This window comes from Talpa occidentalis, unplaced genomic scaffold (assembly GCF_014898055.3).
Source record: "Talpa occidentalis isolate TD23 unplaced genomic scaffold, MPIMG_talOcc4v2.1 talOcc4.2, whole genome shotgun sequence".
NCBI classification, from domain to species: domain Eukaryota; kingdom Metazoa; phylum Chordata; class Mammalia; order Eulipotyphla; family Talpidae; genus Talpa; species Talpa occidentalis.
In genome coordinates, this window is record NW_023602073.1 from 59,152,923 (window position 1) to 59,295,599 (window position 142,677).

Sequence of the window (142,677 nt, forward strand, 5' to 3'; positions counted from 1 at the left end):
TTGGCCTGAGCCCCTGTTACCGAGAAAAAGGAGGGTTTTGCCAAAGACTCCAAGGGGAGATAAATGTTGGGAGTGGATCAACTCTGGTCGGGACCCAAGCACCCAGCCCTTCCCTGAGACATTGTGTGAGCCAGCCAGGCCTCCAGACACAGCTCCTCCCACCCGTCCCAGCCAGGGTGGTGCTTGTGTGGGAAGGACTTTAAATCCAGCTGCCAAACCCCTGGATGGGAGAGGCAGACAGGGCTGGCCACCATGCACAGCTCCCACAATCTCCTGGCACTTCTGCCACCACTGCTGCTACTGCTGGTGGCGGCCACAGGCCCTGCCAGGGCCCTCACTGATGATGAGAAGCACGTGATGGTGGAGCTGCACAACCGCTACCGTGCCCAGGCTTCCCCATCGGCGTCCAACATGCTGCAAATGGTGAGTGGGTCCAGGGGCATTCACCTGCCAGGCTCGATGGGATGTTGGGCAGGGTCCTCCACCCACCCCTTCCATCCTCCAAGCTGCAGATATCTCAGAGTCTGACCTCTCGGATCAGTAAGAATCATAGCTCATAGGTTCTTCTGAGAACAGCAGCTCTATCATGCAAATGAGGAAACTGACACGGAGAGGAACTTACTGCTCCTTCAGAGGTCTGCAGGTCACATGACTGGCCCAGCCAGGCCTGGAGCCCCAAGCTTCTCACTCCAATGACCATTTCCTGGCACCTCCTAAAATGCATATGTCCCTGGGAGGGGGAACACACTTTGGCGAACCAGGTCTATCAGGTGCCTTCCAAGGCTATGAGAGGGGGAAGCAGACAGCAGGATGCGGGCTGCACTTGGGTAGGAGAGCGGCACTGAGGCATGGGGGATCACGGGAGCCACAGCAGAGCTCTGCATCACACGGTTCTAATTTTTTCTGGCTGCCTCAAGACCCGTGATTTGGGGTGAGTTCCAAAGACCCTCAGTTTCAGAGCTGTAAGATGGGGTCATAACGATAACTACATATATATCAACATGGATAGGCTCAATGGATGGAAATGAAATCCAAAAAGCATATATACTATTGGGGATTTTCACATGAAGCTTTAAAACATGTCAAAAATATGATTGTATAGTGGTGGGGGGCACATGTGGACAGATTGAACATACGTGGACATGCCTACAGATGACAGAAGCCAGATTTGGGCAGTAGTTACCCATCAGAGGCGTGCCCCGGGAGGTTGATGGACAGTGTCCAGGAACCCTGCAGCTGATGCCAGAGGGCAAGGTTGTACCTGGGGACACAACACTGAGTTTGGGGTCTAAAACAGGAGTTCTAACAGCTGTGTCCAATCTGGCAAAAAGTTTGGGGGTGGAAGTAGGGAGAAGTCCTTTGCCTTCAAAGGCCTCCACTTCCTGATCTGTCTCCCAGGACTGGCACTTCCTCCCCTGAGACAGAATGGCACAGGGGAAAGATCTAGAAAGGGCTCTACAAACACACACAGCACCACCATTCAAGACTCATTAGCCTTGGCAACCAAGAACAACAGTAATATACCAGGAGCCCTGGGTGCTGGCCCCAGCTCTGCCAACAGCTCACAGTTCAAGGCCTAGAACTCATTGTTGACCCTCAGTTTCCCCATCTGTAGATCCTTGATGCCACAATCTTGCTGCCTGAACCTGGGGGCTATCCAAGTTGGTAGCTGCTTTGTGGACAGACGTGGAACTTGAGGCTGGGGTAACGTTCTCAGAAACACTTTGGATATTGAGGGGATATGCTGCTGTCTGGTGGGAAGTGATGGAGGAGGTGGTGGAAATAAGGGTGGTCTAGGACACCAGTCTAAATTTGGGACAAGGTCAGGTACAGCTTCAGCAGTGGTAAATGCAGACTTTGGAGTCAGATGGTCTAAGTTCAAATCTCTACCTGCCCATTTAATAGCTGTGTGACCTCAGTGAAGTAACTTAACCTCTCTGTGCCTCAGCTTCCTCATCAGTAAATTGGGGTTAGTAACAACTCCCTTTTAGGATGGTTGTAGAGTTACGTGAGTAGACAGGTGTAAAGCACTTAGAATAGTGTCTGGCACACAGTAAGTGCTCAATAAATGCTTGATTAACAAAAGGGAATGGCAGGTGGGAGTTATCATGGACTCCTCTCTCCATCAGCCTCCACATCTAACCTTTACTTGAAGTTCAAATTTTCCTTGACTCCCACCCCCCAACCCCTTTGGCACAACCCTGGTTCAGTCTTTCATTTCTTCTCCCAGAGACTCCTAGAACAGCCTCTGCCTGCTTGCCCAGCCTCTGCCCTCTGCTCCCAAATGGATAGTTCAAGGCACAGGCCTAACACTGCTCAAAACCATCAACAACTCCTGTTGCCTCCCTCCTGCCTCAGGACAAAGCTCCAGCTCCTAAGAAGGCTCTGGCTCTACCTACCTCTCCAGTCCTTCTCTCCTGCTCATTTTCTCCTTCAGTACCCTGAACAGCTTATCTCCATTCCCCCAGACAAAACATTGATTCTCACCTCCGTGCCTTTGCTCATGCTGTGCCTTCTCCTCAGGATGCCTTTCCTCACTCCACCTCACCAATGCCTCATCTTTCAATATTTAGCTTAGTGTCGCCTTCACCCACACTTGGGCAAAATGACCCCCTTTGGTGCCTCTGTACCACTGCATATCATTCATCACATGGTGAGCCAATTCATCTTGGTCTTCTTGGTCCTCGCTGTCACTCAAGGGCTTGTTTGGTGCCCGGGATTGTCTACTAAATGAATGGTGCATAAATGAATGAATGGACTTGCTTTCAGATGGCGATCACGTGGCCCATGTGGGTGGGTACTGTGAAATTCCGCGGGGTCTCAGGACCACTGAGAAGCCCTACGACCCAAAGAAATCACTGGTGGGACTCCAGGCAGCTAGTGAAACTGGAAATTACAGCCGGGCGCAGTAGGGGAGACTGCTCTACTCAGGGCCCTGTCTCAGTCACCAACAGTTAAGCAAATGTCTGGTTAGCACCCGCCATGTGCAAAATAACAGCCTGTGCCAGACACGGGGGCTACATTACCGCCTGCTCTGAGGGAGCATGCAGGTTAGTCTGGTCCCCAGCACTCCCCCAATTCCTGTCTTCAACTGCTGTCAGAGTTTGAGAGAACCTTAGGGACCAGTGATTTGGGGCAAAAATATTGAGGAAAGGGATTCACCCAAAGTCACAGCAGTGGGGCTATCCCTGCCCAGTGCTCCTGGCCACTCCAGACAGCTGTTTCTGAGAACCTTGTGTAGGTGGGGAGTGGTTGTGGCCACAGGGTCACCCCAGCTCTTGGCACTTTATGGGACTGTCTGTCTCCTGCAGCTGGCTGGGCCCCCAGAGGGTGGAGCAAGAGTTGCTGCCAGACTATCCATTTCCAAGAGGGGGCCAAGGACAAAGTTAATGGGATCCAGGCCTCCCTCCTCAGTCCTCAGTCCTCTGGTCAGATGCCTTGTTAATCCCTCTTCCCACCCACACTGGATCTGTCCTCCCAGCCAGGGACACAGAACCTCAGAGGCCTGCTGAGAATGCTTCCTCCCGCTGTCTCACCTGAGGTGTTCGCTGGAGAACACTGCTTTGGGATCTGACAGCCTTTTGGGCCACCAAGGCCCTGAAAATATACCTCTCAGTAAGGGTCAAACAGACACACCAATTTTCTGGGGGAAACAAGTTGTCAATCAGCAAGAGCTGAGAACGCTTGGGAAGGGAGGAGGCTGGGCTATCCCAAAGGGAGAGAGGGTAGCTGAGAGGGGAGTGCTGGCCCCCAATTCAGATTTATGGTGGTGGGAAGGGAAGAGGAGGGAAGTGACTGAATAACCAGCCCTTGAACACCTCACTGGACACCTTGTCTTCAGAGTTCAGAGAGGGGCCTAATTGCCCACCTTTCACACAGAAGGATGTGAATATTAACCAAGAATCACTCTGTGGCAAACACTGTCTCATTCATCATCTCTTTCCAAGGCCTAACCCAGAAAGGTTAGGCAATCTGTGCAAATCGCACAGGCGAGCTGTGCAAGTTCCACTAAGTCCACGGCCTGGGAAGGTGCCTTTCCACCTTCTCACCGAAGCTCACCAAGAGCAGAGACCTGCTCGAGATCATGGCAGAGTTGCCCGCTGGGGAGGGGTGGGCTTCCATCCTGGGATCCCCCCAGGATACCCTCCACCTTCTTTGATTCCTACAGAACTGTGGGCCTCCTCACCTCCCTCTCCCATGTCTCTCTCCCTCCTCCACCTCCATGGACCCCGAGCTGTCCTCACCTCTCACCCCGACCTGTCCTGCAGACGTGGGACGAGTCCCTGGCCGCCTTCGCCAAGGCCTACGCGAAGCAGTGCGTGTGGGGCCACAACAAGGAGCGTGGGCGGCGTGGGGAGAACCTGTTCGCCATCACCGACGAGGGTGTGGACGTGCCACTGGCCGTGGAGGAATGGCACCATGAGCGCGAGCACTACAACCTCAGCGCTGCCGCCTGCGACTCGGGCCAGATGTGCGGCCACTACACACAGGTGAGAGGCCAGTGCGCCAGCAGCAGGCCGACAGAGCAATGGGGGGGGGGCTCTCTCTTCACCTCAGGGGAGTACCCTAACAAGTTCTCTACAGTCCCTTCAGGAAAGTTGTCTTTACACAGCAATTAATGTGTTGTCTAGGTCTCTGACGAACTTTGCTTCTCAAATTGCCAAAATCATTGTCAGTTGAACCATAATCACTTGAAAACCTAGGAGGCCCCTCTGGGCCTTCTGGTACTGAAGAGACCTAAGTTAGGTGTCACAGAGCCAGTTTCCTGGGAGGAAGTTACAGCGCTTGGCAATCCTGGCCAAGCTCTAAGCAGTCCTGTCCAAAGGCCTAAATTATGTGGGGCCTGGTGCCCCAGCGGTAAATGCCCACACCACCCCAATTCATTTTCTCTCTGCCTCATCATATCTCATGGTGTCTAAGTGGCTGCTTCTAGCCTGCTCAGGACCAGCAGGTGGACAATTTTGCTTAATTTTTCTTTGCCTTTAAAAAACAATATGTGTGGGCCTCCCCGGTGGTACAGGCGGTTGAGCACAGCGCTCTGAGGCTGTCTGCAGCCTCTGTAGCACGGGTTCGATCCCAGCCAGCCAGTGAGGGTCCCACATGGTGCAGCAGATCTCTTCTGTTTCGCCCACTGCTCCCCTCAGCAGTGTATTTCATCGGTCTGCCTGTTCTGTTCCCCGCTTTGTCTCTGGTGAATCCTCTCACCCTCCCGTGCATCTGGCCTGTACCCCAGTTCTTGTATAAATAAATAAATCTTTAAAAACAATGTGTGAAATAACAGCAAATTGTGACTTAGTGAAGGTGTCAGGGAGACGTCCACTAACATTTTTGTCTCTCAAAGTCACTTTTGAGTGTGCAGGTAAGAGATGGTTGTGAGAGGGCAAGCGGAATTACCAATAGTGTCATTGAATTCTGTTTTTCCTCCTCCCAATACCTTGTCGGTGTTCAAACACAACATGACAATTTTTAGAAAAAGGAAAATAAACCAACCATCTTGCCACCCACATCCATCAATTCCACTGACTCTTTCAGGTGTATTTTTAGACCTAATCTTTAGGGAAGGAAATCCCAACATCACCCACCCAGATCAGGAAGTCAGAGCGCCCTGCACCCTCTGTACCCTGCCAGCTCTCACACTCCTCCCAACACATGCTACTGCAGGGAGTGCTGTCAGTGCCCGGCAGGACTGGCCTGCCCCATCGCCACACCAGCTGAGTGCATGTGCTCTCTGGGGTCATGTCTGTCAAAGAGATGATCAACAGCAGTACCTGGGGGACCCTCAGCTGATTTAGGTAGAAGGATCCCAGTCCTGGTTGTGTGTGTGTATGTGTGTGTGCATGTGTATGTGCATGAGCTTGAACAAAATTAACGGGTAAAGCTAGATCTCACAGCAAAAAGTGACCTTAATTTGAATGACAGACTGGACCTACAACTAGCAAGGAAAGGCTGCTAGTCCCAGCCTATTATGTTGCACGAAGGTTGCGTTACCTTTTTACAAGTTATATTTGACAGATCTCCTTCTAGTAACTATGAGAACCACCTTTACAAATTGCAAAACAGCGATTTGTGGGAAAGTTTCACTTCCAAAGTGGCTCCTCCTGTTCCTTTCCTTGGACTTTGTTGCTGACGACAAAGATTCTCCCATTAGAGATTCATTCCTTTGGCTACACCCTTATTTAAAATGCAAAGGCTTTGAAGAAGAACCCACAGAAAGAATTCATGAGGGTATATCAAAAGGGAAGACTTTCAGAGGGAGAGGGACTGGTGAAATAGTGAATATAGTTAGCAGGGAATGTAGAATGTACAAGCAAATTCCTGGTCCCATCGCACTCCTGACCCCCTGTTCAGAGTTTTGTCCTGGAGCTGCCTGTCCTCAAGACTTAGCTCTCACAGACTGCAGGGTTCCTCCACTTCCCATCCATAGAAGGCTGGTGTGGAGAGGCACTAAGGACGGGTCATCCCACCCAGGCTTAACTGTTGAGTTTGCCCTCCTTCAGGTGGTCTGGGCCAAGACGGAGAGGATTGGCTGTGGCTCCCACTTCTGTGAAAAGCTCCAAGGCGTTGAAGAAACCAATATCCACTTGCTGGTTTGCAATTATGAACCCCCGTGAGTGTGGCGGGAGCAGGGGGGCGGGAGGGCAGAGCCAAAAGGAGGACTGAGTTGGGCACAGTCTGAGGAAGCTGGCAGGGTCCAACCAGGGGCCCACACCCTGTCCCCTTTCCCGGGAGCGGTGAGAGCACCTGCGGGAGTCCGCTCGCATTGACCCAACAAGTTGCGGGGGGCCAGTCAGAGTCAGGGGCACTTCTGGACATTCATGTATCTTCGCCTCCTGCAGGGGGAACGTGAAGGGGCAGAGGCCCTACCTGGAGGGAACTCCGTGCTCCCAGTGCCCCTCCGGTTACCGCTGCGAGAACTCACTCTGCGGTGAGTCGGGGACCGGGCGGGGAAGCGCGGAGGGGCAGGAAGGGCCGCCGACTGGAAGGGCTAGATCCTCGCCGGCTCCGGAGCTGTGCGTGGCGCGGGGATTCCCTGGACGCCAGCTCCGGGGCCATCGGCGGCCCCCCGGCGGCTCGGCCCTACTAGCACAGCCGCTTTGGCGCCCTGTCATTGCAAGTGACCGGTTTCAACCCTCCTAGAGGGTAGAGGCTCCCGCGGCCCGAAGCGCCGGGAAAGAGGACGTGGCCAGACCGGCGCTGTCTCCGGGTGGGCGGGGCGTTTGGTGGACGTGGGCGGGGCGGGGCGGGGTCTTGACGCGATGGGCGTGTTAGGAACTGGAACCTGGCTGGAGACCACCCAGTGTAAGTGTAAGGGCGCGTGCAGAGAGAGGACTTGGACAAGGAGTGGATGGAGGAGTGTGTCAATGACAGATAACAGTCGGTATCCCTGAGGGACCTATTCGCTGGAGAGGGGGTGTGTCTACGTGTTTGTGTATCTCCATGGGACATCAGGTGGCCTCACCCTGATTGCAGTGGGGTGAGGGATGGGGGGTCCCGCCTGCAGCACTGATGCCAGGCCTTGCTTCTCTTATCAGAACCCATCAAAGTCACGGAAGCAACTCAAAATTTGTCCGACCTGGTAACTGAGGTCCCACCTTCTGTGGCGACTGAGGCCTCCAGCACTAGGAAAACTAGTATCCCTTCTACCCTAGCAACAGAAACTCCATCCTTGGTAACGAAGGTTTCAGATTCCCTGGCAACCAAGACTCTACCTGCCATAGAAACCAAGGCACCATTTTCTATAGCAACGGAAGACCTCCCCTCCATAGCAACAGAGGCACAACCTTCCTTGACATCTGAGGCCCCTTCCTTTTTGGCAAACCACAGTCTGGTCTCTTTGGATGAGGGGCCAGCTACCTTCCCTGGATCGACCCATGAGCCTGTTCCCGAATCGACAGACAAAGAGGTCAGGGGGATAGAAAAACCCTCCAAGAGCCCAGAGAGTTCTTTGCTCCCCAAGAAGCCCTTGACTGGGACACAGGAGCTGCTTCCCCACTTCCAGGAGGTACCGGAGGCTGAGTTGCCTTCTTCCAGTGAGGTCTTGGCCTCAGTTTTTGCAGCCCAGGCCGAGGCAAGTGAATGGCAAGCCACCCAGGACCACACGGTTCACACCTCCTCCAAGTCCCTGTCCAGGTCCCCCAATACCTCTGCCACCGCTAATGCCAAGGGTGGCCGTACCCTGGCCTTGCAGTTGTCCTTGCCAGGTAAGGCCTGTAGTCTCTATCCTACCTTGCCTCCTGGCTTCAGAATGTGAGCCCCTATCCCCAGTATGACGGCATGTGCATGGCAGGGCATGCTCCCTCTGAGTAAGAGCTCCCTCCCTGACGGCTGGGCCCCCCACCTGCATGCCTGATAAGGGCGGGTGGCAGGTCAGGCAAAACTGCCTCGGCTTAGGCAAAACCTTTCTTTCTCCAACAGGTGCAGAGGGCCCTGAAAGGCCTGCTATCAACTCAGGGCTGAACTCGGGCCCTCGTCACATCTGGGGCCTCCTCCTGGGTCTGCTGCTATTGCCCCTGTTGGTGTTGGTTGGAATCTTCTGAAGGGGTCACCATTCAAAGGCAAGGCCTAGTGGGGAGACCCTGGCCTCATGCCTATTCCAGATTGTCTTTCTTCAAGTAAGAGGTCACAGTTTTCCAAGAAGGTCCTCCTCTGTGGCCCAGCAACTCCCATTCATCCCAGTTTCTGACCAGACTCAAGACCAGTGGCTTTGTGCCCTCAGCAGGACTCTATAGGACCAAACCCTGGCACTGCCCTGGGAGTGCTTCTGCCTCTGAGAAGGTCCGCCTCTCAGCTAGCTGCAGATTGTTCTGAGCAGTGTGCTTGTGGTCACATGTGCTCTTTCTCCAGCTAACCTGCAGTGGTGGCCCTGCCTTGCCAATGACAGAGGAACTCAGGGCTTTTCAGGAACCCCTCCCTGTTTCTGGTCTCTTCCCGAGGCATCAGAGTCCTGGGCTGTTCCTAGGAGTGCCTCCTGCCTTCCCAGGGTGAAGAAGTCAGCTGTCCTCCTGCCATCTCCCTTACTCTGTCCCCAGCCCCTCAGACAAGATGCTTCTTGGCTGAAGGCCCTTTGGGAGGGAAAAGCAACAGGCATGTCCTCATCCACAGACATCTCAGGGCACAAGGCCTGGCTGCTCCAAGCTCTGGTTGCTGGCCCATGACTGCATACTTGGCTCAGACCCCTCCCATCTCAGTCCTGGGGGATAGGTGAGGCTGCTGGGGAGATCCCTGTCTGCCTGGCCTGGGGCTATCTTCCTGTGCAAGGCAGGGGGCTCTCCCTGAATGCCCCCTTTCCTCTACTCACCTGTGTCACTGGGGAGGGAAGTTTTGAGGGGTAAAAGGACAAGCCTCACCTGAGTGGGGTTCTAAAGATAAGGCATACAGGAACCAGGAAAGGGAAGCAGCTCCTGAATAAATGCCTGTGTAAGAGTATCCAGAGTCTCCGTGCTTGCAAGGGACCAGGGCAAAGGACTGCTGTTTGGGAGGCTCTGAGGAAGCCCAACGCTTCCCCTACTAACCTGCAGCAATTGTTCCTTCTTCAATACCCCCTATCCCCCAAATAGCCATTTGGTTCTTTGGGACACCCTTCCTTTCTTTCCTATAAACTCCCCCCACCTAAATGTTTTAGTAGCTGGTAGGAATGCGAGGAGGCCAAGGGTACTGGGCTAACTCTCCCAACTCGTCAACAGTGGGATTGAATTGAGCTTGGGCCCAGGATCGAGAAGTGGGACAACAAACAGGAGCCCTATTGTCTGGGTTCATCTGGGACACAGGTTAGAAATGTATCTTAGGCATAACTTTGCCAATCTTTGGTTGGTGTTTGGAGGAGTCCTATGAAAGGAGGCCCAGACACTCCCCCAGGGGAGCGTAGCTTTGTCCAGAAGTGCTGTGGGGCATGAAAGCACAAGTATGTGTGTAGGGATAGCTACAGGAGACTGAGCGGCAGCCTCTGTCTCCAGGCCAAGGCCAAGGATTGCTCTCTCTCTCCCCGTCATATCTATATTCTATATCTATATATCACATAATGTACAATGCACCCATTTCAAGTATACCACTCAGTGGTTTTTAGTATATTCACAGGCTTGTGCAAACATCACCACAGTCAATTTTAGAATGGTTTCATCACTAAAAAGAAATCATAAAGTTCAAGCTCTCCAACTTTGTTATTTTTCAAGATTGTTTAGGTTTTTCTCAGTCCCTTAAATATGAATTTTAAGATCATCTTAACAAATTTCTACTAAGAAACCATCCAAGATTTTGTTAAGGATTGTCATTTTAACAATGTTAAGTCTTCTATCCATGAACATGGGTTGCCTTCCCATTTATTTAGGTCTTTAATTTATTCAATAAGGAATAGTTTTTAAAATATAGACTTTGCAATTAAATTTCTTCATTATTATTTTATGCTATTGTAAGTGAAATTGTTTTAATTTCATTGTTCTAGTCCAAGTACTTAGAAATACAATGTTTATATCAATTTTATATCCTGCACCCTTGCTGAATTCATTAGCTGTAACAGTATTTTTAGTGGATTCCTTAGGATTTGTATATACATGATCATGTCACCTGCAGCTCCACTTCTTCCTTTCTAATCCAGATAAATTTGATTTCATTTTCTTACCTAATTGCCCTGGCTAGACTCTCACTGCAATGTTGAATAGTAGCAAGAGCAGACATCCTTGTTCTTGTTCCTGATCTTAGGAGGAAAAAACATTAGATCTTTCATCATTAAGTATAATGTAACTGTGGGCTTTTCATAGATGCCCTTTCAGGTGGAGGTTTGCTTCTAAGTTTGTTAAGTTTTATCATAAAGGATGTTGAATTTTGTCAAATATTTTTCCTATTTATTGAGAGGATTGCATGGTTCTGTTCCTTATTCTAGGGATTATATTAATTGATTCCCAGATGTTGACACAACATATGGTCCTGACTGGGGTTCCTCCTTCCCTTTGCTCAAGCTGGGTTGTCTGAGGCAGTCAGGTGAGGTAGCTTCTGGGCAGAGGGGGCGGTGGGGCACCCAAACTCATCTTTCCTAGTTTCTGGGTAGGTTCTCTCTGCTTCCTTCAAAGCAAGAGCAACTATAGCCAGTCCTCCAGAAACCTGTCACCTGAGAGAACCTATCCAAGTTCAGGAGCAGACTTCCTTGGACATTTACCCTTGGGGAAATAACAGGAAGGCAGGACACCACTGGGGTGGTGTCCTGCACCAGTCAGGTTGAGCTGTGACAAAAGGGTGGGGAGGGGATGTTTCAGCAGGAGCCCAAGAGGTAAGAGGGCATGTTCAGGGGTGGGGGGCGTGGGGGGAACTGGCCCTCTCAGAGCCTCAGGCCCAGAGTGGGAAGGGGTCTGCTGCAGCACTATGCTGCACGGTTCCCAAGGACACGGTTCCCACAGGACACCCGCTCACTCAGTGCTTCAGCTGGGCCATTTCTACCCCAGCCGCTATAACCATCACACCGATCCACTCCCGGTAAAACCTGACAATGTCACCAGTAAAAGGTGCTGGGATGATGGGTGTGATGGAATATTCTCTGAAGCTGCAAGTGCTTTAAAGGGACTGTATCTTCACTAAGGTTGCTCTTTGACCTGGCCGCTTATCCGCCTCTGATTGAGAAAATTGTCCATCTCCCCACCGAGCCTTGCACTGCCTGTCTCAAGGCAGGGCTGCCCAGCCACACTGCTTTCCAGATCCCTTTTCACACCAACACGAAGGCCCGAATAAGCCTCTGAGGATATTTAAAATAGAGGCTTGGGCCTCTCCGGTGGCACAGTAGTTGAGTGCTGGGTTGCGGGGCTGGCCACGGCCTCTGCAGCGCTGGTTCGTTCCCCGGGCTGCTCCCCAGCTGCCAAAGGAGGGTCCCACATAGCGCACAGATCTCTCCTGCCGCCTGCTGCTCCCCTCAGCAGTGTGGTTTGGTCCTTCTGCCTGCTCTGCTCCCCGCTCTGGCTCTGGTGAATTCTCTCACCCTCCCGCACTTCTGACTGTACCCAGTGCTTGTATAAATAAATAAATAAATCTTTAAAAAAAAAAAGTTAACTTTATAAAAATAAATAAAAATAAATGAATAAATAAAATAGAGGAGACTCCTCACAAAATTCCAAATTACCACCAGTACATTTATTTGAGGGAGAAAGGATCGGATCATATCGGGAACTTTTAAACTGGATAAGTCTAGAGATACTGATCTGCCTATTCTGGGCGTTCACAGCTGTACGTGTAACCGGATCCTGCACATGAGGCGCCACCATGAAACCGATGAGCACTTGATGAGGGGGACACATTCTCAGCAGTCATGTGATATCCCAATCAGAAGAAGGTGCTGCCTTCACATCAGAAAAGTAGTGTTGAGAAAAACGAAGGCAGAACTTAGCAACAGGCTCCTAGCACAAGCCTGGACATGATGGTGGCCTTGTGCAGAGGGTCATGCCCTATGTACAAAGCAGGAGAGCCATGCTCCCAGCTGAGGTGCAGGATGAGAGCCGGGACGGACTCTTAAGATGGGAGTGGGGGTGGGATCTGACCCAAGAGTCTTTTCATATCCAACCTGGGCTTTCCCAGACCATTCTCTGGCACCCTGCGCAAGGCAGACTAGGCAGACGTGGGAAGGAGGATTCTGCCCCAATTCCTCAGCCCCACCCCACCGTCTCAGATCTAACAGGTGACCCGATCCACTGGGCACAGTCCCATCCCCACTCGACCCCCGCATCTGGACAAACACATGGCAAGTATGGAAACTGAAGCCCACTGGGCTGGAGCACAGCTAGATGTTGCTGGGTTGGAGTCGTCTTGCAGGTGCCCCAGGATGATCAGGCCTCACCCACAGTGGCCGGGCTGAGACGGCATGTTTTTTTTAGATGGTTCAGGTTACTCCAGGGCAAAGCGTGATCCTGATGACACCCGGCGGAAAAGCAGGCTGGAGCCACGGAAGAGCTGGCCCTGAATCGGAAGCAACAGCTGGGTCAGTGAAAGAGGAGGCCAGGTTCTTGTCTGCCCAGAAGGCCAGCCTTAGGCAAGGAAGGGTCTAGGAGCTCAGAGGCCCCAGGGCTGCAGGGGGTTCTAGGCTGGCATTCTTACAGGACCAGGTCAGTACCTGCCCAGGGCTTGAAGTCCAAGGGAGTGACCCACTTCATGCCACAGAGTCTACTGGTGACAGGATGAAGCCCCCCCAAGAAGAGACTCATCACCCTTCTGGCTTTAGATGCCAAGTGGTCTGAGACTCCTTCAACACCCACAGGCTGTGATACACAGAGAACGGCCCGGAGTCACTGGGAAGAACCTTGTCAGTTTCTGGCCTCCCTTCTTCCCTCTCATTGTCCTCTTCTCAGCCCGGAGGCCAGCCACTGCCCTATTTCACCGGCAAACCAAGGTCTGGAAAAAGCAAGGATCCGCCCTGGGCCAGACACATGGTTCCCTGACATGTGGGTCCAAGAGCTCCAGCCAGTAGAAGGGTGTTTTGGCACAGAACCCTCGACTGGCATCAGAGAGGCCCAACTCTACCCTCAGGCCTTTATGGGCACCTGGGGCAGAAGGGGGTCTCAGCCTGCAATACTGATCTGAGGCCTTGTGTTTTCAGCTCATGTTACTCAAGGGATAAAGTGTTCTTGAGCCAGAACATCCTCATATTTGTCCTAGGGGACTTTAACATTCCAAGAAGAAAGATGTCTGAGGTGGAATTTTTAAGTAAATCCAGATTTCACTAGCTCAAATCATTTCTACAATAAAGTAAAATTTGGAGACCTAGAGTCTCCATTTTCTTTTCTTTATCCTCCCTACTCACATTAGATTCCATGACAGAGCCTTATCTTTCCATGCAATGGTGACTCCACAAAACCATCCCATCCGATCAATGTGACAAAGACAAAACCTCCTCCCTGAAGAGCATGCTTACCTGCACACTCAGGTACTTCCAGCAGTGGATCCAAGATTTGAACACTGGGGAGTAAGGAGGAAGCCCAGCCTGCAGCCTGCCCAGGAAGGGAGAGCATATTAGACTCAGATCAGTGGGGGATGGGTAACCAAGGGGAAGGATTCCTTCAGAAGGAATGGCTTGGGGCTACCAACACCCACATCTTGAACCACATATACATCCCAGATGAAACCGGGATGCCTGGTGGGCCAAGCCTACACACAGACTGGGGAGGATAAGACAGAGTACTAGATGGGCTCAACTGCTCCCCCCCATGACCCTTGGCAGGGTACCAGGAGGTGTACACCTACCCACAGTTGTTCACAGCCATGAGATCACCGACCAGCAGGAAGGGGTAGGTCAGCATGCTCACTGCAATCTGAAACCCAAGGAGACCTTGTGTCAGGGATTCCATGCACAATGAGCCATCCCCCCGCCTGGGCTCAGGGAGCAGGACAAATAGCATCAACACCCCATAACAAGGTCTGCCTCCAGCCACCACCAGATTGGGCCTCTTAAGCCCCACCAGGCCCATGGATAGTAAGGGGCTCAACTTACCCCCATCACAAATTTGGTGTAGCTCCGGATGGCCAGGGCCTGGCTAAACTGGAGACAGAAAGGAAGACAGAAAGGTTTGGCACACGTACTGCAGGACGAAGACTTCAGAATCAGAAGCCTTTGTCCTGTGCTTCCTGGCCTGCACCCCCTTTTCCTCACCCTTTACATTCACTCTAGTTTAGCCCCTCACACCACTGTACACACTGCCTTCCCGGCCTCTGGGGCCTGATAGTGGGAGTCAAGAAAAAATCTGAAAGGCAGAAATGGTATAAACCAGACTGAGGGATGGTGGGAAATGACCCAGCTGGGGATGGCAGGAAGATAAGGAGGGCTGTTAAGTGGGGTCACTGGCCGCAGGGACTGCGTACCCCACTGGGCTGTAAGCTTCAAGGGCCTGCCCTATGTCTGCCTGGCTCTATGTCCAAGGTTTGGGCCACAGTCAGCACTAAGTGCTCACTGAATGAAAAGACAGACACCTACCTGAATGACCAAGAGTCTTGTCCTGAGGCAAAAGGCAAGGGGAAACCTAGCCTTCTGCCACCCCTACCTCACCAAGCTCTCAGCCCCTTCAGGCCCCAACTCCTGAATTCTTCTTTGCCCAGGAACCAGCCCCCAACTAGCAAGGGTGACCACCTGTCCTCAGCTTTCCATGGCATGGCTATCCTACCAGATGGAGCCTCTGGAACCCCAGGTGGAGGTTTTCTCAGACCCCTGCCTAAGTGGCAGCCTCAGCCTAACCTTCAAGTCACACCCAGAAAAGTACTTGAGAAATACTATCAGTGAAGGCTGCCTGCTGCTGGGGCAACCAGCAGCCCCCTGGTCAAACACCTGCTCACCTAGACTGGAAGAAACCATTGAGCTGTGGGACACCCCTACCCAGCCTTGCTGTGTATGTGATGGCTGTAGTGCACCCTCCGAGGCTGAGAGAGGCAGAGCCACAGGCAGGCACTACTGTAACTGCAACTGGGAACTGGTCTCTGCAAATCCACTTGGATCTGTGTATACTGAAGAGTTTCTAAGACTCACCTCCCCAAGTCAAATGGCTACACAGCCTCCCAGGGAGCAGAGGCCCTCATCTGGGGCAGAACACCCCTGCCACACAGACATGCCCCACCCCCACAGTCAGCCACCCCCCAGAGTCACCAGACACAGACACATGTAGACTAGGACATGCCCCCCAACCCCCAACAAGGTGATGCTGGCAGCCAGGTCCCCAGCCCCTCACCTATCCTCTTGGAATGGACAGTTACCACTGTTAGAACGTCAGGTTAGGACACCCCAGCCCATCACTGTTCCCCAACTTTTATTTTGGTTCAGGAAGAACCAAGTGAACCCATTAGGTTCCCAGATATCTTTCTTTAACAAGCACCTTTTAGAAGAAACAAGACTTTTCCATACCTGAGAGGCCTATATATACCAACTGTGTAAGCCACAGTTAGCAAAACTGTGGAGGTGTCGCAATGGAGCACTTCCTGGCAGATATGACAAAAGCGCCAGGTAAGGAACCAGCCTCAGGCCGGCACAGGAAAAGACTTAGTCCCAGCCATGTTGCTCCCCAGTAGAATAACTCCAGAGAGCCCCCCCAATCTCTGAGGCTCAATTTCTCTGTCAAGTGGGACATTATACCTGCACTGCTCCCTTCTTGACTGGGGTACCATCTGGATCCAATATCAATGTTCACCAAAGTTTTGAAGTAAAAAGCATTAGCAAAAAGTGAAAGGGTTATTAATAGCTGGTCTATGCCCAGCTAATAGGGAGACTTCAGAATCTCTAATTGGGCCACTGCCTCAACCAGCCTTGGATAAGTTTTAAACCTAAAGCTGCCCATGGGGAGCATTCCAGTCTGGAATCTTCATCTCTTGAGGCCACCCTTCTGAAGGCAAAGCTGACCCAGGGTCAACCAGAGCCTCCTCTTCTCTGACCACTCCTCAGAGACCCTCTAAAACCCTCAGGACCTGACACTTAGAATCCCAAAGTCCTCGAGTCTGCCCCAGCCCTGGGCATCAGCAGTACATGGAAAGATGGACAAGTCCTTGTTCCAACCAACCTGGGAACCTGGATTCTGGTCGTTCCCCAGCCCCCCTGGGGTGTCACTCACGCTGTCATCCACCAGGTAGGCATTGATGAAGTGGGCCAGCAGGTTACAGCCCCACAAGAAAACCACATCTCCCAGGAGGTGAGGGATTAAGCCGCTAAAAAAACAAGGCGAGCAAAGATGAGCAGGGGAGGCAGGGGATCATTTCCTGGGGTTCCACACCCAGGAAGCAAGCAGGGATGTTCCAAGCTCAAAACGTCAGCATATCTGGAGGCACTACCATAAGAGGAAGGCAGCAGGGAACACGCCGGCCAGCAAGCTATGGACACTGCGTGGGCCGTGCTGCTTTTTCCACAGGGGCATCATATGCCACATCTCACACTGCAGAATGAGTTTATGATCTCACAAGTGATTTTCAAACCAAGAAGCCAGGTATCAAGATGTGAATGTTGCTACATATGAGATTTTCAAATGCTGATTACTATATGTGGGTCCTTTTCTCCTGATCTCTCTAACATTCACAAAATACTTTGCTCAGTGAAAAATGTCTTTGCTCTATTCACTCCGGGAATGTTCCCATGATGACATTCCATGCAAACTTCTGCAAGGAGGGCTGACTTTTAAAGTGTTGGCCTTTGGGATCAACAGCCCTACACACTGATAGGGAAGGTTCTCGAAGACAGTGCTGAGACCAAAAGCCAGATGGAGATGAGTGAGTGTTTATTTGCCTGTCTGGATACAGAGTAACTTGGGAGAAGTTGGCTATGTCTTGAGAGGGGAAGCAGAATTATGATTTTTGAATTTAAAAAAATATTGCAAAACATTTCATATGTTCAAAAGAAGACATGAAGCACGTCCGTGTTATAAGGGATGTTAGCAGAACCAACTTCCATGAACGCAAAAGTCCATCCTGTTGCCTCCATCTGTGCTCACTGACTTTTCACACCCCTCCTGCCTTGGTGCTTCCTGCATCTCCTAACGAGCACGTACACTGCCTGTTCCAAAAATGCACCAAGAAAAAAAAGAACCTACTGGGCAAGCAGCTGCTGTGCGGGAATCCTATGCACACACAGCACAGAACCAGACAGTGAGTGTGAAAATGCCAGGGATGGTGATGTGTAGAGTTTTAAGACTTGATATACCAGTCACATGGGCAAATATTTACTCATATGTATTTGTGGAAGCGTGTATATACCTATGCATACAGACACACATATATGTATGTGCATGTGTATGGCATATAAATCACGATTTGTCAATCTTGGCACTATTGACATTTAGGAGCTAATAATTCCTGTCATGAATTATCCCCGATCGCTATTCATTAGATGCCAGTTGTGACAACCAAAAGATGTCCCCAGACATTGCCAATGTTCCCGGGGGGCAAAACTACCTCCTGGTGAGAACCAAATATATACACGCGAACACATATGCCTAAATGTAGTTGTTGCTTGGTTAAATGAAGGATTATAAGTAAGAATACCTGGATGACTATAAAACCACAATGTGAGTTCATACTGAACCCCTGTCTGCTGGTATAGCATTCGCATAATGTCATTGCTTAGATCGTAAAAAGTCAAAACAAACAACACATTTGTCAAGCCCAGTTTCTGGGTACCATCTGAGGTTTCTTTTGCTGGACAGGTTTTTCTGCTAGGAGTTTTCTTTAGTGGTGCAATGAGGTGGATGTGAGACATCAAGGAGAGCAGAGACTGTGTCCTGCCTGACAGTTTCTTTGCAGAAACACAGGCCGGGAGTGCCAGTTTTCTGACTCAAGAGGAGTCAGCAATATGAATTGTTGTGTGAAATATCCTAAATGTTAAATGTGAAGAACTGATTTGTCAGAAATGCCATGTCAAACAGAATCTATCAGCTGGAGTCAGCCTGTGAATTCAGTGCTCAACGCTCAGTGCAAATCAGACTCAGCCATTTTCAATAGTGAAAGCAAGGGTAGTGGAGCACCTTGGCTCATGAAGACCTGCCCCACACCCACCCCCAGTCCTAGAGCAGATAGACAGAGACTTGCAGGGGAGGGTGGGCCGGCATTCAGTCCATCTACCCAGCGTGCTGGAAAAGCAGTACCATTTCTGTGAGCCGTGATCTGCAAAGAGCCGGGTGGCTTTGATCCAGAGGATGGGCAGCTCGCACATGCTACACAGCTGAGGGGCTGCTACTCAGGCTGGGCCGAGCCCTGCGGTTAGTAGGCCAGCAGCTGCGGCCTGAGAGGTGGAGAATGCACCTGTTAGTAGAGTTATGCCCAGCGGCCAGGGGTGGGGTATATAAACTCACGTACACAAAAAATCCCAGCAGCCCTTCTTCTTTGAATATCTTCCCGATGGAGCTCAGCACGCCACTGTGAAGAAGGCAAGGTAGGACAAGAGGTCACCTTCAAGAAGTCCACCCCCTGGTAAGGCGTAGAGCCTGCCACCTCTGCCTAGAGCTTTCCAGTTCTGGCCGGGATGGAGAAGTCACTTTCTGTTGCCAGGCAGATCCCAAATGGAGAAGATTAGAAAGCTCCTCCTGTTTGTGGGTAAGGGGGTGTTCACCCAGTTTATGGAGATGGGGAAACCCAAACCCTCCCGGGGGTAGAAGCCACCACTGTCATTTTCTGTGGCATCTGGAATGGAGGAATGAAGCTTTTGGAGCCTGGATATGGCAGGGGTGACAGGCCCTTCTCCTGCCTGGTCCAAGGGTTTATCTCTGGCCCAACAACCCCTTGGCAGAGAAACCTTCATGTCCCACTGAGTGAGAGCAGGAAGGGTGGTGAATGACCTCCCCGAGGGCAGAGAGGGACTCTGCAGCAGGCAGCCTGGAATTAGACCACCCAGGAGCAGCCCGTGATCAGGCATCTGGCTGTTGTCCTCAGCAGGAAGCATGAGGCCACCACAGCTTATTCAAGACCAGAGGACAGGCTGTGGAGTCTTAGGTGTGATGTGCAGAGAAGGCTTAAAAGCAACCTGTAGAGCTGTGGTGAGCACTGCCAGAGGCCTATCCTGTAAGGAGGCCCTGCAAAGCCTGGCTGGCAGGGGCAGCTTAGGAGATGAGAGTGGGAGCCCAAACCCTGGCTCGTACTGGTCCTGTGGCGCCCCAGCCCTGCCAGCCCCATACCCTAATCAGCACAGCCTCATTCCCAGAGGTTCTGAGCCAGATTGCCCCCAATTGGTTCTACTTAGCAACCTCACATTTCAGTCTGGGGAACGGGCTGATTTCCCACTAGTGAACCATGGGCACTGAGCTTCCTGGGGCAGTGGCCATGTAGGAAAGAAGAAAACTGTACCCGGGAAACAAGAATATTGGAGAGGATGGGTAACAGAGGAATGTTGTCCTGCCACCGGCCTCCAGGACCCAACTCCTGTCCTGTACTGGCCCTCTGGTGAGGGAGGGCATGAATGTGTCAACCCCTTTCATAGTCCCCTGCTCAGGGCTGGCATAGCAGCTGCTGGGGAGTACTTGGTAACAACTGAAAGTCCCAAGCCCATGGAGTAGACAGTCTCTTAGCAGAAGATGAAACAAGCTAAAGCTGGAGAAACTGTTAGTTTGTAACCTAGGGGGTCCAGGACAGGACACCTCGCTCAGTCCTAAACAGGAGAATCACCCATGAGACCTAAATTCCTAATCCAAGCAGACTCTCACCCCACTCACCCCTCTGCAGGACACCTGGGCTCACCAGGGCAGCTCTGGAGAAGAGAAAACTCCCTTGGACACAGACTAGGGAAGCCACTACCACATTCCGCTGAAGTGAGCTCATTAGAACTAAGGCAGATAAGGGACAATGACTGACCCCAGCACGGTCTGTCCTGACAGACAGAGCATGGTGACAGGCCCACTCCTGCCAGTCCAGAGAAGAACTACCCACCTGTACTTGGCCTCCCGTCCCACAAACTGGACCATGCAGCGCATTGAGATGACTGAGGAAAAAGAAAACACACATAGGTGACATGTGGGGCCAAGTCTATGATACCCCAGCCAGGGGGTGTCCCATGCAGAAGAGGGGAGAGAGACCCTGGGGTTCCCTGTCACAACCCATGACCATGGCCTCCCATTTTTTTTTTTGTCTGGGAAAAACTCCAGCTCCCTCTGGACAGGACTCCTATCCAACCTCTCCAGTAGGGTTCCAAAGGAATATCCCCACCCCATTACCACTTCTCAGTAAGTCCACCACTGCCCATCTGCAGTCCACGAGGGGTCACCCCATGGCTGAGATGCACTCTCCAGTGGGCGCTCACCATGCAGGGGGTGGGCCAGCATGCGGGACACGCACTGCATCATCATCTCGTAGGAGGTCTGGAAGAGAGCAGAGGAAGGGGACTCTGTCTGGCCCGTCCCTGGAGCTGGCACTTATGGGGAGCTACGATCTCTTGTGGGGTTAAAACCAGGGTCCCAGAGCCCCCACTTGGGGTCAATCTATGTAGAATGGCCCACTCGTAACCTCTCCCATCCTCATTCCCTCCACCTGGGCCGCTGCCGGGTCCCTCCAGGTCAGGCCCCACGGCAGCTGAAAGGTTTTTCAGGATTGCCTCCTCTACCCATGCTTCCATGTACCCCCATCATGCCCACACAAGGACCCAATTCAGGGACTCTGCAATAACCCGCCCAGCTCAGGGTGAGGCATAATCAGCTACCCTCTGAGGGCCTCTCCCCCTCCACTTCCAGACACCCACCTCCTTCACCACTTTCTTCAGAGAAGTCTTCATATCATCCTTGTTGGAAACCTGCTCAATCTCATCCGGAGGGAAAACCTGAGGAACAAAGACAAAACCAGGTACAGCGATGTCTCCTCAATGGAACTCTAAAGGGACAGAGGTGGCAGGAATGGGCCCCTACAAATTTATCTGCAGTGTGCATTAGCCAGACCAGCTTCAGGCAACCCCCAGGGCTGGGGCAGGGGAGAAGAGCCTTAACAGGGTCACAGCTGTGGGAAAGTGGGACTGTGGGGCAAGCACCCACCCAAGCAAGGGATCTCAGGATGAGACCATTGAGATTTGGAGGCTGGCTATGGCGCTGGGGTGGAGAGACCCTGCCAGTCTGGAATGGAGAGATGGGACGAACCACAGAAGGGCTCCTGGGGGTGACAGGGAGGTCTGGGAACCCGAGCTCTTCACTTCAGGCTCACCTTCTTCATGCTGCCCCGGGTCACAGTGGAGAGGGCGTTGGACATGAGTCGGGGGCTCAGGCCTCGGAAGAGCCCTATCTTCCCATCCACTTGCACGATGTACTTGGCTATGAGAAAGCAGAGGTGGCAGCATGACGCGGGGTCTAGATGCACCCACTCCTGGGTCACCCAGGCCAGACACAGCCTGTCCCTCAGAACACACCGACTTCAGTTACGGAAGGGAACACCCACCCAGGACCCCAGGCCAAAGGCCTTCTCCTAACAGTTTTTAGAAAACACCTTCACAACAGTTTTTTGACCAGCAATTTTAGACATTTCTTATTTCAGCTTTGAAAACTACCTGGCAATTCAGCAACTTAAGTGCTGCAACAAAGAAAGCAATTCTGTGGCTTATGGAAAACATTTCTGGGGAGAGAGGGGGCAAAAAACAACAGGACAAAAGCATCCACGGGCAATGAAGTTTGCGATGTTAAGGGGGAAAAAGGAAAGGGAACCCTAGAAGGCTGCAGCATCCCCTGGGCAGGCCAAACATGAGGCAGTCTCCACCCTGTTTCTGTGTAGCACCCATGACACCCTAGCACCTAGTAGCCTTTATTTATCATGGGGGGGAGGGGTGGGAAGCAGGGCGGGGTATGTGAGTAAAGAAGGAAGGGACTAAAACAGAAGCACCAAAAAACTAGCCTGTAGGATACACCTAAGCAGCCAGGAGCGCGACGCCCTGCCTGTGTGAGTCAGTGCTTTTCCAGTACGGTTCCTAAAAGGATACTGTTCTTTACATTCCGCTGTTTTATTTACTGTCAGTTTTTTTATCCATGTTTGAGAAGGCCATGTGTTTTTATAAACCTGCATACCTGGAAGCTAGCAGAATGTTCTCTGAATGTGCTCCCCCTTTCAGACCCACAGAGCGTGCTCTCTAGTGTTGCACAGTGGCAGCAATGAGCAAACATGCCTTTCTCTCCTCTGCAACATGTCTGCCAGCCAGCACTTCCATGTCACGGCCAGCATGGGCTCTTACGGACCTGGGGGCACCTGTTACCTGCACATCTGGCTTCCTGAGGTGGGTGGGGCTGCAAAGAGAGCAGTAGGAGGGGAGAGGGTGCCATTGACCTGGCTAGGGGCCCTGCTTCAGTGTGAGCAAGCAGAAGGACGGTTGGGGGAGGGGAGCTGAAGTCAGCAGAAGAGAGAGCCCGTCTGGATAAAGCCTGAGTGATCTGGGGTGAGACATTTTACCTGATATGCCCATCAGTAAAAAGGAGTAAGGACCCCTATTCCTCCCCATCTCAGAGAATCATGAACGAGTGAGAGCCAAGGAAGGTAAACAAAGGCTCTGTGAGCCACAGTGCCCCATGGCTGCCCAGGGGCTCCGTCACTCCATGGTATCCCTGCCATCCCTGGAAAACTCTCCAGGAAGTTCTTTCCATTACACCAAAGAATGTACAACAGCTGCGGCACTTTCTGCCCTGACATGGGAGTAGCAGATGCCGTCCAGACGGTATCTAGAGAGCCAGAGAGCTGAGCCTCCTCTACTAGGGAGCAGGTATCGAGTCTGGAAATGCCCACCAGGAATCTGGACTGAAACATTTATATAAGGGGTGGGGGGAAGCCCTGATCACTGCAAGAAGTGGTAAGAAAAGGGTCAAGACCCCTCCTTAGGTGCTTTCAGGAATGACTGTGTGAGGTGACACAGTCCCTGACCCTGAGTCCCTGAGATGGCTGCAGCATTGGTAGCCTATTTGGAGAAACCACGGAGGAGCAAGCAGCTGCCCCCCAGGCTACCCACAAATCTAGTGTTAACTTTGCCCACTGACCTCACTGCACAAGTGCCAAATTCTGTGATTTCCCCCTTCCCTACACTGACAATTTTTAAGTGAAAACAAATATGAACACACCTCCCTGCTAAACAGTTCTGCCTGGCCCTGGACTGTACTCCATAACGACAGGCTGGGGAAACTTAGAGAGAAACAGGACAGCAGATTCTGTCCACAGTGTGTGAAATGAAAAACAGGTGAGGAAAAGCAGCAAGTTATTCAGCAGAAAGATTTTCAGAGAACACTCTGGACTCACTAGAGAGGTAAGAAAGCAGAGGTGGAGGAGTGTAAGGGAGGAGCCTGGCTGTGAACATGGAGAGCAGGCCACGAATAAAGAAGGTCCCATCACCGTGCTGGGTGAGGGTGGGGACTGCGCGAGGGGCAGAGGTACGGATCTGAAAAGGTCAGGGTCAGCTGTCACCTGGGGGCCGGGGGCCAGCAGTTGAGACAGCAAGGTGGCCTCACTGGCATCAGGCAAGCTTCACTGTGGTGGAGAGACCTCCCGGGAGACACAGAGAGGGGTGCAAGGGGCTTGCATGAAGGGCCCAGGCTCCAAGAAGTGACACTACTACACAATCTGTTGGGAGCGACTATGTGATTAGGCATCTGAGGCTGGAGCAGCTGGTCTGGGAAGATCAGAGATGAAGCCGCCACTCACCACACCCTGTTCCATACCCAGTGTGCCAGAGTGTGTAGGCACCACCTGGAAAAGAAGCCAGGAGGGCCCGACAGGCCACCTGCTAGAGTAGCAGGAAAGCCAAAAAGTGGGTAATAGGGCCAGACTGCTTAGATGGCAAAAGGAAAACCACCCCGCCTTGCTTCCAGGTGCAACCCGGGCAGCAGGGATGACAATAACCAAGGTCCTAGGCTGGCCTCCCTCTCAGGTACCTGGTTTGGTCCGTCCTGCTGCCTGGGTACTGCAGCTAGCAGTTGCGGGCAGAGAAACTGGGCCATGGCTTATTCACCTGCTCTGACTCCACACCCTGCCTCCCCCAGCCACACTCTTCAACCCCTTCATCTAAGCCAGCTCCGACTGACTGGGTGCCACGCTGCCCGGTGTGTTTCCCAGAGCCGGTTCGACCTGCTGCCCATTTGATACTACTTTGCCGCCAGTGTGGGCTTTCCTGCCTGGGAAGCACACTCACCGTAGGTGAAGAAGCTCGGCAGATACAGGACCTTCCTCCCCAGCACATTGGTCCCAATGGTGGGGGGCATCGGCTCATGACCCACCTTCAGAATCAACAAATACAAAAGGAAGGTCAGATTCTACTGCACTGAGTCTCATCTTCCCAGGCCTCTACCTCTTCTCCCACAATTCTAATGCTGGCTTTGGTCAAAACATCTCAGAAATGTCACTGGTGTTTTTAACCACCAGTCTTGTGAAATCTCCCATCGAACGTCAGTGTCTGGTCCCAGATACCACCCCTACGACAGTCCCCCAATATTCTTACCTCATCCCCAGCCCTCCGCATTCTTATCTTCAAATTCCAGGTGTTTCCAGGACAGAACTCCCCATTTTTATGTACTTCACATCCCACTCTCATCTCAGAATAAATCTCATTTAATTCTTCCAGGTTAAAAATTTCAATCCAGTCTCAATCCCCAATATGGTAACACCAAAACATTCACACCCAAATCTCAGACCCAAACCTCAGACCACTCAGCTCCAAGTAACCCCTTCCACAGTTCATCCCACATTCAAGTGCCCTCTTCGTAGGCACCAACAAATCTGGCACTCTCACTCTCAGGCGGGGGATACTGCTATCCCAAATGCCCGTTGTTCCTCAAACATCCCCTCAAATGTGTTGTAATATCAATCACCCTACACTCCTGAGGGAGAATAAGCCCCTCCTTTCTGAGGGCTATCATAAATCTTGCTGTAAGCTGCTGGGTATAATTATGGTATTTGTTAAACTTGTAGGTGTGTGAAGGACTAAGCCACTATACCCACTGTGAGGAGGTGGGGTCTCTCCTGAGGGCTGACGCCAACTGTTTTGCTAGCAATCACCAGGCAGGAGGCAAGGTGTCCAGGAGTGTGAGCAGGGAGGTGGGGAGGGAGAAGGCCCGCCCCTTCCTTGGCAGAGGGCCAGGCAGCAGCCCTCTCCCTCAAAGTCACGCCATGGACCACAGCACAGACTTCTTGGCTGTGGAAGCAGGAAGAAAAGGCAGAGTTGGAAAGCTCTGCCTTATAACCTAGACTGGGTATGCTTCTAACATTTCCTGTCCTAATTTCTTTTATCCTTTGCTTGAATCCTTTTCTTTTATCCATTGGTTTTATATTTAAAAGTTCAGGTTCCTCCCTTATAAACGTGATTCTGAGCTACAAGACAGATTATTGATTGTAAATAAAGCCCCCTCCAGGATGGAGCACATTTTTAAAAAAATTCTAACCAAGGGGAGTTAGAGGAAAACAATGGGCCAGCTGACCCAAGCAGTTAAGACTTCCCTTTCTAGACCTTTCCCCTTCTGGGTTAGAAGCTCAAAGGTTTTGAGTTACATTTTGTTTTGATTTTGTTCTCATACAGTTGGTATTTCCAGTACATTCTCAACTCCAAGTCTGAGATGCTCTTTTTGCTGTCTTTTTTTTTTTTAAACATTTTAAAAGGACAGGTTTATTACGAAAAGGAGAAGGAAAAAAGATACACCTGCATAGTCATTAGTAGGCAGACAGCTGCTGCTACTGCTTTGCAAAAGGAAAAGATTTATGAAAAGAAATGCCTGCATGGTCACAGGCAGGCAGGAGAGTGGCTCTTCTTGCTGACTTGCCTGGTTTGGTGACAAATTTGGAAGTCCCATCTACTTCAATTTCACCCTCAATTCTGTCATGTCCGTATAACTCCTATCTCTGTAGCTCCCAAATCTGTTGAGTCTATTTTCTTAACTTCCACTGGGGTTCACAATAGGCACACTGACTGTACCTCATCCCTCTCTTCCTGACCCTCAAGTTTTCATTATTTGTGTCATATCCAAATTCATCCCCCAATCTGTCAACCCAATTCTAAAGATAAAGCTGCAGCTCTTTATTAGATAATAATTATTATTAGATAATGGCAGAGCTAGTACATCACCTTCAAAACTTCAACTCCTGAAACATAACCCCCATGAGCCCAGCTCTGAGTCACTGCATTATTACCCACTTAATCTAGACAACTGCCAAATCTGGCACTCCAATCTTGCCACACAACCCCTCCCAGATCCCTGGGATCTGCTTTGCATGCAAATATTACCCTGAGTCCCATTATGATCTTACCCTAATACAGGTTACATGTATATACACAGCATCAACTAGGTTCAGATAAGAGAGGCTGCCTACTACCCCACCATGTTCACCCATGCTTACCTACCCACCATTCAGGTCCTCACCCATGAGCCTCCCTCATCCCCAACTCTCTCTCATGCCCAATTCCCTTTCCAAATCACTGATTTCAATTTTCTTCTCAAACTCATAAATCAAATCTATCATGATTGAAATAATGAAGCCACTTTCCCCTTACTTCACATGGAGCCCCCATTCCTTGTTCTCCAACATCCTCCACTACAGAGACCTTCCTAATTGCCACTACTCTGAAGTCCCAGCCTTCACCCAATCTCACTCCATCGCTGAAAATCTCAGCTCCCAGTATGCTTACTCCTCATCTCAGGTCCTACCAGTTCCAAAGCCCGATTTATCTCCCAAGCCTGTAATCTCTATTGTTATAAATACAATTCTAGTCCTACAAGTAAAGCCACTTCCAAATCAAAACCAAATGCCACTCTTGACTTCCTCCCTTAGCCATTTTCAAATCTCAGTCACAACTTGTTCTATCTAGTCAGGCATCCTGATGATGTCCCTGACTGAATTTTCTCATTCTCTGTCATATTCCTGATCAGACCCCAGAATCTACTGGCCTCATTTCTCAGATCCCAGATTTCAGTTACTCCCAGTCTCAAGTTACTCCCAGTCTCAAGTTCCTCTCATGCCAACTTTATGTGGCATTAAGCCAGTAAATCGGACACAGCTCCAGCTCAACTCATAACAAGTGTTAAATCTCTGTTGTGTCTCCATCTCGACTTTTACCCTCTATTCCCCTCTCTTCTTAACTGGAAAATTCTAGGCTGAATTTTCAGAAGTCAGACCAGGCCTGAACCATCCTCATCTAAACTGTGCCCATCTCAATCACGCCCACCTAATTCGGCTACTCCTTCAGCCCCGCCCCCTTCCAGCTCAATCTCTCCCTCTCCCGAGCAGCCTACCAAATATGTCAAATGCCCCGGCATTCCTCGATTCCACAGACATCCCTGCCGCGGTCTAGGTTTGTACCTATCTTGCCACTTGAGATCCCAAATGCCTCTTCTGCCTGCTTCCAACGTTCAGCATTCCCATAGCCCTTTCAGCCCAACAGCCCCATACGCTAACTGCGATTACCATACCCCCCAGACCCCAACCCCCGTTTTCTCCTGCAAATGCGTCATCCCTTTCCCCCCTAAAAGCCTCCTCGCTCCCTTCTCCACACCAATCTCCACCACTCCCCTTCCCCCACTGCGTCGCCCTATCCTCCTCCCCCCAAACGCGTCACCCCGTCCCCTCCTCCCACCAAACATGTCGCCATCAAATCTAGACCCCCCTCTCCATTAAACCGAAAACTCTCTCTTGCCATAATCCTTTGCTTTCGGCCTCTCCCCACAAATTCCATCACCATTAGATGCGCTGCCGCCATCCCCTCCCTCCCGGTGGGTTGATGCCCTTTCTTCTCGCCTAAATTTTTGGCCCTGGCCCCAGTCCTTTGTCTCACCCCGCCCCACCCCCACCCCCCTGGCGCTTTAAATCCACCTCTATCGAATGCAGAGCCCGTACTCCTCTCTACCCCAGATGTCTGCTCCTGGCCTTCCAAATACCTTGCCTAGGCCCCAATCCTCCTCCCCAGCTATTCGCCGAAACTTCTCGCCCCTCCCCCCGCTCTGTTGCTGCTCCCCTCACCCCAGCATACCGCCCCTTCCCCTATTCCAACGCAATCGCTTCCATTCCTTCATCCTCCAAACCCATCGCTCCACCCCATCGGCCCTCGCCTGCACCCCCCAAATCCCTGTTCCTTCCATCCTCTTCCAATTCGGTCGCTCCGACTCCTCCGCCCCCTCCGAACCCCTAAACCCGTGCCACCTGCATCCCCAGGCTCCTTGCGCTTCCCTCCTCTCCCGTCCCCTTGGCCCACGAGACCCGTCGTCCCGCCCCCATCCCCGAGGCCGCGGCCACCGACCCCTGCACTCTCCACTCCCCGCCCCCATCCTCCTCCAGATCTCGGCCTGTCACCTTCACATCAGCCCCCACCTCCTTGCGGCGACCTTGGATCCCCACCTGGATGAGCAGCTTCACGTAGAGCAGCGGGTGGCTGAGAGCGGTCACGCCCGCGCCCAGCGCCACGAAGAGGGCCTCGGTGGTCGGGGCGTTGTCCCCGGAGCCCAGGCCCCCCGGCGCGCCGTCCATCCTGCGGGCTGAGGGCTGCGCTGCAGGCCGGGGTGGCGCGGGTGCGCGCGGTGCGCGGGCGGCGGGTCGCGAGCCCGGGCCTCCACTCCCGCCGCCGCTCCGCCGCGAGCTCCCGCTCCAGCTCCAGCTCCCGCCATCCCCGCGGCACCGCCGCGAGCCCAGGGCGCCACTTCCGGGTCCAGAGCCCCCATGGCGGCGGGCGGCGAGGTCACTCCCCGTCACGTGACGGGAGCTCGCCCCGCCCCGCGCCGTCAGGAGGCGGGGCCCGGCCGCTCCGCTCGCGTCCACAGGGGCGCCGGCCCTGGGCGCGGCCGGAGGTGCCTGCGGCCCCGGGACTCCGTGGGGTCGGTGGTCGCGAAGGCCCGGGGTCGGGGCCTCTGGGGATGTGGAGGCTGACGCAGGCCGGGGCGCTTCCCCAGGGACCCCAAAGAGCGGGGGGCGGGGCTCGGCGGCTGCTGAAGCCTGACGCCCCCGGGACGGTCTGAGGCCCGTCCGAGCCCCCTCCCCGGCTTCGGGAGTTTTCTCCGCAGTTCTGCGCCCACCCCTTTGCAGCCGCGACCACGGTTAACACAGCCTGCGAGCCCTCATGCTGCAGGCCTGGCCCCTCCTCGGTCTCCCGTCTCACAGTCTTAGCCCTTTGCCTTCCCACCAAGCCCAATCCTGTTGCCCCTGGAGGATTGGGGGTCACCCTCCCCTACAGCCTGAACCTTGGTAAACCTCCCTTAGAGTCCTTGGTCAGAAAATATATTTTGCCCTAAAGTATTTGAGAATCTTCTTCAACTAGATTGTGAGGGTTTTAATCAGTCATTGGATGTGAGCACACGCAGGCACCGTGCTAAGCTCCGATAATTTTTTAATAAAAATAAATAGTAACTGGCCTTTCAATCACACTATGTGCCAGACACTTTTTAAAAGTGCTTTGCGCATGCTAACTCGTGTATAATCCGCACAACAAGCCGGCAGGGAAGTATTTATTACCTGTGCTTTTTTTCACACGTGCCCATCTCTTGCAACAACGCCGGGAAACTGCCTAGCTAGTGGTGGAGGTGCTCAATATAAGTTACTGTTTAAATGCAGAGGAATTGAGTGTCCTAGAGTCTGAAAGGATGCAATGGGGGATCCAGTCTCCAACTCTCTGCCCCTATATCGTCTCTCAGTATCTGCAGGGGCTTGGTTCCAAGATCCCCACGGATACTAAAAATCTGCAGATGCTCAAGTCCCTTATATAAAATGGCATCGCATTTGCACATAACCTACACCCATCCTCTGTACAACATCTCTAGATTACTTATAATACTTAATACAGTGTAAATGCTCTGTAAATAGTTCCTACTCTGTATTGCGAGGGAATGACATTTAAAACTGTGCACATGTTTGTGTCAGTACAAACACAATTAGGCCTTACTCTTTGTTGTCTTCATCTGTAGTTGGTTGAATCCCCCCACGTGGAACCACGGATACCTGACACTACTTATCTACATCCCCTGTTCATTGTGAGAAAGTTCTGTAGAACAGCCTTCTATACAGCAAGTTGTATAGAACAGCCCGACTCCCTTCCTGCCTAGGCACCTAAAAATCCACCTCCCTCCTTGCCACTCCTGCCAAGGAATACTTTCTATGCTTCACATATTCAAATCTGGCCAGCCTTCCTCTTGCCCCCTGTTGGCCTCCCTAACCTAGGTCTGTTCAGATTTGAATCACTGCAAAGCCACCCAGCCCTTTCAAATCACCTGGTTTCTCCTTCAAACGCAACTTTCATCAAACCTACATACACGCCCAGGGAACTCTTTAAATAAATTCCTTCTACTTGCTTTAAATAATTTGCTTCTGATTTAGTTTTTTCAATAGTAACCTTAAAGTCGAGTCCATCCACAGCCTGATTGAACTTAAGAGCGCCATGCTACCTCTCCACCCAGAAGTCAGGTTATCAGTTTGGGGGGTATGGGAGGTATTGAGGGAGTGTGGAGATTAGTTAATCTCACCTTCCTACTGAAACTTTCTCACAGAAACCTTCTCTGGGCTTATTCTGAACTTGACTTGCTTTGCCTTACACTGTTATCTAGGTTTTTGGTTGTGTCTGGTCCATTCAGACTGCATTTGCATGTAAGGCATCTAGCTACACTATATTGTCTTGCATTATTTTGTATCTTCCACAGCACCAAATATGAAGATATATAGTAAATGTTCAGTAAATTGTTTTTAAGTGATTGAACAGTTTCCCTAAGCAAAGAAATTTGAGTAAAAATAGGTGAGTTAAAGCAGTTAGACCCCTAGGGGACCAAGCAGTAGTAAAACTGCATTATAGCTATATTCCACAAGCCAGAGTTCACAGGCATACCAAAAAGAAAGAAAAAAATCTTAACCATAAAATAATTATAACCACTTAAAAACACATTCCACCATTAATGTGATTTTGCAAATAAAAGGATCAAAATTCAGACGATCTTGATGTAATAGAGCAATCTGAAAAAAAATTAAGGGCAAAAATGGTTTTCAAATGAAGGGCAAAGTAGAGAAGAGAAAGTTCTAGAAAAAGAAACAGGACATTGATTAAAAGAATAGATATATTCCTCTAGAAATGAAAAGTACAGTCACTGAAATGATTGAATCAAAGAAAATCTTTCTCAGCATTCATTGTACTGAGCAACTTGGTCATGTGTATGCACTGAGAACTCCTGAGCACTTGGCTCTGGGCTGGATTGGTGCTTCTTTTTGGTCCTGTTTCCTGCCTCCACCATGGCTACATGCTTTCTTTCTCTTTTTTTTTTTTCTTTTTAAAGATTTATTTATTTATGCATGTAAGAGCTGGGGTACAGGCCAGAGGTGCGGGGGATGAGAGGATTCAGAAACAGAGTGGGGAGCAGAACAGGCAGATTGACTGAAATACACTGCTGAGGGGAGCAGCGGGCGAGTCAGGAGACGTCTGCTGCACCATGTGGGTAGCTCCCTGGCCGGGGATCAAACTCGTGCTGCAGTGGCTGTGGATAGCTTCATAGGTTGTGTCTTAATCCCTTGAGCCACCAGGGAGGCCTGGCTGCGTGTTTTCTTGCCAGTCTTTGGTAAAGTGTGCGTTCCTTGAGACTAGGGACTGTCTTATTCATGGCTGACATAATGCCTGGCACATGGGAGGGACCAACTAAATACTTATTATAAAACAAATGAATAAGCAAAAATACTTTTAACAATTGCACCATTATTTATAGTAGCACCACTTACAGAATGAAAACTATAGGAAGACACTTTCCCAGGTTAGGATGGAACAAACTACAACAAATGAGTCAGAAATTAGACTTTTATTGACCTTGAGAATTGCCAAATAGCTAGACCACCAGTCCCTGGAGTTCTGTGGCTAACTAATGCTACAATAAAAGAAAATACAAAGTAGTAAGTACACACCATTGCAACTAAGTTAACATCACACTGGGGAGGGGAGGGAGGACTTGAGTTTCAAGATCAGCATGAGATTTTGACCTCATGCCCAGCGAAAGCAGGGCACAACAGGTATGGGGAGAATTTCCACCACCCTCACCCCAGTAAAGAATATGGGTGGGCTTATCTGGATGTAGGAATAGGGGTGTGGAGAACTGCCCTGCCTTCTGTCCTGGAACCCTGGGATCCCATATTACAACAGTTACCCCAACCAGAGGTCAAGCTACAAAAGGAGCCAACGTTAAGCCCTGGCATCAATACCATTACTCTCACTTCTACCCTCTCCCCAAACACATAGGGTTCTATTGAGCAGTAATAAGTGCTAAATTTAGCCAGCTTTTCCACTTTCCAGGATGCCTCTGCTCAGTGAAGTGAGGAGTACCTGCATAGGTGCCCAGCTCCCATCAGGCATTATTACGCTTCTGTGCAAATATTAACTCCATTAATACAATGTAATGTTGGGACTATGATGTTTACCCTTGTGCCACAGGTGAGGAAACAGAGACCCAGAGAAGTTAAATAACTTGTTGAGGGTCACACAGCTAGTTAAAAGGCAGGCCAGGATTCAGATTCAGATCTGCCTGAGTCTGACACCCCATATTTTTAATTTATTTATTCATGGTGGGGTTTTTTTAGTTTCTTTTTTTTTTAATTTTTTTTAAAGGATAGCACTTATTTATTTATTTATTTATTTATTTATTTGTGGGATCTCGCCCGTGGCCAAGGATTGAACTGGTGCTGCAGAGGCTGTGGGCAGCCTCACAACCAAGCGCTCAACCACCGCACCCCAGGGGAGGCCCTCTTTTTTTTTTATTTATGCATACAAGAGATGGGGTACAGGTCAGAGGTGTGGGGGGTGAGAGGATTCACCAGAGACAGAGTGGGGAATGGAACAGACAGACTGACTGAAATACACTGCTGAGGGGAGCAGCGGGTAAGTCAGGAGAGGTCTGCTGCGCCATGTGGGTAGCTCCCTGGCAGGGGATCAACCTTGTGCTGCAGAGGCTGCGGATAACTTCATAGTTTATGTCTTAACCCCTTGCGCCACCAGGGAGGCCCCCGCCTTTTTAAATGGAGGTCAAAGACAGAAATTGGACATGTGCCCAGAGTGATGCCCTTCTGTGAATGCTGCTGGGCAGGGCCATCGCACCAAGAGTACTGTTGGTACTGAGACCTTCTGGATACAAAATCTGTGAAGAGAGTGAGGTTTCAGCAGAGGTGACACACACCCTAGCAGGCCCCACCTACTGCTAACACCCACTGTAGACACCACTCACATGTCAGCTAGAGGAGCAGCCAGTGCCAGTCCCACCTCAGTCTTCCTTGCCCATTTCTTTTTAAAATAAAAAAAAAATATTGATTTAATTATTTATGCATGTAAGAGCTGGGGTACAGGCCAGAGGTGCGGGGGATGAGAGGATTCAGAGATAGAGTGGGGAACAGAACAGCAGACTGACTGAAACACACTGCTGAGGGGAGCAGCTGGTGAGACAGGAGAGGTCTGCTGTGCCATGTGGCTAGCTCCCTGACTAGGGATCGAACTCGTGCTACAGAAGCTGTGGATAGCTTCATAGTGCTGGGACTTAATGCCTTGCGCCACCAGGGAGGCCCCTTACCCATTTCTTTATGTGCTGACAGTCCCTCCTTAAAGGGTCATGACTGTTCCCTCTGTGTGTGTGTGTGTGTGTGTGTGTGTGTGACAGAGAGAGAGAGAGAGAGAGAGAGAGAGAGAGAAAGGGGGGGAGAGAGAGAGAGAGAGAGAGAGGCCTGGGTGGGCTGAAGAATATTCATGCTCACCCACAATTCCCTCTCTCTCCAGTTGGAGGAATCAGACTTAGCATCCTGGGCTCCCCATGCTTGGTCTGAGTGCTCAGAAGGAATTGGGACATTCAGGGACACCACAGCCTGGCCAAGGCATTCCCTGTTTTCCAATCCTGGCTAAAGTTAGAATCACTGTTGGGATTTAAAACCCAATCCTGGGCCTCCCCGGTGGCGCAGTGGTTGAGCGCTGGGTTGCGAAGCTGCCCGCAGCCTCTGCAGTGCCGGTTCGATCCCCGGCTGCTCCCCGGCCACCGGAGGAGGGTCCCACATGGTGCGCAGACCTCTCCTGCCGCCCGCTGCTCCCCTCAGCAGTGTACTTCCATCCTTCTGTCTGCTCTGCTCCCTGCTCTGGCTCTGGTGAATTCTCTCACCCTCCCGCACTTCTGACTGTACCCAGTGCTTGTATAAATAAATAAATCTTTAAAAAAAAAAAAAAAACAAAAAAAACCCAATCCTGACCCACATGGTTGACTAAGAATCTCTGCAGATGGAGTCTGGAATTTAAAATGTTTCAGAAGAGCTCTACAGATGATGATTCCAGGTGCATCCTTTCTCTTTTTTGTTTTGTTTGGTTTTCTTTCTTTCTTTCTTTTTTTTTTTTAGAAAGGTGCTATTTAAGGTGCTTTTTCCTTGGACTAAGAGGAAAAGTCATATGTAGCATTTCAGTTTAAGTTCTTTTCCCTCCCCAAAAGTTGTAATTCTGCTTCCTACCTCTAGTAAAGAGGCCGGGCAGTGAGTGAGGTACAGTTCACTGGACCCCACCACTGCTGGGACCAGGTTGAAGCTGCATCTTATCCAGGAAACTTGGGCTGAGTTCCAGAGACCAGATGAACTTTGGCTTGTAGTGGGAACTCTGGAGCTTCTGCCCTGTGTAGCTCAGGAGGGACAGAAAGTAAAATGCAACCTTGATTTTTTTCAGCCAATGTTTATTGAACAGATATTATGTGCCTAGGACTAATGTAGGTGCTGAGAATATGGCAGTAAGTAAAATAGACAAAAGTGCTTGCCTTCATGAAACTGATATTCTAGTGGGGGAGACAGATGATAAATAAAATAAAGAAATAAGCACAGCTTTTCCTCAACTTACAATGGGTTTATATCCCAAACTTAGGATCCTAATTTGAAAATATCATAAGATGAAAATGCATTTAATACACCTAACTTCCCTTAAACATACTGAGAACACTTTAGCTTATAGCTGGGCAAAGTCATGCAACACAGAGCCTATTCTATAATACAGTGTTGACTACCTCATGTAATTTACTTTTTTTTGTTTTGTTTTTTAAAGATTTATTTATTTATGCATAGAAGAACTGGGGTGTAGGCTAGACGTGCAGGAGGTGGGAGGTACCCAGGTGGCGCAGCAGACCTCTCCTGACTCGCCTGCTGCTCCCCTCAGCAGTGTACATCAGTCAATCCGCCTGTTCTATTCTCCACTCTGTCTCTGGTGAATCCTCTCATCCCCCAATGCCTGTGGCCTGTACCCCAGTTCTTGTATGCATAAATAAATAAATCTTTAAAGAGAAAGAGAGAGAGAGAGAGAGAGAGAGAGAGAGGATTCACCAGAAAGCATGGGGAGCAGAACAGGCAGATCTACTGAAACACACTGCCAAGGAGAGCAGCAGGCGAGACAGGAGAGGTCTGCTGCACCACACCACATGGGTTGCTCTCTGGCAGGCCTGGGGATCGAACTCATGCTGTGGTGGCTGCTGACAGCTCGATAGCACTGTCTTTAACCCCTGCATCACCAGGGAGGCCCCTCATGTAATTTATTGACTGTGGCACAGAATGGCTGCATATTCTCACCATTAACACACCCTGCTAAAAGCACACTGGGTCTGAAGAATGTTTGAAGTACTGACCTAAAATTAATTGCAGCAAGAAGCCACAGGGTCACCAACTTCTCTCTCTTCTGACAATGCTCGAGAGTTTGCTAGAAGGCACTGGGCGTGGACTTGTTGATGGTTTAAGAAGCACAGTGTTCTTCAGGAAGATAATCAAGTTTGGACTGGACATATTGTTTTTTCTTGACATTATGCTTTTCTCTATTGTAAGCAAGAACATCTTGTATCTGCCTGTCTGCCCGTGACTCTTTTGAATCTCTTGTCGTTGACATCTGCTTCTGCCAAATTCCATTCCTCACTACTGATAGTAGCAAATGCCTCCACCAGTTTCTTCACTGTGAACTTTCTCATTACCTTAGAATAATGTCTGTCTCTGCCTCAATGCCTTTACTTTTTTTCTCCCTTCAGTTTGATCTGTCCCTCACTGGAAAACTCTTAGGCCTCAGTACCAGTTGGTGGGTAACTATCTTGAATTTCATCTTGTAGATAAGATAGGATGTGAAAACACAAAACACAATATCCAAAAAAGGCTGGCAGCTCAGTGCACCATGGAATATGATTGCTTACCTTTGTGATCACCTCACTGAGTGGGAGCTATGGCTCCCTGATGCTTCCCAGCTTCAAAAAAGAGCAGGGCTTGATGGACCTGGTTGAGGTGAATAATGAGGCTGGGGGAAACCAAAAGTCAAAACTCAGAGAGGGCAGAAGCTGGAGGAGAAAACCCTGCATTCTCCCACAACCCCTCCTGCTTGCTCAGTGTCTTGCTCCCTACTCAGGTAAGTTCTGCAGAGGGCCTGCTAACACCTGTGGACACACAGGCCAAGGTCCTGCCCTTTGAGGGGCAGGAGTAAGACCTCGCATGATTTAAATAAAATGTCATTCATTATTTTCCCCCGAAGTTCCTAGCACAGAGGCTATTTGTTGCAAAAAGGAAGAGAGAAACCTGATGGGTAATGAGGAAGGCATTAGACAACTCTTTGATGGGAGAAATGGATTTTAGTGGCTTTATATGTGGTTGGTTAAATAGCAGCTGTCCCAGAAATATGCAAAAGAAGAAAGAACTCAGTAGCAGAGAGGTGCATTAATGGTAGATGGTGGGCAGAGATGTACCTCAGGCTGTTGTGCAGGAAGATGGGAAGAGGTAAAAGGGTGGGGAGTGGGTCATGGCAGAAGGGTCGCCAGGGGCTGTGTGGGACTATTTATTCTCTTTCTGTACTTGGAAACCTGTCAGTTTTCCCCAAGCTGCACGTGTTGCTCCATGAGCTGCTGTAGAGGAGCTAGCAGTCCTCGAGAAAGACCCACGGCTGTTTGGAGATAAAAGGAGCCTGACAGGGGGTGTGAGGCCCCATAGGCTGGCCCTGTGCTCCTACTCTGGGCTCCTTCTCAGCATGGCTGGCACCACTCCTAGGCCCTGGCCTGGCCTTGTTGGCTCCCTTCTGGTGCCTCCCTGCCCAGACCCTGGCTCTGAAGGGGCCCCCACTCCTCCCCCAGAAACAGGATCCCTCCCCTTACCCCCTCCTTTCCTCCCAGGGGCATATCTCCTGCCTGTCTGCATGGTCCCAGCCCTGCTGCTATTTCACACACACCTCCCTCCGGCCTCATTCCCTGTTTCCCAGGATGCCTCCCTCTGTCCCACCCGATGCCTGCCTCTGGTGACCTTGAGGCCTTCCTGAATAGTGGGGTGGGTGCCAGGACTTGGCACAAGCCTTGTCCATGCCCTGAGAATGCCAACTTTGAAACTAGATAGTTCACACTCATCAAAGAAGAAAAGAGCTGTTTATGCTCCTCACTGACCTCCTCCCAGCCACCCACGTCAGGGCTGACACACATCTGCTGTCTTGTCTTTCAGCCATCTTTGCATCCAGAGAGCAGACCCTCCCCCTGGACAGGCAGCTCTGCCCCGTGCCTGCTGAGGGAGGCAGATTTTGCCCCCTGTGTTCTTCACACTGCTACATAGCTCTAAATGGTCACACTCTTCAGACTGTGTACAGTGCAGGAACACCCAGAGACAAGGAGCCAGGGGCATGCAGCAGGCAGAAAATGGACCACGTCTTGGAAAAAGGTGAATGGCTAGGACAGCCCTGCAAAGAGCAGCCCAAGGCCTGGCACCTATGTCCTCTGAAGGGGTCAGGTGGTAGCCCAAGGCCTCAGAAGAAAGCCTCAGCAAATGGTGGGATTGGTGGCAGAAGGAGAGAGTGTGGAAACTGGCTGTTTGGGGGAGGGCATAAGTGAGACTAGTCTATAAAAGAGGCCAGCTTTTTCCAGTTTTTTTCCCTCCCAGCCAGGGACAGTCACGGCAGGCCCACCCCTCCCATTGGTAAGGATAGTGTGGCCTCTGCCCACCACATGACTACCCAAGAGAGCCCCACCTTCTTAATAGGGGTGGGGGTGGGGAAGCGGCAGAGTTGGGGGGGCTGCTGTGAGGCCTTCATGGGGAAGGGTGGCAAGGGCTGCACCAGCCTCAGGAACAGGTTTCAGCCGGCTGCCTGCATCTTCCCTGGAACCACGTCATCCCTCCCTCCCAGGCAGGCCTGTCTGTCACAGGCCATTAAGCTCGCGGCAGGTGCTGTGCTGGGCTGAGGCTGGGGGAGGGGCGGGGCACCTCAGGAACTGCCAGCCTGTCCCTTCCCAGGCCTTGGTTGCTGGGAATAAATGCTTCTCCACAGGAGTCCCTATTCTTCCCTGAAAAAGCTACACCCTCACACCTTCCTGGAGATTCCCTACACACATTTCACAAACACTCCACATACACAAAAGCATCCCCACACACACCCAAATCTACATGCAGCATAAACACAGAGCACACAGGAGCACAGCACATATACATAGATCACATGCATGAATGCCACACATGCCATGCATGTACCACGGCACGCACATAGCACATACATACACACTACACCACACATATGAGGCCATTGCACGCAAAACCACACACACACGCCACAGTTACCACACACACCTGCAGCACCCAGTTCCCAAACTCTGACCCTTCCTTCCTGGCAGCCCCCAAATGCCGCCTCCTGTCCCAAGACTGCCAGTGAGCGGCCCTTTGGGTGCTCCAAGGCTGCACACAAAGCACCCTGTGCATCCCAGGGCAGAGTTTTCTTGTCAGCAAGCCAGGCACGTGACGTGACGTGACGTGACGTGACGTGACGTGACATGATGTGATGTGACGTGACTGGCCAGGCCTGCAGGTCCTGCTAAGGGCCCCTCCCATCTCCCTCCCTCCTCCTTCCCCTGTCTGGGCTGCAGGGAACTGAGTTCTTCCATCTCCTTAGAGTTGAAAATGGAAGAGGAGAGAAAAGCCTGAGGCTGATCCGTACCAAGGACCCCAAGGGCCCTGAAATGAGAAGTTGCCCCCACTCGAAGGAAGATATATTCACACCTACCAGGTCAGAGGCTCCTCTACTTACTCTCTGTACCCACTCCCCTTAGCTTGCAAACACCTCAGCTGGGCAGACAAAACCTACCAGACCCAGGTTCCTGGGGCCCCTCAGCCGTGTGTGCCACCATCCTCACTCCCTGGACACCCACACGTGTTGGGCTCCCTGTTGTTCCTTGCCGGCGCTGGTCTGTTAAGTCCATGCCCCTTTGCACACACTGTTCCTTTTACTTTGTTTTTTTTAGAGATTTATTTATTTATGCATACAAGAACTGGGGTACAGGCCAGAGGAGTGGGGGGTGAGAGATTCACCAGAGACAGAGTGGGGAACAGAACAGGCAGACTGACTGAAATACACTGCTGAGGGGAGCAGTGGGCGAGACAGGAGAGGTCTGCTGCGCCATGTGGGTAGCTCCCTGGCTGGGGATCGAACTCATGCTACAGTGGCTGCAGATACCTTCACAGGTTGCATCTTAAGTCCTTGCACCACCAAGAAGTCCCTGTTCCTTCTACTTTAAATGACTTTTCCTACCTGGAGAGTTAATTCATCCTTTGTTCTTCAGGCTGCCTCTTCTAGGAAGCCATCCTTGATGGCACCTATTTTCAACAGATTTTGATGGCCCATCTTTGTGCATTCATAACTTTCTTATTCAACGCTTTTTTCACTTTATATCTCACTGATTAACAAGCCCAACTTCCTCACTATGAACTCTGAGCTAAGGGGGCAGGGAACTGTTTAATCCAAAACCTTCACCATAGTGCTGACACATAGTAGGTGCTCAAGAAATACTTGTCAACTGAATGTGGGACTTAATCAGAAGACGCCAAAATAAAGAGGAACACCAGATCTCTGAGGAGGGAAAGAAATTTCCAGTGGTAAATATCAAGGAAGACTTCCTGGAGGAAATGAACAGATTGATCGAGGCAGGGAGGAGCATAAACAAACATCTGGCCCAGGAGGTGGAGGAGCTAGATACGGAGGTGGGTGGAGAAGCCACAGGTCTGCCTCAACATGTGTGAGCTGGAATAGTTTTGGAGCCTCACACCACTCCACACGGCTGCTGTGTCCCCTCAACTTACAGGGAAGGGAAGAACTGTGGTTCACCTTAGCTCAGCTGACGGAGCACAGAGCCACCACTCAAGGCCATAACCCAGACCTGCTTATGTAGAAGGAAGACATGACCAGGAAGGTGCTTCAGAGCCAGACTAGGAAAGCCATGATGGCGCCCTAAAGAATTTGGGTGTTTTTTTTTTCTGATGGTTTTAGAGACCTTGGGTCAAGTTGTAAGCAAATACCCCCTGGTGATGTCCTGATGTTGCTGGGAATGTTCCAGCATGGGTAGGAGTGTATGCAGAGGTCGACACTTTGGCTAGATTCTGAATCGGGTGATGGAGAGTGTGTATGTGATGAGGAGCCCAGAAGGCCCAGGCTGAGCCTCAGTTGATGCCTGCAGGCAGAAACAAGTTGGACAGGGCAGAAAGATTGGCAGGACTGTGAGGGGCCAAAGTAAGGGAGGGAAAGAAGCAGAGAGGAAGAGCCTTAAAGATGGTTCACGGTGTGGGTGTCTCCTTCCTGGGCAGGTACAGCTCTGGACGGTGCCTGTGCCTTGTTCAGAATTGGGCTAGTAGGTGGTATATTGCAGGTGCCCCTCACCAAGATTTTTCTTACACCCATGAAGGGCAGGTCCTGCTGTTGGACCATGACTCTGCTCTGGCACCGACAGCTGAGCGGAGAGATAAACATCCGGGTTCAGAGTGTGATGTTCATCCATTCTGTGTGCCTTTGGAGGCCCTTTGTGTGAAGTCACAGCTGGGCTGGGGAGGAGCTGGCAGGGTGCATGCCCAGGCCCTGCCCACAGGGAGGCAGTGTGCAGTCTGGAGGGAGGCAGAGGAGTTGATGGGGCACTACAGTGAAGTGGAGAGGGGTGCAGGAGAGAGACCTTCTGGGGCCCAGAGGACATCTAGGAAGATGTGGCATTTAAGGATAAATCTGATCAGACCTATAGAGCTAACCGACTGGGAAGTCTAGGGGCAAGTGCTGCCATCAGCAAAGTCCCAAGCATGGGATGATAGGGCAAGTGCCCCAGTGTCCTCTCAGCTGTCCTGTGTGGGAAAACGACAGGACGGGGTGAACCTGTGGATGGAGTTAATAGACGGGATAGCTCACTGTAACTAATGAGTCTTATTTGGCTCCTGATCTTCTAAAATGACAATATACTTCGCTCTGCTCAGGCTGCCAGAGCAAAAGACCACAGATTGAGAGGCTTAAATGACAAAAATTTATTTCTTACAGTTCTGTGAACCTGTGAGCCCCAAAGGCTTGATCTGGAGGTTTAAAGTTCCAGATCAAGGTCTGACAGGGTTCCATTTCTGGGGTGGTCTCTCTTCCTGGCTCAGAGATGGTCACTTACCCTCACGTGACCTTTCCTCCAGAGAAAGAGACCTTCCTCGTCCTAGAAAACCAATCCTCTCAGATTAAGACCCCATTATTACCTCATTTAACCTCATCCCCTAAAGGCCCTATTTCCAAATACAGTCACATGGGGAGCTAAGACTTGGACTTGAGAAGGGGGAGGGGCAGGGGAAGGGGAGGGACACAGTTCAGTTCACTGTAGCTGACATTTATGAGGAATTGGCCCTTCAAATGCAGGCCAGATGTTTGATTACATTGAGAAATTATTGCTATCTCTTGGGTTATAACAACAATAATAGTGTTTTATATATTTGTACACAAATATATAACAAAATACATGTGAGTCTGTCCATAGAGACAATAACATTACCATTATATGTATGCGTGTGACTCTATGGGCACCCTGACCTTCTAGAGACACTCTGAAATGTGTACGGTGAAATCACCTAATGTCTGGGATTTGCTTCAAAATGGCACAGGGAGGGGAGGGGATGTGACTGTAAGCAGAGTAGAACTGGCCATGAGTTGATGGCTATTGGTTCTGGGTTTGAGGGTCACAGGGGTGCACGGTATTTTTCAATGTACTTTTGCATGCATTCTTCATTCCCCACAATAAGAGATAAAAAAAAAAAATGAGGAAGATTAGCGAGATTTAGGGTCGGGGGAAGGGCCAGGCATCTGGATGCAGAAACTGCTCAAGCGAAGCTGGGTGTGTGCGGCCCCAGCACCGCCCAGGCACTGGAGCATGAGCTGTGCCTGGCATCTCAGGTATCATGACCGAGGCCCAGTTCCTACACTCCAGGACAAAAACCAGTCTCAGTGGAGGATGAGCAAGCTCAGACCCCAGTGGGAAAACTGTGAAGGAACTGGGAGACTTGAATGAAGGGATCAGAAGCCGTGGCCATTTGTTCTGGAAGGGCTGGGAGGCCAGTTAGTAGAGCAGGCAGCAGGCAGAGACCAGCCCTGTATGCTGGGGGCAGAGAAGCTTGAGGATAGAGAGGAAGATCATGGTCACCAGGCTCCCAAGCAAACCTTTGCTGGATTTATAGGATGCTCAACTTTACTTTAGAAATTTGGTTTCTCGTATGTTCTTACTGGGTGACTTTGGGCAAGTTTCTTAACCTGTCTGACCCTAAGTTTTTTCATCTGTAAATGAGAATAGTAATATGACCCACTTCATAAGGCTATTGGAGGATTAGATGAAATAGTAGTTGCAAATCACTAGAAAGGGTTTGGGTTAGCTATTATTATCATCAGAGTTTCAGGGAGGAAGCCGTTGTCCCTTGGGACAATGAGGTGGAAACAGAAGTCATTAAAATGACTGGACCCCAGTGGAAAGTTAGAAAGATGACAGTATTTCTCCCTGCCAGCCTTTAATAGATTGGTGATTTATTTTCTATGAAAGAAGCTGTTTTCCCTTATAGCAGTGAATAGGGTCAGATGCAGATAAGAAGTTGTTGAGGAAGGGCCAAGTGAATGTGTGGAGTGTATGAGAGAGAACGTGTGGTTGGCCATTCAGAGCAAGAAGCCAGCTGAAGGCCCAGCTCCAGAAATTACTTCTGGTCTGCACTCTGCATTTTCCAGAGGATGGCTTCCGGAACTGGAATCTACAACAGTAGATCGCCCCACTCTCCCCATGAGAGAGGGGCTGGGCCTGAGCAGGCTCCTCCCCTGTGGAAAGTACCAGCCTTTTCTCTTCAGGCCTGTGCTGAGGGACCATTTCCTCTTCCTCACTCTGAAGCAGGAACAGGCCTGCCTGATCCTGGGATAGAAGGGAGCATATTCTGGGATGTCTTAGCCCATCTGTGACCTCAGGTGGGGGTGGCTGAGTGTGCTGGCTGGAGGCCTTCCACCTGCTTCAGGGGTAGCTGAGGGCCACCCTGGAGTCCTCCAGGATGGAGGGGGCGAGTATGGAGAAGCTGGCATCTGTGTCCAATCTGGTGACTGTGTTTGAGAACAGCAGGTACGGGGCAGTGGAGGTGGGATGGGTCACCATGGCAGCCTGTCAGCCTCCCTCCAGCTCCTGGGCACACCCTCAGGCCCTGGGGCAGCACTGGCCCTCCCAATCTCCAGGCCGAAGACCAGGCCCTTCAGCCATGGGCTTCTCAGATCACAGGAGGGTGTTGTGGGGCACCAGGACCTGGGCAGGGGTGAGAGAGTGTGTGTTATACTGGGGAGAGTCCAGACTTGCATGTAATTATGAGTGAGCGTGGGTGGACCAAACAGTGTTTAGGCTACAAAACTTTACCCACTGTCCCTGCAGCAGACACGATAGCTAATACTTACCAAGCATTACTCTGTGTGTAGGATAGTCATGGGGTGTATCACTCAAATGAGGACACAATTGAAACTGTGAGCAGATGCCTTTGATTATATGGGGGAGAAGTGGAGAGGGGGTGGACAGTAGGAAGAGCTGAGACTGTGCTGAGCAAAACAGGAATATGGTCAGCCTGTCTATGGGGAGCTGTTCTATATATGTTTTCTTACTTAATCTGATTTCATCATCAAACAGCCCACTGGAGGTATTTCCATCTTTTCAATGAAAAAAATGGAGGCCAGAGAGGTGGAGAGGCTCCACGTGCTTTTAGTTCACAGACAAGGGACTGTTCAGGGACTTTTGTCTGAAGGAAAAAGGCTAAGTCATATGTGGGGATGTCATTGGTGACTCTGGTAGGAATAGTGTGTGTGTGTGTGTGTGTGTGTGTGTGTGTGTGTGTGAGAGAGAGAGAGAGAGAGAGAGAGAGAGAGAGATATTAATCCACTCTGCAGGTATTTCTTAAGCCCAGGGCAATGTTAGGCACTGTTATTGGAGGTGTTCTCTGGAAATAAACTCTGAAATTTACTGGCGGGAGTTTTGGGAACAACCCCTTGCTGGTGTGGAACAGCATGGGGCAGAGGGAGAATTTGAACTGCTGAGCACTTGCAGCAGAGACCTCAGCTTGTCTCTGGTCACCCTGGATCTGGGGTGCCTCTAAGGTTGTTCAAGTTAAGGCAAAAACTTGGGTCTTGTACCCCCACATGGGCCAGTCACAGTAAATATGAACTTGACTTTGGTTGAGGTAGCTCTCTTCCAGGAAGGGCAGTTTCCAGAGAGGGACTCAGTCATTAATCCATCAGCTGCCATACTACCAGCAGCTAAGGGAAACAGGGGGTGTGGGTGGCAGAGCAGACACTATAGTGGATGCAGGAGCCCAAGAAGGATCCCCACCCCAAGGAGTTCTGTCTGTGGATGCTAAGATCATAGGAATACCATAATGCCAGGCCATGGACAGTGGCTACGCTAGGAGGGGCCCAGATGTTGTGTTGAGAGCACTCAAAGAAGACAGTGCCTCCTGTGGCTTCACAGCAGAGGTGGCCTAGATGTGGGCTGAGAAGGTCAGCTCAACTCCCTGAGCAGGTTGACCTACCCTGCCTCTCCCAGAGACCTTTGCCAAGCATATTCTGTTCAGCACCGAGGACAGCTCTAGGTGCCACCTCCCTGGCCCACCACCACTCTGGCCCACTACCCCTTTGTGTGTGTGGAGATGGCACACTGCGGTCAGGTCCCCAGCATATGTGCTCTGTCCTAGCAACACCCTAGAAGGATGAGGCAACCCTCAGACCAAGTGGGTTAGAGGAGGCCTCATCAGGGTGTGAGAGTCACACTTGGGGTGTGAGAGGCCCCTTGCTGGCTGACTTGGTCCAGGTTGACCTGTACCTTAATTGATCTGAAACTGAGAGATGAAGAGGAAACAGAAGCTGGCTTGGGGTCCTTGAAGAGAAATACAGAAGCTAAAACCAAATGTAGAACAGAAAGCCTGAGGCCCAACTCCTTCGAATAGCTACAGAGCAGTGGGTTGAGGAAGTGGGCATTGGGGTGTGTACCAGAGAGGGTGGGCAAGCCCAGAGGAGCCATCTAGGCCTGGGTCCCAATTTTCTCTCTGCTATAAACCTGCTGTGTGACTTGGAGGAGGTCACATTCTCTCTCTGGACCTCTTTCTCCTTGACTGAAACGGGGAGGAGCAGTTTAGGGTGCAGGCTCGGGAGGTTAGCCTACTTGGTCTGAATCCCACTTCTGCCACTTCCTAGCTGCAACTTATTCTCTCTGTTTCTCAGTTTCCTTGGTTGAATAATGGGGTGGGCTGCCATCAAAGCCTCTCTACACCTACGGGAATGGAGCACAGCCAGGTCACTGGATATACTCAATGAGGGTGAACCCTGTACCTAAGGACCCAGTAGGTAGGGTAGCAAAGCCTACAAAGGCTCATTCATGGGGGAACATGGAAACTGCTCCCACTCAGGATTTCCCCCCACTAGAAGCATGTAGTACACAACTAAACACCACAGCTTTAGCAGCTCTGCCCTCATTTTAGAGTGTTACATGGCTCCCTTCATGCCTCAGTTACTAAGGTTTTAGGTCTTTGCAGCTACAGAGATTAAAAACAGGGGTCAATCCACAAGTGAGAGGAGTCTAGGTTTGGGGGGTGGTGTTTACACTCTGTTCAGAAGGAGTGTTTCCTCGCTGCTCTCTGAACAGGGAAGTGTGTAGTTCCCCAGAGAAGAAAACTCAGTTCACACTGACTCATTCTGAAGACTGGAGTTCCCTCCAAGAAAGGTGTTAGAGGCAGAAGTAGAAGTCTTACTTACCAGACTCCTCCTGAGCACTGGACACTTGGGATACTGTTTGCTTTTGATTTGCATTAATCACCCCAAAATCCCCACCTAGCAGGTGCTGCTATTCTCCCTACTCTATAACCAGGAAACCCTCAGGTCTGTTCTGTTCTCTTCAGGAACCCTGGCACAGAGCCCACGGTCCACAAGCCAGAGACCGGGCTTCACCATCCTGGGTGCCTGCCTCCCTCATCCTCAGGAGCATGGGAGATGCCCACCATCGGGGAGACCCTGGCATCTGGGTCCAGGACAGTCAGTAGGAGGTACCTGAGCTCCCTGAAGAACAAACTCTCCAACGAGACCTGGAGGAAATCTTGCCAGCCCGGGACCTACCCTGGACCCGAGGCACAGGTGCTTAAGGGCTGGGGCTGAAGTAGGGCTCTGAGGACCACCCTCCAGGGTCCACCCACAAATTGTCTCCCAGCCAGAAACAGCATTTCCACAAGTGGGGTTCTCTGTGACTGGTGATTAGTTAGAAGTTAGATTTTCCCCTCTTAACAGCCTTTAATCGCCCGTATGCTCCCACTGCAGGCATCATTTAATTGATCCCTCTCTGTAAGAGTCTTTTAGACCAGGACATTGAAAATCAGACAGCTTAAGGAACTTGTCCAGGGTCACACAACTTGGACCAGTCTCCACCTTGTGAGGCTTTCCCAGGTGTGGCCTCAGTTTACCCACTGAGGAAGGCAGTTTCCACATCCGTAGATTTTGAGGGCTTGGATGCAGATACTGGGTACCCTGGAGCCAGCTGCCAAGGTTCACGTCCAGCTTCCTGCTTGTTCACTATGTGACCTTGTTCACTATGTCACTATACCTTCTTTGCACCTCAGTTTCCTCATCTGTAAGATGGGATGGTGATCACAGTAGTGTGTCCTGGTTATTGTGCGCTGGTTATCACCATCTACCTGGTTTAGATGGTTAACAAACCATCTAAAATGTAGTGGCCAAAGACAATTGATTATTTCTCACAATTTCATGTGTTGACTGAAATGCTATTGGATGGCTTTCCTGAGGGTCTTTAACAGGGTTTCTCACATGTCTGCAGTTAGATGGTGGCTCAAATGCCCAAGACAGCTCAACAATCAAAGCTGCTCCCTGGGCAGGGGCAGCTGAAGGCTGGGTGCAGCTGGGATGCTGGCCTGGCTGGGCCCTGGTTCTCGCCTTGTAGTCTTAGGATCTCTCCACTAGGGCAGCCAGGCCTCCAAGAGGTTGCAGTTCATGGCTCCCAAGAGAACACAAGTGAAAGCTTCTAGACATCTAAATGCTTAGGCCCAGATCTAGCACAGCCTCATGTTTGCTCCTGTTCTCTTAGTTAAAGCAATCCCGGTGCCAGCCCAGATGCACTGCTGCAGTAAACAACATTGGGGTACATTTCACCCTTAGAGACCCTTAGGGCCCAGGGCCCTCATTAGAAGAGACAAAGTTGTCCCTCTCCTTTTCTTCCTGGACCCCCTGCAGGAGCCTGAGAAGAGGATTGTCAAGGAGCTGCTGGAGACTGAGCAAGCCTACGTGGCACGCCTGCACCTGCTAGACCAGGCCAGTGGGCAGGACACTCCCTTGAGCCCTGGCACAGTGTCACCTCACCCCACCCACTCCGCCCACCTCATCAGGGCTGAGAGTCAAGACCCCTGCATTTGATTCTAGGAAACCTTAATCCTTTGGCTCACTGGCTGGAGTTGGGCAGAAATCAGGCCATTGGTGTCACTCCTATTCCCCCATCAGTGCCTGGGTTGGCCTCACAAGCAGCAGAGTATGCACTAGCCCATCCTTCCAGGCCCCACACAGCAATCTCATCTGTCACCCCAATAACAACATCCTCATCATCACTTGCCCCTTTGTACTTTCTTAAGGAACCTCGAGGCTAGAGGCTTAAATCATTGACCATCACCAGAGACATTCTTAGTCTGGTCGACAGGCCCAGGATGGGCCCATTTCTTCGCTGCCAACCTTTGGCCCAGTCTCTGCATCACTAGGTCTTAGTTTGCCCATCTGTAAAGTGGCCAGAATCCAGTCTTCCCTTTCTTTCTCCTGCTGGGGTAGTTGCAAGGAAGACTGGAGATTAAGGAGGTGAAGGCTGGGGTTTCTGGCAGTCCCCTTGGGCTGTGCTCGTCTTCCCTGGGCTGGCACGTGGGTGGCTCCCTCTCTGCCGCAGGCTGGCTGACCGCATGTGGCTGCAGGTGTTCTACCAGGAGCTGCTGAAGGAGGCCCGCAGCACCAAGGCTTTCCCTGAGGATGTGGTCAAGCTCATCTTCTCCAACATCTCCTCCATCTACCAGTTCCACTCGCAGTTCTTCCTCCCAGAGCTGCAGAGGCGGCTGGATGACTGGTGAGCTCCTGAGGCCCTTGACACAGCTCTGGCCCTCTGGGTGCAGCCCCCAGGGCACTAGGCTTGGCCTATAAAGCCCATGTCCTTACTGTGTGGCCATGACAGTCTCCTCTAGACCCATGAGGGGCTTGGATGAATGAGCCCTGGGTGACCTTGAGTATGTATATGTGTGTACGTGTGTGTGTGTGTGTGTGTGTGTGTGTGTCTCCTGGGCAAGGGAATGGAGCAGGTCCCTGTTAGGCCCAATGACTGGGGAGGCAGTGGGGATAGTCAGTGCTCACTGAGAGCTTCCCACATGCCCAATCTTGGATTTTACACCTATTAACTCACGTAACCTGCAAGTCAGCCCGCTGTGTACTGATGGATCACTGATCTGCAGGAAGCCTCCTTTTGTGTTAGAGGTGACCACTGAAGTTTTTAGTGGTGAAATGACTTACTTTATGTATTTTGTCGTGATGTCTGGGATGTCCTTTAAAATGTTAGAAATAGTGTCTATCCAGTGAGAGATGTGTAAGGGGAAGTTATTATAGTCTTTCTAAAATATTCTATTTATATTCATATTAAATTTATAATTCCTTACATTTTCCCTAACAAACTATGTTTGAAGAAAATAACAGTGCTGGGCGGGGGGTGGGGGGGAGGTCATGTATCATCATTTCCATTTTTTTTAATGGGAGACTTGAGGTACAGAGAGGCTAAGTGATTTGCCGAAGAACACACAGCTAGAGGAAGTCACACAGTTAGGAATCAAACCAAGAGGCCGCCTCCAGAAGTGGCTCCTTCCCTCTGTTGTGACTATCCCTGGCTTGAATGACCTCCAGGTCCTACCACAGAATGATCCTGGATAAGCTCTTTCTTATTCTAAGACAGGCAGGCAACTGTCCCCCTCCCCCACCCGTGTTTAATTGTGAGAATGAGATGAGAGGAGACATGCAGCACATCTTGGAGGGTGTTTGGCATGGTCCTCATTATTGTTATGTGTGCAGCATCAAGTGGTTATTGAACCCCTGCTGTGGGTCCCACACTTGCTGGGTCTTTGGGAAGCCCAGTCCTTGAAAGAATCGAGCATCTGCCCTCAGTGTCTCACAGCCTAAGACACCGTGAGAGCACGTGGGTGAGCGTGACATGTCCCCATCCCTGCACGCAGAAGTGAAGCAGAAAGGCTGTTTAGGGGTCTTGGGGAGCCTGGTCTAACCTGATCTTCTCTGGAGTGAGGAGAAGAGTCCCCGGCTGAAGGCAATACCTGGGGGCCCCTCCTGCAGGACCGCCACCCCCCGCATTGGTGACGTGATTCAGAAATTGGCCCCCTTCCTGAAGATGTACAGTGAGTATGTCAAGAACTTTGAGCGAGCTGCTGAGCTGCTGGCTGCCTGGACTGACAAGTCTCCACCCTTCCAGGAGGTTATTACCCGCATTCAGGTGAGGTGGTGGGGGCACGGCACGAGACCCTGCAATGGCTTGGTTTCCCCAAGTGGTTTTGGGCATCTCCCAGGCTGAGCTACTCTTCTAGGTCCCAGTACCCACCCATTCTGTCCACTCCTCTGTCCATCTGACCTGTCTCCTCCTTGCTATCCTCCCCAAGAACAGCAAGGCCTCGGGCAGCCTGACCCTGCAGCACCACATGCTGGAGCCTGTGCAGAGAATCCCACGCTACGAGCTGCTGCTCAAGGATTATGTCCAGAAGTTGCCAGCCCAGGCTCCAGACCGGGCTGATGCCCAGAGTGAGGATAACCCCAGGGGCAGGGCCCGGGGGTTGGGGAGGCCTGAGTCACTCCCATGTATTTACGGAACACCTTCTAAAATGACTATAATATCAACGGTGATTGTTGGTATTTCATAGATGTGGTCTATACCGTCAGCCGCTTTTCACAGATGAGGATCTGGCCTTAGCCCAGAAGCAACCCTTAAGTAACTTGCTCAAGATCACACAGCCAGAAAGGAGCAAAGTTGGGGTTTGAATCCATGCCTGTGTGATGCCGAAGCTCATGTTCTTTTCATTGCATCCTCTGGGGCTGATTTGGTTTGGGGAACAGTGGGAGTTGCAGAAGCCAAATGCCCAAGTCCAGAAAGCCACCCTAGCTGGGGAATGGCCTCCATCACCTGGACACCCCACATGCTAGGTTAAAGAACAGACTTCTCCTGAGGGTACTTGGGGCTGTCCCTGAGGTCACTTGGTTAACCTCAGGCACCTCCAGCTCCAGATTTTAGGGGATAACTCTGGCCCTGCCCCCCTTCAGAAGCCCTTGACATGATCTTCTCAGCCGCACAACACTCCAATGAAGCCATTACTGAGATGGTGAGCAGCCCCACCCTCGTGTGTAAGCAGCTGGCATCTCTGTGGGGTAGGGGTCACCCTTCCTCCCTGTGGTTTTCAGCCTCACCAGCCCCCCCAGGGTCACTCATCCCCTGATCTCGCCTCGTGACACCTGCCTCCGCTGCTGTCCTCCCCCTCATACCCCGTCCTGTCATACAAAGCAAGCCTTTCAGAAACCAGTAGGTCCTGACAGCCTTGCCTGAGGGAGCATCCCCTGTCCCAGGAGCGGCTGCAAGACCTGTGGGAGGTGTACCAGCGCCTGGGCCTCGAGGACGACATCGTAGACCCCTCCAACACCCTGCTACGTGAGGGTCCCGTCCTCAAGATCTCCTTCCGTCGCAGCGGCCCTATAGAGCGCTACCTTTTCTTGGTAGGGGATGTTGGGGCCACCTGTTACTGGGGAGGGGAGTCCATGGGCCACCCTGCCACGGGTGCTGCCTGCCGGGCATGGACCTGGCATTGCAGGAGGAATAGAGGAAATCCTGCTCTTTGTCCTCTGCTTTGGCACCCGGGTGACTCAGGACAAGTCACATGCTGCCTCCGGGCCTCAAGGATTCCCAGTGCAGGGCCTTCCCAGACATGCCCTAGGAATCAACAGTCAGAGTTTGAACGCGGTCTGTTTGGCACCAATCTGAGTTCTGGAAAATGCATAGCAGGATGAAATTAGGTTAGCTGCTAGAATGAACAGCCTGGGTTTGCACTGAGGACTTCAGGGGGTGACTGGAGAGCTGGACATTGGCCCTGCCTGGAGATCTGTCACAAGTCCCTGCTGCCCTCCGCCCACAAGACAGCAAGATGCTTCAGTGACTGTCCTAGATGGATCAGGGGCTAGACGACCCCTTTCTTGTCATACCTGTAATGTTCTGTGAGCTCGCCCAGAGAGTGAGGTCCAGTGAGTTCAGGTCCCCCAGGGAAACCTCGCCTGACCATCCCCCTGCCCTGTGCACCTCACAATCTTGTCTGTGTCTCCTTTAGTTCAACAACATGCTGCTGTACTGTGTGCCCAGGGTCATCCAGGTAGGCGCCCAGTTCCAGGTGAGGACCCGCATCGACGTGGCTGGGATGAAGGTGAGCAGCACTCCCACCACCATCAGGCTTCATCCTGGAGGTGGTCTGAGTCTGAAAAGTAGCAGGGAGCCAGCCGAGTTCTCAGTCCAGGAAACTGAGCCTGCCAGGTCTGGGGCCAACTTAGACATGGAAAGAATATGGGGTTAGAGCTCTTCCCTCTGGGCTCCTCACCTTACTGCACGGGGCCTTTCCCAGGTCCCACAGGCCCACTCTTTGGTGCATGCACACTCAGCCTCCCCTTGCTTTGCTTTCCCTACTGTCCATGCCAGTGCTTTGAAAACATGAAGATGTACACCAATCCCCTGGAGTCTTGTTGAAAGTTAGCTTCTGATTTAGTAGGTCTGAGGTAGGGCCTGAGAACTGCCTTTCCAACCAGAGATTCTGATGCTGAATCTGTGGGCCCACAGAACACACTTGGAGTCTACACTGTGTGCTCAGATGCTGGCTTCTGTGTGTCCCCACCCCCACAAATGAGCAGACAGCAATCCATAATAGTGCCATTGCCTGGGCCCTGCATCCTCTCATTCAAGCCTCGTGAAGGCCCTATGCAGTAGGGACTCTTTTTTTCTCCCCTTAGTTTTTTTTAATCTTGAAAAGCTAGTATTAATTTTATTAATTAAAATATAAATGAAACACATTACAAAATCAAATGGCATAAAAAATATATATCACGCCCCTTAGATCCTCTTCCTGAAGGCAGCCTTTGCTTCTTGGGAGACCGCCCAGAAGTAGCCTTTGCATGCACAACTAATAATATGTTTATTATCATTTCTTCACTTATGTTTCCCATAAACAGAGACATACTCCTTACACTATTCTGCACTGTGCTTTTTATTTATTTATTTATTTATTTTTGTTAATACATGCACTGGGTACAGTCAGAAGCACGGGAGGGTGAGAGAATTCACCAGAGCCAGAGCAGGGAGCAGAGCAGGCAGAAGGACCGAAGTACACTGCTGAGGGGAGCAACGGGCGGCAGGAGAGGTCTGCGCGCCATGTGGGACCCTCCTCCGGTGGCCGGGGAGCAGCCGGGGATCGAACCGGCGCCGCAGAGGCCGCGGGCAGCTTCGCAACCCAGCGCTCAACCGCTGCGCCACCGGGGAGGCCCCTGCACTGTGCTTTTTAAACTAACTACTAATTGTGGAGATTGTAGCATGTCAGTATATTAGGAGCTTCCTCATCCTTTTTCACAGCTGCATAGTATTTCAGCAGGAGGCTGTGCTGTCATTCAGTTGGCCTGTCCTTTACTGAGGAGTATTTAAATTGTTTTGAGTTATCAGTATCCTCACACGAGGCTGCAATGAATATCTATGTACAGTTTGCCTGTGTGAGTATATCTGTAATTAATCCCATTGAAAAATATAAGGAAATAAACAAATATATCCCAACAATGGAATATTATTGAACAATAGAAAGAAATGAGCTATCAATCTATCAACAACAGAAAGAAATGAGCTACCAAGCCATGAAAAGACATGAAGGAAACTTAAATATACATTAGTAGGTGAAAGAAGTCAAGCTGAGAAGCTATCTGATGTATGACAACTATATGACATTCTGGAAAATTAAAACTATGGAGACAATAAGATCAGTGGTTACAAGGGATGGGAGAGAGGGGAGGATGAAAAGGTAGAAACCAGAAGATTTTAAGGGAAGTAAAACATTTTGTATGATACTATAATGGTACATATATGCCATTTTATATTTGCCTAGAGTTACAGAATGCACCAGAGTGAACCATAATGTAAACTATGAATTCTGGGGGGTGATGATCCATCAATGTAGGTTCAGTTGTAACAAATGTGCCACTCTGGAAGGAGAGACTGTGCATGTGTGGGGCCAGGGGGTAGATGGGAAAATCTCTGTATTTTCTTCTCAATACACACAAGTTCCAGAAAGGTTAAGTAACTTGCTTGGAGTCACACAGCAAATCCTGGTTTGACTGATCAAACCAGATTGAAGACTCAGGTATACCAGAATCCCTTTCCTTAATACCACACTATACGGTCTTCTTTAAGATCTCAACCCAGAGGAATGAAGCTTATGACAGAATCACAGGCATGACAGAGGAAATAGTGGGTGGGTGGGGCCTTCTTGACCACGCCTTTCTGATTGCTCCTGAGTCCTGTGTGTCCTGAAGGCTGGTGCTGGAAGAAGCAGAGGTCAGGTCAGGCCTATTTAGTGCCCTTTCTTCTTTCCACTCCCTGTCCCCATCACTGATACCCCCACCTCTCCCAGGATTGGCCCCTGAGGGAGCTGCAGGAAGGAGTGGAGCCAGGACACTCCCTCCTCCGGAGACCCCCTGGACTTCTAAGGTCCCCCAGCAGGGCTGACTGAGTGCCTCTGCTCCTGACTGGGCTTACCTGGCATTTGGGTCCCAGTCATAGGGCCTTGGGGTGGGGCACCTCAAAGCCTTGAGGGTGGTGAAGGCCTATTGGCGGACATGAGCACCATCGGGGGATTCACAGACTGCACCCATCGGCTGAGCTGACTGAGGTCCTTTAAGAATGCAGTCTCTACCCCACTTTACAACTTGCAGTGGCCAGAATGTGCCAGAGGCAGGGTGTGTGCAGGCTGGGATGTCTGAGAATCTTGGCAAGTTAGACTGAGAAAAGCAGGGTGTGTCTGGTGCTCTGGTGGCCGCACAGCACCCTCTCCTGGCCGGCACAGGCCTGGCGGGACAGAGCTGCCCACCGCAGCTGCTGGGAACCATTTTCTGAGTCTGAGCTTTGAAGGCAGATTTGACCTTCGCCTACTACTATGTATGGCTTCCACTGCCTATGACCCTCTGACCTCCTCTTTTCTGGAGTCAGGGAGGCCTAGTTCTCAGTAGCTGATTCTCCCCAAGATCTGAGTTGACCCTTATGTTGTTCCATCCTGCTCAAAGCCAGTATGGGAAGCAGAAAATGGGTGTGGGCACACACATGGGGTCTCCATGTACAACATGTACAACTGCGCAGGTTGTGCACTGCACAAACACACCTCATCTAAGATGAGCACACCTCATCCACAGCAGACCTCCTAGGTCGTGCACTTACTATTCCCATTGTCCAGCAGATGGCAGTCAAGCATCTTGTTCCAACAAAATCTGACTATTATGCCAGTTTGCCAACAGATGTCAGTAACATGTTTTGAGGAAGGGGTATCTTTTTCTAATTAACACAAAGGCACTGTATGGGCAAGCAGGAGCCTGAATCCACCCAGCCCTGAGAAGGATTGAGACTGGACAGCCGGGCTCAGGGAATTTTCATCCAGAGACCCTCATCCTGCCCCTCTCATCCGAGACCCTATCTCGGACCCCAGTCAGGGTCTCCCTCAGTACCACTTTCTCTTTTAAAAGCATCATCTTTTTACCTACTTCTGGACTCCAAACCTGAGATTTCTCCCTTCTCACCCCACTCCCTCACTCAATTAGTCACCCAGTCTTGCGTGATTTCCTGGTATTGCCTCCCAGGTCGAAACCTCTTCTTCTTCCCAGGTGCCAGCAGGTCCTGGGCAGGCCTGAACAATAGTGTATCACCTCCTAACCAGGTTTTGGGTCACCAGTTTGTACCATTTTGCTCTGATAGTCCTTCACATGCTGCTGTTAGGGTGGCTTTCCCCAAACACCTCTTTTCACGTGAGTTTCTCCACTTGTGAACCTTCAGAGTCTCACATTGTTAAGGCCCTGAGTCCAAACCACATCAGGCCCCTTCTACAGGAATAGATGGGTTCTGTGGGCCCAGAGGACAGACTAGGACTAATGTGAGGAAGGATGTGCCTGCTGTCAACCCTTCTAGGATGAGGTGGGCCACCCTAAATGTGGAAAGGCCTAGCTGGGCCAGGGCAGGGAGTTAGCAGAAGGGCTCAAGGGTGAGATGGATACAGTGATAAGAGACCCCACACTCAGGCTCACCAGCCTCTAGCCTAGATCTTAGCTTCCCTTTGCCTGCCTGGGTGAGGCCTGGGCTTACAGGACTCTGCGGGGAGCAGAAATAGATTTTCTTCCACCTTATTGTTAGGAGTCAAAAACCTGAGTCAGAATCCTCATTTGGCTTTTAGATGCTGTGTGACCTCAGGCAGGTTTCTGATCCTCTCTGAATCTCCATTTCCTCTTTTCCTAAATGAGGGTGCCAATATCTGCCTCCCAAGATTTCTGGGAACATTTTCTTTAACTTTTTACTATGGATATTTTTAAACCGAGAAAATCATACAATGAACACCCATATACTCATCACCTGGCTTCAAAATTGTCAACTTAAAGCCAGTCTTGTATCTTTAAAAAAAAAAAAAAAAAGATTTATTTATGCATACAAGAACTGGGGTACAGGCCAGAGGTGTGGGGACTGAGAGGTTTCACCAGAGACAGAGTGGGGAGCAGAACAGGCAGACTGACTGAAATACACTGCTGAGGGAAGCAGCGGGTGAGTCAGGAGAGGTTTGCTGCACCATGTGGGTCACCTCCCTGGCCGGGGATTGAACTGCAGAGGCTGCAGAGGCAGATTGCTTCATAGTGCTGCATCTTAACCCCTTGAGCCAATAGGGAGGGAGGCCCCCAGTCTTGCATCCTCAACAGTCTGATTCTTCATCCCCTTTCCACTGGATTATTTAAGAGCAAATCTTGGGCAAAAAATCATTTATCTAAAAAAATACTTTAATATGTACCTATGAGATATGAGAACTCTTTTCTTTTTTTGCCTTAAAAGATAACAGCAGTACTATTATCACACCTAACAAATTAATAATTATTCCTATTTTCCTCTATATTAATTTTAGTCATAGTGACACGACTGTATATAATTGTTAAAATCCCCAAAACTGTACACTAGATGACAGTGGATAACAATTATTTTATAGTGAAAGATCTTTTGCGTTATGGCTTCTCACAGCACATTTACACGAATATTGGTCATGTGCTTCTTCTGTCCCTTTTAATGGATTTGACCTCCCTCTCTTTTTTTTTTCCTCATTTATTCATTGAAGAAATCAGATTATTTCTCTGGTAGCTTTTCACATTTTGGATTTTGCTGACAGCATTCCTATGGTATCACTTAATCTGGCCCCTACTCCCCATATGTCTTGTAAACAGGTAGGTAATTTGGCCACCTGGCCAGATTCAGCTGTGCAAGGCTAGTTGGTGAGCGGCACTGTCCAGGCTTGGGGACACAGAAGCTGTTAGCTTGGGGATGGGTGAGCGGGTGCTGCTGATTAGATGGGAGCGTGCAGGGGGAGCCCCGAACTCGGCAGTCCCGTGGAGTACGTGCTGTCTGGCTGGTAGCTGTCATAATGGCCTCAGGACCTGTGGGGTTTGTGGCAAGAGGATGGTGACAGACAGAGCAGGGGCTCTATCTGTTTGATCTACGGATTGGGCCATCATTCCTTCCCTCCCCACAGGGTGTGAAGGCTTATTCTAGGCCCTATGTCAGCTCTTGAAAAAGAGATGTGTCCCCAAACCCAATTTGCCACCCAGTTTCTGTTTCTGCTGAATCTTTTGCCAGAAACTGCTACCCTGCCACATCCTGGGCCAACTTGGCTCCTGCTGAAGTCTCAGGAGCTGTAAATCCCATTGACTTAGTGCAATTCCAGTTGCAGGTGACTGTGCTGGGCTCAACCGGATCAGGGAGGGAGTGAACAAGCTCCCTATCCCTGTCCCTTGGGCATAATTCACCTCCCTCCTCGCCACGCTGCCTGTCTGCCAGGGAGGGGTGGTGGTGACAAGTCTGAACAGGTCGGCTCTCTCCCCTTCCCGAGCAGGTTCGCGAGCTGACTGATGTGGAGTTCCCCAACTCCTTCCTGGTGTCCGGGAAGCAGCGCACCCTGGAGTTGCAAGCCCGGTAGGCAGCTGGGCACCAGGGAGGCGGGAAAACTGGGAGGGGCTCTCTCAACACCTGCGTTCACTTTCTGCACAGGTCCCAGGAGGAAATGATGTCCTGGATACAGGTATCAGAACATTCCAGGGCCCCTGGGATTCTGCCCCTAAGCCACCCAGGCTGCAGGGGAGAGAGGGGAGCACATGCTCCCCGCTGCTTTCTGCTCTTTCTCAGGAGTTACTCTGTGGGGTTGGAGTCAGCCCTGGGTTCAAATCTAGATGCTTCTCACTGTTTTGCAGGGTGGCCTGGGGCGAGTATCATCCCCAGTCTCAGTCCCAGTCACACCTGAAATCTGAGGCTAATAGCTTCCTCTCCTGTATGTCAGCCAGTGGCCCCCAGTGTCTGGCACCCAGTGGGCTTTCAGCAATGTTTGTTGCGCGTGTGGAAGGAGAGATGGATGAGTGAGTCCTTCCTGACGGCTCTCTACCCATCCCCACCCCAGGCCTGCCAGGCAGCCATTGACCAAATCGAGAAGCGGAACGAAACCTTCAAAGCTGCCATCCAGAGTCCCGAGGGAGACACTCAGGAGCTGGAGGTACAGGGGCCTCTGTGGCCCTCCAGCCTCAGGCACTGCTTGCTGCCTGTCCTTGCTCTACCAGACGAGCTTGGAGGCCAGGGGAGTGTCACCCACCAGGAGTGAAGGGACCAGTGGAAGCCCACTCACCCCAGCATCGCTCTTCTTACAGATCCAGTGCCAAAGGCTCCCCCATTAGCAAAAAAAAAAAAAAAAAATTCCTTTGGGAGCCTCTACACGCAACTATCTCAAAGCAGGATTATAAGTCTCTGAAGTGCTGGGTGTGGGGGGTGCAGGCCTGGGTGTGAAGGAAGGGAGAGTAGCTCTGACTTGATTCCAAATCTGAGCTTTGAACACTGGCTTGCTGGGTGTCTTTGCTGAGTCACTTGACCTCTCTGAGCCTCAGTTTTCTCACCTGTAGCATAGGAATAAGTAATTGACCCAACACACTGCCTATCCATTCAGTCAGCTTCACATGGAAGCCACAGGGAGGCACAATCACTGCCACAAGCAGGTGTGCAGGGCATTCCCCAGGCCTCTGAAGGGGGGCAGAAGAGGGTCCTGAGTGCCCGCCCTGCTGTTCAACAGCTGCAATCTGAGGAGCTGGGCCTCCGGGCGCCACAGTGGGTCCGGGACAAGATGGTGACCATGTGCATGCGCTGCCAGGAGCCCTTCAATGCCCTGAGGCGCCGACGCCACCACTGCCGGGCCTGCGGCTATGTGAGTACCCTGCCAGCACCCCTGCTGCCCGCTGTCCACCTTGACCTCTGCCTTCCCAAGCCACGCCCTGGTCTCCCCTCCTGTCCCCTACCCTCAGTGGGAGTAGCTGGGCCAGGCTGTGCCTGGCCACATTCGGACCTTGTAGTGCCCAGCTGTGAAGAGGGCCCACTTCATCTATTCTACACCTGGGGAAGTGGGCAAAAAGAGGATAAATGACTTGCTAAGACACTCCCCCAAGCTGACACCTTAATAGGTCACCTGCTTTTTTTTTTTTTTTTAAGATTTATTTATTTATACAAGAACTGGGGAAAAGGTCAGAGGCCCTGGAGGGTAAGAGAATTCACCAGAGACAGAGTGGGGAGCAGAACAGGTAGATGGACCAAAGACACTGCTGAGGGGAGCAGTGGGCGAGACAGGAGAGGTCTGCCACGCCATGTGGGAATCTCCCTGGCCAGCCGGGAATCGAACCCGCGCTGCAGAGGCTGCGGACAGCTTCACAGCTCTGCGCTCAACCTGCTGCACCACCAGGGAGGCCCAGGTCACCTACTATCTTATAACCAGTTCTCCAAACTCCCAGACCCAGAACCAGGAAATGGTCTTCTGTTCCAGAAGCATCCAAGCCCCCTCAGCCCCTCTCAGGCCTTGTACCCACCACCTCATCAGCACTTGCCTGTTAGGTACCCCTCCCCTCTCTCCCACATCCTATCTCTTCCTGACAACCTCAGCTAACTGTCCTCTCCTCTTCTTGCAAGTCCTCGCACCCCAGCTGCTGATCGGGTCTGTTGCTAACTACCGCCAAGTTCAGGCCTTGGTTTCCTCACCTATACAACAGGGATTAGAATACTTACCTTCAGGGTGCTAGTGAGGACTCAGGAAAAGAAGGTTCACTGCCCTCCCTCTTTCTCTTCCATCCCCCTCCTCAATCACTCAGAGGGCTCACCAGGAGGAGTGAGAGGCTGGCTGAGGAGACCATCCACTCCTCCCTCTTATCAACTCTGGCCACTATCAGAGGCAGATCTTGCTTTGCTTTTTAAGCACCTGCTGTCCTTACCCTGTTCTTTGTTGATATCACAACCCCCTCCATTTACTCTGCAAACAGAGAAGTCCTTTGTAACCTCAATCTTTAATGACCTCCGGGGGACAGGAGGAGACCAGCTGGGCAGGTTGGGGCCAGTCAGGGTGGGGTCCCCAAGATGTGTTAAACTGCCATCAGGACACAAAGTAAATTTCTAGGACTGGAACACACCTATGTTTAGTTGTAAGTGACGAGTTACATCCTAGAGCCAAATAGAAAGGATCTGGGATTAGCTTCTGTTCTTGGTGATTCACATCTGTAAGTGAGAGTTGAGTGGGTTCACATTTGTGACTCTCTAAGTAGTTCCTAAAATATTATTAAAATAATATAAGAGGGCCTCCCCGGTGGCACAATGGTTGAGCGCTGGGTTGTGCAGCCTCTGCAGCGCCGGCTGTTCGATTCCCGGCTGCTCCCCGGCCACCGGAGGAGGGTCCCACATGGCGCGCAGACCTCTCCTGCCACCCGCTGCTCCCCTCAGCAGTGTACTTCAGCCCTTCTGCCTGCTCTGCTCCCCGCTCTGGCTCTGGTTAATTCTCTCACCCTCCCGCGCTTCTGACTGTACCCAGTGCTTATATAAATAAATAAATAAATAAATAAATAAATAAATAAATCTTTTTAAAATAAATAAATAAAATAATATAATAAATACAGAGAGACATAAATAATAATAACAAGGCCATGTACCTGCCTTCCAGGTACAAATAAAATATTCCTGACAACTAAATTAAATGTGTAATCCCTGGATGAATTCTAAATGGGAGAACAAAAAAACCACACCTGGATAACAACAATATGGTTTTGATGTTTATTTAGTTTCTCGCATGCGATCTTGACATTGTGGGCAAGCAGGAGGGTGCTTTTGTTCTTAGGAGATATCGGGTATATTAAGGGCAAGATGTCGTGATGACTGTAACTTATACTCAAGTGGCTCAGGGAAAATAAAGGACAGAAATGGAAAGAGAAAGCTCATGTGGCAAAATGCTAATGACTGGTGAGTTTGGTGGAAAGGTATCATATGATGCTTTTGACTAGTCCTGTAGGTTTGAAATTTTTCAAAATAACACTTTTTTTAATTAAAAAAATGAAATACTCCCAAGATGGTGGAGGCCCCCAGTGTGGGGCTGCGTGAGGTACCCTTGTCCCAATTTGGGGGTTTCTCATGCCCTTATATACCTTTGTACTCTGTGAGTCATCCTTTCGGTGGTTTGGGTGCCCAGTTTCTGTCTCCTAGGCCTGCCAAACGGGAATCCTGGCAAGGGTGGGGCAGGCCCAGTCTCTTGCACCGAGTCCCTCCCAGGCTGTGTACTCTGCCAGGCACACAGATGAACCCCCTGGTGAATTGCCCTCCTCCTTCATCTCTATCTCTTGCCCCCCATTTCCACTCCCACATCCTGGATCCCTGACATCTGGTGTTCCTGGAAGGCACGTCCTACAGCGCCCCATGTTTCTCTCAAAATCTTCTCATGCTTCTTTCACCCAGGATCCCCAGCATGATCCACATTAACCTTCTTGGGGGCAACTCTGTGGTGGGCTGGGGGGCTCCACTCCATGGAGTGCACACAGCAGGTCTTCCCAGCAGAAACAGCCAGCCCCTCATTTTTACATTGTTCATTAGAACACTCTTGATTCTGTTTGAGTGGAATGCAAACTTTGCAATAAAGGTAAATTGGAGAATTTTAAAGAGCTGTCCTATTGACTGAAGGTCAGTTGCTGTCAGTTTGCTATATGCCCTGGGCAGTCACTGCCCCTGGGCTATCAGGAGAGGACAAGGGTCCAGAGCTGTTCACCTGACAGGTGGCTGGCAGAGCTAGGTGAGGAGGCAGAGGGAAGAGAGAATACTTGGAAAAGAAATTCAGATGTCAGGTGTGTGAGCAGGGGCAGGCCCCTGGGATCAACAGGTGCCTTCCCAAAAAGGGACTCTGAAGGGGAGAGAAATTGAGGCACTTGCAGTGGGGGGCTGATCACAAGACCCAGAGGTCGAGCTCACCCCCTGTACTGCACGGCCTCCTGGCAGCTGCGCCTCTGCCAGCACAGGGCTTCCCCTCCCTGCTTCCATTCTTCTCCCAAATATTGCTGCTGCTTCCTCTGGCCCTAGTTGTCACCTCCCTCACCAGACACAGACTCATTCCATCTGCCTCAGCTCCAGCCCAGCCCCTCCCGCCTCCCTTCCCTCAGGTGGTGTGTGGCAGGTGCTCCGACTACCGGGCTGAGCTCAAATATGATGACAACAGGCCCAACCGAGTCTGCCTCGACTGCTACACCTTCCTCACCGGAAATGTGCTCCCTGAGGACAAGGAGGACAAGAAACGGGGCATCTTGGAGGTGAGGGCCACACTTCCTCCATTCAGTAAATGAGGGGTACACTCGTAGGTGTCAAGGAACGGAGGGCATTGACCACACTTTCACTCCATCTCTCTATGCCACAACTCCCTCTCGGCCCCCCACCCTCCAACAGAGCTGGGCTTGTCACCAGTTGGAAGCCACCTCTGGCTCCAGATTGTCCTTCCACCCCACCCTCTGTGTCCCCATCCAGTAAAAGCACGGCCTCTCTAGATACTTCTGTTCACACCCTCTGTGCCCTGTTCCAACATCCCAGGGGTGTTGCTGATTCCATTTAACAGATGAGGAAATTGAGGCTACAGGTCAGGGTCCAATTTCTGGAAAGAGGCAGATCGAAGACTGCCAATTATTCTAGTTGGAAGGGACTTTGGGGACCAGTTGGCCTATCCCCGGTGCATAAACCACCCAGAGAAGCAACTTGCCAAGGACAACAGCTAGTTAGGACCAGTGCTCTGATCTGCACAGATGTTCTCTCTGCTGTCCTTGGGGTCCTGCTGAACAACCCCCACTCCCCAGATCTCCCCAGGTGCTCTTCCTTACTGAGCAGCACTCATGGGGCACTAGCTGTACTCAGAGCTGCAAAGAAAATACAGTGTTACCCACCCAGTCTCTGTTGCCCCTCCCTTGTTAAAATCAGGTCAACATCCCACAGACCCTGGGAGGTGGTTGAACTCAGCTCCTAGGTTCAAGTTCGTTCCTTCCCACTAACATATGCCTGCTTTCCAATCCTCCCCATTCTTCAAGGCCCAGCGCCTCCCCACCATCACGCCTTCCCTGATCACTAGACCCACACAGCCTGTGCCTGGAGAGAGGGTCTGGGCTCCCTTTCAGGCTGCAGTTCTGTTTCCTGCAGCAACTGACAAGTTATAACCTCCCAGCATCTGCCCCAAGTTCAGGCTGACTGGGTTTGACTATGGCTCTGCCACTGCCCAGCTGTGTGACCAGAGGCCCGTGGTAGGGCCTCTCTGAGCCTCTGGGACAAATAACCTTCCCTTGCAGGTTGCTGCAAGGATTACAAGTGGCGATAGTTAAGCCCCCAGATAGTGTCTGTCATATAAGAGGTACTCTGTTTTCTGACTGTCCCTCTCTCTCGCTTTAGAAGGGGTCCGCAGCAGGGTCCGAGCAGAACCTAATGTGCAGCTTCCTGCAGCTGGTCGGGGACAAGTGGGGCAAGAGCGGCCCCCGGGGCTGGTGTGTGATCCCCCGGGACGACCCCCTTGTGCTCTACATCTATGCTGCCCCTCAGGTATGCCCACCTGTCCAGGCCTCGGCCTCTCACAGTATGTGGGGGGGAGTATTGTTGGACCCATGTGTCAGATGGGGAAACTGAGGCCCAATGAGGAAAGGGTTCCCTTGAGTCACAGTGTTAGTGGCTTGCAGCACTGGGTCCAGATTCCAGGTCACAACTGCTTTGCCTTTAGGAGGTGGCCAGTCCTCTCCTTTGATGGTACCTGCCAGTCTAGCCCTCTTTGTGGGTATTTGGGGAGCAAGTTCGGGTGCATGACTGTTACCTTCAAAATGACTGTTTGAGGTAGTGGGACAGAACATGGTGGACAGTGGCCACTCTTCTCTCCTCCCTTTCCAGGACATGCGGGCTCACACCTCCATCCCCCTGCTGGGGTACCAGGTGATCGCTGGGTCCCAGGCCGACCCCCGGGTCTTCCAGCTACAACAGTCAGGCCAGCTCTACACCTTCAAGGCAGAAACCGAAGAGCTGAGGGGCCGCTGGGTGAAGGCCATGGAGCGGGCAGCCAGCGGCCGGAGCCCTGGGGAGCCCAACAGCGGGGACCTGTCTGACTGAGCCACAACTGGCCACTCTCCCCTCCGAGCCCAATTCCTGCCACGGGTTGATCCTGTGGCCTCTGTAACCCACCACCCCAAGCTGAGCTTTCAAGTAATTGATGTCCAGTCATCTCTGCCCAGACCCCGTGTCCTGATTTGGTTTTCAGAAAATATGTTCTTTTGGAGAGGGGGTGACCCTCTCCAAAACCAGAGGGTGATTTGCCCTGGTTTGCCCGGGGGGGCGGGGGTGGTTCCTGGGACCCGGGACTTCCAGTGCTAAAAGCAGGAAAGTCCCAGATAACCAGGAACCATTGGTTCTCAGCCTGAACTGTACATCAGCATCACCTGGGAAACTTTCAAAAAATGCCAGTGAAAAGATAAATGTGAGAATAAATTAAAATTTACAAACACCAAAAATGCATGTGTCAGTCACAAAACACCCTGACCTCACTGGTCTGGCATCAGGAGGCATAAGTTTTATGTGCAGCCTGGGTTTCCCGGGATGACAAAGAAATTACGGCCTGTCAGGCTGAGCACCTATCAAGTGCCAGCCGTGGCAGTGGTGATAACTACAAACAATAAAAGTCCTTGGGCCAGGCCCTGAATGAGGTGTTTAACATAGATGATCTCATTTTACTTTTAGGAGTTACAATGCCCTTTTTCCAGGTGCGGGCACTGAGTCTTTGAGAGGTTTAGTCATTGCCTCAAGGTCACACAGCTGGTGGATGCCAGCCCAGGTTTTAAGCGAGTGGAATAAAGTCAGAGCTCCTTCCATATGTAGCAGAGCAATAGCAGACAGGGGGTAAGAACAGGAGAGAAAAGGCAGGGAATCAGTGGAACAAAGGGGAGAAGACAGAGGGGAAATGTGAGGAGAAAAGGGCAGCACAGAGGCACCTGCACGGGCTCCCTGCTGGGGTGAGGCTGCTTTTTCATAAAGGACCACCAGGTGGTGGTGGTGGCTGCCTCCAGGGGCCCAGACTTGGCCCTGATACCTTTCGGTTTCCATTGAGCGCTGCCAGTGCTGGCTCTGCTTTTGAAGAAGGCAAAACAGACAAGTCATCTATCTATGTTCTTTCCAGGTTCAGCAGATTGCCTGCCCCCACTGAGGCCACCTGTAGAGGCTGGACAGGACACAGTGCAGGTTTTCTGATCCCATGCAGACTGGATAAAGGAGGAGTCAGAGTCCTCAGTGGTTTTTGCAGGTTTTTTATTGGGGTTCAGCGGGTACATGGCAGGCAGGGGTGCTGGGGAGCTGGGAGGCTGGCAGTCCTCCCAGCCCCCAGCAAATCTTCACTCTATCTGGGCTCTCTGGCGTTCTCTGCTTCTGCTTCGGGCTTCTTCTCTTTCGGCTTCTCTTGGTGTCCCCGTGACACCACCCTTAAAAAGCACAGTCTTCGCGCAGATGTACCCACTTCAGGTGCCCGCCATCAGGCATGCATTCAGGATCACAGGGTTCCCTCACCTATCCTGATGGCGGGAGGGCAGAAAAGCCTGATTTTTTACCTTACCCTACAGTCCACCCCCTCAGGGTTTTCTGCCATATAATCCACACATACACAACTTTGTTTCTTGGCAAACACAAACAATGCAGCCATGGCCCACAAAAGCAAATACATCGCAATATAACAAAATACAACAGAACACAAATAAGTCCAGGCAGGGCCCCAACCTAGTGCAAAAGACAATTATTGGTACCAGCAGATGAGCCACCAAATCTGCTGACGAAGGCAATGCTCATACGAGGGAGGGGAATCACTCACGGCATCTGCTGTAACACACCAGGAGCCGTCGGGCTTCCTGGCCTTTTCTGGCTGTAGTCTCGGCTACAAGCCACACACAGCATCCACCCCCAGGATGCACTCGCTCTGGGATTAGCGATTCTATTCTGTTGGGGGTAATCGCCAACCCTCAGGGTTTCTGTCTGCAGTTGCTCCAACACTCGGCCTTCATAGCCACCAATGTGACTCGCAGACCCCTGCACTCAGGCCAACCCACTACACAGCACATGGGTCGGGGATCCAAACTCTACATGCGGCTTGGGCTCCACCCCAAGCCACGTTCCCCGCCCGTCCCCCAAGGACGGGTTCCTCAGCTCCTCACCCTCACCCAACAATGAGCAGGGCATCACCCACAGGTGATTTTACGAGACTCACAGGGCTTCAGCATACTCAGGCTGCTTACCAGCCACTCAGGGCTTCCCAAACTTAGCATTAGCACCAGCTTTTGCCTTCTCAGTTGGCTTTTCTCCTCTGCCTGGCTGCTGGGCATGCACAGGCTGCTTTTGGCCATCAAGGCCCACTGGCCACCCCCAGATTCCCATCTCCTGGGGTTTACAAACAAAACTGTTCCACCCGCAGGGTCCCAAAACATATCAACCTGCAAGGTCCTCCGCCTTCTGGCAGGACTGTCAGTCCAAGTTCATCAGTCCATGTCCATCAGTCGAAGTCCGTTGGCCTCTCCCTGAATCAGCACTGGCGAGCTCTGAATCGTGCTCCTCTCCTCCCCGACGATTCTGCTGCCTCGGGGGTCGTTGGCTGGTTCTCTCGGGCATCTCCTCCTCCTCCTCCGGGCGAGGTCTTATCCCATACCTCCCGGACTGTGTCCACTTTCTGTGCCGCCATGGAGCCTCCAGCGTCGTCACAGGCACACAGAGTCTGCTACTCCTTAGTCCCTCCAGGTCTTCAGTGGGCTCCAATACCCGTCTACATGGATCATCTTGCCGACTTACGCCAATTGTAGAAGCTGGACAGGACACAGTGCAGGTTTTCTGATCCCATGCAGACTGGATAAAGGAGGAGTCAGAGTCCTCAGTGGCTTTTGCAGGTTTTTTATTGGGGTTCATCAGGCATACGGCAGGCAGGGGTGCTGGGGGGCCGGGAGGCTGGCAGGCCTCCCAGCCCCCAGCAAATCTTCACTCTATCTGGGCTCTCCGGCCTTCTCTCTCTCTCTCTCTCTCTCTCTCTCTCTCTCTCTCTCTCTCTCTCTTTCTCTCTCTCTCTCTCTCTCTCTCTACTTCTCTCTCGGCTTCTCCTCGGATTCTGCTGCTTCCACTGGCATCCCCGTGATGCCACCCTTAAAAGCACAGTCTTAGCGCCGGTGTACCCACTTCAGGTGCCCGCCATCAGGCATGCATTCAGGGCCACAGGGTTCCCTCATCTATCCTGATAGTGGGAGGGCAGAAAAGCCTGATACCTTTTACCTTACCCTACACCACCCCTCTCTGGTAGGGTGCTTTCAGAATCTAAGAAAATCTCATTGGCACATCTCTCTGGGGACTAGGATGACCCTGAGTTCATTCCTTCATTCATCCCTTCATCCCTTCGCTCAATTGTTGAGCATCTTCTATGTTTCTATCAGCAAATGCGATTCCTATGCCGGGGATACAGCAGTCAAAGAGACTGACAAAAGTTTCTGCCTTTGTGGAGTTCATATCCTAATAGAGGCGGGGGAAGATATTAAACAAAATAAGTATGTAAAATATAGCATATAAAGTGCAATGAGGGCCTCCCTGGTAGCCTAGGGTTTATGGTTCAATGCTATCACCACTGGGACCTGAACTCGATCTCGGACCAGGGAGCTACCCACATGGCGCAGCAGACCTTTCCTGTCTTGCCCACTGCTCCGCTCAGCAGTGTATTTCAGTCAGTCTGCCTGTTCTGCTCCCCACTCTGTCTCTGGTGAATCCTCTCACCCCCAGCACCTCTAGCCCACACCCCATTTCTTCTACACAAAAAATAATGTGATAAGTGCTTCAACAGGAGGGCAGATCATCCCAGACAGTCCTAGTTTTTTAAAAAAAGTTTCAAGTCCCAGGAAACCCCTCCTTTGCAGGCAAACCAGAATGGTGGGTGGAGGTAGGGGAAGAAAAGAGAGCAGAAAGTGAGCATAGGGAGGCTGAGGTGTGTGTGTGTGTGTGTGTGTGTGTGTGTGTGTGTGTGTGTGGTGTGTCCATTTTTAAAAGGAAAATCAAAGAAGGCCTCACTGAGTATGAAGATTCCTCAAAAAATTAAAAACAATACTTCCATATGATTCAGTAATACTGCTTCTGGGTATTTACCCCCAAAATATGAAAACAGTAACTCAAAGAGCCATGCCCTGCTATGTTCATTGCAGCACTATTCACAAAAGCCAAGTTATGGAAATAGTCCTACCACCCAATCATGGATGAATGCATAAAGAAGATGTGATACACACACACACACACACACACACACACACACACACACACACACACACACACGGGGGGAATACTATTCAGCCATAAAAAAGATATCTTGCCATTTTTGACAATATGAACGGAACTGGAGGGGATTATGCTAAGTGAAATAAATCAGAAGAACAAAAAGAAATGCCATATGATTTCACTCATTTGCCAAGTATAAAGAAAAAAAGCACATGAACAAATAAAACAAATACAAACCTTTATTCTGACAACAGAATGGTGTTTACCAGAAGGAAAAGAACGGGACGGAGTAAGTAAAGAGGGCCATTGGTTGGCGGTGGATGGCGACTGGACATTTGTTGGTGGGTGTGGTGTGATATATACAGTTGAGGTGAAAAACTATGCTAGAGCTGTAAACTAATGTCCCCTCAGTAAAAAATATATATGCATATATGTATAGTATATGTATATAAAGGAAAGCCTCATTGAGAAGTCAATGTTTGAAAATCACCTTCAAGGGACGAAGTAAGGAAGGGAGCTGTGAAGCTGTCTAGGGGAAGGGCATTCAGGTGTAAAGTTCCTGATGCGGGGCCTGTGTGGTGCATGTGGACAACAGTGAGGTGTCAGTGCAGCCGCAGCTGAGTCGCTGCAGGGAATCAGATGCCATCAAAGGGCAGAGTCGGGGGACCATATGTGGAGGCCCAAGGAAGGCTGAGAATGTTGGGTGTCTTTGGGGTGGGGGTGTCTGAATTAGTTTTAAAGGGGAGGAGGAGCTCCCTCCTGCTGCTTGTTGAATAGACTGAAGGGGTTACATAGGGACCAGGTAGTGAAGGTGGTGAGAAGGGACTGGTTCTGGATTTATTTGAAGGTAGAGGGGATGGAATTCCCTTTCAGTGAAAGCTGTCAGAGAGAAGGAGCCAAAGGCGACACAAGGCCTCTGAACTAAGAACATGGAGGTCACTGTTGTTTGCATGCACCAGGCTGCATCCCACCTCAGGACCTTTGCACTTTCTGTTAACTGACCCTACGGAGATGAGAAGATGGTGGAAGGGACAGGTTGGAGAACAGCAACACACCAGGAGTTATGACATGGACAAGCTACAGCTGAGGGGCCCACTCATGGTCAGATCCAGCTCTCGGGGTCACCACCGTGCTTGTGGTCTGTGGACTAAATGTCATCAATTGATAGATGACTGTGCAGTAGTAACGCATGGTGCTGAAAAAAATCCAAATCCCACAAAAGCATCTAAAGAAGAAAACAAATTAACCACGTCTACCATTTGTGGTGTACCCCTATAGATGGTGGGGCAGGGGAGATGACCTGGGGGCTGTCATTCTAGAGATGGGTTAAAAGTGTGCATGAGACAGGAGAAAAAAGAGGTCCAAGGACTGAGTTCTGTTCACCCCAGCACCCAAATTGCATACTTATTCTCAGTCAAACCGCATGCAAGCTAACCTTTGACGTGTAGTTACAATTCTGAGAATTTACCCCAAGGGGTCAGGCCAGTGTGACAAGACTTATTGTGTACCATAATCCCCCAGATTGGAAAGTACACTTACATCCATGCAAAAGAAACTCATTAAATACACAAGCCCATCAAGAGGAAAGGTACAGTTTCACCCTGCTGCCCCAGAGCGGGAGAACTGCCACTATTTGAAGCAAAGGCTTAGATCGTGATGTGTTGACCTGGGAAGAGGCCCGTTGTGTGTTACATGAGCAATTAGGAGGGAAGGAGTGAGCATTTTGAAACACTCTGTGCTGTGTCAAGCACTGTACTGAGGCCTGGGTCAAGATTATTTCGCTTATTCTTAATATATTACCTAGAAATAGGTTAATATATTGGGATTCTCATTTGACAAATGAGGAAACTGAGGCATCTATAGTTGACTCATGCACTTGCGGTCACATCAGGTGAGTATAAGAGGCAGCATTCCAGGGCCTCCCCGGTGGCGCAGTGGTTGAGCGCTGGGTTGCGAAGCTGCCCGCGGCCTCTGTGGCGCCGGTTCGATCCCCGGCTGCTCCCCGGCCACCAGAGGAGGGTCCCACATGGCGAACAGACCTCTCCTGCCGCCCTCTGCTCCCCTCAGCAGTGTACTTCGGTCCTTCTGCCTGCTCTGCTCCCTGCTCTGGCTCTGGTGAATTCTCTCACCCTCCCGCGCTTCTGACTGTGCCCAGTGCTTGTATAAACAAAACAAACAAACAAACAAATAAATAATACATGCCTCTATTAAAAAAAAAAAAAAGGCGGCATTCCAAACCACTGTGCTGTGGAAACTTCCAGTCCTGCTGGAGAAAGGGGTTTTCTAGCCCCACCATCTACAGGGACGCACCACACACGTTAAACGTGGTTGCTTTGTTTTCTTCTATAGATGCTTTTGTGGGATTTGGATTTTTTTTTCAGCACCACATGTTACTTCTGCACAGTCATCTGTCAATTGATGACATTTTGTCCACAGACCACAAGCACAGTGGTGACCCCAATGGCCACACCACATACCCGGGCTTGTAGTGAGCTGTGCTGTCTAGGCCTGTGAATTACAATCAGGATGTTTGTGCTATGACAAAACCCCCAGTGACTACTTCTCAGAACATGTGCCTGTCGTTAAACAATATGTGTCTGCAATCACAAGAACCAAAGTGCCTTTCCTGTGTTAAGGGGGAAAGTAAAGGAAGGTCCTCCCTCCCCGGAAGGCATGGCCACCACCACGGGGTCACTAAAGCATCAGTGCCAGAGCCCAGAGGTCGTGTGCCCCACAGCCACTGGGAAACGCTGCCTGGGAGCTCCTGGCAGCAATGGGGTCGCTTATCATTCATTGCACATTCAAGTATGGAGACGAGGGCATATGTGCTGACCAGGAGGTAGAGCAGAGGCTGGACCTAGCAGAGCCCAGGGTCCCACTGCAAAGCCACAGACATGAAAGTGCTCTCCTGGATGTTCTTCTGGGAGCTCCTGAGATTTGGGGTTAGGGGGTGATCCTGATAACACTGTGTTCCAGGCCTGGCTGCACCAGAAAGAGAAGTCTCTAGGGAGATTCAAATTTTTACTCCTCACTTCTAAAAATCTAGAGGTCTCCTGACAGTCTGGGGGCTCCACCCTGGAAACAGAGCTCGGTGGGAGAAGGAAAGGTTGCAGATGTAGAGTGGGGGCACCTCTGGAGGCCCTGGTAGACCTGAATCAGCTGGAAGACCTTGCCTCTCTCTGCCTTCCCTCCCTGCCACCATGCGACGCTGCCCCTGCTGCCCACACCCTGGGGTCCAGGACTGGCACCCACTCATCACTTCTTCCTGTCTCCATCAGTGCTCTCTTGTGGGGGGCTTGCCATGCACGTGTCACCTCGCTTCATCCTGTGTCAGCCTGCTGACATCACTTCAAGTCCACATTTTACAAATAAGGAAGGTGGAGCCAAGCAAGGCCAAATAACTTGCCCATGGCCATCTGATTCCAAAGTTAGATGGCAACTGGTCATGGGGCGGTATCTCCTGGTGTTAGTGGGTCCCGGTCACCACGCAACTCCACACTGACTGACTCTTCACCACTCTGTGCCAGAGGATCCTCACCTATCAAGGGGGATAACCATGGTCCTAGCTCCCTGGGGGGTAAGGGCGGGGGTGCTCTGAAAGAGCTTGTGTCCAGGACTCTAAACAGCTGCGGCCACACATGATCATCGCAGGTGTTGGTGGTTATCAGCTCTTCCACAGGGGCTGCCATACACATATTGATGGAGTATTTGGGGAAGACAAAGTTGAGTAAATAAATCATAGTCCCTGGTCTTAGGGAGGTCAGAATCTAGGTCAGTAGATCATCTGGGAAGTTTCTGAAAACTCCCCAATACCAGGCTGCACCCCAAGTTCATTAAATTGGGGTCTTAGGCTAAGGCCATTGGTGACTGATGGACAGGCCCCTTGGCAAGAGCAGGACCAGTTCTTGAACCTGGAAACCCTGATTCTGGTCCAAAAGCTTTCCCAGTGGGGGTTGCTCTGGGGGTGTGGGAAGTGGCCTTCCTATGGAGCTAAGTGATTTAAGTTTATTGAATGTAACTTGTATACAGTGAAACCCACCTTCTCTGGTATAGTTTCAGGAGTTTTAGCAAAAGGGTACAGTCCTGTAATTACCACTACAGTCAAGACATAGAACAGCCCCATCTCCCCAAAAGTCCCTCTTTGTTAGTCAACCCCTCCTTTCACCCCCTGACCCCTCAAAACCAATGATCTGCTCTCTGATTTATTTTTTTGTCTTTTCCAAAGTGTCATATATATATATGGACTCATACCTATGTCGTCTTTTGAGTCTGGTATCTGGTACAACATGTGTAGCTTAACAACAGGGTTACATTGTGAGAAATGCATCACTGGGAGATTTTTTTCTTCGTGCAGACATCACAAGATGTGTGTGATCACACAGACCTGGATGGTACAGCCCACCACACACCTAGTCTACCACATTTGTGTTGATATATGCAGTTCATCCTTGACCAATGCGTCTTTATGGGACACATGAGTATATTTGAGATTCATTCATACTGTTGTGTGGATCAGTAATTAGATCCTTTTTCGTTGCTGAGTAGTATGCCCATGTGATATATACTGTTCGTTTATTCATTTATCAGCTGAACAACAATTTGGGTTATTTTTCAGTTTGGGACAATTATGAAGAATGCTGCTATGAAATGTTAGCATTCATGTTCAGGTTTTTAGGTGAGCATATATTTCATTTCTCTAAGGTTAAAACCTTGAACTGGGTCAATGGGTCACATGATAAGCACATGATTAACTTCTCGGAAACTGCCGAGCTATTTTCCAGAATAGCTGGAACAACTGTTGTTGTTTTTTTTTTTTTTCATTCCCATCAACAAAAAGAGTTCCATTACCATCATCCTTGTCAGCATTTGTGATCAGGATTTTTTTTTTTTTTTTGGTGTTTGCTTTTAATTTTACCCATTCTAGTGAGTGTGTAATGCTTGCAAATTTGTATAAGTTCATGGATGTATCAAAAACATCACACTGCTAACCTTTAATTTGTACGATTTTTGTTAATTATACCTTGCAAAAGTTGGGGAGAGTATAAATATAGAGAAATAAGAACCTTCGATAGTGAATAACTTGCAGACTCCTAATCATTTAAACACCTACTATGTGCCAGCCAATGTCCTTATCCTTCCAAAATTCCAGGGGCAGCTAGCAGAAGGGGAAGAGCACTTATGACAGCTGAAAAGCTCAAATCCCAGATCTTTTGTGGCCTTGTTGTGGGACCTTAGACACATCACTCAACCTCTCTGACCTCCATTCATTCATTGTAAATAGATTAAGCAATGCCCTTTTGCAGGATTTGGGAAAATCATTGCAATCACTCGGGGAAAGCTCCTGGCTCACAAAAGGGGTTCAATAGCAAGGAGTTGTTACTGGCTGTTCTATTTATATAGCTCCATTCCCAGAGTAATTTGTTCCAACACTAGTCTGCTGCTTCTACCCTCAGGATATATTCCAAGTAGAGCCCCACCCCACCTCTCAAATCTTACATGACACTACTCTGGTCCGAGCCACAGTCAACCTCTGGGGTCATTGTGAGAGCCTCCCCGCTGCTCTCCTAGCTCCTACATTTGCCCCCTAGTAGCTGTTTTCCAAAATTTGACAAAGGAGTTCATAGGAAACCCAACCCAGAGTGCAGGACCAAACCCTCTCCTCAAGTGGCATTGTTGTTGGAAGTCTGTCTGATGCCTCCCTCCTTGGACTCCACCAGGCCTTTTTTGATCTGGTTCCTGGCTCCCTCTCAGAGCTCACCCATCCCCTTGCCCCATCTGACCTTTCTCAACACTTCCACCTCAGGACCTTTGTACATACTATTCCTTCCATTTGGAAACTCTTCCTGCAGAAATCTGCAGGACACACTCTCTCATTCACTCAGGTCCCTGCCTCAATGTCCCTCTTTGGAGAGGTTCCCTGTCTACCTGCCTTCCCTAGTTCACCTTGCCATTGCTCCCTGACACTGCTCACAACCACGCCGACATCTAGTTTGGGTTTGTTTGATCAATATCTGTCTCTACAACCAAAAATGTGAGGGCAGGGACATTGTCTCATAGTTACTGCTCTTTCCTAGCATCTGGCCCACAGTCAGTCCTCAGTAAAGTTCTGGGGACCTACAGAATAAGTTGTGACTCAGATACGACAAGGCGACTCAATCACTATTGCCATCACCATGCTGATGAGGTCACAGAACTTCCGTGCCTGCCTCTGCACAGCACTGACCCTGTTATTCCTCTATGTATCCCAGAACTCAGCACAAAACTTGAAAATACTCTCTGGCCTGGCTTCTATGGTCCTCACACTACCAACATGGCAGGAATTAGTTTTCTTCTACTGATGTGACTCAAGGTCAGAGAGGTGAGATGGTGTGTCCAAGGTCATGGGGCACCTCTGTGGATTCTGTCAGGGACCAGGACATGGGTCTCATCCCTTTGCCCTTTCCTTAGTAACTGGATGGCAGAATCCAGCTTCTTTTTTGAAATTGACTGGTAGGAGTTGGCATATCAGCCCCTTTTACTCTTGGGTGGTAATTTTTACTAGCACGTCGCTGGAGTTTGGCATTCTGGGACTGAGTGAAGCTGCCTCCGCTCATCTGCCCACATCTTGAGCTTACGAAGACGATGAGCCCCTCAAGAGAGAACAGCTTCCTTACCCATCTTTTTTCTCCCCTGCTGGCCTCATTCTCTATCCTGGGCCAGCTGCCAACTGGCCTTAGGCCTATGCAAACTGAGCTTCTGCAGGTCAGAGGCCAAGGTGGGGGTGAAGGCACCCTCCCATCGGTGTTACTGGGCTGAGCTTGGCCCCTTCCCTGTTCTCACTGCCTGAGCTGTGCTCTGATAAGTGGGTGTCAATTCTGCCTCTGGGTTTTTCTCCTAGCCCAATTCTCACCAAGATTCTCTTATTTCTCATTTTGTCTTTCTTTGTCTCTGGGAATAAAAACAAGAGCTAACTTTGAATGAGCACTTACTATAAATAACGTGTTTCAACCTTTTAAACTTTCAAACCAACACCCCTGTACTGGTGAGAATGGGGAGGCACAGAGACACTCAGCAGCTTGCCCCAGATGACACAGCTGGGAGGTGGGGAAGTCAGAGCTGACCCTAGATGCGCTTCTCCAGGAAGCAGCAATGAATACATCTGACTTCGAAATTTAAAACACGAGGGTGAGTGCTGTCTGTCACCTGCTGTGACTTTGCACTCTAGGACTCGGCTTCCTTCCTCATTCATAAAATGGGATGACCAAGCCATGCCATGTCCATTCACAAGGTTGTTTTGGGGTCAAATGATATAATGTGGGTGAAACGGCTTTGAAAATGGTACAATGCCAAGTAAATGAGTGAATTGTTCGTTCACGGGTCTGTTTTCCAATTTTTATATTCTATCTTGCTTCTCTGAAGGGCTCTTTGTTTGCCTCAGTTGTACCCGTGTTTTCTCCCCTCATGTCCTATTTCTCAAGCCTTTTGGGAAGACTCATCAGCTCTCTACTCTTCTCTCGGAAGTGCTCTCCCAGAAGGCTTCTAGCAATCAAGTAGATCAAGACCAGCTCTGGGGCCTCCCTGATGGCGCAAGGGATTCAGCCTCAGCACTATGAAAATATCTGCAGCCACTGCAGCACAAGTTGGATCCCTGGTCAGGGAGCTACCCACACAGCGCTGCAGACCTCTCCTGCCTTGCCCGCTGCTCCCCTTAGTGGTGTATTTCAGCCAATCTGCCTGTTCTGTTCCCCACTCTGTCTCTGGTGAATCCTCTCAACACCCCCTTCCCCCCGCCCACCTCTGGCCTGTACACAGGTTCTTGTATGCATAAATAAATAAATAAATAAATAAATAAATAAATAAATAAAACTTTAAAAAAATAAAAAGACCAGCCCTGGAAAAAATTCACAAATGCACCTTAGATAATAGATGATAATAGAACTCAGTCGGAAAGTATGTCACTATAGAAATTGGCATAGGCAACCTTTTCCAAAACATATCTTACTTTTGTGGAACTAGGCAATAAATCCTGGCCTGAATTTTTTGTAAATTATTTTAATTTTGTAAATTAAATAGACTACCTTTTTCATGAAAAGATACCACTTTCTTGAAAGTATACAAGTTCACAAGAAAGTATACAGGTGACTTTTCATGTGTTCACCCATATAACCACCACTCTGACCAAAACCTAGAAGATTCCAGCACCCTGCAAAGCTCCCTTGTGCACCCTATCCCCACACCTGCTCTCAAGGTGTTGACTTTCTCTTAGTCAAGTACAAAGGATAAGCTGAAAGTTCTTCCTTCATTCTGCTGTCAGGCATCCATCCTTTTCCTCCCAAGAGTCAGTATTGTGGCGTCTCCCTGGTGGCACAAGGAGTTAAGACTTAGCGCTATGAAGCTATCTGCAACTACTGCAGCACAAGCTCTATCCCTGATCAGAGATGTGTCCCACATGGCGCAGCAGACCTCTCCTGTCTTGCCTGCTGCTCCCCTCAGCAATGTATTTCAGTAGATCCACCTGTTCTGCTCCCCACTCTCTCTGGTGAATCCTCTCACGGCCCACACCTCTGACCTATACCCCAGTCCTTGTATGCATAAATAAAAATAAATCTTTTTTTTTTTTAAGCCAGTATTGCTAGTTCCTTTAAGTACTTCCAAAGAAAGGAAATATCCACACGCAAACACACACATTATTGTGCTATGTTTATGATATGATAATGTGTAATAGATTCGCCCCTTTCTACACAAAGGTACTTAAGATATGATTGTTGTGCACCTTATTATTTTTATTTAACATCTTGAAACATTGGAGTCATTTTACTCATTACCATGAATAACTTTATCAGAAAGCTGGTCCTTAACCAAAAAACCTGATTTGTAAAAAATCCAAATTTTTATTCTCAAATAACTCTACACAGTGCCTTACGGCTCCCTGAGGGTCCTTCCACAGCAAGTCCTGTTACTACATCAAAAAAATACGATTCAATTAGGAAAATGTGATTCATGTAACTTTTCAACATCCCTCCCAATAAAGCATTTTGTAAGATCCTGTCTTATTGGTATTATCTCTTCTTTTTATAGTTCTTATCAATAACAGCAGCATGAGTTTATGTTGTCAATAACTCATGAGCTCCAAAGGACAAGTATGAAAGATTAAAAAATAAGAAAACAACTAAATTTTGCTGCATAGATTGTGGAATTTCTCAAAGGCTTCAATGACTAGAGTTTATTAGTTTGGACTGAATAAAAAAGGGAAAGCTTTTGTGCTTTCAGATGTATTAAGCATTTTTCCTGGAAAACTGATCAGGAGAATCCATCGTTGTTGTATGAACTTCCCCAAGGGGAACGGAAGTAGGGGCCTGCCAGAGGGCAGCTGACAGGGCTGGGCAGTGGCTGTGAATTCCAGGAAGCAGAGTAGGGGCCCACCGGGGGAAGGCAGGCTAGCAGGGTAATGCAAATCAAAGTCCTCAGATGCATCAACCAGGGCACAGGGCATAAACTGGGCCCCAGGCCAGAGGTACAGCCAATGAGCAGACTTCTGAGCTGGACTGACTGAGAAATGAGTTAAGAAGAAGTTGGGAATCACTAAGTTGAGCCCAGAGTGAGGCCAAACTTCACTGCTCTTGGAAGAATGTGTGAGGCATGCTGACCCAGCGAATGAACTCTGCCCCATCCCTATGGAGGACGTTACAATGTGACCCCCAACAGAATTACCCCTACCCTGTGCCCAGGCCCCTCTGCAATGTGGTGTTGCTACTCCTATTACCACAGGTGGAATCTATGGCACCTCCCTTTGAATCTGGCTGACCTTGTCACTTCCTTTGGTTAATATGATGCAGCAGAGGGATGTTGTGCAAGGTTGGGCTCCTGCGCTTGCACTCCTGGAATGTTCTATCATCCAGTGAAGAAGTCCAGCATGAAAGACCACCAGGAAAGAAGGGCCCAGGCATCCCAGACCTTCTAGATCACCCAACCAAGCTGAATATGAGCAGACTGCAGCTCCTGAACCAGCAAGGACCTGTGAGAAACAATAGATTGTTGTTTTAAGACACTAAGTTTGGACATGATTTGTTATATAGCAACAGATAACTCACACAGCCCGCTAATCATACATTTACTGCTGGAGTGTACAAAGCATATCTCATGTTAGGCAAACTCAGAATTGAGAGAGCCAGGATGGCAAATATCTTATGTGTTAAAGATTATATTGTCCACGGGCCTCCCCGGTGGCGCAGCGGTTGAGCGCTGGGTTGTGAAGCTGCCCACGGCCTCCACGGCGCTGGTTCGATCCCCGGCTGCTCCCCAGCCACCAGAGGAGGGTCCCACATGGCGCGCAGACCTCTCCTGCCGCCCGCTGCTCCCCTCAGCAGTGTACTTCGGTCCTTCTGTCTGCTCTGCTCCCCGCTCTGGCTCTGGTGAATTCTCTCACCCTCCTGCGCTTCTGACTGTACCCAGTGCTTGTATAACCAAAACAAACAAACAAACAAATAAATAAATAAAAACATGCCTCTTAAAAAAAAAAAAAAAAGATTATATTGTCCAGAACTCCTTAATGGATACTATCTAATTTAATTGTCATGGCAATCCATTAAGGAAGAAAAAGAGGGCATGTGACATCTCCCCTTTAAAGAGATGAGAGAACTGAAGCACGGAAAGATGTGTGACTATCCCACGATTGCTCAGCAAGTCAGTAGGGACTGAATCGTGACCCCCACCAAAATTGATATGCTGAAGCCCCAGTTCCCCATGTGACTGTATTTCCAATAAAATATATAGGAAGCAGGGCCTCCCTGGTGGTGCAGGCGTTAAAGTCTCAGCGCTATCATTCTATTGCAAGCCACTGTGGCATGAGTTTGATCCCGGGCCAGGGAGCTGACCCATATGGCGCAGCAGACCTCTCCTCTCTCGCCCTCTGCTCCCCTCAGCAGTGTATTTCGGTAGATCCACCTGTTCTGCTCCCCACTCTGTCTCTGGTGAATCCTCTCACTCCCCCTCCCTACCTCTGGCCTGTACCCCACTTCTTGTATGAATAAATAAATCTTTAAAAAAAGAGAGAGAATGCAGAGGAATTTGACTTCCAAGGCTTATAAAAGGCACAGCAGCTTTCAACTTGGCTTTTTGGCCAACTGGTCCTGCAAAACCCACCCGCCATGACATGAAGAGGCTCAAGCAGTTCTGTGGACAAGTTACCAGAAGAGGAACTGAGGCTCCCAGCCTACAAGCTATGTGAGAAACCTTAGAAATGGGTCCTCCAGTCCCAGATGAGCCCTCAGCTGACTGCAGCCTCCTGAGAGACCCCCAAGTGAAAACTGCCCAGCTGAGTCCTCCTCATATTTCTGACCAACTGAAATCATAAGAAAAAATAAATTGATATTGTTGTTTCATGTCACTATGTTTTAGAGTAGTTTGTTATATAGGCATATTTTTTTTTAAATATTAAATTTTATTTTTATATATAGGCATATTTAATTCATATGCAACCTATATGTCCATCAATATGAAACTGTTTAAATATATTACAGTACATGCATAAGATGAAATGTTATGCACCTTTTAAAAATGAGCAAACTCTTTATCTTGGCACATGAAATGCTCTCTAAGATAATCTGTTAAGTGAAAAATGCGAGGTGCAGGGCCTCCCCGGTGGCGCAGCGGTTGAACGCTGGGTTGCGAAGCTGCCCGCAGCCTCTGCAGCACCGGTTCAATCCCCGACCGCCGGGTGAGTGTCCCATATGGCGCGCAGACCTCTCCTGCTGAGCCCGCTTCTCCCCTCAGCAGTATAGTTCGTCAGTCTGCCTGCTCTGCTCTCCCCTCTGGCTCTGGCGAATTCTTTCACCCTCCCACGCTTCTGACTGTACCCAGTGCTTGTATAAATAAATAATTCTTAAAAAAAAAAAAATGTGAGGTACATTATAGTATAAAAGGAATACTACCATTTGTGAGGAAAATAATGCATATACATATATGTATATAGAAAGAGAATACACACATACTTTATATGTGGGTATATATATATATTCATGCACACACTTTATACATATATACATGCAAAATCTCTCTGGGATATACATAAGACATTGGTAATAATGATTCTCTCTGGGAAGGGCAATTGGGTGACTTGCAAAGAGGTTAGGAGATGGCTTTTAAATTGTGAATATCTTGAATATATTATCTATTCAAAATTAACTAAAACAAAAAATTTCAAATAGTGCTTTCTCTTCAGCTTAAGAGATTTCACTTTTAGGAATTTATCCTTAGTAAATAATCATGGCAAACATTTAGCAACAAGGATGTTATCACAGCTGGATTTAACATTGTAGAAAAAGTAAAACAACCTAATTATTCAACAACAGGAAATCTGTTGAATTGTTTGTGGCACCCTCATGCTCTGCCACCTTCTAGAACTGCAGCATAGAAAACAATTCAGTGCCAGTGAAGTGATCCTGATACAGGAAATGCTAAGAAGTTATGAAATGGCACATTGTACCTTATCTTTAAAGTAAATTTAATTCTATCAAGGTAGATTAAGACACATGGAGAGATACGGATATAATAACCAAAATGTTTAACAGTCGTTATCTGTGGAAGGCCGGATTATCCTGAATGCGTTCTTCCTTTTCCTCTGTGTTTTCTACAATAAACATGTGCTACTTTTGTAAAAATCCAAGCACTCTACGTCTGTCTCTCTTTTATTAAAAGACCTGATGATCCTATAAATAGCTGCTCAGGGTAGAACATTTGAAACTGTGTTTTTAAAGATGACACTATTTCAAGAACAGAGATTACCGGACTTTTATTGTTGGACAGAGAGAGTTGCCTTCCTCTGCTAACAAGTGCAGCCATCTCAGCCACGGTTACTGAGCCTCTCCCAGCTGCTGGCCAGTGGGGGCCAGTCCAGGGGCATGCCCCCAGTACCCCTGATCAAAGAGAATTGGAATTTTGGGGAGCACACCTGGAATCTGAGGACCCAGGAGGGTCTTTCTTGGTTCTTGTCTTTGGCAAGGGAAGAATTCAATGTCAAGACCAAAGTTATAGAAAAGCAAGAGATTCAAGAGAAAGGACAACAAAGCTCTGAGCAGAGACGGATTCCACTGAGGTGGCAAGAAGTGGGTGCAAAGTTGTGTCTCTTCTTATTGGCTGGGCCTATGGGGTCTCCTAGGCTACAGAGGCCCACTGAGTTTTCCCACATTACTTAGCCTACCTTCCCAAAACCAGCTTTAGTCCATGGCTGTTGTGCTATTATGTTGGTGTTCTGAACATTCCATTTTTTAATTGAATCAGGGGCAGCCTTCCTGGCACATGATTGTTTCTCAATCAAACTGATAAATGGACTTGGGCCTTGGGACACCCTGTTCCTAACGGACTGCTTATACCTATTTCCTAACTTCCTCCTTCATAAGCAGGGGCAGCTCTAGAATTTCTAGAAGAAGGTGGCCATCTTTGGGGAGTGATCTTAGGATCAGTGTGCAACCTGCATCTCCAAAGCCAACACACTGTTTTTCCTGCCACTGTAGGTTAAAAAGCACCAAGTGTATGTATAGACTGAATGATGTCCTTTCCCTTCGCCCCTCAAATTCATATGTTGAACCCCTAACCCCTCCTACAATGTGACTATATTTGGAGATAGAAGTAATTAAGGTAAATGAGGTCATACGGGCGGGCCCAAATCCCATATGACTGGTGTCCTTATAAGAAAAGGCATGTAGATTAGGTCACATGAAGACAATGGAGAAAGAGAGAGACCTCAGAAGACACCAACCCTGCCAACACCTTATTCTCAGACTCCTAGCCTCCAGGACTGTGAGAAAATCAATTTCTGTTATTTAAGCCACCCAGACAGTGACACTTTGTTATGGCAACCCGAGCAAAGGAGCACTCCAAGTTACCTGCAGGTAGTCTCACTAACACTTCACCTATGACTGAGAAATGCCCATTGTCCACATCAGATTCTTCCCTCCTGGTGGTGCCTCTGAGGTATGAAGCTGATGGTTACAGGCCTTGCACTCCCAGCCCCTCAGGCACCACCATGGAAGCTTACAGTAGCATCTCAGCAGGCGTGGCCTAGAAGGAATGGCTGCGCCTGGGACTCAGCTGGTGAGGTGCCTTTCAACTCCCTCAAGACAGTAGCCTGGGCTGGAGCCGCAGCCGGTCCTGAGGTCCCTGCCTGGCCTCCCATTCTCCTCCAGGGACCACATGACACTCCCCACACTCCTATAAGAGGGGGCTTTTCCTTGCCTCCCAGACCCACCCACATCTCTGTCTCCTAAGATCCACCCACACACACCCATGTCTCTAGACTATGGGTGCGGGTCTGGAGGGCTTGCACTGCCTCCTTGATCCCTGGATCACTCCATGGGATTTCACACTTCAGGTGTTCTTACTCCCAATCAGCAAGTCCCTCAAGCATATTCAAATGCACCCATGTGCCATACATATTACACAGAACAGACAAACTATAGGAGCTGAGATGCAATTGTCTTGTCAACATTTCCTAGACATTCAGTAATATCATCCTCACCACATACTTTTTGAATATTGGAACTAATAATGTTCACTGCTGTGGTTCAGGTATTTCCATGGGTGTTTGAAAAACTGCCTGCCTGGACTCTGCAGCTGTGGATCCAACTGTGTTCTGACCCCAGAGCCCCTTCTGAGGGGGTGCAGCGAGCACTGGGTGTGCCTGGCCAGGGGAGCTCTGTAAAGCACAGGCGTCTAGTCTCAATGCCCAGTGCCCACTCAGTTCTGCAGGCAGGTGGGGCGGCCTTTTCCGGCAGAGCCGCTGCTCCCTCTTCTGAAACTTGCTACCGCAGGCTCAAACCTCTTGCTTCCAGCAGATTTTCCCCTGGGCCAGAAAAGCCCAGGGCTAAGTGGATCCTGAGCCATCACAGAGATGAGAAACTGAGGTCAGAGAAAGAAGTGTCTCCTTGTGGAGCTCTCATGCATTTTGTAGAATTTGAACGTAGAACTCTGGCCTGGTTGAAACTGATATTTTGAGATTGCTGAGGAAGAACCTTTGAGCGGAAGTGTTTCCCCCTTCTCTGATTGTAACTCCCAGGTTTTTTTTCATCTCAGGCCAGCAGTTTGTCGCCTTCCAGGCCTTGGGGAAGGCCTTGCCCCAGGTGCTGAGGTCTAGGGTGGCTAGATACAAAACAGGATGCCCAGTTCAATTTGAATCTTAGAAAAACAACAAATAATTTTTTTTTAGTCTAAGGATCCCAAATGGTGTTTGCCTGAAATGCAAATGTAGTCATCCTGTATTTTTATTTACTGAACCTGGTCAAGCTGTGAGTGTCCCCTTCCTCTGGGTCAGGCCCCTCTGGACCGCAGCTGTGAGTTTTCTTGTCATCGCAACAGACTGAGTCACACAGCTGTTGACTGCAGACAAATGTTTTCAAACGGAACAGCAGCATGTTTGGGGGAATCCCCCCATGGTCCCCATAACGCATGTGCTGGCAAAGCAGAAGCCTTCAAACAATGCCTGTGGGAGGGACTCAGAAGAGGGGCGGGGAGTTCATAATGCCTTGGGGAGGCCGGGCCTTGTTGGTGCTGTGAAGAAAACTTTAGTGCCAAAGCGTGCCCTTCACCTCTCAAAAGACACAGCTTGCTTAGAGAATCTTGGGGAAATTGGAGAACAGACCTTCCCAGCCAGCTCCTCTGAGGGTCTGATCTTTCCTCCCTGCTTTTCTGAGAAGAGGTCTACTGGGAGGAACATGCTGGCTTCTGGGCTCTGTGAACTGGGCAGGTGGCTCGACTTCAGGGATAATGATTGTATCTTGTCGTGGGGTCACTGTGGGGATTATAGGAGGAAATGAGTGCAGAAGACTTGGCAGGGTGCCCGTCACAGGCAAGCCCTTAACACCCATGGTGCCTATTGTTAGGACAAAGTAAGGACTTGTACCTTACCCCAGGCCCTGACTCTTCTGGGGAGACATGCTCTCCATTCTCTGGACTCCCCGTTTTGTCCTCAGGAAGCTCTGAGCCCCCAAAACAGGCACATTCCCTGGACCAGAATCTGTCACAAGCTGGTGTCACCAGTCAGTTCTTTGTGTGATTTCAACTTTCAATCACCCGGCAGAACCCCAACGAAACAGGACTGCGAAGAGGTTGGTTTTGAGAGTTGAGGGGAAATTATCCTACCCCCATGTTGAATTGTTTATGGCAGGCCATGGTTTGTGCTCATGTGCCTGTTGTCCCACTGACTGGGGATGGGGCTCAGGGGATGTGTCCTGGGAAGAGGAAGAAAAGAACATGGGAAAGGCCCCTCAAAACACACAGGTCTCTTTTCCTTTTCTGGAATGTCCACTATAGACCCAACAAACAAGCTTTAGTTAGAACTGAGGTGGGAAAGTCCCTGAAGTTAAACCTCTCTTCCTTTCACAGCTGCCTCTGCCAAGGGTCTTGGGGTTCGGACACTCTGCTTCTTAGAAAGAAACTGAAAGCCATTAGGAGAAATTCCACCACTTCCCCTTCCTCAGTAAGAGGAAGTTGGAGTTGCCCTGACAGGAAAGTCTTGGTGGGGCTTCTCGGAAGCTACCACTGCTTCTCTACTAAGGAAAACCGCAGGCCGGGGGCAGGCTGGGGGCCAGGCCGGTGGAGATCCCGTCATTGAGAAAGTCATGCGTTTAGCTAAGCTCACGAGCAGAATTGGGAAGCTGCCAACTTTTTCTCTTCAGTGCCACCTGTCGCCTCCCCTTTGGGGAGTTTTCATGCTGCTCCCCTCCTTCTCGGCTGCCCAGGGCTCCCGCCAGCTCTCTAACCTGATATCCTGCTTTCAGTGTTCTAGAATCCCTACTGTATTCACCACCAATCAAAATCCATCCAGGTCCTATCCCCCTAGAGAGGCACTGGCACCCCGGTAGGGAGATTGGGGCACATAATAATCACTGTGTTTTGGAATAGAACACACACCCTGTCTCTGAGCACATGGTCCAGTCTGTAAAAGGTCACCTGCTGGGCACACAGGGATGCCTGACTTAACAGTGACTGCTGTTTCATTCATTTCTAGGCTAGACACAGGCTTCTCTTCAGGATCTGGGGGTACCTCTTCCCATCCCAGATACCCAAGGGCAACTGCTACAGAAAGAAGAGACAACATACAAGGAAAAAATCACATCCCAGAAGGGGCTGAGGGACCCCAAGGTCCTCAGTTTTAGTACAAATACGTTAGCGTGGTATGGCACCAGGTATGGCCATGGCACCCCTGCTGGAAACCTGAGGCTGCCACCCACCTGAGGGTGAAGACCAGTCTGCCACATGCATGCAAGACCCTTTGCCAGGGGTCCCAGTTCCTTTCCAGCTCCTCCTTCAGGCTTTGTTCTGAAGAGCCTCTGCCTCCTTCTTCCAGCCATCTCCTGCTCACATGATAAGACCCATAGGGGCATGGATTTCCTGGGGGACTCTACTTCCCTGCTCCCTATCCCAGTCAAGATGGATTAGGGGCTGCCTCCATGCCCTCACCAGATGCATCCCTCCTGAGACACTTACCCACACTGCTTATAATCATCTAGTCTCTTGACCATCATCAAGTTTGTAATGTACTGAGGGGCAGTGACTGGGGTTGGCATATACTTCAATGAACATTTGATGACAATGAGTGAATTAGTGCTGTCAGGACATATGGTTGAGAGCCCCATATGCCCACAGGCCCAGACATCCACCTGTGGACATGCATGCCCACTTGCAGTGGAAGGAGACACGTGTACGCCTATCATGGTGTCCCTGAGATGTGTGTCTGTGGTCCCCGCATTTATCCTCCAGCATCACAGACTGTGTGCTCTGACCAGCAGGTGGCACTGCGCCCCTCTTCTGCAGTGTTTGTCCATCCTGACTGCCACTGGCTGTCATCCCCTGGAGAGGCCTCAGCAGGCACACTGAGCTGACCACCCTCATCCCACAGGGGGACCAGAGCTGCCTGTGTCTCCTGGGGAATCTTCTGGACTTCAGTTCAACCCATGTCTGTGGCCATCTGCTTGCCCAGCTGGAATCCACAAAGTCCCGAGGTGCAGGCAGCTGCAGTGCACAGAGGTTAAAATATTTTCCAATCCTCCCTGGTGACACAAGGGGTTAAGAATCAGCACTATGAGGCTATCCGCAGCCACTGCAGCATGAGTTCAATCCCTGGCCAGGGAGCAACCCACATGACGCAGCAGACCTCTCCTGCTTCGCCCATCACTCCCCTCAGCAGTGTATTTCAGTACATCTGCCTGTTCTGTTCCCCACTCTGTCTGGTCAATCCTCTCACCCCCTGCACCTCTGGCCTACACCCCAGTTCTTGTATGCATAAATAAATAAAAATCTTTTAAAATAAATAAAATAAAATATGTCCCATTTCTGCTGGCTGTGTGATTTTGGACAAGTCCCTTAACCTCTCTGAGCTCATTCCTTTGTCTGTTATGTGGAATCATGCGATCTGTTTATGTAAATTAAATAATCAATGTAAAACATGGACTACAGTTCAATTTGTCTGGCCTCCCCAAAGCATTAGGGCTGTACCAAAAGGCAGTGGCTCTCAAAGTGTAGTCCTGCTTACAGCACAGATTGCTGGGCCCCAGGTCTGTAGTTTCAGTAGGTCAGGTGTGGGGCCAATGAATTTGCCTAAGGAGCCATTGGAGGGTTCTGAGTTGGGAACAAACCTGGTTTGACCTTGGTTTTAAGAGGATCTGTCTGAATACTATGGCGAATAGGCCTGTATGGGGCAGGGGCTCAGGGGAGGAAGCCAGAAAATTGGGGAGGGGGTAGTCATGGTTACTGAGCTCAACCAAGCATCTCCCACCCGTTCCCCACCCCATCCCCCATGTCATTGCAGGCTCAGGCCAGACAAGACTTGGCAGAGCTGCCCACCTGTTCTTAATGCCCAGGTTGCTCTTGACCTTCCGCTTTCTCCTACACCTCCCATCAGTCTGTCTGCAGATGCTTTGGAATTCTTTCAAATCACATCTCCTGGATGGTGCTGATGCTGTGGGTCCATGACCACCCTTTGAGAGCCCCTATGTGCAGGATGCTTGCAGTCAGTCAGGGGAGACATAAGACACAGAAGCAGCAGGCTGCCTGTGAGATGTGGGGTAAGTAGGAAGGATGGAGGGAAAACTCTGAGGGTCTGCAGGGGCCCAACAAGGGGGGCATGCTGGCTTGATCTGGGTGGTAGGAGGAGGAGAAGGAGGAGCCTTTGAAACTGGCTCTGCTTTCTCCCGCCACAACTCTCAGCCCCGCCCCTGGGCAGGCTGTGCCGGGAGGTGAGCCCAGGGGCTGGCTGGCTGGCTGGCGGGGCACTAGGCCTGCCTCCTCCACGTGGCTGCCGCCTTTCCCTGGAAGGGGTGGGTGGGTCTATTCTCTGCTCCTGACTTGGCCTCTGCTTTCTGCCTGGGTTCTGGGAACTCATGCTTCTTTTCTCTTTCTTTTTTTAATACTTACCAAATTATCATAAAGGCAATGCATGTCCATCTTCAAAAATGAATACAATGCAGAAAAGTATAAAGAAGAAAATGAAAACAGCAATTTCAGATCCACTCACTCAGAGAAAACCGCTATGAGTCTCTTTCTTTCTTTGTATGTGCCTCACCCATTGTGTAAGTATTATACCACTTAACACTGTAGTGTAAATGTCATCCTTTGACATTAAAACTCTTAGGAAACATGAATTTAAGGGCAAGACCATTGCCTAAGTGTTATTTTGCTGCACTAAGTGCTGCCTGAATTTCAGGTAACTTCCCTGGGGACTTCCTAGAAAGGAACTCACTGGGTCAAAGGGTAATAGAAAGTTAACATACTTTTATATATGGACAAAGTGCTTTCCCAAAAGTTTGTGGGGGTCGATGGTCGAATTAGGGTGGGAGGGTAGTTGGCAGCTGTCTGGCTCAATTCCTAGCATTTGAGATGACCCAGGAGGCCGAAGCAGCCGCTGGGAAGGAAGAAGGACCCAGCACTGTCCAACCCTCCCACCCCTTCCCCACCCCATGCCCCATGTCATTGCAGGCTCAGGCCAGACAAGACCTGGCAGAGCTGCCCACCTGCTCTTAAAGCCCAGTTTGCTCTCGACCTCTCGCTTTCTCCTACACCTCCCATCAGTTTGTCGGCTGATGCTTTGGAACTTCTTTCAAATCACATCTCAAGTGTGACCACCTCTTCACACCCCACCCCCATCAACCTGGTCCAGAGATGCTTTGTTAATCTCAGTAACCATGAGTACCCCCTCCCCATTTTTCTGGCTTCCTCCCCTCAGCCCCTGCCCCATTAAGGCCTATTCGCCATAGCATCCAGAAAGATCCTCTCAAAACCAAGGTCAAACCAGGTTTGTTCCCAAGTCAGAACCCTCCAATAGCTCCCATCGCACTGGGAGTAAAGTCAAAGAAAATGGCTTCTGAGGCCTTTTTTTTTTTTTTTAATTTTTATTATTTTATTTATTTATTTATACAAGCACTGGGTACAGTCAGAAGCGCGGGAGGGTGAGAGAATTCACCAGAGCCAGAGTGGGGAGCAGAGCAGGCAGAAGGACCGAAGTACACTGCTGAGGGGAGCAGCGGGCAGCAGGAGAGGTCTGCGCGCCATGTGGGACCCTCCTCAGGTGGCCGGGGAGCAGCTGGGGATCGAACCGGCGCCGCAGAGGCCGCGGGCAGCTTCGCAATCCAGCGCTCAACCGCTGCGCCAACGGGGAGGCCCGGCTTCTGAGGCCTTTTAAGGTCTGTGCTTCCCCCACTCCTGTTACCACCCTGATTTCCCTTCCGATTACTCCATCCCTTCCCTGCTCAGCTCCCTAAAGCGCCTCAAGCATACTTCCGTCTCAGGACCTTTGTACTTGCTGCTCCTTTTGCCTGCCACATTGCCTCAGAGAGCCATAGGCCTCCTCTGCCCAAACGTCAGCTTAAAAATAACCATAAGCAAATATGACCTCTTTTGGAAAGGCCCACCCTGACCACTGTCTGAAATAGTTCCCTGACTGTGTCACGTTCTGTTAGGAGCGCTGCTCCCTGATTCGATCAATGGCTGCTTTCTCACCAGAGAAACAAGCCTCCAGGAGGGCAGTGTGCTTGGCCTATTTTGTTCACCACAGGGTCCCAGCACCCGATGGTGCTTCATGAACATACGTTTACTGGATCGTTGAATGAAAGATTTCACCATCTGGGTATGTGTGTGATTTCCCCACTAGACTGTACCTTGCTGGCAGTCTCTGGGCCATGGGCTCGTGGCCAGCACGCAGCACATGGTAAGGACCCATGGAGCATTTGTCACACAAATGAATCCAGGGGGAGAGGCAGGAGCTTGAGGCAGGGCCCCAAAGGCTGCTGCGCTGGGAAGGGGAAACCAGAATTCCAGATGAGCCCCCGTACTCACAACACCGAGGCCTTGGGCAAGCCACTTCACCTCTTTGAACCTTGGTTTTGTCATCCATAAAATGGGCGTGATGATGCTTGTGCTGCCAGCATCACAGGACTGCTGTGAATAAATGACAAATGTAGGTCAGGAAAGCACAAGCCAGTCCTACTCACGCAGCGGCTCCACAATGAGGCATTCTGCCCACCCCCAAGAGTGTACACCCTGGAGCCAGCAGCCCGGCTCCCATCTCTGCAGCCATCCTCTGGGCACTGTGCCCAGCAGCTGGGCAGCACCTCTTGGACTTCGGATGGCTGACCAACAAATGCATTCATTGAAAGTTATAGACATGTCACCGTGATATGAATGAATAAGGCTGGGGATTTCAGACTGGGCTGGGGGGAGCAAGCCCAGCTAGGGGCTCTCTGGGTTCTAGGATAGGAGGGCTGCCAGGCTTCAAGTGTACTAGCCTCAGGGCAAACGAGGGAGGTAGGGATGGCCTGGCAGCAGTCACACTGGGATCGGCCTGGCCAACTTCTTCCCCAGACATCTGCTGCATCGGCCACATCTTCTGGGCGGAGGCCTGGCTACCCACCTGCATTCCTCGCTCTGTAGACCCATGATCTCATCCTGGCCCTTCAGCCACCCACGGGGCAGGACACTTTGCCCCACTCTGCAAATGAGGAAATGGAGGCCCCAGAAATGGATGCCCTGCCCCAGGGTGGTCATCTGGCCTACGCCCAGGCAGGCATGCTAGTGGGCCCAAGGCTCCAAAGGGGTAGTTGGAATGTGGCCATGGAGGCCACTTCACACAGTCCACGGTAGGGCTTACTAAGCCCCATGGATCCTGTCCGCACACTAATAAGCCCTGGTTGACTGGTCATCTGACTCTCCCTGGGGTTACCCAGGTTTGTCCTGGGGTTGCCAGGCCCAGTTGCCTTCCCTTTACAGGCTCCATGACCCAGACAGGGTAAGCTGACAAACAGGCCCTGCCCAGGAGGGGCGTGGGACTAATGGAGCGAAACTCCTTTTAGGAAGGAAATCTTGGAGCTAAAGTTGAGAAACCAGTGTCTTGCCAAGGCCTGAGGGTGGGGGAGCCCAGGTGAGCCAACTCAGTCCTCAGGAATGGGTGGGGTCTCAAGGGGAGGCGGGCACTTCCTCCACCCCAGCCCAGGGTCCTGTTCAACCCTTATTGAGGAGTTTCCTGGCGACAGGCAGTGACCTGTCGGCCGCCCATGGAGGAAGCCGCTTGGCGTGGCCCTCACCATCTCATTAGTGGTGATTCACCCAGGACTCACCTACCCGGCTGTCAGGGACCTGTCTCACTGCCCACTGGAACCAGCTCCGCCAGCACCCTCAGAGAGGCCGAGACCTCATTCCTTCAGCTCTGCGTCCTCCATGGCCCCCAGGGCAGAGCCTGCCTGGCAAGGTTGGAATTCAGAAATCATTCATTTAACCAACAAACATTTACTGAGCACCTACTGTATTCCAAGCACCGTGCTAGGCGCTGGGAATACAGAGTGAGCCAGGCTGACTGAAATCTCTGCCCTCCTGGAAACTCACATTCTTGTGGGGATAGACAGACAGTAAACAAATACATAAGTGAATCATACAAGTTCTTGAAGACAGTAGTGCTGGAGAGAAAAATAAATCAGGAAAGACTGCATGGTGAGGGCTGCAATTTTAAATAGGGTATTCAAATGGGCCCCTCTGAGGTGATTTTTGAACCAAATCTGATGAAGGTGAAGATGAAGAAGGGGGATTGTGCAGGAGCAGGTGTGTCAGGAACAGCAAGTGCAAAGATCCTGGGATAGGAGTGGAGGGGGTGCATGGTGTTTAAGGGACCATGAGGAGAGCAGTGTAGCTGAAGCAGAGTTGGCAGAGGAGAGAGTGATAGAAGATAGGGTTCAAAAAGTGGGGGTGGCCTAGACCATGCAGGATCTTACAAATTTCTGAAAGAACTTCGGGTTTTTGGGCCTCCCCTGGTGGCGCAGCGGTTGAGCGCTGGGTTGTGAGGCTGCCCACAGCCTCCGCAGCACCAGTTCGATCCCCGGCCACCGGCGAGGGTCTCACCTAAAAAAAGAAAAAATAAACAACAACAAAAAAAGAACTTCGGGCTTTTACTCAGCTGAATTCTGTCCAAATGCTCCCATATCCCACTCCCAACCCTACCCCCATCAAACTCGAAACCAGTCGCCTGGCTTCTCATGCTGGCTCAAAGTTCAGGGTTAAGTCAAGGGTCAGGCATGTTTTCAGTGAGGGTCTGGAAGGACAAGTTTGCTGAGTAAAGAGCTGCTGCCTGAAGAGGATATGGAAACGGAAAATGACTGCTTGGGAGACAAATACCATCGCAGGGATGTTATAGATAGAGGAAGACAAGGTTGTAGGGGTTGAAAAAGTAGACGAGGAGCCTCCCTCGTGGCACAAGGGGTTAAGCATTAGCACCATGAAGCAATCTGCAACTACTGCAACACGAGTTCGATCCCCACATGGCGCAGCAGACCTCTTCTGACTCACCTGCTGCTCCCCTCAGTATTGTGTTTCAGTCAGTCTGCCTGTTCTGTTCTCCACTCTGTCTCTGGTGAATCCTCTCACACCCCCCCCCACCCCGCACCTCTGACCTGCACCCCAGCTCTTGTATGCATAAATAAATAAATCTTTAAAAAAAATTTAAAATAATAAATATTAAAAAAAAAGAAAGAGTAGACAAAACTTGCAAGCTGATCATAGGTCTGAGGCATACAGCAGGGAGGAGGGAGAGAGGTCAAAACAAGAGCGGGAAGAGCACAAGGGACTGTGGTGAGGGTTACGGGTGCTGTGGCGGTGGGAAAACTATGGGGACTCCACCTGAGGGGAGAAATCAAATAGTGTACAAAAATAAGCAATGTTGTAAAGAAAATAAATAAATAAATTTAATTAAAAAAGAAAAAAAAAAGGAAGGTGGGGCCAGCCAGAGAGAGCCTGACCCAGCTCCTGCTCCCCAAAGCCTGTCCTTCTAGACCCACAGGGACACACCCCATCTGACTCTGCTCCAACTCTCAGCTCTCAGTCTTTGCATCTGCTGCACCTGGGACTCCTCAGCATGCTTTGCCTGGTGATGCCCCCCACTCCATCTCCATGAGGTGGTCCCACAGCAGATGCTCTCCCTAGCACACCCTCCTTTGAAGCATTTTTCATCGGGTTGTTTCTCCACACAGCCCCCTGCCAGGGCGCTTGCTTCTCCATGCAGCGGCAGCAGCTGCTCACATTGGGGTTTGCTCACCTTCCGTCCTCACGCCTTGCGCACGAGAGGTGCTGAGGCAGATGACTCAGTGAGCAAATGTTCGAGAAGATTTGGATCCCTCCGAGGTTTCAGAACAGAGTGACAAGATCAGATTCACATTTTAGGAGGATGACTCTGACTCAGTGTGTGTCAGGGTTGGGAGGGGTTGGAGGAGGGTGACAGCTAAAAGGCTGCTGCCATGGTCTGTGCAAGGTGGGCAAGAGGAAGGACAGAACAGCTGCTGGGAGTGAGCGGAGGAGCAAGATCCAGGAGCAGCTTTTGAAAGGGACATCGGCACTGGCCCGAGGTGGGGGGATGGGTTGGTGAGGAAAAGGCAGTAGCGGGTGGATTCAACTTTCCCTCTTTTATTTTGTATCCTTCACCATGTCCTGCTGGTGGACCCCTGCCACTTCCTCAGACACTACACAGCACCATGGTTACCAACATGGACCTTGGAATCTGATTCTGAGTTCAAATCCCATCTCTACATTGTGATTATGGGGCAGGTTACTTAACTTCTCCAGGCTTCAGTTTACCCATCTGTAAGCATAGTATGATTTTGCTAAAAGGATTAGTGAGACATGTACATGCCTTGCTTTTCCACTACGTATAGTTTCTGCTCTTCATTGATGCTACGATGCCCATTTTAACATTTCTAAAATCAGGGCGAGTCTTAAAATCAATGGCATGTCATGAATTATTGGCAGCATTCTTTAGTGATACATAAATAATGGCCTATCTAAAGATCGATGGAGCCTTCATGCTGATGAAACACAAAAATACGCAGAGAGACCAGTCCCTGGCATGTTGTAAGAGGTAAATAAATGTTAGCTATTGTTATGACTGTCATGATTTGCTTTCTGGAGTATTGTTCATCATACAAGTTAACAAATGCCCCAACAGAATAAAGAGAGAAATATAATTTGGAGCCAAAGGAGAAAAGGAACAAATTCATAAATATCTGTGAAGGTAAAAAAAATTTAGTAAATTTCCCCCAAAAAAACTCCCAATGCTTAATGCTTCCTCTGAAGATCCCATAGACTTCTGCTAAAATTCCAGGGAAAACCTGAGAAATTCATCTTTTACGACGGGGACCAGAATTCCTGGCTCGCTGGCCGGCAGGGGGAACCAGGGCATGACCCTGAATGACTTCGGGGGTGTTCCCTGTGTCCTTGCGATTTTCCCTGAGTCACCATTACTCACTGCCCACAATCAGGGCTAGGCTACCTTCTGACCAGGAGACTGATACCCTGGGAGCAAGGGCCACCTCAAACACAAGTGTGATTATGGAGTGTTCGGCGCAGGCCGTCAACTGTCTCCAGCTCCTGAGAGCCGAGTGACCCTGGCCAGTGTCTTATTTTTGGCCTCCCGGGTGGTGTGCCTGCCTACTGACTTGGCAGATCCTGGGCGACTCGCCTTGTTTTCTCTCCTCACTTAAATACATGTCTGGAAAAAGCTTCCACCCCCACAGACCCTTCTGTGTGTGGAAATGGTGACAGGCCTGAAGGAGGAGGAGCAGGCAGGCGGCTGGTTCGCCGAGCCTCCCTCTGAATGAGGGGGCGGAGAGGTAGCCCAGGCAGGCGCTCCTAGGCCCAGCTGCTGGGGTCAATGACATTCCCAGTGGCCAGCCCTGTGGCCCTTCAAATTCAGCCAGGGCTCTTGTTTACTCCGGCTCTGTGTGGACAAGAGGTCATCTCGGCCACCCTGGTCATGCTGGGCTCACACAGGTCTCTGGTGACTGCGGCAGGTTAGCTTCTGGAGTTAGGAGGTGTGAGCCTGAGACTTGGCACCTGACCACAGAGCACATGTGAAAGCAGCTCGGTAGCCCTCACCAATGTGCCTGCTCCTGCCAGCTCTCAACAGACAGGAGGTGGAAAAAGTCCAGGAAACTCATCCAGGGAAAATGAGGGATGGAGCAGTCATCAGTGGATTTCTTGAGAGACCCTTGGACAGGACAGCTGCCCCCTCTGGCTCCGGGACGTCAGACCAGCATTCTTCTGGTGCCACAGCCCACCCTCTGCCCTCAACCTGGTGGCACCTTCCTCCAGAATACAAGTCTCCAGCAGATCGGTGCATTCACAAGTTCCACTGTTTCTGCTCTGGGCTGGGGCAGACACCAGCACAGTTTCTAAGCCTCAGGACACCCCATGGTACCCCTCCCATTTGCCCTAGAAAGATAGAACTGACAAAGAGGAACACTGGGCTCCACCCAAGACCTAGAGCCACAGGAGTCAAGGAAAACAGGAGCAGTATCAGGAGGGGGCTGGTAAAAAAAATAGCAACAACAAATGTTGGCGAGGATGTGGAGAAAAAGGAACTCTTCTACATTGCTGGTGAAAGTGCAAACTGGTCCAACCACTATGGAAAGCTGTGTGGAGGTTCCTCAACCTACTAAAGATAGAGCTTCCATATGATCCAGCAATTCCACTCCTAGGTATTTACCCAAAGGACACAGAAACATTAATTCCAAAGAACACCTGCACCCCTATGTCTATAGCAGCACTATTTACAATAGCTAAGCTATGGAAACAACCCAAATGCCCAAAAATAGATGACTGGATCAAGAAGATGTGGTACATATACATAATGGAATATTACTCAGCATTCAAAAAAGATAAACACATGCAGTTTGCAGCAACATGGATGGAGCTGGAAGGAATCATGCTCAGCGAAATAAGCCAGAAAGAAAAATACCGGATGGTCTCACTCATAGCAGGAATCTAGAAAACTTAAATAAGGGACCAGGAAAATGAATAACTATAAGAAAGTGAAAATCAAAATCAACAAAAAACTATGAACCAGAGACACTTTTTGGGGGGTGGGGGGCAGAAGGGGAGGGATTGGGGTCAAAATGGGGGGGTTGCAATTGTATGGGGAATATAAAAATAAAATTTATTATTAAAAAAAAAAAAGAAAGAAAAATACCGATGGTTTCACTCATAGCAGGAATCTAGAAAACCTAAATAAGGGACCAGGAAAAAGAATAGCTATAAGAAAGAAAAAATCAAAATCAACAAACAACTATGAACCAGAGACACACTATGGGGGGTGCGGTGCAGGGAAAGGAGAGATTGGGGTCAAAATAAGGGGGTTGCAATTGTATGGGGAATATAAAAATAAAATTAAAAATTAAATTAAATTTAAAAAAAATAAAAGAAAAAAAAGAAAGAGGGGGCTGGAAGCAATGACCCTCCTCTATCCATCAGAACCATGTCCAGTTCCCGTCAAGGTGCCTTGCAAACACAGCTTCAAGCCTCTGCCTCGGCGGAGAGCTCTGCTACTGTTCCCTACCCCTTGTCAGTATTGACATCAGCCTTTTCTTTCTCTGTCTTGTCCATTAAAGTATGACTTCCTGAAGGCAGGCTTGGCCTAATTCATCCTTGATACCTGCCCCTGGCACAGTGCGGGCACACAGGAGGCACATGACCAGCCCTTGTTGGGTGAAATCACCCAGACATGTGCCCTCCCCTGAGACCTCACCGATACCTCTGTCACCTGGGGAGACAGGCAGTACTATTCCCGTTTATCACCCCACTTTTATAGATGAGCGGTCTGAGACCCGGGGAGGTTAACAGCCTGTGGTCACACAGTTAACAAGCAGCAGATCTGAACTTTTAGCCAAGGTCTGTCAAAACCCAGAGCCTTCGCTCTTGACTGTGGCATCATACCAAGTGCTTGACAGAGCCCTGGCATGCAGGGGATGCTTAATAAATAGTTGTTGTGGTAAATAATACTGACGTAACAACTCAGCAAGGTTGCGACTTTGTTTCCATTTTAAAGAGAAGCAGGACAAACCCAGAGGGAATTATGTTTGGTGAAATAAGCCAGACAGAAAAAGACAAACACTGTATGATTTTACTCATGTGTGGTATATAGAGAAAACAAACAGATGTACTAAATAAAACAGAAACAAACTTTTGGACTCTAAGACCAATTAGTGGTTACCCCAAGAAAAGGGGGGAAGGGGGTGGGTAAATGGGAAAAAAGAAGACAATGATAAGGTGAAGAATAGATTTGGACTTTTAATGGTGAACTTAATGTAGTATATATGCATGTTGATTCTCAATCATGAGCACCTAAAATTTATTTAATGTTCCAGTGCACATTCCTTCCATTAAAAATGAACAATAAAGTGGGGGGCAGAGTGGGTTATAAGATACTGAAGCTCTGTTTGCTCAAGACCACATAGAAAGTGGTGGGGCCTGATCAGATTTGAACCAAAGCTCATCTGGCTTTCCAGCCATGCTTTCACCACTGCACACTGTCTCTTTGGGAAATACCACAGGCCCTGCTCAGCTGTATCCCTAATAGTCAACAGGTGTTCCTTTTCTGCTGGGCCCCATCTCTGCAATTCTCTCTTTTTCATCAACTTCTGGACAGCACCTGAGATTTTGACCCAGCTCCCAAGTGGCAGGGCCTCCAGCTGCGCAGCACCCCAATGCAGGTGCCTCTTCATTTAGCCTTCAGTAGTACCTTGAGGACCTTCCCCACAAATTTATTCAACAGAGTCAAGCAACCCTGGCTTTGAACATCTCAACAATTTCTTCACCAAAGCTAACCTTGGGAGAAACGTCAGGACTCAAGATAAGAGTGGTGAGAGGCCACCGAGAAGGATGACAGGGGACATATGAGGATATCTGACTCCCCTCAAGGGCACCTTGTTTCCTTGGTGGTGTCTTTTGAGCCAACGTCAACCAAATGGCAGACCTGGCCAGTGACGTGAGCACCTCTCCAGCCACAGGCATCCCTGTCCAACTTTGCTTTGCTTTCCAAGGATCACAAAGAAAAAACACTCCTTTGACTAATTGCTGGCTAATCCTATAGCGAGGCCATTAGAAGCATTGCTGGAGAAGTGAGAAGTAATCATAGCTTTGCAAAAGGAGACCCTGTTTACCTTACACCCATGAGGATGACTACTCTTTCAAAAAAAAAAAATAGATAACGAGTGTTGCAAAAGCATCACATGGACAGAATGTGGTGCGATTGTGAAATGATATGACTACATGGAAAAAGCATGGAAGTTCCTCAAAAAATTATTAATAGAACTACCCTATGATTCAACAATCCCAATTCTGGTTATAGATATCCAAAAGAATCGAAAGCAAATATTTGAGTTTTGAAGCGATAGACCCATGTACATTGCCGTGTTATTCACAATTCCACCAAGAGGTAGAAGCAACACAAGCGTCTGTAGGGTGAACAGATAAACAAAATGCTGTGTGTACATACAATGGAATATTACTCGGCCTTAAAAAGGAAGGAAATCTGCCACGTGCTACAACATGGATGACCACTGAGAACATTAGACTGAAATAGACCAGACAAGAAGACAAACACTGCGTGACTCAATTTATATGTGGTATCTAAGGCGGTCAAGTTCATAGAAACAGAAAGTAAAAGGGTGGTTACCGTGGACTAGGGGGAGGGGGAGATGGGGAATTGTTTATTAGGTGTAGAGTTTCAGTTTTACCAGATAAAGAAGTTGTAGATACCTAGTACACAGCAATGTGAATATACTTACTACTGAACTGTGTGTTTAAACATGAGTGGGATGGTAAATTTAATGGTGTTTACCCCAGCTAAAAATAAACTTTTTAAGAGGAGGGTATCTTGTTTTCCTCACTTTGAAGGTATTTATAATATTGACTAAGATAGACAATTTATAGATGCTATTTTCTTTCATTCTAACCACGACTTCTTAATGTGGTCATCATTACTAACTCTTTCACACACTAAGAAATTGAGGCCAAGTGAGAGAAACTGACTTACCCAGAGCCTCATGGAATTTAGTGCAGTAAAGAGTCCCAATGTGTGCTCAGGATTGTCTACCTCCAAATCGGGGACATTTGCCCTTGTCCCCTGTACTCTTACTTCATCACTCCCGCCCTCGCCTGAACGCCCCCTGATTCAAGCTCCCAATTGACAGATAGAAAGTGGACTTGTGGGGCCTCCCTGGTAGCCTAGGGTTTAAGGCTCAGCACTATCACCCCTAATGCCTGAGTTCAGTCCTGGCCAGGGAATTAACCCACATATGGCGCAGCAGACCTCTCCTGACTCTCCTGCTGCTCCCCTCAGCAGTGTATTTCTGTAGATCTTCCTGTTCTGCCCCCAACTCTGTCTCTGGTGAATGCTCTCACCCCACACCTCTGGCCTATACCCCGGATCGTCTACACAAAAAAAAGTCCATTACGAGTGGACTTGTAATGTAAGTTTCCCATTTCCATAAATTGATTGTTTTAAAGATGTATTTATTTATGCATACAAGAGCTGGGGTACAGGCCAGAGGTACAGGGGGTGAGAGGATTCACCAGAGACAGAGCGGGGAACAGAACAGGCAGATCTACTGAAATACACTGCTGAGGGGAGCAGTAGGTGAGACAGGAGAGGTCTGCTGCGCCATGTGGGTTTCTCTCTGGCCGGCCAGGGATAGAACTCGTGCTGCAGAGACTGCGGATTGCTTCATAGTGCGGTGCCTAACCCCTTGCGCCACCAGGGAGGCCCCCCATTTCTATAAATTGAGCTTAAGTTCCTCGGTGATGAGCACAGCGCATGCATAGTTAGTAGGTAACAAACATGTGAGAACTAGTTGATTTTTTAAAACTTCTCAAAACACCAGAAAAGATTTTCACAGAAAATACCATTTAACCACTTAGAGCTCAAAACACATTTTCACATACATTAACGTATTAGCTCCTGATGGAGTCCCTGGATAAGAGAGCCTGTCAGCTCCATTTTACAGACAAGGGAAGCCCTGTTCAGAGGGGTGGGTTCAAGGCCTCACAGTTGGGATACAATTACTGGTGGTATGACTGACAGGTGTCTTAGAACCCTAAAGTCTGTGACGATTTTGCAGGTGGCCTCATAAACTTAAGGCAGGGCACCACCGTCTCTTGCTCAGCATTCTCTGTTGAGCTTGTGCTATGCTCACCTCTGACTGAGAGAGTGAGCCTTGGTTTCCAGGGCCAAAAAAACTCGAGGCGGTCCTTGTGAAGGCTGAGGCATCTGTCTTGAGGCTGCAGTTGCAGCATCGGATACTCAGCCAAGCACTATGTGCCAGTGAGTGATAGGCCGGGCATTCCCAGCGCTGGGAAAGGGCAGAAAGGGTCAGGCCAGAGTCCAGCTAAGCTTCCAGAGAAGATTGGCAGCTGGCAGAGGCCAAGGAGACATCAGTGTGGGGAGATACGTAAAGCCACAATGTCAATATGAGTCAACCAACTGGATCTATTGCCCAGGAGCTGGAGATTTGGTCAGAGGGGCTGGGTGGGCAAAGTATAGGCCCAAAGCAGCTTGCTCTCTGCCCTATTTCTACCCTTGCCAAATGTGGAAAGCTGCAAGGCCAAAGAGTCCAGCAGTAGGGTGAGGGTGGTGGGCAGGCTGCAGGTGGGACAGCAGGATGGTCACCCAGTGGCAACCATATCTGTCTGCTCCTTTCATTATGACACTCCCCCTAAATACAAAAGTATCTTGGGTTCACAATTTAAAATTTGAGCACTCCCACCAAACCCTACATAAGCACAAAATAAAAATCATCTTTAACACTCTGTTGTTTTTTTTTTTTTTTCCAGAGGCATGTTTTTTTTTTTTTATTTATTTATTTGTTTGTTTGTTTGTTTGTTTGTTTTGTTTATACATGCACTGGGTACAGTCAGAAGCGCGGGAGGGTGAGAGAATTCACCAGAGCCAGAGCGGGGAGCAGAGCAGGCAGAAGGACCGAAGTACACTGCTGAGGGGAGCAGCGGGCAGCAGGAGAGGTCTGCGCGCCATGTGGGAGCCTCCTCCAGTGGCCAGGGAGCAGCCGGGGATCGAACTGGCGCCGCAGAGGCCGCGGGCAGCTTCGCAACCCAGTGCTCAACCACTGCGCCACCAGGGAGGCCCAACACTCTGTTTTTTTATTTTTATTTTTTTTTAAGATTTATTTATTTATTTATTTATTTATTTATTTATTTATTTATTTATTTATTTATACAAGCACTGGGTACAGTCAGAAGCACGGGAGGGTGAGAGAATTCACCAGAGCCAGAGCAGGGAGCAGAGCAGGTAGAAGGACCGAAGTACACTGCTGAGGGGAGCAGCTGAGGGAGAGGTTTGTGCCTCATGTGGGACCCTCCTCTGGTGGCCGGGGAGCAGCCGGGGATCGACCCGGCGCTGCAGAGGCACCCGGCGCTGCAGAGGCTGCGGGCAGCTTCTCAACCCAGCGCTCAACCACTGCACCACCGGGGAGGCCCAACACTCTGTTTTTTTAATTGTATGAAAAACAAAAGTTAAAAAGCAAATGCTGTCATCTCTCCCTTCTTCTGTCCCCCCTCCCTACACACCCCGAGGTCATTAAAGGTGACCATTTGACAGTTTCCTTAAGGCTCCTTCTCACTTGGCAGCTGCAGCAGAAAGGGTGCGATGATTTTCCCCAGAAGAGAAACAGAAAACGTGTATGTTGTGATTGACAACATGCCCGTCCATTTCACTCCAGTTCCTTTTGAATAGGCTGCTGACAAGGTGTTCTCCCCGGAACGTGGCCTGGCTGTGTCCCCACCAGGGCCTGTGCCTCCTTCTCCTCCAGTCACCCTACAACCTCCCCCTGAGGAAGATCCCAGAAGGAGGCCTCTGGGTTCAATTTCAAGGAACTCACTTGCTGTCCCCCAAACACCTCTATCAGATTGCTGATACTTGAAATTCCACCGTTACTACGTCATACCTTTCACAGAAAACATCGTTTTCCCTGAAAATACAAGTTCCTCTTGGGGCCTGTGAATCCTTTAACAGTGTGGTATGGAAAATGAGTTGGAAGTTTCTTTCCTGAGTGCAGGGTTTAGGTTGTTTCTTTAAAAGTGCTCTTTACGGATGCCTCCCCCTACTCCCGCTTATAAAAGCAAAATATTAGGGGCCTCCTTGGTGGCACAAGGGGTTAAATGTCAGCACTCTGGAGCTATCCGCAGCCACTGCAGCAGGAGTTCGATCAACGGCCAGGGAGCTACCCACATGGTGCAGCAGACCTCTCCTGACTTGCCCTCTGCTCCCCTCAGCAGTGTATTTCTGTCAATCTGCCTGTTCTGTTCCCCACTCTGTCTCTGGTGAATCCTCTCACCCCTTGCACCTCTGGCCTATACCCCAGTTCTTTATGATTTATTCATAAATAAATAAATCTTTAAAAAACAGCAACATATTAGTTGGGAAAATACTGAAAAACAAATAAATACAAATAACTATAAAAACAAATAAATACAAAACAAAAATAAAATTTGTTCATAAAATATCATCCAGAGGTAACCACTACTGACATTTTTACATACAAATCTTCTAGTCTGTTTTCTATGTAAATTATACAGGTGCACGTGCACACATAGATGATGCCAAACAGTATTCCATGTATTAAATCTCCTTAGATCACATAACTCAAACATGCCCGTGTCATATATAAATCTACCCACATTTAGGTAACTGGCCCCCCATGACTAGACATGAAAGCTGGTTCTAGTTTTTTCCTGCCATATCCAATGCTGCAATGAACATCCCCTCATAGAAACGCTGTGAGAGGTTTTAATAGTGGGGTTGGGGGCACAGAGACATGCCAGTGTCTGGGGGCAGGGCCATTGAGCAGACAGTGTCACCACCAGGAAACACTACAGGACATGGAGACTAAAGACACAGCCACCTCCCCAGATCACACGGCATGGCCTGCGGTGGCCTCGCTGAGTGGCACGCGAGATGTGACAGGCAGGTGCTGCTTGTTGGCCAGATTAAGTGCCGCGGTGCCGTCCTCTATAAAAATAGCTCACATGCTGCAATCACAGTTGTGTTACAGCAAGGGCACCCTTGCCCTGTGAGGGCCTACGAGCCCACACCCTGGCCACAACTCCCGGGGCTGAGGCTTTTCCTGACTCAATGACAGTCATTTATAGGCTGGAGACGTGGGAGGAGCAGCCCGCACTAACACTCTGCCCAGTGGGGACCTTCTATGTCGGACAGAGGCTCGCCAAGCCAGCTCTCTCTCTTAAGGAAGGCTTGAAAACCAGAAGAGCTGGAAATGTTCAGAAGATGAGGACAACATGAGAAGGGGGGCTAGGCAGGAGCCAGAGGTGGAAGCTAGGAGGCAGCAGAAGACATTAGAGAGTTCATAGTCGGGCTTGGTGTGCACACCAAGGACTCAGAACTAGGAGCCACTTGTCCGGAGGACCGCCCTCCGTCTGCTGAGCTCTCTCCCCTCACCTTCCTACCTTCCTGCACAGTAAAACCTCATCGCAGGAAATAAGCAAAGGGGGTTGGGGCTCCCTGCGACCTGCAGGTGTCACATCGCACATGCAGGGACAGTACCCTGCAGTCTAGGGTTGCTTTCTCAGTTCTTCTCATCACAATTCCAGGAGGTAGAGCCACTCATCCCCATTTTACAGATGAGGACGCTGATATTCAGAGAGGATAGACGCCTGCTGGCAGGTCAGGGAGCAGAGACTCAGAGACAGGTTTGCTGACCCACCCCCAGGCTGCTCTGACCACACCAGTGACCGCCTCACAGATGGCCTCATGGTGTTGTGGCTCCAGTTACCAGTCCTTTCTACTCTGAAAGTGTGACTAGCCCTCGCTGGCTTCATGTGCTTCAACTTGTCTACTCAGTTCATGTTGTAAGGCATTAGGGCTCACAGGTTTTCCTGTCCACGGCACCCAGTGCTTGTGTGCATACAGTAGGTGCTCAATAAGTGCTGGTGGTACCAGATGCAGTTTTTCATAATGCAGAGGCCTATGTCCTGCCTTCGAGTACAGAATGGGACTCTAGGCAGCTTTGCAAAATTCCCCTGGAAGTCTGATCACATCTAGTTTGAAAATCAGATATAAAAGTTGCTTATTTAGCCCCCTTCACTCTCAAAAACACAACCATGAACCAGGAAATAAGCAAAAATATGTACATGAGCAATCAAAGGGAATCTCGTGAATTCTATGCACAAAAGCTGAGAGTGATTGTCTTACAGAAACCGCTCTAACCACATTCTGCACCGATATACCCTTTACTTCACACATAGTTCTAATTAGTTGGTCACTGGGTTTCTCAGCCCACAGTTCATTGGAAACATGCACAGGAACAGCTCAGAAAAATGGAAAGCTGATGGTGTGAGAATGAAGAGCAATCGTAATAGTGGCCTTGAGTTATCAAGAAAAGGTTAAATTATGTATAGCAGGGAGATGGACAATCCTTTTTAGAGTTTCTAATGAAAACCGGTTTGGGTGCTGAAAGGGGAGAGTTTCAGTTACGCTGACAATTCACCATGTAGTAAAAAGGAGCCCAGCCCTCCCCTCACGCTCTGGTAATACCAGTCCTACCTGCCACGATTGTCCCCTCACACTATACTGATAGGGTCCATCTTTTCAACCTGTGTGTTGTGTAGCAGTTAACGGCAAGAACTCTGAAGCCAGGTTCACTGGGTTCAAATCCTGACTCTACCATGTCTGAGCTGTGTGACCTTGGACAAGTTACTTATCCTCTCTGTGCTGGTTTCCTCGTCTGTCAAAGGAGGATAATAATAACACCCACCTCCGGATCAGGTACATAGAGAGTAATGGCAGCAGGGGCTGAGTCGTATTCAACTCCATATCCTCACCTGTATCCTACCCCTTACTCCTCAAAAGTAAGGGGGGTCCAACACTACTGGAAGCTTATTAGGAATGCAGACTGCCACACCCAGACTTAATAAATAAGAATCAGCACCTAGAGAGTTTGTGTGCACATTGGAGTATGAGAAACCCTCAACAAATATTGTGAAATGAATGAAATTAGGCACTATTTCATCTGTAAGTCCCATGAGCAACAGGACAACAGAAATCCGGGAGCAGAGGCCTAGCTCCTGAAGAAAGGAGAGGAACTTGGTACAAAGAGGAAGGCATGGCAGGAGACTGGACACTCAGAAGAACTTGGTTCAGCCACACTCCCTGCTGTTTAACTTGGGCCTCATGACCTCCTTGGTGACATAGAGGGACGAATGCCCACCCTGGGGGCTGTCACTAGGATGAGTCCATAGAGCGCGCGCACAGGGCGGGCCCTCAGACTGTCACTGCTGAAGGCTCACAGCCCCACACCCGAAGCCCCGGGTCAGATGGGTGTGGGTTTTCACAGCTCTCCGACTTTCAGAAAGGTCACATGATGCCTATGCTGACACTACACAACACCAGCAGGGTCTGGGGCAGCTCCTGTAATTAAACACAGCAAAGTTTCCGCCGTGACATGTATGAGCCGTAAGAGACACAATAAAGACTACAACCACCCTCGCGTCAAGTCAGATCAGATTTGCAGCCAAATCATTTTATACTAGGCTTATTTTTTAAAGTCTATTTTTTTATAACTTTTGGGTTTTAGAATTGCAGATAAGGAAGGGTAATCTTGGACAATTGGTGGGCACAGTGGAGAGAGCCTGCCAGGCTGGGGGGGATCCCAAGCAGTGGTTTGCCGGTGGAGGGAGGTGGAAGGAGAGAGCAGAAGGCAAGCCCCCAGAAGCCTTGGAGACTGGAGGGACCCTGGGGACAAGGATGGAGGGGAGAAAGTCACCAAGGTTAAGGCCTGAACAGGAGTGCCACCTCGTCAAAAATGGAGTGACAGATTGGACAGGCTTGCAAACAAACAAGAAGAGGGCATCCTGGGGTTACCCTGGCCTCCTAGAACTTCCCAGCCTGGGAGGAAGAGTGGACTTACCTCTACTTCCTGAGCACCATACTCCGCCCCCACCAAAAACACACAGGGAAAGGTTTCAGTATTCTTTAAAAGAAAAAAAAAGATTATTTATTTATGCATACAAGAGCTGGGGTATAGGCCAGAGGTATGGGGGTGAGAGGATTCACCAAAGGCAGAGTGGGGAGCAGAACAGGCAGATCTACTGAGATACACTGCTGAGGGGAGCAGCAGGCAAGACAGGGGAGGTCTGCTGCGCCATGGGCATCAGTTCCGTGGCTGTGCACAGTGGCTGGTTATAGCTTGATAGTGCTGAGACTTTAACCTCTGCACCATCAGGAAGGCCTTGTTTCAGTGTTCTGTGTCAGGGATAGTCCATAGCGTCATACCAGTTACATAACCTCACATAAAATGATCACATTATAAACAAAACAAACAGCATATGAGCTCCATTATGTGCCGGGTGCCATAAAGACATTGTCTCTAGCTCTTACAGCAACTCTATAAAATATGAATTATTGTTCCACTTTACAGAGGGGGACACTGAGGTTCAGGTCACCTAAGAAAGCCCAGGGTGCCATGGTTGGTTCATTTAATGCCAGTGCCTGAGTGCCTTCCATTCACCCACACACTGGCCCACAGCTCACTCATGGACAACTGAGGCCGAGGCTGAAGGGCTGAGTTCTGGAGAGAGCACGTCCCCAGCTCCAGAGCCCCCTGGTTCAGACGTTGGCTCCAATCCACACAACTTTCTGTGCGCTTATTCTGAATTGGTTAGTCCTCTCCACTCTTTCTAGCTATGTTTATCTTTTAAAGGGGGCATTTAGTCCCTTTATATTTAATGTAATTATGAATATACTTGGGATTAAATTTATACTGTTTTCTATTGCTTCCATCTGTTCTATGTTCTTTTTTCATTCCTCTCTCTCCCAAACCCCCATCTTTGAGATCAATTATCCTTTTGCCATTGAATTTTTTTCCTCTATTAATTTATGCATCCTCTGTTTGGCTCTGCTCTTGATATCTTGAAGGTTATATTGTGCGTGTGTGTGTGTGCGTGTGTGTGTGTTTTGTATCACTGGTCTGATAGCTTAAGATGATCTTATAAAAACTAGAGCTCTGGAGGTAGACAGGCCTGGTCGGAAACGTGGTTCTAGTACTTTCTAGCTGTGTGGTCCTTCCTAGTTACTTTTCCCTGAGCTTCAGATTCTCTATCTATAAAAGCTGGATAATGGAACCCATCATCACAGCTCCTTGTGACACTTCCATGAGCTGAGAGATGCCAACTGCCCTGCCCAGGGTTTGGCACAGAGAAGGGGCATTATGATTGTTCATTCCCTCTCCTCTCTGACCTTTGCCTGTCTATGTCTTGGAAGAATTGGCCCAGGTGAGAGACTTTTCAAGAACTAGGCTATACAACTGGACTTGACTGTAGAAAACCTTCCCAAAAGGAATCCTCTGAAATGAGGTGTTCCCAGGGTACAGCCAGTCTGTAACATCAGGGCGGACAGCACACCTTCAGTCTGGAAAGTAGGAGACTATTGGGATATTCTTCTCAAATTGGGGTGGGGGTGGGCCCCCTTGACCAGTGTCCCCCGGGAGCTCAGGGAAGAGGGGGGCTTCCCAACAGTGTGTGTCTCCATCCTTCTGGGGAGGGGGCCTGACCGGTGATTAGCAGCCTCCCTCCTGGGAAGCAGGTATGTCCTCTTGGAGAACAGAGCAGTGACTCACCAGACTGCCACAGCTTGTTATAAATATCCCCTGAGACACCCAACTCCCTGGGCCCTGATTCTATATTAGCACAAGCAGTGCTCCATAATTCCATAATTAATTAGGTTTCCTAGGCACCTCGAGACTGGGAGAGGGTGTCCCAACCTGTGGACACAAATATTATCAACTGCATGGCAAGTCCACCCTCTCCTTCCCTCCCACTGTGAGTCAAAAATAAGTTCTCTTTCTTTTCTCTCTTTACTTCTCTACAAATCTGCATAGGGTGAATTTTGAGAAGTGAGGGCCAGCCAAATGTCCTCTATTTGAATAAAATTCTAAAATGTCCTAGATGGACCTAAACCAATCTCCCTTTGATCTGCTTAACCCATTTGGGGGGACAGAGGCAAGAGAAGGTAAAGAGCAGCCAGGCCTGGGATCCAGACAAGGTGTGACTGGGTGGGAATTAATGCTTCTGCCTCCCTCTGGCTTCAGTTCTCAAAGTCTCCATTCCTCACCAGTGAAGAGCCATAACCCTCCCTGATGTGAAGACTGTCAGGGCATTGGGTTCCGGAGAGGGGAGGTATGTGGGAGCCCAGCACACAGAGGGGCCACAGAACTATGAAGTCCACCCACCTCATCCCTCCCTTGTTTTCTCTGTGTCCTTCCATTATACCCAGCAGTTGATGGACATGAGCGTTTTTTTAAAAAAAGATTTATTTTATTTATTTATGCATACAAGAGACAGAGTGGGGAGCAGAACAGGCACATCTACTGAAACACACTGCTGAGAGGAGCAGCGGGCGAGATAGGAGAGGTCTGCCGCGCCATGTGGGTAGCTCTCTGGCAGAGGATTGAACTTGTGCTGCAGTGGCTGGCAATACTTGATAGAGCTGAGATTTTAACTCCTGAGCCACCAGAGAGGCCCAGACATGAAAGTCTTGATGACATGATTAGAAATTAGATTTTACCAGTGGCAATTCTAGGCTTTAATAATAACCATGGACACAATTTATTGAATATCTACTACATATATGTACTGTTCTTTGGGCATTATCTCATTTATTCCTTTAAATTGGAGCTGCCCAAAATTGAAAACATTAGCCATATACCATTACTGAGTGATTAAAATATGGCTCCTGTAACTAAAGAACTAAATGTTTAATTTAATTTAAAAATTGATACTCAATGCAATTATCAGAAAACTTTTAAGCATGTTTGGAACAACTTGGATATTTGGAACAACTTAGAGGTATTTCCAGAGAAAATCTAGTGTCCAAATTGAGATATGCTATGAATACAAAAGCCACACTTTCCTAAAGATTTAGTATAAAAAAAGTACAACATCTCATTCACATTGTGTCCTTATGTTGATTAATGTTGACATGACAATGTTTTAGAAGTATTGGATTAAATAAAATATATTATTAAAAATAATTTTACCTGTTTCATTTCACTTTTTAAAATGTGGCTAGCAAAGTATTCTTAAATTACATGTTTTGGAAAAACCGGTGAATTCTGAATAGTCTGTAGTTTAGTCCATAGTATCGTGCTAATATTACTTTCTTAGTTTTGGCATGATTATGCAAGATGCTAATCTTGGGAGGGGCCAGCTGGAGGGTTTACTGGAATGCTGTTCAATCATTGCAACATTTCTATAAATCTAAAATGATTCCAAAATCAAAAGTGTAAAATACTCTCCCGTTACTTATAATATTACATTACATTTATATTGGAGGAAAATGTGATACTATTATTAGATTTCTATCACAGAGATAAAACATATCTCTAAGAGATATTATTCTTGTCTCAGAGATGAGGGAACTGGAGCTCAGAGGGGTTAGGCCACGGGATCTGGCGCCGTGTCTGCCTAGTTTGAAGCCTTGCACTTTCTGCTGTTTGCTTGGTTCTGCTTTAACAAGTGGTACCCCCTAGATCTTTCTGAGAATTTTTCTGAGGGTCCTGGTGTGGGTAGGTGTGTGAGCCCATTGGTAAGTCGTTCTCTGGGAGCTGGGGAACAGAGGCAGAGGGTGGGGTGTGTGTGTGTATGTGCATTTGTGTGTACACACAATGTGTGTGTGTGTGCCTTTGTGTGTACGCACAGTGTGTGTGTGTTGTGGTAACGGGGACACCATCCAGGCAGAAAACAGTCAAGGCATAAGGCTGCTCAGACCACCCATAAGCAGAAGGGTTAAGGGCTGAGCTGACAGGCTTTACATTTTATTGACTGGCTAGTTTCTTTTTTTTTTTTAAGATTTAATTTATTTTGGGCCTCCCTGGTGGCACAAGGGGTTAAGACACAACCTATGAAGATGTCCACAGCCACTGCAGCATGAGTTCAATCCCCAGCCAGGGAGCTACAGTCAATCTGCCTGTTCCGTTCTCCACTCTGTCACTGGTCAATCCTCTCACCTCCTACACCTCTGGCCTGTACCCCAGTTCTTGTATGCATAAACAAATAAATTTTTTTTAAAAGATTTAATTTATTTTATTTATTTATGCATACAGGAGCTGGGGGTAGGCCAGAGATGGGGGGCGGGGGGCTGTAAGAGGATTCACCAGAGACAGAGTGAGGAACAGAACAGGCAGATGTACTGAAATACACTGCTGAGGGGAGCAGCAGGTGAGACAGGAGAGGTCTGCTGCGCCATGTGGGTCAGCTCCCTGGCCTGGGAGCGAACTCTTGGGGGGTCGAACTTTTAGGGGATTGAACTCTTGGTGCACCAGTGGCTGCCTGCCAATAGCTTCATAGTGCTGAGACTTAACCCCTTGTGCCACCAGGGAGGCCCTTGACTGGCTAGTTCCTTTGCTCCCTGCCTCAAGTAAATCTACTGCTGTCCCAAGGTTAGGAGCTCGGCCTGGCTCAGCCTGCTAAAATCCAGGCTGCTGAGGCCTCAAATGAGACAGGACATGGCACCACAGGAATAGAGCCTGGGACCTGGGCATGTGTGGTGTAAGAAAAGGACACCAGGACCGCTCTGTTTCAGACCTGCTTCATTCCACCTCCCTCCCTTCAAGCAGGAGTATATTCCTCCTTTCAAGCAGGAGTATTCTTCCTGATGCAGAAAACCCTGCCTCCTGAACTGCAGCACCACGAGTCAGCCACATAAGGCTCAGCCACCTGGAGTCTGGCACCCCCACCCCAGTCCTATTTATGCTTTCTCTTCAGCAGACCCTGCAACTGCCCTCTCCTTCCTATCCTGGCAGGGCAGCCTCCCACCCCCACCCCAGGGCAAAAGCACTGCCCATGGAGTGCAGAACTGCTGCCTCTTCTCTGGGTCTGCCCCCCTCAGTCTGGGAGGCCTCTGGGGGCCTCTGGCTCCCCTACCAATGAGGGCATTTTTCTGCTGGGCCCCTAGGGCCAGGGCCAGCCAGCCGGCAGTACACTGTCTGCGGTCAGCCGCCCGGCACCTTCCCCCTTCTAGATGCCTCAGAGCGCGCCTGGGCGGCCATGTCCTGACGTGCCCCTTCCCCTTTGCTGCCCTGCTGTGCACTTTGCCTTGAGGCGGCCAGATGTGCCAGCTCTGGTGCTGGCCGCCTCTAATGAGGTCCAGATGTGTGGCCTGGCCTGGGCCTGCGGCAGCTACTAAAGAAAAGGGAGGCCCTGGAAGGGAGGAACTGGGCCGCAGCTGGGCTCAGCCGCTGGAGGAGGAATGCTCCGGGAAGGATTCCCACTGGAATGTGGGCTTGGGAAGTCTCTGCCTAAATAAGGGCCTGGCCTTTCTGCGAGCTGGAGGCCCCAGCTCCTGTAGGTGAGCGGCCTGGTGGAAGGGCCTTCAGTTGCCCCGATCCCTTTCTTAACAATTGTTTTCTTTTTTTTTACAAATTATGGTAGTTAAAAAGAAAAAAAAAAAATTATGGGAGTTACACAGCATAATGAAAAGCAGTTTAGAAAACTGAAATAAGCTGAAAGACAAAACAAAGGAAGATGAAGCAAAATCACCCATAATCCTACCACCCCAAATCCATTACTGTTCTGGAACGCAGCCTGCGAGGCTTTTTTTCAAATACAAACATATACCTAGGTTTGCTACACACTATCAGAAGCTGTGCTTATCACTCAGCTCTTTCCACGTGAGTCAGCTATACCCACATTCCCCAAACTGGTCCCAGAGAACGCCAAGACCATTTTGCTATTAATAGGGGAGTCCTTCCCCAACTGTTTGGGAAGCACTGGCTTCTGCCTGCTTAAATGGGCTTCTTTCCTGGAGGACTTCTCAGAGTCTTTAATTTATTAATGTGTGTTCTGAATCATCAAGAGGAGACTGGCATTTCATAAACATATTTCACTAGGAAATCCCTTGAGGGATGTTTTGGAAGCTTGGGTCTGTGGAACATCAGGTGGGAAATGTTGTCCAGTGGCATTCTTCACCAGGGCTGCACAGAAGCCACATGCCTGGAGACACCGTGGTGGATTTCAGCATTCATTGAGTGGATGTGCTGGTTGTTTTCGACATACTCTATTAGAAATAAGTCTACGGTGGGCCTCCCTGGTGGTGCAAGGGGTTAAGATGCAGCTTGTGAAGCCGTCCGCAGCCTCTGCAGCATGAGTTCAATCCCAGCCAGCCAGGGAGCAGCCCACATGGTACCCCAGACCTCTCCTGTCTCACCCACTGCTCCCCTCAGCAGTGTATTTCAGTAAATCCACCTGTTCTGCTCCCTATTCTATCTCTGGTCAATCCTCTCACCCCCTGCACCTATAGACCCCAGTTCTTCTACACAGAAATAAATAAACCTTTAAAAAAAAAAGTTAATTTAATTTTCTATCCCATGAACAGCCATCCATATAATTCTCTGCAACAAAGATATGTTTTAACCATACTTGCAGTGTTTCAATTCTAAAGGTTTAACATTAATTTCTTGAACATTTGTATGCACTGAGCCTTGAGGATTCTAGTAAAAAAATAACTTTTCTTGGGCTATTAGAAATAACACTATAACAAACACCTTCGGACTGGTCTTATTCATCTTTGGATGCCGGGGCTCATAGCAGGTGCTCCAACCAGACTGCAATCAACCATTACAACAGAGAGTAAACCTGTATTTGAGAACCTTTTCGAGTCACCCATGAGGCCTCACAGCCCACAGCATCCCTGGATGCCTAGCAGGTGGAATAAGGCTGCCCCCCCCACCCCCACGCCACCATGCTGCTGCTGAGTGAAGGTTCCTGTTTGATTGGGAATATAATAAGCACAGCATAGGCACAGCTGGACTTTTGCAAGCCTGGCCATTTGACAGCTCTTGTATTTTCTTTCCTTTGATCCCCATGACACCCTGGGAGGGGCCAGTGGGCTTTCAGATGGTCACACTATTGGGTATGGAGAGGAAGTCGACCCCAGTGACACCACTTTTTACTTCTGATCAACATTACTTTAATAGGCGCATGCCACTGTCAGGAAGAATGCCTGCCTTCCCTTAGGATGGGCGTAACATACGTGGGGCATGGTGTTTTGATGGAGAGAAAGGGAAAGAGCCCCAATGGTCCAGAGCCTCGGGTACTTCAAGGTCGTTCTTGGTGTATGTGTGCTTTCTATCCTGCGGGTGAGGGTGGGGTGATAAACAGGGAGCTCATTGGAGAGGAGCACTATAGCCTCACAAGGCCCCATGAGCAGGGAGCAGGTCTTGTTTATTTTTGTATTCCAGGGGCTCACAGCTGGTGCACCAACCAGACTCTTAAGAGAAGACATCCCTGGGCCTCCCTGGTGGTGCAAGGAGTTAAGCATAGCACTATGAAGCTAGCCGCAGCCTCTGCAGCATGAGTTCGATCCCCGGCCAGGAAGGGAGATACCCACATGGCACAGCAGACCTCCTGACTCACCCACTGCTTCCCTCTGCAGTATTTTCAGTCAGTCTGCCTGTTCTGCTCCCCATTCTGTCTCTGGTGAATCCTCTCACCCTCCCGCACCTCTGACCTGTACCCCCATTCTTATATGCATAAATAAATAAATCTTGGGCCTCCCCGGTGGGTGGTGCAGTGGTTGAGCGCTGGGTTGCGAAGCTGCCCCCAGCCTCTGCAGTGCCAGTTCGCTCCCCGGCCACCGAAGGAGGGTCCCGCATGGCGCACAGACCTCTCCTGCAGCCCACTGCTCCCCTCAGCAGTGTACTTTGTCCTTCTGCCTGCTCTGCTCCCTGCTCTGGCTCTGGTGAATTCTCTCACCCTCCCGCGCTTCTGACTGTACCCAGCGTTTGTATAAATAAATAAATAAATCTTTTTTTAAAAAAAAGAAAAAAGAAAAATAAATAAATAAACCTTAAAAAAATAAAGAGAAGACACCCCCCCAACCCTTGGGGTAGAGAACCCCTCCTAGGCTCCACTTCACACGGGGGCTGTGTTCTCCTCTCCCCCCGCACCACACACACACACACACACACACACACACACACACACACTGATCCTAACTCTCACTTCTCCCTGCTCCTTCTCCACACCCAAACCTGGGCAGTGTTCACCCTTTCTGGTCCCCTCCCCCGACAGTCAAGAAAAGTCTGTCATCAGAGACTCTTGTCCCCTAGAAACCCAGGTCCACAGCTGAGGAGCTCTAAACACAGCTTTGATCCTCAAGGACACCTTCTAACTGGGCTCTTAACCTTATTGTGTAGGAGATTTCTTTGAAAATCTGAGCTAAGATAGGGATCCCAGAAAAAATGTCTAAATGCGTATGCAGAAGGCTAACACGTGCCCTCCATGTCAGGAGTTCAGGGACACTCCGAGAGCCCTGGCCAGAGCCGGTTCCTGGCCTGGCTGGCCACACAGTCCCTTGGGACGGGGGTGGCTGCTCTCCTAGGGGCACTGGGACCCCCAGCTACCTGGGGAGTTTGCCTCCTGCAGAGCCAGTGGCTTGTGGGGTACTAACAGGTCCACTAGCCGTGACTTAGTTTCAAAATCCAATCCCTGAAAGATAAAACCATTTTTATCATAACACATTGGGCTGCAGAATCTGACCTGAGGTGAACTCATTTGGCAGCAAATCTGACCTCCACTGAGGCTAGGCTATTTATAGCTTTTATTTACACCACTTAGTGTGTGAATATTCATAGACTTTGCTCAGAAATGTTTATATGTTTACCAGGTGCTGCCCCAGACCCTGCTGGGGGCATTTTAGAAAACACAGTGTGAGTAAACTCCCGGTGGCACCTTTCCAAACTATGAAAGATGCTGAATTCTGAAGACTATCTGGTCCCAATGGTTCAAGTAAAGGATTGCAGGTCTGTGTTTATAAAATACTTCCTTTACAAGTTCAGGAGTCTGATGACCCCATTCAGGGAAGTTCAAGCACAGGCAAAACCATCACTGTGTCAGAGAGCAGAATAGCAATTACCTCTGGGGTGGGAGTTGAGGAATCCTGAAAGAAGCTGGAAATGCTCTGTATCCTGACCTGGGTGGAGGTTACACGGGAACTTAAATATGTAAAACTTCAAGCCAGTGCGCTAATTAAGGATTAGTACACGTTATTACTAGAGTCTACTAGAGCTCAAAATAAAAGGTAAAATAAAATGTATGGGAATATTTTATCTAATTAAGCAATAAGAAGCTGTTCCCCTAGGCACCCAGGGAAGTCTGAACTTCCTAACAAAGTTTCAATTAAAACCATCTTAAGGGCCTCCCGGTGGCGCAGCGGTTGAGCGCTGGGTTGCGAAGCTGCCTGCAGCCTCTGCAGCCGGTTCAATCCCGGCTGCTCCCCGGCCACCGGAGGAGGGTCCCACATGGTGCGCAGACCTCTCCTGCCGCCCGCTGCTCCCCTCAGCAGTGTACTTCGGTCCTTCTGCCTGTTCTGCTCCCCGCTCTGGCTCTGGTGAATTCTCTCACCCTCCCGCGCTTCTGACTGTACCCAGTGCATGTATAAACCAAACAAACAAATAATAAATAAATAAATAAATAAGACATGCCTCTAGAAAATTTAAAAAAAAAAAAATAAAAAATAAAACCATCTTAATACCTGTTTGACTTTTCTTTCACACCAAAAAATGAATCCAATTGAGTCAACATTGTTTAAACTCTGACTTGACCTGAGCTTATCTTTGCTTTGAAAGGAAGCACTCAGGCCTCGCTCTGTTCTGTGAGAGCCTCTCCACTCAGGTCGCCCACCGGGAAGGGTATTTCCAGACTGCCACCTCCAGCCCAGCAGCTCAACATGCAGCCCGCCAGTGTGCCGGGATCCAGGCCTGGCACCCACCCGTGGTGCTGCAAGTCAGAACATGCACCCAGACAACAATATTCTTTAATTGCGTGCGATTAGCTGCAAACTGGAGTTTGGATCTGAGAACAGAAGGGCACAGGGGACTTCTTGATTAAACAGGTCAGATAACCAGCTATCACTAAGAAGAATGGAGAACTTCTTTCCCGTAGCTCTCATTGCTCAACACCTTAGAGCTCAGCTCATGGCCTTGTCCTTTGACACTCATTCCCACAATGCCCCACCCCTGCTTTCCCTCCCTCTTCCTATCTGGGCCCAGCCCACTGGGGCTCCCTGCCCTCTACCACTCCACTGAAGAACTGATTCATCCCATGTGCCCATCTTCCTATCTCCAGCCACAGGGCACTGATCTGAGGGCCTTGGGCTGTCCTCACCTGCCTCCGATCCTTTCAGGAACCAGTATAAACAAACAAACCGACCTACTTGGGCTTTTTCCTCCCAGAGCACTCTGTTTAATAGAAGTGTCTGTGATGATGGAACTATTTTATGTCTATTATGGTCTAATATGGTTGCCTCGAGCTGCATGCAGCTAGTTAACACTCAATGTGTGGTGAGGTGTAAGTATAACTTAGGAACTTAAATTTTAATTTTAAAAATGAATTTTAATTTAAATTCTGTATGTGTCTAGTGCTACCATATGGGCAAGTGCAGTTCTGGAAAGAGGAAGGGGTTGGGGGCCTAACATGTCTTTGACCTGGCCTAGTGGCCCTGGTATCTCAGGAAAGCGTTGTCTGTTCTTTGAAGGTACCCAGGCCTGTTCTCTCCAGTTCCTTGCTCTGCCTTCTTCCAGAATAATAACTGGGAGCATTGTTAAGTACCTACAATGTGTCAGACATTTTGCAAATGCAACCCAGATGCAGTGGGTGACCTCAAGGCTTATGCCAGCTTTCAAAAGAAGCTCAGGGTTCCAACACAGCTGGGAAAGGAACACAGTAGGCTCTTTCTGAAACCTCCTAAGGAAGCACAAAAGGGAAAATATGTCAATAAAGCACAAAGGGACTTCTTATCTCCCCCAGCTAAGTCCCACTCCTCAGCACAGCTGCTGTGCCTCTCTCCTTTTCACCCCCAAACACTCCCACCCTATGCCCAGGAAGGGTCCTTCCCCATTCATCCTTTCCTATTTAAAGAAAAGGTTTTGCCCTGCCTCACACCTCACCTGAAACAGCATCCCACAGGTCCGTCTTCCTCTCTGGCAGGAAAGAGAAGACCACAAAAGTGGCAAATACTTACCATGCAACTTTTTTTTTTTTTTTAAGATTTATTTATTTATTTATACAAGCACTGGGAACAGTCAGAAGCGCGAGAGGGTGAGAGAATTCACCAGAGCCAGAGCGGGTAACAGAACAGGCAGACTGACAAAGTACACTTCTGAGGGGAGCAGCGGGCGGCAGGAGAGGTCAGCGCGCCAAGGTGGGACACTTGCCGGCGGCTGGAGATTGAACCGGCGCTGCAGAGGCTGCGGGCAGCTTCGCAACCCAGCGCTCAACTGCTGCGCCACCAGGGAGGCCCTACCATGCAACTTTTAACTTTCATCTGTTTTACACAAGTTCACTGCGATCAATCCCAGTTTACAGATGAGGAACCGGAAGCACAGAACAGTTAAGGGCACACAGATAATGAGTGGAGAAATCACAATGCAAGCCCAGAGCTGTGAGAATCCTAAGACAGTGAGGCATGTTTCCAACATTTTCCCTCACAATTTGCCCAACTGGGGTGCCATGCCATCCGTCCCCAACCCGACCATACACTAATGGTAAACTAGCAGAGTCATCACATTAGCTCAGCATGCTGGTAACGAGTTCCTGGTGACCCTGCCCCCAAGAAATTGTTCATTTTAACCAGGAGACAAAAGCTTGGCCCCAAGCTGTGACTCAGTGAAGATCTCAAATCCCAATTTCCCAACTTCAAGGCTCACCAGGGCCTCCTGACCCTGCTCTCCAGTCTGGGTCTGACAAGGCCAACCTGCTCTCCAGCTCATCTGGACAAGGCTGTCTGTCCGGCCCCAGGGCCAGGCTGCCTCACTGCTGAGCAACCTCCTGCTCCATTCTTTTGAAAACAGCAGAGTCTGATGACATTGAATATATTCACATGTTGTAAAACCGTCTCTGCCATCCATCTCCAGAACTTTCTCATCTTTCCCAATGGAAACACTGTCCCCATTAGACAGTAACTCCCTATCCCTCCACTCCCCTGGCCCTGGCAACAAAATGTACTTTCTGTCTATGAACTTGACTTCTCCAGGAGCCTCATGTAAGTGGAATCACACAGCTTTTATCCTTTTGTTTCTGACTATGTCCTCCAGGCTCATCCATCATGTTGTAACCATGTCACAACTTCATTCTGAAGCTGAATAGTATTCTATTGCATATATAGACCATATTTGTTTTTCTATTTGCTCCTCAATAGACATTTGGCTCCACATTAGCCACCTTTTGGCTATTGTGAATAATGTGGCTATGAGCACTGGTGTACAAATATCTGTTTGAGTCCTTGCTTTCCACTCTTTGGGGTCTATACCCAGAGGTGGAAGTGTTGGGTCACATGATAATTCTATGGAAGATTTTTTGAGGAACTGCCACACTGCTTTCCGTGGTTGTTCCTCTGATAGCTTCTACAATAGCCAGCATATTAATCATTATGCTTTAAAACGTGGGTTTAGGGCCTCTCTGGTGGCTCAGGGGTTAAAGCCTCAGTGCTATCAAGCTTTCATCATCTACTGCAGCATGAGTTCCATCCCCAGCCAGGAAGATACCCACATGGTGCAGCAGACCTCTCCTATCTCGCCCGTTGCTCCCCTCAGTAGTGTATTTCAGTCAGTCTGCCTGTTCTGCTCCCTGCTCTGTCTCTTGTGACTCCTCTCACTGTCCCTGCCCCCGGAACCTCTGTCCTATATCCCAGTTCTTGTATACATAAATAAATAAAAATAAATCTTTAAAAAATAATAAATAAAAATAAAATGTGGGTCTAAACTTATTGCTTTCAACCCAAGAAGTATAGGTCAATCTGAAGAAAACTCAGTGGTAGTGTCCCAGGGGGCCAGTTTTGATTTGACTTATTTTATATTTATATAAACCCTTATTTACAATAAAGATTGTAGTCTGCTAATCAAATAAAGAGATGTGATGAGAAGTCTGGCTAACGCTAAAATTTCTGAAAGGCAGGAGAGATGGAGCTATAAAATCAGCTTCTCTTCATTGCGTACCTCAGAGAATCAAGTACTGTGCCAAGTTCATTTCCTTTATGTATCATTTAATTGTCACACCTCCATGAGATCATTGACTCACTTCACAGAGGAGGACACTGCGACTCAGAGAAGCTAAGTAACTTACCTAGCCTGAGCTTCCAGTCGAAGGAATCTGACCGCAAAAGTCATACTCTTTCCACCACACTGTGCCATCCCTTCTCTGTAACAACAACAAGAACATCAGGGATAAATGGCCTTGATGCAGATCATATTGAAGTTGGGGGAGATGTGGCTTGTCAGCATTTGTGACATCAAAGTCTTGGAATTTTTGCTAAGCTTAAAAGACAATGATCTACCTTCTAATAAAGTTCACATAAGTCTGGGCTCCATTAGTAGGAGGATAGTAACCAAATCAAAGGAGCTAGCTGTCCTACTATGCACACACCCATCAGTGACATCAAGGAGCTGTGATCAGTTCCAGATACCAGGCTTTTTTAAAAAATATATATTCTTTTATTTGTTGATGCATACTAGAACTGGGGTATAGGCCAGAGGTGCGGGGTGGGGGTTAAGTGAGAGGATTCACCAGAGGCAAAGTGAGGAGCAGAACAGGCAGATCTACTGAAATACACTGCTGAGGGGAACAGTAGGTGAGACAGGAGAGGTCTGCCATGCCATGTGGGTAGCTCCCTGGCCAGGGATCAAACTCATGTTGCAATGGCTGCTGATAGCTTCATAGTGTTGAGAATTAACCCCTTGTGCCACCAGGGGGGCCCCAGATAGTGGGCCTATTAAAAGTAATTTTCTTAAGGTAGCATTAACATACCATAAATGGCACATGTTTAAAGTACATGGTTTGATATGGTGGACATTTAGATGCCTCTAAAAACATCACCAGGGTCAAGGGAACATAACCACCTCCCCATAAAGTCTCCTCGTGCTGTTTACAATGTTTCTGCTCCTCCCATCTCCACATCCTCAAGTTGCCACTAAAGGGCTTTCTATCACTATTGATCAGTTTGCATTTTTTTTTAATTTTATATAAATGAAATCATCCAGCTCTGATTTTTGTTATTTTTCACCTTTTTGGTTGTTGTTGTTGGCTTCTTTCACTCAGTATTATCTGAGATTCATCGATGTTGTTAAGCATATCCTGGGTTTTGTTTGTTTGGCTGAGTAGTATTCCACTGCATGGAAACACCTGTTTGTTTATCCGTTCATGGCTGATAGACATTGCAGTTGTTTTCAGATCTTGGCTGTTCCAAATAAAGCTGCTACAAACATTTGCCTTGAATGAACATAAGCTTTCCTTTATCTTGGGTAAATAACTTGAAGCTAAATGGCTAGGTCATATGAAAGATATATGTTTAACTTTTCAAGAACCTGTCAACTGTCTTCTAAAGTACCCGCCTGAGTTTCACCTTCTCCCCAGCAGTTGAGAGATGACCCATATCCCCACCCGCACTTGGTTTGGTCAATCTTTTAACTTTAGTTAATAACTAATTAGAGTGCAGTGGTCAGACATCACCTTTTTAAAAGGAACATATTAAAACCAAAAAGTGCAAGGAAGAAACACTGGGAGAAGGATCTGGAACAGTGAACTGGGGTATTTGCTTGGGAGGAATACAGTCATGGCAAATTTCTGAATTGTTGTATAAAATGAACTAGAAGCAGAGAGAAAGGCCACTGGGAAACAGACTTGGCTTCACCCAGTGGCCTTTTAGTAGAGCTTCTCAAAGGCAGACTGAGTTTTTGAAGAAATGAGATCTCTGCCATCAGAAGCCTCCCAGAAATAGAATTTGGAGGATTCTCCTCGCAGAGATGGTCAATTCGATGATTAACACTGGTGGAGCTTGTACCTTGCGTTGTGGGGGGAAGGCATGAGAGGGTAGAAAGTGAATGTCATGCTTTTGCCTCACTAGCGGCATGTAATTAGGGTTCTGGTAAAGGTCCAGTCAGGAATATGGTCGGGAGAGGAGGCGACTTGGCACCTGGGTAGTGGTAGGATGTTAGCGAAGAAATCCTAAGCAGGAGGGACAGTTTGGAGTAAGTGACCTTTCAGTTCCTAAGATCAAATTGTATTTTAAAACAAACAAGGGCCTCCCTGGTGGCGCAGGGGTTAAGTGTCAGCACTCGGAGCACTCCAAAGCTATCTGCAGCCACTGCAGCATGAGTTCGAGCCCCGGCCAGGGAGCCACCCACATGGCACAGCAGACCTCTCCTGTCTCGCCCGCTGCTCCCCTCAGCAGTGTATTTCAGTCCGTTTGCCTGTTCTGTTCCCCACTCTCTCTGGTGAATCCTCTTACCACCAGCACCTCTGTCCTACACCCCCAGTTCTGGTATGCATAAATAAATAAATCTTTAAAAATAAATAAATGATTGAATGAAACAAAAAGCTAAAAGTCCATCAGTGGGGTCCTGGCAATATAAGTGGAGTAATATTCAGCTGAAGTACAATTGGGGTGTTATTTCCATATTGATAGAGGATGAGCACTAAGGTATATCATTTGAGTTCTTTTAAAGGGGTCTGGTATGTAAGAAACACACACACACACTCACTTTCATTTGCAAATCTCAAGTCTCCAGCCTTACAACACTGGTTACCTTTAAGAGGGGAAGTGGCTAGGAGACAGGTGTGAAAAAGAAACCATGTCTCTAAGACCTGAAACCATAAAATACATAGAGGGAAATATAGGCGAAACACTACATGACATGCACCTCAAAGACATCTTTACAGACACATCGCCCAAAGCAGTGATAGTGAAGGCAAAGATAAACAGCTGGGACTACATCAAATTAAAGAGCTTCTGCACAGCAAAAGAGACAATAACCAAAACAAAGAGAAACCCCACCGACTGGGAGAACATTTTTGCACACAACACTAATGATAAAGCACTGATCACAAAAATCTACAAAGAGCTGATGAGACTCAACAAAAAGAAAATAATCCAGTCAAAAAATGGGCAGAAGAGCTAAAAAGAAACTTCTCCAAAGAGGAAAAGCAAATGGCCAACAGGCATATGAAAAAATGTTCAACATCACTTGTAATCAGGGAAATGCAAATCAAAACTACCATGAGATACCATCTTACACCAGTGAGAATGGCACATATTAAAAGAACTAGCAACAACAAATGTTGGCGAGGGTGTGGAGAAAAAGGAGCTCTCCTGCACTGCTGGTGGGAGTGCAAACTGATCCAACCACTATGGAGAGCTGTGTGGAGACTTCTTGACCTACTAAACATAGACCTTCAATATGATCCGGCAATTCCACTCCTAGGTATTTACCCAAATGACACAGAAACATTAATTCCAAAGGGCACCTGCACCCCTATTTTTATAGCAGCACTATTTACAATAGCTAAGCTATGGAAACAACCCAAATGCCCAAAAATAGATGACTGGATCAAGAAGATGTGGTACATATACACCATGGAATATTACTCAGCAATCAAAAAAGATAAACACATGCAGTTTGCAGCAACATGGATGCAGCTAGAAGCAATCGTGCTCAGCGAAATAAGTCAGAAAGAAAAAGAAAAATACCAGATGGTTTCATTCATAGCAGGAATTTAGAAAATTTAAATAAGAGACCAGGAAAAAGACTAATCAATACAAAGTAAAAATCAAAATCAACAAGCAACTATAAACCAGAGACACACTATGGGGGGTGGGAGGGAGAAGGTGGGGGAGAGGAAGGACTAGAGTCAAAATAAGGGGGGAGTGCAATTGCATGGGGAATATAACCATAATGAAAATGTATACATTGTGCAAAGATGAAAATAATGTAAGAATTATATGAAATAAAATATTAAAAAAAAAGAAACCATGTCTCATACCCTTCTGTACCCTCAGAATTTTTACTATGTAAGTGGACTGCAAACTAAAAACGAAATTAAAATAAAACTAAAAGCATTGGAGGGCCTCCCTGGTAGCGCAAGGGGTTAGGACGCAGCACTATGAAGCAATCCGCAGCCACTGCAATAGGAGTTCTATCACGGCCAGGGAGCTACCCACATGGCGCAGACCTCTGCTGTTTCGCCCACTGCTCCCCTCTGCAGTGTATTTCAGTCAGTCTGCCTGTTCTGCTCCCCACTCTGTGTCTAATGAATCCCCTCACCCTCCATACCTCTGGCCTCTATCCCAGTTTTTGTATGCATAAATAAATAAATCTTAAAAATAAATAAATAAACGCATTAGAGTCGCTGCCTCTTTTAGCAGGTTTTCCTAGAGTGCAATCTTTGTCTTTTCCTGTGTCCATCTTCCTCCACTGAGCCAGGCTGGTGGATGTGTCTTCCTCTCAGAGGAGGCTTCCAGGGAACTTTTATTTCCTTCCTTCCTAACTCCCGGGGCATGCAGTATCTAGGCAGATGTTGCCCAGACATTAACTTACATAGGGATCAACTTGGTATCTTATAAAAATTCAGATTGGGATTCTTTAGCCTCAGGGGATACTAAATTTCTGCATTTCTAACCAGCTCCCAGGTGAGGCCACTACTGTTAATAAGGACCACTCTGAGTAGGGTGGGTCTAGAATTCTATGCTCTCTTTGATGAGACTCTTGAGTTGAGTAACCTGCCTTGAGAAGTTGCTGACTCCCCAGGGAGGAAGGGATGTGATGGTGGAGATTCTGACAGAGAGAAAGGCAAGTCCAGCCCTGGTCTGGTCTGAGCCTTTCACCACTCCAGGTGAATGGGACCACTGACCGTTAATCTGGTTTCCATCCTTTCCTACCACTGTTTGGGCTGTACGTAAACAGACTCCCCCATTCCTCCACTGAAGGGAAGCCCTGACAATGGATGGGACAAAATAACATCCCAGAAGAGGCTGGAAAAGAAGATGCATGGGTTTCTTGGCCTGCTGGCCAGGATTTCACCAGCCGGAAACACGCCTTTCCTATTTCTGATGGGCTAAGGATGGCAGTGGGCCACGCCTTCCCTGAAAATGCAGAAGTCAAACCAAACCTCCTGCAGAAAATGAAACCAGACACATTTGGCACAGCCTTTCTCCCCGGGTAAAAGGCAGATGTCTTGGACCCAGGTGTGGCAGGACCACCTGCTGCAGCAGAAAGCTGCCAGCCCGCCAGCGGAGGCTCCTCCCTCACCCAGGAAGGAAACTGACCTGCACATCTGAAAGTCAAGTTGCTAAACACCCCCACCGCACCCCTTACCCCAGGGAACAGGGTAGTCTTCCAGGCCACAAAGGTGATGAGGCATTTTCTTTTTTTTTAAAGACGTATTTTTATTTATTTATGCATACAAGAATAGGAGTGTAGGCCAGAGGTGCAAGCAGTGAGAGGATTCACCAGAAACAGAGTGGTGATAAGAAAATGCAGATTGACTGAAGTACACTGCTGAGGGGAGCAGCAGGCAAGACAGGAGAAGTCTGCTGCACCATATGGGTAAGCTCCCTGGCCGAGGATCGAACTCATGTTGCAGTGGCTGGCGATAGCTTGATAGCACTGAGATTTACCCCCTTGTGTCACCAGTGAGGCCCTGATGAGGCATTTTCTATATGACAAAACCCTGCTCTTGGCCAAGGCAAGAGAGAAATGAGTGAAGTATGAGCACTGGAGAGAAACTAAGAGGCACGACCCCTCTGGGCTGACACGGCCATTGGCCAGACCAGGACACCCACCTGCCCCCCAGTGATCAGTGGAGGAGTGCCAGGACAGGTGGCCCCTCTCCCACATCATCCCCACCCAGCTGTGCCCATGTCTGGAATTGCACCAGGCACCTTCATTCCTTGGGAATGATGCATCTCTTAAAATGCTCCCACCCACAGGAGAGGTAATACATTAAGCTGTTATCAGTCATCTACACCCGAATGTGAATTAGTTGATCAGTCCTGGAATGCTAACTTGGAAAGGGTTTTAGTCCAACCCCTCTTTTTTACCAGTGAGGAAAGCTGAAGCCCAAAGCAGAGGGGACTACTCCAGGCAGCAAGGTGGTGGCCAACTCAAGGGCAGGAAGAGGCATAAGGGATGGGTGGTAAGCAGGCTACCAGGACAGTAAAGAAAACCCCCAGCACAATCAAGGAGCGGGGGACATTGTCAAGTTTTCCTTTTCTTTATAGACTAACTCAGAGGTGGACCGAGTTCACCCCGGAGTGCCCGAGAGAAGGCAGAAGGCAGAGGCAGAGCAGCTCCCCACCCCTCACTACTCTGAACATAAAATGCCTTTGAAGTCTCTGGTCTTATCTTAAAATTCATTCAAATGCAACATTCCACTCCCAAATATGTTCCGGTTTCCACATAAAAATAATAGTGAGATATCATTTTCTACTTACCAGATTAATGTTTGAGATTAGCGTTTGTGTTTCTGGGCCTCAGGTGGCTGGGACAGAGTAAGGAAACGTCTCTTTATGTGCCTCCTTTATATCTTTTTGAATTTTGCACTAGCTGTAAATATTACCTAGTCAAAAAAGTTGTAAAATGTAAATTTAAAAATGTGGAGGGGGGATCCTCTCTGGTGGCCTAAGGGTTAAATCTCAGTGCTCTCACCACCACAGGCTGAATTCGATCCCCGGCCAGGGAGCTACCCACATGGCGCAGCAGACCTCTCCTGTCTCACCCGCTGCTCCCCTCAGCAGTGTACTTCAGTCAGTCTGCCTGTTCTGTTACCCGCTCTGTCTCTGTTGAATCCTCTCATCCCCCTGCACCTCTGGCCTACATCCCAGTTCTTGTATGCATAAATAAATAAAAATAAATCTTTTTTAAAAATGTGGGTGGGTGGGTTGGGACATAGGAAAACAGTCCCTCTCAGTCTGATGGGAAAGAACTCAAACAGAAACATCTGCAGATTGGATGATTGTCATATTCGTCCAAATGTTAAGTACACATTTTCCCCACAGTCCTGGAGTGGGAATCTAGCCCACACCTGGGCACGTTCGCTGCCACATTGTTGGCCTTGACCCTGAAAGGCTGGCCTGAACGTCTACTCAGCTTTAAAGGCCTTGCCGACTCTGAACAAAGATCAGGAGCTAGATTTCCAACTTTTTCCAGTCTGGCGGTTTTCTCCCGCCGCCTCCCGAAGAACCACCCAGTACACAGGAAATCATGCCAACTCCCATGCCACAGAGTAGACCACACTCCCCCACTCTCGCGACCACCACTGCTGTGCTGCTCAGACCTGACTGAGGTGGGGACCTAGGGCAGGTGAGAGCCAAGTGTCACACTCACTCACCTGGTAAGGGAGAGGATCAAAGCAGAGTCCTCCCCGGGAAGCTCTGTGCCCAGCTGCCTGGCGGCTGCACGTGTTCCACACAAGCCACCATTTATGAAGCAGCCTCTGGGAGCTAAGCCGCTGTGCTAGGCACCTAGCAGTGTTCTCTACAGGTAGTGTCCACGGTCCTGCGTGGAGTGCAGGAGGTGCCAGAAGTGGGGGGTGTCACCCAGGGAACAGAAAAACAAAACAAGACACTGTTCCTGCCCTTAAGAAGCTGACACCATGTGTGAGGACGTAGTAACAGCGCTCCTGACATTTGCGCAGCACTTCAGTTTTCCAGGCCCTTTCACTATCTTATTTAATCTTCTTGACAATCCTGCCAAATAATTTTCATGATCTCTGCTCCAGAAGGAAGAAACCTAAGTACTCCAAGTCACACGGGACGGCCCCCAAGATCCTCCAGCGACCAGGGCAGGGACTGAAACCCGACCTTGGGTCTCATGACTCCCTCCCTGCTGAAGGGGATGGCAGCCTGGCTCAGTGGTTTCCAACCTGCTCCAACACGAGGACTCCTTTTTCCCTTCGGAAATTGTTGCAATCCTACAAATGAGAGGAGTGGTTATTTTGGGCTTTAGTCAACTAGGGAAATTCATAGTGGAATAAACGACGAGAGCTTCAGCCCAGTTATAAAGGAGCAGCATGGCGATACCCCAGACATTGCTTATACAGTCAGCAGACAGGATTCAGAGTGCAAACAGACACGGAGACACTTGCAATACCTTTGCAGCCCCAGGACCGGGAACAACTAGCTGAGACCAAGATACCAGAGCAGCTCAGAAGACATTCCAGAGTCCATTTTCTCAGCCAGAGTACACGTGGACAGGGGGCCGGTGGGGAGAGCACTTACATCCAGTGGGATTGGCAAAAACTTAAATGAAGGAAAGGTTGGGAGTACAGACTAGCCAAGGGAGGCAGGTCTGGGGGGAGATCTAAAGGGTAAGTGAGAGGCTCCCTGGTGGTGCAAGGGGTTAAGTGTCAGCACTCTGAAGCTATCCACAGCCACTGCAGCAAGAGTTCAATCCCGGGCCAGGGAGCTACCCACATGGCACAGCAGACCTCTCCTGTCTCACCCACTGCTCCCCTCAGCAGTGTATTTCAGTCAGTCTGCCTGTTCTGTTCCCCGCTCTGTCTCTGGTGAATCTGCTCGCCCCCACACCTCTGGCCTGTACCCCAGCTCTGTATGCATAAATAAATAAATCTTTTTTAAAAAATAAAATAAAAAATAAAGGGTAGGTGAGTGTACAGCTATTGCTTTTGGAAGGAAGGCTGACTCTGGATGTTCAAGGCTGACTCTGCCATTTGAGCAGGTGGGGTAACTGGGGCACCAGAGGTGGAGAGAATGGTATGGAGGGGAGATAATGCAAGTTTAAATGCAAGTCTTTATTTGATGGGGGTCAGACCTGGGGTCAGATGTACTTTGTAATTTAGATTTTTTGGATTTTAGAAAAGCAACACAGCACCTGTACTATATATTCTGTAATGCCCCTAACAGGATGTGAACAGCACCCTCTATTCTCATGCATTAATCTTTCTGCAATGAAGATATGGATCAGTTAGGTGGGAAGAAAGAAAAACTGCAAGTGGCCTTTGCATTGATTCAGGACAGGTTTTGATGACAAATGTGTCTTGTTTTCAGGCCTTTTAGGCTTTGGGAGATATAGATAAGGGATTGTGGACTAAAAATTAAGCAGGTGCCATTTTTTTTTTATTAGATAATAAATTTTATTGTTATATTCCCCATACAATTGCAGCGCCCCCATTCTGACCCCAATCCCTCCCCTCCCGCCCCTGCCCCCTTAAAAGTGTCTCTGGTTCATAGTTTTTTGTTGATTTTGATTTTCACTTTCTTATAGTTATTCATTTTCCTGGTCCCTTATTTAAGTTTTCTAGATTCCTGCTATGAGTGAGACCATCCGGTATTTTTCTTTTTCTTTTTGGCTTATTTCGCTGAGCATGATCCCTTCCAGCGCCATCCATGTTGCTGCAAATTGCATGTGTTTATCTTTTTTGAATGCTGAGTAATATTCCATGGTATATATGTACCACATCTTCTTGATCCAGTCATCTATTTTTGGACATTTGGGTTGTTTCCAAAGCTTAGCTATTGTAAACAGTGCTGCTATAAACATAGGGGTGCAGGTGTTCTTTGGAATTGATGTTTCTGTGTCCTTTGGGTAAATACCTAGGAGTGGAATTAAGCAGGTGCCATTTTTGGCTGACTTGCTAGGTAGGTAGGTGCCTAGCGCTATTCTAAAGTGATCTCTATGCATTATCTCACTTAATCTTATGTCAACACTATGAGACTATTATCCTCAATTAACAGTTGAGAAAATTGGGGCTCAGGGATGTTGAGTGACTTATCTGATGCCACTCAGCTGGTTCACGGATGGGATCCCAAATCCCTGTGCCTCCAAAGCCAGGGGTCTTCCTCCCATTTTTAGAAGGAGAAGTCCATGCTGTGAAACTCACAGTTTTGTTCAGGTCAAACACTCTTTGGAAAACAAAGAGAACTGAAGTCCAAGGCTGTGTTCGGGGGTTCTCACCTATTATTGAGTGACCATTCCCACACTATAATGTCCCCTTGTGCACCCACATCCAAACTGAACTGAACTGCAGCTCTCCAAACCCTGGCCTGCGTAGAAGGCCTCCATGCCTGGGGATCATTAACCTGCCTTTCCAGAATTGCTCAGGGCAGTACGGTGCAGCACAGATGTTAGAGCCTGGAGACCTGGGCACACATGCCAGCCCCGCAGAGCACTGGTGAGCAGCCCGCAAGACAATAAGGCTCTCGGGGCTTCAGATTCCTCACTTGTAAAATGAAAGTAATAATATCGCTTGCCTTGCTGTTGCTGTGAGGATTAAGCAAATGTGCACATTGTAAGTACCCAGAACAGGGTCATCTTAGAATAAGCCCTTGATATTATTCCTCTGCCTCCACCACATCTTTACCCTGACCACTTGGCAATCAGGGTCCTTCTCCCACAGTTTTCCCACTTAGTAGCCTGCATATCTGTTTCTTGCTACTAAACTGAGAACACTTTCAGAAGATCTGTTCAATAATCCTTTCTCTGTCTCCAGCACTCAGCACAGAGCCTGGCATCTCACAGACATTCATTAAATGCTGAAAGAAGGAATAAATAAAGGAAGGAAGCAACGAAAGGAAAAGGTTCTATCTGCAAAAGCTCCTAACTACAGGGAAAGTCTTCAAGGTTATGTTTCTCATCTTCTACAGGCATTTCTTAAAATTCTACTCCCACAAAGCTGTGGGGAACAGGGTTTGCAAAAATCACATAAGTTGCAATACCAGTCCCCATGGAGCTGGCAGTCTCTCTGGGTGATGGGATGTGGCCATGTGAAAAATAACTGCAGGACAAGGTTGTGGCACTTGTCAGCCAAGGGACAGTCAGTGCTGCTGCTGGAAGTTCAGAGCCAGGAGAGGGCAGAACAATGTGGGATGAGTCACATGTGTGTGTCATCCTTACTCAAGGTAAAATAGGATTGTTGAGTAATGATAGGAACAATGTCACAAGGCAGGATGAGACAAGTGCCTGCCTCTGAGTGGTGGGCACAGCCTTGGGTGTGGGGTTCAGAGAAAGGTGAGAAAGAGAAACAAGACTTTTTGTTGGTGGTCAGGGTCAGCAGGATCTGAGTTCAGAGACAGAGTCTCTCTGGAGCGCATGCTGCTTTAGAAGCCGGTATTCAGAGTTGGCTTCTCTCTTCCCTGGGCTGATCCTCCACAGCACTGTGAGCTCTTCAAAGACTGGGTTTCTGATAACTTTTTTTTATTATTATACAAGTAACACATTTCATTTTACAAAGAAAAATACAGGGCCTCCGTGGTGGCGCCAAGGGGAAGAAAGAAAGAAAGGAAGAAAGGAAAAAAAAAAAGGAAGAAAGGAAGGAAAAAGGAGGGAGGGAGGAATCAGAAGGAAAAAAAAATAACCCATAATCCACCCCAAAGAAACTCCATTCTCTATATATTTATGCATACAAGAACTGGGGTACAGGCCAGAAGTGCAGGGAGTGAGAGGATTCACCAGAGACAGAGTGGGCCTCCCTGGTGGTGCAAGGGGTTAAGTCACAGTACTTTGAATCTCTCTATATTTTTTTAAAGATTTATTATATTTATTTATGCATAGAAGAACTGGGGTGCAGGCCAGAGGTGCAGGGGGTGAGAGGATTCACCAGAGACAGAGTGGGGAACAGAACAGGCAGACTGATGAAATACACTGCTGAGGGGAGCAGTGGGCGAGAAAAGAGAGGTCTGCTATGCCATGTGGGTCAACTCCCTGGCTGGGGATCAAACTCATGCTGCAGTGGCTGGCAATAGCTTGATAGTGCTGAGATTTTTTTTTTTTAAAAGATTTTATTTAGGGCCTCCCCTGGTGGTGCAGGCACTTGAGCACCGCACTGTGAAGCTGTCCACACACAGCCTCTGCAGTGCCAGTTCGATCCCGGCCAGCCGGCGAGGGTCCCACATGGCGAGGCAGACCTCTACTGTCGCACCTGCTACTCCCCTCAGCAGTGTATTTCCTCAGTCTGCCTGTTCTGTTCCCTGCTCTGTCTCTGGTGAATCCTCTCACCCTCCCACGCATCTGGCCTGTACTCCAATTCTTGTATAAATAAACAAATAAATCTTTTTTAAAAAAGATTTTATTTATACATACAAGAACTGGGGTACAGGCCAGAGTTGTGGGGTGTTCGCCAGAGACAGAGTGGGGAACAAAATAGGCAGATCGACTGAAATACACTGTTGAGGGGAGTAGTGGGCAAGTCAGGAGAGATCTGCCATGCCATGTGGCTTTCTCCCTGGCCAGGGATCAAACTTGTGCTGCAGTGGCTGTGGTGAGCTTCGTGGGTTGTGTCTTAATCCCTTGCACCACCAGGGAGGCCCTAGTGCTGAGATTTTAACCCCTGTGCCAACAAGGAGGCTTGCCCCACTTTCTTTTTTTTTAAGATTTTTTTTTAAAGATTTATTTATTTATGCATACAAGAGCTGGGATACAGGTCAGAGGTATGGGGGGCGGGGGGGCGAAAGGATTCACCAGAGGCAGAGTGGGGAACAGAACAGGCAGATTGACCGAAGTACACTGCTGAGGGAAGCAGTGGTTGAGACAGGAGAGGTCTGCTACTTCATGTGGGTTGCCCACCCTTCATCTACACACTTCTCCCCAAACTTTATTCATTCACCCACCCTTCAGCCCATCCACCCACCCAACCCTCCACCTATTTATCCATCCCTCCATCCATATCAGAGAGTTCCCGGTTGCAAATGACAGTCCTCTATAACAGGAAAACAACTCATGAGGTTCACAGAGCCCAAAATGGAGATAGGCATAAAGGTTCAGTATTCTAGGGTGACCCCCCGATCACCCATATGTATTTTCCAGCAAAGTCATCCTGGCAGCACCAATTTTGCTACTTGCCTCTCCTTACCTCCTTCAACAATAGTGCAAACTGGATCTCAAGAACATCCTTTCTGTTGCTTCAGCCTCTTCCATCTGAGATGCCTGCTTCCTCAGTGTCTCTCTTCCAAGCAAAATCTCCTATGGGCACATCTGATTGGTGGAACCTAAGTCATGTGCTTAACCTTTAGCTGCAAGGGAGTCTAGGTCTTTACTTAACAAAATTCTGGTCTTTACTTTGGAGAACTGGGACTCTGGACATAGGAAAACCCCACAAATATGGGGAAATTGACCAAAAGATACTGGCATGGCACATGTCCCCTCCACTATGCACTTTTTTTCCCTCCTCATAAATATGGAATACTACCACTGTAATCATTCTCTCACTCTCTAGTGCCTGGTACAGATAGGCTCTCAATACATAGGACAGGAGAAAGACGAGAGATTGTACATTAATGCACTGCCTTTCTAAGCCAGACTGAATGAAGACTTGATGCTGGCATTAATAAAACTCAGAAGCCTCTTGTGGGGTATAAAGGAAGGAGATCCCCTTTCCAGCATGGAAACACAAAGCTGTTCTCCCACTCCCCTAAGAGACACGTGCTCTCACAATACCTCTGCCCTCTGGCCTGCAGCATCTGGACCACAGGGAACGCTGTGTCCTGAGCAGTGGTCACTCTGCAGCTCACCTGTTGGCTTAATGTCACTGAACCCCCTTCCTTCCCTGATGCCAGAATTTTGTGAGGTTTTTGTAATCTCCAAACGTCAGTCTAAAACAGTTGCTAAGGGCCTCCCTGGTGGCCGAAGAGGTTAAGGCGCAACTTATGAAGTTGTCCGCAGCCTCTGCAGCACAGCTCAATCCCCGGGCAGACAGGGAGCAGTCCACATGGCGCAGCAGACCTCTCCTGACTCGCCCGCTGCTCCCCTCAGCAGTGTATTTCAGTCAGTCTGCCTGTTCTGTTCCCCACTCTGTCTCTGGTCAATCCTCTCACCCCCACCCCAATGCCTCTGGCCTGTGCCCCAGCTCTTGTATGCATAAATAAATAAATCTTTAAAAATAAATAAATAAAAATAAAACAGTTGCTAAAAGGCAGCATTAAACGCCTCTCAGAGTGATAAAGATCATTGGCACTTAAACTCAGGGGAACTGCTAAAATCTGTCTGTTCTTTGTGGAATTACATAGGTCCTGCATTTTAGAAATGTGAGCTGTAGTTTAATTGTCAAGGGGCAAGATACATACACTTAAATGACAAAGAACTTTCTTGCTACCAAATGAAGTAGATAAAGTCACTCTCCCAAAATTCCAGGAGGCTCGCCAGGTCAGCATAGCTAGGGCACTGAGGAAAGGCTGCTGGGAAGGGAGGATCTTGAGGGATGAAGTAGGTAGGCATGGGTTTGGGACCACAGCAATCCCATGTTCTTCCCTAATCCCTTCAAGGCAGGTCAGATCCCATATCTAAAATTTCTATAGGATCATATGCCCCTCCTTATCATGGCTGCATTGCATTTTGGTGATTATCTGATGGACGTGTGCATCCTCCACTCCACTAGGAGCTGGCCACTTGCCCTAGAAAGTGCTGGGTGGGCAGAGGCTGGTGAGGACTAGGTCAGGGCGAAACTGCAGGGTGAGGCTGAAACCCATCACAAAGACAGTCTGTAGCCTCCGCCCCCACCCCCCACCCCTTTCCCCTAGGGAGGAGCAGCTGATGTGTTTCTGGAGTGTTCCAATCCAATTAGCTCCCTCCCTAGCTCCAAGGAGGGGCCCTAGCCACCACTCCCTTCCCCAAGTGGAGACTAAGTGGTGAGGGGGTGTGAGGAGGTCTGAACACCCTGACCCAGCTCCTCCTGGCAGCGCGGCTGGCTCCCTGCTACAGAGAGGCTGCTATGACAGCACCGTTTCTAGGCGACTGTTCTGGGGAATGGTCTGTTTTGGCAACCAGAAGGCCCTTGGGTAAGGGGGGCCCACAGGCCGCCTTGTCATTTGCATAGCAACCTCCTCCCCTCCCAGAGCTGCTCTGCAGCAGGGGGGCAGCCTGACCTCCCTTCCGCCTGCCTGCCTGTCTGCCTGCCTGCCTGCCCAAGACATCTCTGCCCCTGTCCACTGCCCAGCCCAGGCTCAATTCCTGCTGCCCAGGGCTGTCACCACCTTATTGCAGAAATCTACCTCCCAGGGAGGTGAAGCTGCTCCCCTAGCATTTCCCGAAAGGCTGATGCCCTAAGGAAGTGGGAAAATGATGCTTGGGAACAAAACAGAAATGGGGGAGGGGTGAAATATAATCTTTTTCAAACCAGAGTCAAAGTCACATGATTTGGGAGCATCAAAATGTATTCTGGATACACTGTGTGGCTCACAAAATGTTTATTTAGGTGAACCCTCAGCTAAGCCCTAGGAGGTACTCAGAAAATGTCTTCTGAATCATTACATTGCAAGTGTATGTATGATTTTGGAAATGAGTAGGCCTGGAAAAAATATTTCTTACCTAGGAGAATCAGGCAGTGATATTCTTAGGAAATATTTTCAAATACTTGCAGGAAGGACTTGATGACATAGTATTATCTGAATTTGTTGGAATAAACTGAAAGAGAAAATAGGTTGATAGATAGCTCCTAGAGGGCTCCTTTATCCTGTGCTCGCCCACCGCACCCCAACCACACCCACCAGTTTGACTTCATGATGCCAACTGAGATACCAGCCATAGAACACGTGGACCGACATTAACTGCCCAAGGACACATGCCCTGGGCTGGAAACCGAGAAGGGGGTTGGGCAGGGGCAGGTCATCCCAGCTGAGCGATCACATTCCCTGGCAGCTGTCCAAGGGGCAGCTCCAGCTGCACCTGTTTGTGGGGTGATTTGCTTTTATCAGTATTGACACAGCAGCAGGGCCAGGGAATAGCATAGTAATAAATAAATGAGAGAGGAAAAAAAGGTTGGAGCCACCGAGGCGAAGCAAAAATGCTGAGACCTTTTTTTGCTTGTTGTATGTGCTTTCAATCCAGTTTCCCCACCCTCGAAATCACCAAGGATCAGAAAGCAGGCTTCGCATGGGAGCGCTGGGTCTTAAAGAGATAGAATTGCAGAGTCGGAAGTGCCTTGAGATCCTTTTGTGCCAGGCGTCCCTAACCAACGGATCTCAAGGTTACTTGGTAACCTCACCTGCCACATTCAGTTTGTCAGGAATCTCAGCAGGGGAAGGTCTTTCCTCCCTCTGCCAAGTTTCAGCATCAGGGGGACGGCATGGTTAAAATGTAGGATTTGGAGATAGTTAAACCTGGGATCAAATCCTGGCTCTCACTAGCTGTGTGATTTGGGGTATTTTAACAAACCACTCTGAACCCCAGTTCCTGACCATAAAATTAAGATAATGAAACTATCGCTACAAAGATGCAAAAACCGATATATGCAAAGACCTAGAATAATTCCTCAGTGTTCACTTGGTTGCTATCAACATCCTCTCAGGCTCCTTTTGAGGCTTTATAGACTATGCCAAACAAGCAAACTTGGGCAAACTGATCTGTTCCAAAAATAGGAGAGGGGAAGCAAGAGCCTGATGTGCTTTTTGTCCCCCAAACAGGGAGAAAAACGGACGCGTAGTTTCTCAGCCTTCTTCCAGTCTTCAGGGCCTGCAGGTCACTCACCTCTATTCTAACACAATGCAGCAAGTGGGGTGCAGACAATCTAGGTCATAAGAAAACACCTGAGCAAACCCAAAGATAAACTGCATTTGCAAAAGCATAAGCAATAAACACCTGAAACTAATAGGATGATATGTGTAAATCATACCTCAATTTAAAAATAATGCAATTTGGGCCTCCCCAGTGGCGCAGCGGTTGAGCTCTGGGGGTTGCGAAGCTGCCGGTCAGCAACTGCGGCACCGGTTTGATCCCCGGCTGCTCCCCCGCCACCGGAGGAGGGGTCCTGCATGGCGCACAGACCTCTCCTGCCCCCGCTGCTCCCCTCAGCAGTGTACTTCGGTCCTTCTGCCTGCTCTGCTCCCCGCTCTGGCTCTGGTGAATTCTCTCACCCTCCCGCACTTCTGACTGTACCCAGTGCATGTATAAACAAAACAAACAAACAAATAAATAAAACATGCCTCTATAAAAAAATAAAATAAAAAAATAAAAATAATGCAATTTGAAAAATAAACAAATCAAACATTGAAAACTCAGTACCAATCCAGAAAAGTAAAATTTATAATTAGTGAAACACCAGCATGTTTCAGACTTGAAAATGTTCTCCAGGGGGCAGGCCAGTATAGCAGTATAGCAGTATAGCAGGGGGAGGGCTGGCATCTGCTTGTCATATGCCTGTGACAGATTGCTTAACCTCCTTAAGCCTTATCTGTAAAATGGGCCTAATAATGCTCCGAGAGCTTGCTATATGACTCTAAGACTTGAAAAGCGTGCAGTGAGTGCCTAACAGAGAAAGTGCTTCATCGAGTTAGCACTTTGGTCCAGGCTGTTAGATGAATGAGGTGAGGGACTGTGTCACATTTACCCTGTGTCCCCAGATCCTCAAGACAAGCATGGCATTGGAGAGACTAATGTTTGGCAAACGAATGAATGGCAAGGCCCCTGTCCTCAAGTAGTTAAATCAATCCAGAAAATACAAGACATGAACTGCCAATGCCACTCACACTGGGAGACAGCAGAGGGTTAAACGCCATTCTGCCGGTCCCCAAGCCCCAGAGGCGGCAGTCCCTTTGATCCCTCAGTTTCATCTATCCAGGATGCTTTCAAGAGAGGAAAACAGGAAGTATCCCTGATAGCTCAGCTTGCTATGTTTTTTTTTTTTTAATGATGGGCTGGGGAGGGGGAGGATGGTCCTTTGGGTCACATTTTGCCAGGAAATCAGCCTCCTTCCTTTCAAATGCTGGGGCTTCCAAAAGGGCAAATAAATAGCTTCTTGCTCAATGCAGGGAGAAAGCTGAGATCCAGAAATGGCAAGGCTGACAGTTTGGGGTTTGCCAGTGGACCCACCACGTTTTAGTTATAGGCCTGCAGGTGTTTCTCTAGCCTGGAGTGCTGGACATTCACTCACTGACTGTTGATGGAATGGCTGTCTTCGCCGCATCCTGAGGTTATGGTTAAGTGTCTGATGCCCAGTGTATGAGCAGACCAAAAAGACAAAGATCAGTGAGATCTGACAAGGTGAACACAGAAAGTATAAAACAGCAGCAAGTATGAGAAAGCAGTTATAGGAAGAAAAACGAAGAGAACAAAGAAAAAAAACCCAAAGAAGAAGAAGTGAATAGGAGAGAGAAAAGAGAGCTGCTAGGAAATTGCAGTCAGGTTGGTAAAGGCCTCGTAGTAGAATAACAGGACAGGACATACATGGAGGAAAAGGTCATCACCTCCAGGGATACACAGGGATGACAGAAGTGGACAGAGCAGAAAGGACAATGACAGATTAAGACTGCAGTTCTGACTTTCCCAAGCCTGCAAAGAGAGACTGGGTTAACCCTCCACGCGCTCAACTCACAGTGACGTTTAACTGAATACTAAGTTCAGTTATGCATTTGCTCATGATGGACACAAGAACTTTCTAGGAAGGTGGCTATTTTCTATATGGTGATAGAAGTACCTGGACGGATCCTTTGGTCAGTCATGGCTAAGATATCTGCATATGATGTCTGTGACTTTCACCTATAAAAGAAACGCTACAAAATAATTCTCAATGGGAGAGGATGGAGTTAGACACTAAACAAGAAAGTTGATGATTGTTAAAGCTAATGTGGGGGGGTGCGGGGGGCGCCTCCCCGGTGGCGTAGCTGTTGAGCGCTGGGTTGCAAAGCTGCCCGTGGCCCTGCGGCGCCGGTTCGATCCCCGGCTGCTCCCCGGCCTCCGGAGGAGGGTCCCACATGGCGCGCAGACCTCTCCTGCCGCCCGCTGCTCCCCTCAGCAGTGTACTTCAGTCCTTCTGCCTGTTCTGCTCCCCGCTCTGGCTCTGGTGAATTCTCTCACCCTCCCGCGCTTCTGAGTGCTTGTATAAACAAACAAACAAACAAACAAATAAATAAATAAATAAATAAAAACATGCCTCTATAAAAAAAAAAAAGCTAATGGGGGTTCATTACGTTGTTTTGCTGACGTGGAATTTCTTTGAAATTTCATTGAGAAAATTTTTTATTGCCCATAATCTGTCATGGTTGTCTTCCAGTAAATTCTGTTTGGGTTATCAGGAAGGCAGCTGATATATTATCTAATCCAGTTTTCCTGTTATAGATGAGAAAATGGAGGTGCACCTTGACTTGTTCAAAGTGTTCTCAGATATGGAGTGGCAGGGGGGAGCCACACTGGAGTCTCAGGAGGGAGCAGTGTCCTTTTGACCTTTTCAATTTTCACCCACTTGTGGGGAGTCAGCTGAAATTCACCCCTTCCCCTCCCTGGGTATCTTTCCCAACCCTGTTCCTCCCCTCCAAGGCCTGGATGTATAGGGAGAACCTGCAGACTGGGAGGGACTCTGGGTTGCAAACTGCTTTGCCCTCCATGTTATCATTCTGAAAGGTGATCCTGACCTTGGAAAGATTCAGTTAGGTCCCCTAGCTGCCACTTCCAAAGGCAGAATTGGAAAACCATGTAATTTAAGATTTCCAGCAACCAAGACTTGAAACTACAGCAGAGGAAAGAGTTCCCAGCTCTTTGGCCAACAGGGACCTTCCCATAGGGCAGTGGATTCGAGGTGCTGGAGGAAAGCACTTTGAACAGTAAAAAGAGCCGCACTGGGCGAGGCAGCATTACCACAGCGAGAGAGGGAGGAAGGCAGGCAGTTCGCCTGCTGCAGGGCTCTTAAATCCTGTCTTTGGAGTTGTGCCTCAGAGGAAAAGACCTTCGGGGTGGGGCATATAACATTTATCGATGCCTTGCACTATATCCCACACTGTGTTTTGCTCTCTCGCTGTTCCCACATGGACTCCTTCCTCCAAAACAACTTATGGGGACTTAAGTGTATTCATTAGCTCACTTTACAGATGAGGAAACAGAGGCACTGGGATCCTTAACTTACTCGCTGTCATCCAGCCGGTAAGGGCAGAGCCGGGGCTCAAAGCCAGGCTATCCAGGGAGGGGAGCCCACACCCTCATCAGAGGGCAGAGGAGGCCCGGGAAGGGCTTCATGACACCAGGCATCCGACTCACAGTCAGAAGACCTGACCTCGAGGTCCAGCTCAACTGCTCATTAGCCATGTGACCTCGGCCGGGTCCTGTCGCCTTTCAGAGCCTGGTCTCTTCAGCTGTGAGACAGTGATAATAAAACCTACTCCGCCTACCTCCAGGGGAGGATGTAAGGATTCCGTGAAATCCCTGACGCTGCAAGTGCCTTGAAACAGCTGCGAAGGGTGACAGAAAAGAGGAATCATGGTGATTTCTTCAGAGACGCATTCCTGGTTCACAGCATGGTGACACCCCAAGCCCCTTCCACTCAGCCTGCCCTCAGCACCCCGAGTGTTGGAAGTCAGACTTGGGCACATGTGTCTCCTCAAATGTCATTTTGGTGGGAAGGGAGAAGAGAGGCTTAAGTATTCCCCAAACAAACAGATGATAACCCCGGCTGCCAGCCCTTTGCTAGGCCTGAATTTCAGCAGGGACCTTTTCTCCTGTTTGTCGTAAAACAAACAGGCTTTCAGCTACTTGGGCAGGATTTAACTAGCGATCAGCCCTAGAGATAAGTGGATCATGCTCAACGAGCTCACATGGGAGTAATTTGTACCCAAGAGCAGTGTATAATTTATATTTTTGAATCCACAGCCAGGGAGCTATCTTTGCAGGGACGGGAGACACCGTCTGCCCCGCACAGTACACTCCCTCCTGTCCAGGACAGAAACTAAGATAAACGAGACACAGGAAACTGAGCAGTGGGTATGAAGTCACAGTCGAATGTGTGAATAGCTTGTTCTTATTGTAAGCTTCTATTATTACTATCAGATGAAAACTTGGCAGGCAAGACCTCTTTAGTTTCTCTGTCTTTAGATCCCCGACTCACTTACCCTGCATACCTGCAGAGCCTAGCCAAGCGCCTCACACAAAAGCTCAAAGAATGTTTGTGAAATGAATGGAATTAGGGGAAGAGAATGCAATGGTTTTACAAGTTTCCTGGAGGTCAAGGCAAAGCCCTGTGTATGGCTTTTCCATGCTTCCAAAGAGCATGTTTGTGCTTCTTTGCTCTGGCCTCCCCTTCCGGCAAACTCCCCTCCCCGCTAAGCCACTCCTGCAGCAGTCAACCCTCTCTAAGATTAGAGGGACGGTATTTCCAGACCCCAAACTGGAAAACAAGGCTTGACAGGATATTTGAAGCCAGGAATCTATCTATATTCCAGAAGAATTCATGCCCTTCTGTTTGCACTTGGATTTATAATATCCTCCTTCTGCATTTTGGCAGATTTTTCTCAACCCAATCTGCCAGTTTACAGTTTTCCTAACAGTGATTAAGTTGACTTTTTAAAAACATCTAGGGAGATGCCTTGAACTCATCAGTAAACCTTCACCTTACTCAGTCAGTGGCTAGTAGGTCCTCTTAGAGTTTACCCATGTATGTTTAACACTAGAGCTCTTCAAACTTTACTAAAGCATAATTTGAGGTTTTTAGTTTAAAGGAATAAAAACAAATCTCAAAGAGAAGATAATTATTCAAAATTGGTAACTGGGCAATAGGTTTAGCATCTGGTTTTCTAAATAATGAAAGCCTGGATTATTTACACTTGTTAGAATTATATGACAACCAGGAGCCTCTTAGACATTTAAACACTGGGCCATGACATGTTTTAAAATTAAAAATGGGGGCCTCCCTGGTGGCCTAGGAGTTACGTCTCAGCACTGTCACTGCTACGGCCTAGCCTGAGTTCAATCCCCAGCCAGGGAGCGAACCCACATATGACGCAGCTGACCTCTCCTGTCTCGCTTGCCGCTCCCCTCAGTAGTGTATTTCAGTAGATAGGCCTATTCTACCTCTGGTGAATCCCTTCACCCCCAGTACCTCTGGCCTACACCCCAGTTCTTCTGTGCCATAAAAATATTTTGAATTAATTAAGTTAAAAATGATCTAAACTTGCATTTTTTAATTTTTATTTATTGTTTAAAGATTTATTTATTTATGCATACAAGAACTGGGGTACAGGCCAGAGGTGTGGGGGGTGAGAGAATTCACCAGAGACAAAGTGGGGAACAGAACAGGTGGATCTTCTGAAATACACTGCTGAGAGGAGCAGCGGGCAAGACAGGAGAGGTCTGCTGCGCCATGCGGGTCATCCCCCTGACCAGGAATCGAACCTGTGCTGCAGTAGTTGTGGATAGCTTCATAGTGCTGACGCTTAACTCCTTGAGCTACCAGGGAGGCCCCAAAACTTGCATTTTTAAAAATATAGCATGAAATACCCTTTACTCTTACCTAATAATCTTTTTTTTTTTTTTTTTTTTTAAACATGGCTAATTCTCTTTCCTGCTTTTTGTTTTTTTTTTTTTTTTTTTTTTTTTAGAGGCATGTTTATTTATTTATTTGTTTGTTTGTTTTGTTTATACAAGCACTGGGTACAGTCAGAAGCGCGGGAGGGTGAGAGAATTAACCAGAGCCAGAGCAGGGAGCAGAGCAGGCAGAAGGACCGAAGTACACTGCTGAGGGGAGCAGCGGGCGGCAGGAGAGGTCTGCGCGCCATGTGGGACCCTCCTCCTGTGGCCGGGGAGCAGCCGGGGATCGAACCGGCGCCGAGCGCCGCAGCGGTCGCCGGTCAGCCTCGCAACCCAGCGCTCAACCGCTGCGCCACCGGGGAGGCCCTTACCTAATAATCTTACTAGATTTCTTTACAGTCCAACAGCTTCTAACATAATCTTATTCAGTGTGTGTTAACCTTTAGATCAGCTATATAAGAGCTTAGCTCAGAGTTAACCACTAGAAGCTCATTGTCCCTTTTCTTAAGTGGGTTTTCTTGAGGATGGAAACCTTAATGAAATGCCTGGTAGAATACTGTTCTCGGCTAGCGATCTATAAGTAAAAACTTGAAAGGACCTCGATTAGCAAATTTTCCTCAAGTTTCAGAGAACAAGTCATCTGGGGTAGCTGATCTTGAAATGCAATGAGAATTTGTCACTGAATAGACAAACCATTTATGTCAAAAATACAGCTACAGTTTAAAAGCGTTAATTTATTACCTATGCAATTTGTCTCCTTGATTGTAACATAGTTACAACTCATTGAAAATGGGAAGAAGATTCTAAAAATCTTCTCATGCCCTTCCTGGAGTCCACTAGACTGTCTGTTAGAGCACATGTATGGTAAGGATTCTGCCCAAGAGAAGACCCCTAAGGTGCTGGGTATTAGGACAGGGGCCCACCCTGTTACAGGTGGAGCAGGAGGAACATTGGGTTCCCTTTCCAATGCTGCTTCCAATCAATGTGGTGTCCTTGTTTAGCAGTCACTTCTGTCTTGGTCTCATCTAAAATGGAAGGGGTTGGTGGAAGGCAGACTCGGTGTTAATGCCTTCTTGCCGTTCAAGCATGAAGTGAGTCAAGGGACATGAGACTTTGCCCACATACTCTGCTTTCCCTCCTGCAGCTTGGGGATAAGCTGCCTGTGCTCCTATCTAAGACAAACACCTTCACGGGCCACTAGATCCCATCCCCTCCTCCCTCCTGCGATTCTCCTGCCTCTCTCTCCAGCATCATCTGTTTTGCCTTTTTTGCTGAACCATTAGCATCAGCATATAAATACATATACATATGCTATAATATCACCCATCTTTAAAAAAAGTCTTTCTTGGGGCCTCCCTGGTGGTGCAAGGGGTTAAGCACCGCACTTTGAAGCAATTCACAGCCTCTACAGCATGAGTTCAATCCCTGGCAGTCAGGGAGCAACCCACATGGCGCAGCAGACCTCTCCTGTCTTGCCCGCTGCTCCCCTCAGCAGTGTATTTCAGTCAATCTGCCTGTTCTGTTCCCCGCTCTCTCTGGTGAATCCTCTCACCTCCCCTACCCCGCATCCTAGCCTGTACCCCAGCTCTTGTATGCATAAATAAATAAATCTTTTAAAAAATAAATAAAGTCTTTCTTGACCCTGCTTTCCCTCCAGTTTTTCTCTCAAGTTCATTTCCATCACTCCACAACACCTCCCAGAATATTCTTTGTTAAAGTCTCCAGTCCCCTCCATGGTAGTTAAACCTAACAGCAACACTTTAGTCTTCCTCTTACTCGACTGC

General features: G+C 49.2%; 3 protein-coding genes and 1 long non-coding RNA gene across 5 annotated transcripts; 2 read left to right on the forward strand and 2 right to left on the reverse strand.

The window, feature by feature from the left end:
- The first annotated feature begins 205 nt into the window (after window positions 1–205).
- PI16 (peptidase inhibitor 16) lies at window positions 206–11,261 on the forward strand. The gene is made up of 6 exons (XM_037519616.2): window positions 206–423; window positions 4,269–4,490; window positions 6,498–6,607; window positions 6,837–6,925; window positions 7,533–8,201; window positions 8,416–11,261. Exons 1-6 carry the CDS (start codon window positions 253–255, stop codon window positions 8,535–8,537), a joined length of 1,383 nt encoding a protein of 460 aa, XP_037375513.1. The 5' UTR covers window positions 206–252; the 3' UTR covers window positions 8,538–11,261.
- An 828-nt stretch (window positions 11,262–12,089) lies between these two features.
- MTCH1 (mitochondrial carrier 1) lies at window positions 12,090–29,066 on the reverse strand. Its single transcript, XM_037519617.1, is given in 13 exon segments — window positions 12,090–12,930; window positions 13,883–13,958; window positions 14,212–14,279; window positions 14,459–14,506; window positions 16,506–16,650; window positions 18,787–18,846; window positions 20,350–20,401; window positions 20,720–20,777; window positions 21,155–21,232; window positions 21,607–21,713; window positions 24,560–24,644; window positions 28,747–28,904; window positions 28,907–29,066. Coding segments are annotated over 13 exon segments (1,167 nt in total). The 3' UTR covers window positions 12,090–12,858.
- Window positions 29,067–37,911: 8,845 nt separating this feature from the next.
- On the forward strand, window positions 37,912–64,811 carry FGD2 (FYVE, RhoGEF and PH domain containing 2). 2 transcript variants are annotated; one of them, XM_054698205.1, is made up of 17 exons: window positions 37,912–38,031; window positions 39,251–39,364; window positions 46,537–46,768; window positions 47,876–47,953; window positions 48,595–48,743; window positions 50,006–50,162; window positions 50,326–50,464; window positions 50,981–51,039; window positions 51,281–51,427; window positions 52,033–52,125; window positions 57,859–57,938; window positions 58,014–58,044; window positions 58,417–58,509; window positions 59,077–59,208; window positions 62,459–62,605; window positions 63,723–63,869; window positions 64,209–64,811. In XM_054698205.1, exons 1-17 carry the CDS (start codon window positions 37,994–37,996, stop codon window positions 64,422–64,424), a joined length of 2,052 nt encoding a protein of 683 aa, XP_054554180.1. In that variant the 5' UTR covers window positions 37,912–37,993; the 3' UTR covers window positions 64,425–64,811. The 2 variants fall into 2 exon arrangements, with proteins under 2 accessions (XP_054554180.1, XP_037376779.1); XM_037520882.2 differs by lacking the exons at window positions 37,912–38,031; window positions 39,251–39,364 and adding an exon at window positions 43,497–43,730.
- Window positions 64,812–116,306: 51,495 nt separating this feature from the next.
- Window positions 116,307–119,151, reverse strand: LOC119253302 (uncharacterized). The gene is made up of 3 exons (XR_005127034.2): window positions 119,010–119,151; window positions 116,837–116,869; window positions 116,307–116,633 (listed from the first exon to the last, which is right to left on the reverse strand). It is a non-coding gene; the product is annotated as an uncharacterized LOC119253302 (long non-coding RNA).
- Between the last annotated feature and the right edge of the window lie 23,526 nt (window positions 119,152–142,677).

Excerpts from the sequence above, each read along its gene's own strand:
- PI16 (XM_037519616.2), top strand. The coding sequence starts at position 253 with ATGCACAGCTCCCACAATCTCCTGGCACTTCTGCCACCACTGCTGCTA. Across the intron at positions 4,491-6,497 it reads TGTGCGGCCACTACACACAG|GTGGTCTGGGCCAAGACGGA; the intron begins GTGAGAGGCCAG and ends GCCCTCCTTCAG. Across the intron at positions 6,926-7,532 it reads CTGCGAGAACTCACTCTGCG|AACCCATCAAAGTCACGGAA; the intron begins GTGAGTCGGGGA and ends TTCTCTTATCAG.
- FGD2 (XM_054698205.1), top strand. The coding sequence starts at position 37,994 with ATGCAGCAGGCAGAAAATGGACCACGTCTTGGAAAAAG. Across the intron at positions 39,365-46,536 it reads GATATATTCACACCTACCAG|GAACCCTGGCACAGAGCCCA; the intron begins GTCAGAGGCTCC and ends TGTTCTCTTCAG. Across the intron at positions 46,769-47,875 it reads ACCCTGGACCCGAGGCACAG|GAGCCTGAGAAGAGGATTGT; the intron begins GTGCTTAAGGGC and ends GACCCCCTGCAG.